Raw genomic sequence first — 143,305 nt, 5'->3', positions numbered from 1 at the left:
TCCTAATAACGTGCGGGTCTATTTATTAGTTTTTAACAAACGAGGTATACAATTATATTTTAATTTTTTATTTCTTGTGAAATGGTTGTCCAATTAAGACCTATTGATTTATATTTATGAGATGCCAATATAGCTTTCTTTTTTAAGCTAGTGTTGACTATTGTGCCCTTTGACTCTAGTGAAGTCCATTATTAGAAACACATGGCCTAGAAGAACTTCATACAAATTATTGAATATTTCTAGGTTATTTGTTGTCCTACAATGTGACAGTAATTGTTATTCCTAGTTTACTTTGTGTCTGCATATATGTTCTTTCCAAGCTTGTGGTATCATTTTTCAAGAACTTTTTTTCCCTCTTATGTGAGTTTTTCGATCTAAAAATCACAATAAGAAAAAGGCAATGCATCATTTGTAAACTCAACGGATGAAGTCAAAAGTGGGGGCTTTTCCCCATCATTGAAAATAGTAAAATAGTAGCAACCACTTGGAGCACTCGGAGTGCTCTAACTCCATCCTTTAAAATACTTCATCAAAACACACATTTTTCTATTTTACCTTTAAGTTTTACATTATACCATACATCAATTTCTCTATATATTTCTTTACATCATTTAAATATATCTTTAAACATATTTTATTACTTAAAGTAAAATAAAATAATTAAAAATAATAATAATAAATAAAGAGAAAAAAGTTACAAAAAAAATATTAAAATATTATGTAAATATAAATATGAATTAATTGGAGTTTGTACATAACTATTATAAATATATATATAGAGCTCATGGAAGATGTTTTTACGAATTTTAGCTAAATATTATAAAAAAAAGTGTATTACAAAATATATCACCAAAACATACATTTTTATAATTTATTTTAAAACTTTTACATTATACCATACATTTACTTCTTTATTTTTTCTCTATATTATTTATATATTATAATTTTTAAAATATTTTATTAATTTTAAGAAATAAAATAATTAAATAGAATAGTATCACACTCATATATATATATATATATATATACAAAAATTTATAAAAAAAATAATAAAATATTTATAGCTTAATGAATAATATTTCACTACATATAAAGAAATACTATTTATTTAAGTAAAAAAATATAACTTTACATCATCCATTGGAAAGCTACTGAACTATAGTTCTCTTAGTAGAACTGTTAAAACATTTTAGCCCCTACAAAAATGACTAAAACAAAGCTAGATAACATGTTGTAATAAGCTGCCTGCTACAACTCTCTATTGAGAGAGAGAAGTGAATAGAAGATGAAAAAATATTTGTTTGGTTGAAAAGAGGAACCATGGAAGTGAAAAATACATTGAATAAAATTGATAGGTCCTCACCAATATTTCACCACTCCAAATTGGAGAGAAAAATAGAGATAAAAAATTTGTATTTCATACTTATTTATTTTTCAACTTTTTTCTCCATTTTGCTTTCCAATTTAGAAAGGAAAACTTTTGGTAAACCCCACTCAATATTTTTCACCCTACTTTTCTCTTGTATCCACTTTTCTTTCCCATCATAACAACCTATTTTTCTCACTTTTCACTTTTCATTCCTATTTGTCCTCTCCCTTTGCCTTCCTTGCCTTCTAATCACCTCAATATGCCCCACTCAATATTTTTCACCCTACTTTTCTCTTGTATCAACTTTTCTTTCCCATCATAACAACCTATTTTTCTCACTTTTCACTTTTCATTCCTATTTTTCCTCTCCCTTTGCCTTCCTTGCCTTCTAATCACCTCAATATGCCCTCTTGTTAAGCTAAGTTAGATTCTTCTTGATCCCTGCCAAGGCCAAATCACCTCACTTCAACCATTCGAAGAGGCCAGTGAGTTCTTGAGGGGTGAACACAAGTTCGAAAAGTAATGGATTTGTTGTATAAAACTAGGGTTAGTATTAAAAAAATTATAATTACATTCTAGCATCAACATTATGTCTCGTGAAAGCAATATTATAAATTCAAGCCGTGTTACATGATGTGTCCATCATAAGACTTTTATTTATTTATTTGTGTTTATTAGGTGTTGGGTCAAAAATTGATTACATGTTATCTATATAATCAATTTTTAATGCATCATCTAATAAAAAAATAGCATGGCTGCTCATCTCGATGACGGGCAGTAATACGAGTCACTTGGCATTTTTCAATTGGTCGGCAGCCCACAAAAATTGTATATTCGGCTGATTTTTCTAGCTATCAACCAGTTGAAAAATGTCACATGGCTCGTGTTGCTGCTCGTCCTCAAGATAAGTAGCAAAGTTCAATTAAAAGTTGTCAAATAAGGTCGGGCTAAAATTTCAACTGTGACCCAAAGCAAATTTTCTAAAAAAAAAAAAAAATCTATTCCATGAAGTAATAAAAATAGAAAAAAACACTTGGTATGATAAGAAAAAATATATAAGAAATGATAAATGCACCTTCTTTTACATTCTTATTTCAATGCATAACATGTGTATTTTACTATTAAGTTATAATATTTTTAAAATATAAAATAATTAAATAATGTTCCTGTGTCATAAAATAAAAGATAATTTCATTACCAAAAATATGAGTTTAGCCTCTCTCATTTTTGGATACTACAGCCAGAAACATGCTTGGTCTAGACAAATGGTACAAACCACAACCACATTCACAGCTCATTTATAACCAAAACTTACTCAAGCTAAAAAAAAGAACATTTTAGATCCAAGTATTTGGTTGCAAATGATTTTGTTTTCTACAACCAAAAATTTAGTAGCAAAATTTTTAAAAAATTATACAAATTCTTCACTACCAAAGTTTCTGTAATACAATCTCACATTCTGCAAACAAACTACATTTACTTCTAAAAGAAAACTCAATATTACACCCATATCAACTAAAAATTGAACTTAATATTTATCAAAAATTGTTTGTATAAAATCTTAGTATCTACTTGACCAAGACCTTCCAATACCTAAAATTTTGATCATAGAAAATGTCTTCACACAAGTAAATATAAGGAACAAAAATATAACACAAATTATTTTATGTCTTCACTTATACAAATTATGTATAGAGCAATACTATTTGGCACGAGAACGAACTCATTTCGGATGAGATGACTTTTCTCTAATCTCTATTAGACCTTTGTGTCCAAAAAGTGATAAAAATCACTTTTGAATACAAAACCTAATAAATAAAAAACATCTAGACCGAGATGTACTCGTCCTCGTGCCATCATGCCATGTAGATTATCATGGTATATTGTACTCTCCTACGTAATGAACCAACTTATATGCAACCAATAAAATGAAAATGAATCTAACATCACTACTATTGTTTCAACAAATACCAAAGATATTCATTTCACATATCAATACAAAAATTGGTCACTTTCAGGTTTTGAATTGCATTTCAATACAACAATGGAGAAATTTATCAACCTTAAATTAAATCACAGTCAAGTAATAATAAATAATACTGACTAAAGCTTCTACTTTGATGAGTGAGAGAGACAGACCTCAATACAGCATATAGTCTCATCATAATTATCGTCCCTTTCTGAAAATAAATTAACAAGTGACATTTCGTCGAACACCTACAATGCATAATTTAACATCAAACAAATTCAAATGTAATAATGAATCAACAATCAAACACAAAAACAAACAAGAAGATAAATCAATATAGATTATTGGATGAGCCCGCTTGGACCGTCATTGCCCTGTAATATTACACAGATGGTAAAGGGGCTCTGACCGCGGGCAGTCTTCACAGCAAGATCAGAGAGCAGCCATGAGAGTTCCCAATGACCTTAACCAAAGAACAAAAGCCTAGAGTTTCTTGGGGGTTGAGAGAGCCGCCATCAGCCCTGGAGGGAGGGTGGCTCGAGCTCAGTCCCACCGAGAATAGGGAAGAGCCAATGGTTAGGGTTTTTTGGGAGCTCGGCTGCAACTTCTCTTGCTCAGATAAGATCAAGTAGTTGGTAAAATTAGGGTTTCTGCTCCAAATTTATAGTCCCAAATTTTATGATATTATTCATTTTTCTAATGTGTTGTACTATATGTTTTTTTGACAATTTTTTATTTTATTTTATGTTTTGAAAATTATTTCGTATAGATTCTTAAATCTAATTTTAATAAAAAAAATAATAAATATAATAACATAGTAATTAGGAAAAATAATTTTGTTTTTATTTTAAATTGTTAATTTTGTGAATTATTTGTAATTTTACCTTAGAAAACTTTGACCAAAATCGAATTTAGTGTTCTATTTGAACCATTTTAGAAAATACAAGGGTTATTAAGTTATTTATCAAAACACAGAATCCAAACAGTTAATTGAACAAAACATATAGTAAAAAAAATTATAAACCCTATTATTAATTATATATTCACATTTTAAAATTATAAGATATAGGTTAAATTTTAAGTTTTATAAAAGTCCAACCATGTTTCTATCGTCTAGAAATAGAGCGCAATCACCCTAAAAATTGAGAAACTTACCACTTATATTTATTTTTGTCAAAAATAACATTTGATAAGCTTCATTTTTTTTATTAATACAATATGCAATAATCTTGTTCATTTTTAATATTTTGGTATGCATGTTAGCTTATTGGACAATTTTGAGTTATAATCACAAAAAAATTGGATTTTTAGCTCCAAGATAGGGAAACTCCACTAAATAACTTCTTTGTACCCCATAACTATAACCATATATCATAATGTTTATCACAAAATTAATCTTATACCCACTTAAAATTACTTAAATGTCATTAATTAGCATTAAGACTCCCACGATCGAGAGAATAAGTTATTTCCAATAGTTATCTTTTTCTACTAATCTATTCTCCAAATCATTATAATAAAATCTAAAACACAAAAGACCAAAGACAAAGTTCGATTGACAAAGAATAACTCATGTTCTATAGTTTTAACATCATTCTTTTAAAAAAAAAATCTCAAAGTTGAAGGAGAAATGAGTATTTGAAGCAAATGATGATGAGTAAGTTTTTCTTTTTTGTTATTTATGAGTTATGGGTGTGTTATAAAATAATTTATATGTGTCTTTTTGCATTATTCTGGGCTTAGACACCAACCAAAAAATTTAATTTTATGTTGGGATGATGAATTTCCATTTGAAATATGTATGTTAGACACTAGTAATTGTAGATCAAAGAAATTGTGATCGTGAAAGCCTTGGAACATCAAGGTGGTACTAGTCAAATGGATTTTGACTGTCAATTTAGTAAATGGGTCTGGTTGGCTGAGCTTTTAAAAGTTGTTTTTTGGTTTTTAAAGCTCCAAAAAATATTTTTAAAGTTTGTTGGATTTCCAATGTATTTTGACTTTACGCTCTAGAAATCATTTTGACAGGACGTTATCACCAATGAGGTTTCTTAAGAAAAAACTTTTACACAAGCTAAAAGCTAAAATAGAAATCCAGCTAAAATTGCATACGAGTTATAAAAGAAAAAAGAAAATAATAATTAAATAAATACGACCTAACTCTATCACAAAGTAGGGATGAAATACTATTTTAAGGTAGCCAAAATGCGAAAGTATGATTAGAAAGCTTGATATAAAGAGAGTGGTTAGGAGCTTGTGTGTTAGAGAAAATTTAGTAACCATGAAGTGTTTTGGGGCTATGTATTTAGAGCAAGTCCGGTGGGAGCAACTCCAATAGCAGCTTTACTGGTCCCACATCAATTTTTTAAATAAATCTAGCCAATCAAAATAGAAAAAGAAAAATAATAAAAAAAATAATATGGCAACGTTGCCCAACAAAGACAACGTTGATTGTTTTCTCCTAATAAATACTAGGGCTGAGCATTGGGCGGGTTGGTCGGGTTACAAGACATTTTTACCCGTCCAATGTCATAATCGGGTTAGCAAAAGTGACCCGTAACTTGCCCAATTAAGAAATTTTTTTTTTTTACATTTTTGTAATTTTTTTCTTTTAAATACTAGTACTAATAGTGTGAAGTTTGTCTTTTTAAGCTTAAAACAATATTTTAAATTATAGTAAAAAAATTAAAACAAAACTTAATTAATTTATATATTTATTTGAATATATTAAAAATAACAAATCGATAATAAATGCTTAATTGGGCGGGTTGGGTTATATTTTCAACCCGCCCAATGTAACAATTGGGCGGTTTAAATTTTGGTCGGTTTATTCGGGTTGCGTTTTTTGGCGGTTTTTTCGGGTTGATTTGGACGGATTATTCGGGTTGGGCGGGTTGTAAAAATTTTTGCACAGCCCTAATAAATACCCCCACCTCATCCACCTGACAAGCATGTATCATATCCACAAACACATAAGTTGGTACAAAACACTTTAACTATTTCACATAATGGCAGTCTTAAATTTAAGTTTTTATTGTAGGAATCTAAAATTGAGTTTTTTTTTTTGTGTAAAGTGGTGGTGTAATGAGGTATTTAGGCATCCTACAAAGTTTGAGAATATTTGGAGTTTATTTGGATTGATTTTGAACGTACTGATCAAGTTGTATGGTGACATGTTGCCTGACTTATTTAGCCATTTGTTGAAAAAGCAACAGGCAATATGATAGTGGCTCATCATTCTCCATTAGATGTTCTAACCACTTGTTCTCCCAACATTTGGTTGGTTATTTACTTGCTCATCATTTTTTTACAAGACCCAATTAAAGAAATGATAGTGGCTCGTGTTGTTCGACATCAGGCCACATTGCTCTTTTTAAAAGTGTCCCTAAAATTTTAATTATAACTTAGGAAAGTTCATTAATCATGGATTCCAACATATTAAAATTTGTTTTATTATAAGTGTTGAAGCAACAATTTTGTCTTTCTAAATCGAGAGGTACTTGTCGTCAAATTCTGGTTCTCCGATCCTTCTCTGGCAATGAAGGTGGCTTCAATGATCATCAAACCGTCTGAGAATACCTAAAAGAAAGACACTCTGATGCTTAAGTCAGATTATATTCTCTTTTCTAAATGAGATCTTGATATATATAGAGTAAGAAGTACTAGGGGTTAGTCGGTTAAGTCTACTTCCTGATTGGTTGGAGGAATAACTGAATTTCTCGCCAAAATGCTTTCGGATATTTTAGTTATGCAGAGGACAGAGGCGAGGCTTGCCTCTGATCCGCGGCCTCTGATTCTGGCGCCTCTACTTAGACTAAAACGTTCCGTTTCAATTTACTTAAAATGGTAAAATATTTAGGTCGAATATTTTGAGCCCAACAATAAGTATATTATTATTATTTTATAATTCAGATTACCTTTTAGTTTATTTTGTTATTTACATTTAGTTTATCATGTTTTCGGTATGCCATTCAATAGTCACATGCAAACATATCTAAGACCATCTTTAATCATTAACGTTATGTTAAATTTATTTACCAATTTGGTGTAGATTACATAATTTTCACAATTGTAACTGTTAATACAAAATATTACGAGAAAAAAATCATTTATTAAATATACTTATTTTTTATCCTACTACTAGTCAATAATAAATTATTTGAATAATTTTTTTTTTACAAATTTCGAAAGATATTTTTATTAATTAATCACTAGAAATGTCAAATTCACCGCGTGGGGCTATATTTTACCATTTTAAGTGGTACAGGGTATGGGGCAAGTGTTGACCGCGTTTTCGGCCAACGACGTGTAGACATCAAAACGACAACAAACTTTCAAAAGAAATATACGACACAGATAATTTTTTATAGTGGTTCAGCCCCAATGTGTTGGTAATAGCCTAGTCCATTTAGAGGTATGATTATAGATCTACACTCAAGATCAGATGAACTTGAGTCAACTGAGTTTCTTTAGTGCAGATGAAATGAATACAATATTTCACCAGATACAAATATTCTCTCAGAAAATTAGAATCGAATCACCTTTATGATGCCATGGGCCTTGTATTTATAGGCTCAGGATCGTACAAATGATGTCCCCCATCATCGGGATATTTCACTATTCTCACTATATTCAATTAATAATAATATTCAAAATACAACAATACACTATTTTTGTGGGATAATCTGAGAGATTCCCGCACAGGTATGACCGATTCTTGTTGAAACCGTTACTGGGATGCTTTGCGTAGCACTGTTCTGTCTAGTCGGTCCACATCACACTCAGGAGGAGAACTGAAGGGCCAAAATTCCTCACTGGTCGCCCAAGACAAGTGACTGGTCGGACAAGCACCTGACTGGGCGGACAAGCACATGTCTGGTCAGCCAAGGACATGATTGGTCGGACAAGCACCTGACTGGGCGGACAAGCACATGTCTAGTCGGCCAAGGACATGACTGGTCGGCCAAGGGCATTGACTAGGCGGACAAGCACATGACTGGTCGGCCAAGGACATGACTGGTCGGCCAAGGGCATTGACTGGGCGGACAAGCACATGACTGGTTGGCCAAGGTCATGACTGGTCGGTCATGACACTTGACTAGTCAGTCAAAAATCTTCACTGGTCTACCGGGTCACTCCTAAGGCAGATTACCCAGCCAGTCCTTGCCATTTGTATCTTCTATTGCCATGGTCGATCAAGGACATAACTGGTCGGACAAGCACCTGACTGAGCGGACAAGCACATGTCTGGTCGGCCAAGGACATGATTGGTCGGACAAGCACCTGACTGGGCGGACAAGCACATGTCTAGTCGGCCAAGGACATGACTGGTCGGCCAAGGGCATTGACTGGGCGGACAAGCACATGACTGGTTGGCCAAGGTCATGACTGGTCGGTCATGACACTTGACTAGTCAGTCAAAAATTTTCACTGGTCTACCGGGTCACTCCTAAGGCAGATTACCCAGCCAGTCCTTGCCATTTGTCACTTCTATTGCCATGTCAGCGTTTTCAAATTTTGGGGATAATAGCAAGGATTCCCCGTTTAATATTTAAGCGGGGCCAATGAGATTAGTATTGAGTGCTCTACCCTGACTCAGTCTCAAATATATATTTTCATATATTGTTGACCAATGATTTGGCCAACGATACATAATCCAATAAACGATATGAAATAAGAGTTTAACTTAAGAATATAAAACAACAACGAATGATTTTATAGTGGTTCGACCTCATAAAATGTTAATAACCTAAGTCCACTTATGCTTTTATTATTGTAGTGAATTCTCAAAGCCGCAATTAGATGAGCCTGTGTCAACTGAGTTTCACAAGCTTGAGAGAGTACAAGAATCAGTGTATAAATGTATGAACACGTCTAGCCTTTTGTCTATAGTTTCAGTGCCTAGAGCTTAAAGAATTACAACCTATAAAATAATGATTCACTAAACCCTGTATTTATAGGTTTATGAATTTTCATTGATGGGTTGTGGGTCTTACAAGACTTGCATGTCAACTAATAATAAAAATAATGTGCAAATAATACATTTTACATTTGAAATAGGAAATATCTATATGCTAACTAATTTTGAGCGTTTCTTCTGCAGCATTTGACCAGCCCTGGTCGAGTGGTCATTGATCAGCTTGGTCGGTAGTGTGTAAAGTAGACTGTCAAGTAGAGCTTTGACTAAGTCTTGACTATTTTTATGATGAACCTTCATGCGATCCTTTGTTAACTGGTCAAGAGTCGACCATACTCTTCATAAGTTGCTTTGTCGTTTCAGCTGCCCGTGTCAGAATCATTGCCATGTCATCACAGTTCTTAAGTAAATAGCACTGTACATTAAGTGGTGAATGGTGCAGAGATGGTACAAAAAATTATAGCAAGAATGGTAGTGGTAAATGAAAAATCATCTGCACTCCGCACCATTTACATCTCTATATAATTAGCATGTGTTAATAAGGGTGAAAAGTGAGTGGAAAGAAAATTTTGGAAAAAAAAGTGAAGAGAAGGATTTAAAAAAATGGATGTTAGAAAAGATAGTGGAAAGGACAAAGAAGCAAAAAAGTTGAAGTAGGACAATGAGAATCATTTCCTCTCCTTGGAGAGGAAAATGAGTTGAATATATTTTCGAACTAATAAAAAGACTAAATTACTAATAAATCTTTATTTAATTTTTAAATAATAATGAAAAGGTATAAAAGTAATTATAAAATAACTTACTCCTTTATTTTTTTTAAACTAACTACTAATTATGTAATTAAAAATTTAAAAATGGTAATTTTTTTAATTTTAAAACTTTATTATAAATTTTATTGACATATTTTTTATTTTAATTTTAATTTTATTAGTTATTTTTTTATAATATATAAATTTTAATTTTAAAAATAATAAATTATACATATCATAATTTGTTTCTTAAATATGTTTAATTTTCATATTATATTTTATTTATTTTCAAGATACAAATATCATACATTTAATACTTTTTTTGAGAAGTACATTTAATATTATATTTTCTTAATAAAAAGTAATTTGATAAAATTATAAATTTATTAAAAAAATATTTTATATTTTATTTAGTATTGTATTGTACTAAACACAAAAATACAAATCTAACTTATATTTGGTAATTCTTTTTTAATGACTTGGTGGTTTGTGTTTCCAAATAAGTTATATTTTTTAGCTTGGTTTGAAGATAATTTTATCTCATTTAAATATTTGAGTTTCACATTCTTTTAAGGGAATTTACTTATTTGATACACTATGTTTTTGCAAAGTATCATTTTTGTATTCTCTGTTTTCAATAATACTCATATGGTACCCTGTATTTTAAAATTATACATATTTGATACCTAGACTCAGATTTGATAAATAAAATTTTGTTAATATAATCAAACTGTCATAAGTTATATGTAATTAAATTTAAATTTAGAACTTACATAATTGACAGCAATTTGATTAAATTGATAAAATTTTATTAATTAAATTTGAGTTTAGGTACCAAATATGTACGATTTTAAAATACAAGGTACCATATAAGCATTATTGAAAACAGAGGATACCAAAATGATACTTTGTAAATACGCAAAGTACCAAATAGTTACGTACACCACTAATAAAATATAATCCAATCAAATTCAGTTCAGTAGCTCCCCTTTTCTCATATTTACCAAACACGGTGTAACTAAAGGGCCAATGAAACAATGCCAAATAGATTATTCTGTCCAATTCTGACATCCCTTTCTCTCTCTTACTTTGTTCTCTCAAAACCAAACTATGAATTTCATATTTTTAATAATGTTTATTTAGTAATTTATAATTTAAAATTATACATATTTAATATTCTACATTCAAATTTTATTAATAAAAATTAAGAAAATTCTAAAGTGCACCCCATATTTTTTGGAGCACCAGTGCACCCCTTTCTTATTTTCACAAATATTTTTTTTTTATATTCGTGTACATTGTAGTTATTTAGAACATCCTACAAATTTTAAGAAAATCCTGAATAATTTACAATATAAAAAATATGGTTCAAACACGTTATCTTCAACGGGCATAAGAAAAAACAATCACGCATGCAGCATACTATTTGAATATTATTTTTGGTACTGTAAATTATTCAGAATTTCCCAAAAATTTATAAGATGCTCTAAATAATTATATTATATATAGCCACAAAAAAAATTCGTCGAAAATCATTACAGTATAAAAAACACACGAGGGGTGCAACGATATGTCCATTTTTAGGGTACACTCTAGGCGTAAATATATCTATAAGAGTTTATACTTTTTTAGACCATGTATTTTGTCTCATTATTTGTTTGTACTCTGTATTTTGACAAATTTTTTTTGGACGTGTTTTTGTAAAATGGTTCAAAACTTAATTTTGATGAAAAAATAATATAAAAACTCAGTTGTTAGATAAAATGATTTTATTTTTATTTTGAATTATTAATTTAATAAATTATTTATAATTTTAGCTTTAAAAAAGTTTGACAAAATATGTTTGAACTATTAGAAAGAAAAAAAAAAGCGAAAAAACATTTAGGCCATCTCCAATCCCACGGGATTACGGCAATATATGCCGTGGAGAGCACAAATCTAGTTCCAACCCAACTCAAAAAAATGTATGTATTTACCTGTTGATGAACAGTGCCACGACATATATGCCGTGCACTGTTCACACGACATTTTTTTTTTTTTAAGATAAATATATTTATATCTTATATATATATTTATATATATTAACATATGAAAATTATGTGGGTTTATATTTTATGTTGGGTTTTTTAAATTATAAATACACGTATAATTTAATTTTTTAAATAAAATTTCAAATATTTCATAATTAATTTTTTATATAATTTATTTTAATTTATGTAAAAATTCTTACTCTACACTATAAGAAAATAAAATTAACATTGAAATTGATTAAATATACAAAAGATAATTAAAATATTACAAACTTATATTCTAATATTAAAATCAAATACACCAAACATAAAATAAAATGGAAAACAATATATATATATATATTTTTAGTGTAATTTTTAGTGTTGTGATTGGAATGGAAAAAAAAGATGGTGTTAAAATTATTTAGTTTTGGTGTTGGTGTAACACCAAAACGGGACAATGGGTTAGAGATGCCCTTATCAAAAACATATTCCAAAAAGTTATAATTAAATTAGAGGTGACAAGTACCCTTAAAAAATTGACAAAACAAGAGAGCTTGAAGAGAACAGAAAGTAACGCCATTTTCAGGGTTCAACAAAACCCAGTGGCGTGAGAGTAGCCATAGCAGAGTGTCCGAGTGTGACCGAGTGAGTGGTAAAAGCTCAGAGCCCAGACACCATCGTCGTTGCCTTGCATTGCAATGTAGACAGACAGAAGAAAGCTTCAGGAGCGGGACCCTTCGTCTTTGTTTTCTCTTCTCTTTCAATTTTCTTTTCTGTTGAGGGTTTTGCTGTCAACTCTCTCCTCCTCTCATCAACCTTGCCCTTTTTGTAAGTCTTTGCTATCTTCCTCACTCTCTCTATCGATCTTTTCAGTTGAAGACTCTCTCTCTGATGCATATTCACACACTCAATGCATTTTCTTTGTTTTGTGAGCGATGATCGGTGCGATTTTGTTTAGAACAGTATTTATTTTGATTTAAACTTGGGCGATGATGAATTGATGATTTTAGTCAACGGTTTTAGTTTACTGTAAGGAATTGGTATGCATGTTAGGAAAAGAAAATCATTGATTCGAAGGAAAAATATAATTTTGCTTTTCAAGCAAAAATGCTAGTTGTGTTTTTGCATTGCCTTGATAATTTGTTTTCAGCAGATGAAAGGGTTAGGGTTAGGGTTTGGGTTTGGGGATATTCAAAAGTGGTCTTATTTGTGAAAGGTTTTAGGATTATTTTCTTTTTCAGGTGTAAAATCAAATGGGGGCGTCCTCGGATCCCAAGGAAGATATAGCTATGAGTAGCAAGGGAGAAAAGTTCTCAAATACCAGTGAAATGGATATAGAGGATGATGATTTTGATGATGACGAGTTTGTGAATCCAGCAAGCATAAAAAATCTGGGAGCTGATTTTTTGCAGAAATTCTGTAAGGAGGCTTCGGTAGCATTCTTCAATGAGTATGGCCTCATCAGTCACCAGATAAACTCGTACAATGACTTCATCAGAAGCGGCGTAAAGAGGGTTTTTGAGTCGTTTGGTGTGCTTACAGTTGAGCCTGGCTACGACCCATCGAAAAAGGGAGAGGTTTGGCGATATGCCTCAGTGAGTTTTGGTGAGGTTAAACTTGATCGGCCAACCTTTTGGGGTGGTTCTGCCAAAGATAAAGAGTACAATATGTTACCGAGGCACGCCCGACTACAGAACATGACTTATTCATCAAGGATTAGTGTGACCGTACATGTTGAGGTGAACATTTTCGAAGTATCAAAAGACGTGAACATTTTATTGGTCTTATTTGACATTATGTTTTTCTTGTTTCAAGTTTGTAATATTTTTAATTACTTTTGGGCCACTGATTGTTTGTACTCATCAAGGATTAATGTGATCGTAGACATTGAGGTGAATATTTTCTGAGCATCAGAAGATATGTGAACATGTTATTAGTCTTGTTTAGATTCCTCTGATATATTTGACATTATTATAATTATTATTATTATTATTATTATTATTTGTTTCAAGTTGAAAAATATTCAATTACTTTTTGGGCTATGCCCACTTTTCTGATATTAGTTTAATTATTTGTACTTGTGCTGTTTTTTGATTATGATATAAAGTGCATAGTATGTGTTAAGTGTTGTATTAAAAAAATTTGGTTTGTTGTGCACTGCTCCTGTAACTTATAATTAACATGCCATGCTATGATATGCTTATTGCCAATGCATGCATGAATTTGGGAATCATCTTAGAGTATATGTATCTTTTTGGTAAATTATTTGAGGATTTTTCGATGTATTCTCTTGTTTGATACATTCTGTGCTCTCTCAATTACAGCAGATTTTGATACATTACGGAGTTTGTTCTTGAAATCTATATAGTCTATACAATGTAATTTATCACACCCAAAATATGTGCCCATGCATGTGTTTTTGCGTTGCTTCCTAGGTGTAATCCTTGTCATATGTAAAGAAACGGCATGTGCATTATCCTCTTAATTTTGTTCTCTTCATGTTGACCCAGATCTATAGGTATTTATTTCAGTTTAAGGGTTTTTATTTATTTATTTGGTTTGTTTATTAGGTATATACTCAACAAAGCGTTAGTAGTGACAAATTCAAAACTGGAAGTGAGCAACACCTCGACAGGAGGGTTTTAAGTTCGGATTCTAAGGAGGTCATGATTGGAAAGATCCCGGTGATGGTAAAGTCTGACCTTTGTTGGATGAAGGAGGCCGAGAAAGATGACTGTGATTTCGATCACGGTGGCTATTTTATAGTCAAGGGTGCAGAGAAGGTCAGTTTAAAAACTACTAGTAATATCTCCTTCATGTTACATTTTATTTATGATTGCAATTATATTATTATGTGTTTTGTTAAGGTGCATTATCAAGTTCATTAGAAAAATGAGTTGTCACTCACTTGTAAATGGTTTATATGATGTAAAGGTTGGGTTCCATAATGATTTATTGTGTGGACATATATATAAATTTGGAATAGATTAAAGTATGAATGAACTTTTTTGGAGGATCGCCAATATCTCTCTCTCTATATAAATATATATAACTTATTTTATTTTTTACTTTAATTATGCTCTGGGGTATAACATCTTAACGTTGTTCATTGCAGACATTTATTGCTCAAGAGCAGATATGTAAGAAGAGACTTTGGATAACTAGTAATCCTTTTCTGACAGTTGCATACCAATCTGAAGTAAAGAGGAATAGGTTAATTATTAGGTTAGCGCCAAGCCAAGTTGAAGATGCTAAACCAGAGAAGGTTCTTACTGTTTACTTTTTGTCAACTGAGATTCCTGTATGGATTTTGTTCTTTGCCCTTGGCGTGTCATCTGATAAGGAAGTTGTGAATCTCATTGATTATCCCACTGATGATGCTAGCATTTCCAATATACTTTTTGCATCAATTAATACTGCTGACAAGGCATGTGATGGCTTTCGTAGACCCAAAGCAGCTCTCACTCATGTAGATAAACAGATTAAGAAAACTCTGTTTCCACCTAGAGAAAGTATTGAAGAATGCCTTAGCATGTATATGTTTCCAAATCTGAGAAGCACACAACAAAAGGCTCGTTTTTTAGGTTATATGGTGAAGTGTCTTTTGCAGGCTGCTACTGGTCGTAGAAAATGCAATAACAAGGACGATTTTAGAAATAAGAGATTAGATTTAGCTGGTGAGTTGCTAGAGCGAGAGCTAAGGGCTCATGTTTCCCATGCACGGAAGCGCATGGCTAAGGCTTTGCAGAGGGACCTTTATGGAGATAGAGCATTGCGATCGATTGAATTCTACCTGGATGCTTCTATAGTCACAAACGGTCTATCGAGAGCTTTCTCAACTGGGGCATGGTGTCATCCTTTCAAGCGGACAGAAAGGATTTCAGGGGTAGTGGCAAATGTTGGCCGAACAAATCCACTGCAGACAATTGTAGATATGAGGAAAACACGCCAGCAAGTTCAGTACACTGGGAAGGTTGGAGATGCTAGATACCCGTGAGTTGCATTGTACAAATCAACTGTTGTTAACTTATTTTCTGTGCATTTTTGTAAAATATATATTTATTCTATTGCTTAGGATAATAGAGCTAACAATAGTACAATAATGCTTCTGAATTTGCGTAGATGATCCTAGGAAGACTGATGATTGCCTGATTAGCTTTATGATGCTTCCGTTAGTAGTTATAATCATAGTTTTTTTTTTTTTGCTGAAAGTTATAATCATAGTTATTGTAACATTCTGTGTGCAGACATCCTTCCCACTGGGGGAAGGTTTGCTTTTTGGCTACCCCAGATGGTGAAAATTGCGGGCTTGTGAAAAATTTGGCTACTACTGGATTAGTAAGTTTAGAAGTGGTGGAATCACTCGTTCCCAAGTTGTGCGATAGTGGCATGGAGAAATTGGTGAATGATACTTCTACACCACTTGATGGGAATTATAAAGTTTTTCTCAATGGGGATTGGATAGGAGTTTGTGTCGATGCCCTTGCCTTTGTTAGGAGACTGAGGAAAATGCGGCGCAGAAAGGAATTGCCACACCAGGTTCTGTCTAATTTTTTCTACAGACTTTTCAGCTTTTAAGTTATTTTGGTTTTGGAACCATAATAATTTTCATGTTATGTTTAAAATTTATACTGGAACTGGAGCACTAGCTCATTGAACTTGTGAACAACAGCAGTAGCAAAAGTCTTAAAATTATTTCACAATGTGGGTGATTTCTGTTTAATTTTTCCCTTTCCAATTTAAGGGCTTGTCTGTATGAGGTGACTGCCAGAAGGTCACCCTCAATGTTGGATGATAGTCTCATCTCTTTATATTGAGGTTTTACATATTTGTTTGGGAATGTGGATTGTGATCTCTCCGCATTCCATTTCCGAGTTTAAATGATTGCCCGTAGGCCAGCTTAGCTTAATACTGATGATTTCATGCTTGCCTTGTCTAAACTTTAGGAATTCCGCCTTATTCTCTAGCCAATATTAGCTGCTGGTGTGCCTTTGAATAATGTACTATATAGGAGAGGGAAAAATAAAGATTAAACAAGAAAGAGGTCTGCTGTGTATAATGAAACATCGTTTCAACAAAAGTTAGCGCATATGTATATGAATATGTATATTTTTATGATTTCTTGGATGTCCACCTGATTTTCATATGTTTTACGTCATAACTTTGTTTCTTTCTAAACCTGATAAAAAGTTTTACATCACCATAGTACATAAGTGAATAACTTTCTGCAGTTTTCTACAGTCCTGCATTTGTGAATAATTATCCTGAACACGCCTCTGGATTATGGTCCCTATCTTAGTAATCGGTAGCAATAAAATTCATATTTGTTTGAATTTCGACAGTTCAAATATCTTTAGATTCTCTTGTTTGCCATTGAGATGATGTGGATTTCTGCTGTTCCCTGTATATTTATTGATTTATTCTGTTTTAATTGTAATGATTAAATCTTCTAGGTGGAAATTAAAAGAGATGAAAAGCATGGGGAAATACGTATATTTTCTGACGCCGGAAGAATTTTGCGTCCCCTTCTAGTTGTTGAGAATTTGAGTAAGATTACACCATCTAAAGCTGGAAAATACACTTTTCAATCTCTTCTTGATAGGGGAATAGTTGAGCTTATTGGAGCTGAAGAAGAAGAGGATTGCCGAACTGCGTGGGGTATCAAATTTCTTTTAATGGAAGATAAGGGAAAGCCCATTGAGTATACACACTGTGAACTGGACATGTCTTTTTTGTTGAGTGTAAGCTGTGGAATCATACCATTTGCAAATCATGACCATGCAAGGAGAGTCTTGTACCAGTCTCAGAAGCACTCTCAACAGGCTATTGGTTTCTCCACAACAAATCCTAATATCAGAGTGGATACTTTGTCTCACCAATTGCATTACCCCCAAAAACCCCTCTTTCGAACAATTATCTCCGACTGTCTTGGAAAACAAGGTTATGCACTTAATCATGATGGATTCCTTCCGAAGAATGAATGCTTCAATGGCCAGAATGCCATTGTTGCTGTCAATGTTCACCTTGGCTACAACCAAGAAGATTCCTTGGTGATGAACCGAGCTTCTTTGGAGCGTGGTATGTTTCGATCTGAGCACATTAGAAGCTACAAGGCTGAGGTTGACAATAAGGAATCATTAGACAAAAAGGGAAAGCCTGATGAATGCATCAATTTTGGAAAGATACCAAGTAAAATTGGTCGTGTTGATAGCCTAGATGATGATGGTCTACCTTTTGTTGGTGCCAACCTACAGAGTGGTGATATAGTTATAGGTAGGTGTGCTGAATCAGATGTTGATCATAGTATTAAACTGAAGCACACTGAAAAGGGGATGGTTCAAAAGGTTGTCCTTTCCTCTAATGATGCTGGAAAAAACTTTGCTGTGGTCTCTCTGAGACAGGTATTTTACTTTATATGCATTTCTTTCAACTTGTGGATACACTAACATTTACTTTCTACACGTACTTGTGATTCTGGAGAATACATAAAATCTGTTTACAATGGAATATGGCAACAAATGCCTGCCTTTACTCTTTACAGGATGCGAGTACATGTAATGTTTGAATAATTTAGTAGGCCCTCTTTTTGTTCCGGTGCACTTGCATAACAGTTCTTTTCATGTATTACATCTCCAAATTCTTGTTGCAGGTTCGTACACCAATTCTTGGAGACAAATTCTCGAGCATGCATGGACAAAAGGGTGTTTTGGGCTTTTTGGAATCCCAAGAAAACTTCCCCTTTACAATACAAGGGATAGTTCCAGACATTGTCATCAATCCACATGCATTTCCATCGCGACAAACTCCAGGTCAACTTCTGGAGGCTGCTTTAGGAAAGGGGATTGCTTTAGCTAAAGGGATCCCAGTGAGACACGCCACCCCTTTCGCCACTCCCTCGGTTGATGCTATCACAGAACAGCTGCATAGGTATCTTTTTTATATAAACATATACTAAGTTTCATGCTGCTGCTTCTATACACTTGAATTTGTACATGCATTCCTAGTTTTTATGTTCTTTATTATAAATAAGGAATATACTCATTTGATACCTTATGTTTTTGCAAAGTATCATTTTGGTACCCTCTGTTTTCAATAATGCTCATATGGTACTCTGTATTTTAAAATCGTACATATTTGGTACCCTAAAACTCATATTTGATAGATAAAATTTTGTCAATTTAATCAAACTGCTGTCAATTATGTAACTTACAAATTTAAATTTAATTACATAATTATATATAACTGATGACAGTTTGATCATATTGACAAAATTTTATCTATCAAATCTGAGTTTAGAGTGCCAAATATGTACGATTTTAAAATACATGGTACTATATGAGCATTATTGAAAACAGAGGGTACCAAAATGATATTTTGCGAAAACATAGGTACCAAATGAGTATATTCCCTTATAAATAATTGTTTTTAGTGAGACTTTTATTTTGAGAACATCTGCATGTTTCCCATTTTTCTTAAATAGGATGAGTTGAATTCAATTAAAATTTGTGTGAATGTGTCATAGGGCTGGATTCTCAAGATGGGGGAATGAGAGAGTATACAATGGCCGAACAGGTGAAATGGTCCGATCACTTATCTTCATGGGGCCAACTTTCTATCAGCGTCTGGTTCACATGTCTGAAGATAAAGTAAAGTTTCGAAACACCGGTCCAGTCCACCCTCTAACTCGTCAGCCAGTGGCAGACCGTAAACGTTTCGGTGGGGTCAAGTTCGGGGAGATGGAGCGAGACTGCCTTCTAGCCCACGGTGCATCAGCAAACTTGCACGAGCGCCTCTTTACTCTGAGCGACTCTTCTCAAATGCACATTTGCCAGAAATGCCAAAATATTGCTTACATAATCCAACGAGCATTGGCTGGTGGCCGGAAGATTAGGGGTCCGTATTGCCGGATATGCGAGTCAGCCGACGACATAGTTAAGGTCAATGTGCCTTATGGAGCCAAGCTGTTGTGCCAAGAACTCTTCAGCATGGGCATCGCGTTGAAGTTTGAAACCCAGATTTGCTGAGGCTGCATAGTTTCAAAGGTGTTTTGTATGTGAATACTCTTTCTATTTTATTTTTATCCATGTCTACACCTGCTTTGGCATCATTTTGAAGATTAAAACCCCATTTTTGGTGGGGCAAACATTGGGGATTTCGAAAAAGGTGTTTTGTATGTGAATACTGTTCACTACTTCTATTCTATGTTGTGCATTCCATTTCATCGCTGAATATGCATACAAGTTACTGAAGTAGTACTTTCTTAACTGTAAAAATTCTAAAAATAGGAGGGTTCTAGGCTTATATTTATGCAGATAAACTTGGCTTTTTTTAATAGAGATCTTTTGTAGGTATCTTTGAATATTATTAGCAATTCAAATAATTTATGGTTAACTTGGTTCAACCAATAAAATGAAGTATACATAGGCTCAATTTTGAAATAAAATAATTGGTAATATATCTAAGATTTCAACTTCGACCAATAAAATGAAGTATCCAGGGCTCAATTTTAAAATAAAATGATCATATTTTATGTTATATTCGATTTCTAATTTTTAATATGATTAGACGTAATTTCAAATTAAATATTTAAATATTTGGATGATATTGGGTTATAACTATCTTGCATGTATATGAGTATGATGTGAGTACGATATTAACATAATTGCTCACTTATAATATTGACGGTAGTTTTATTTTTGTAGTACTTAAATACTTTGTTTTTTTTGGATAAAAATATTTTCTGTCATATTTTTAGACAGCCAAATAAGTACACATGTGACAATTTTTTATTGATCTACATTATTTATTATTAATTTAAAAAATTCATTTAAAGATTTAAAAACAAATTTTATTTTATTTTTCAATTAAAAAAAATAACATAACATAAATAGTTTAAAATAAAAAAATAATTTGATTGGAATAAAATTGTTAGTAGAATCGTAATATTCAATCTCATATTTGTAAAAATTAAAATATAATTTTTTTTTATATATTAAAACGATAAATCAATTAATATATCAGTGTAGTAATGTAAAACATTTTGGAAATGTGTTAAAAATAGATTTGAACTCTTTCTTGATATTTAACAAAAATGTACCGAAATACCAATTAATTAAAAGGATTGGTAAAATGAAAAAAAAAAACTATTATTTTTATATTAATTAGTATTGCGATAATATTTCAAGTTTTTTTTTTTATGAATTTTTTTTCATTGGAACTAATTGCCTAAAGTTCCTTAGCTAGGGTTAATTTTTAGTTTCAGATGAAAGAGGAACATTTGCTGTCCAAAATGGTTGCTCAATATTTTCTTTTCTAATGTGGAGAAATATTTTGTATAGAGGTCTTAAAGTCACCAACTTATATATATATAAACTAATATTCGTTATCATTATTATTGTTATGGGAAAAAAATAATTTGGTTCTTTTGATAACATATGAAAACAAAGGCACACGTGAATGAAGAATTTGAATAATAAAAAAATCATTAGCATCTACTGTTTTATTAGAAAAGAAAAGAAAAAAACACCATAAAGAACTAATTAAGATAAACAACTATAACTACTAACAAGTCAAAAGTAAACCAAAACACAAAAGAGTTATTCCAGTTCTTCCATGCTGAGATTGACCATAGCAAAACAAGGATTTCTGTCACCATCTCTGAAAAACCAAATCTGAACAATTTGGCCCTCATTCAATCCATTCTCTTTGATAACATGGCCCCAATTTTTTATGAACACGTAGGAAGTAACTCTTGAGTATTGCCATCTATTGAATTTAAGGGTTACTTCCTCCAAGTTGGGTCCAATAAATCTTACGTTTATTCCTCCCTCTTGTTCAATCCTCTGTTTTTCATCAGAGGTTAAAAAATCATCTGAACTTATTTGGTTCAGCGGTATGGAAAGACGATTTTGTTGGTAATCGACATCGGCTTTAAATAGCCTTTTTTGAAGAACTAAGAAAGATATTTCTTGGTCATTATCATCACTACCACGTAGAATCGTAATTCTCTCTTTTAGTATTGGGGAAATAGGAGGTGGAGGTTTTGGTCCAGTAGTTATACCACCACCGTCACTAGATTTCCTTCTTTTTCTACTTTGTTTAGCCTTCTTGTTTAAGCCTGCATCATCATCATCATCATCATCATCATCTTCTGTCACCACAACAATCCTGCTACTATTTTCTCCAATATATTTGTCAGTCCGATAATTATATTCTTCTATCAATCTCTGAAAACATTCATGAGCGAGTATGTCTAATTTATTCATTGTAAACTTGTAAGTTTATTTCATTGAAATGGAGTAAATGAAGCCTATAAATATATTTATAAGCTTTATCATTCCTAATTTCACTAGCATTAGGGTGAGGAGATTTTAAATTTTTTTCTATCATATCTTTTTAATTTCATATTTAATAGAACTAAAATCACAGGCTGATATTTAAAAAAAAAAAATTTAATTCATTTTAAAATTATTTAATTCATTTTTTTTTTTGAATAAGGTAAAAGCTTTATTAAACCAGATCAAATAATAGAGCATCCTTAACAAAACTGGGAACATCACTCCCATAAAACATACGATCAAAGATAAAATGAGACGTTCTTGCTAAACAATGAGCAACCCTATTGGCATATCGTTTTATAAAACATAAGGAAACTAAAGGAAGAGTCAACATCAAATTCTTACAATCCTCAACAATCCTTCCGAAATAAGAGAGCAGTGGTGCACTGCCAGCAGTCAAGCGATGACGAATTGCTTGAACCAACACTAGACAATCAGTTTCGAGTACCACCTTCCCATGCGGCTGCCGCTGTAACCAACTCAGTGCTTCTTTAAGACCGATACCTTCTACTACTTCAGGCTGAGGAGCACCTGGTTTGCACACCATTCGAGCCTCCAACAAACTGCCATTGTGATTTCTAATGGCGAAAGCAAAACTATAACGTCCTGTTTCAGCAAACAATGCAGCATCTATATTCACCTTGAGAGTTTCTGAATCCGGTTTCGTCCAGCGCTCAAGACCATCTCCTGGTTCAAACGAATCCATAGAGACTTCAGTAGAATCCCGAGCAGTACACCATTGTTCAAGTGTGACAGCTGCTGTCATTTTGATTTGCTGAACTGAAGCATTTTTTTGCTTCCAAATTAGAGCATTTCGGCTTCCCTAAATTGACCAACAAAGCATGGCAATTGCAGCACGTTTCTCCTTACCATATCTTTGAAAAAGGTCATGTAACCAAGCTCCAAAACTGGAATTATGTCCTCCTGACATGACGACACCACAACTACTCCAAATCTCTTGCACAAAAGCACACTCAACTAACACATGATAAGTAGTTTCAGGTGCTATAAGACACCATGGACAACAAGCGCCAACTTCCACCTTTTTAGTTCTCAACTGAAACTTTGTTGGCAAACAACTTGACACTGCCCTCCATAGGAAATCTTTAACCTTTGGAGGCACTTTCAACTGCCACAGTTGTTTCCAAAACCTAAAATTATCAGCTATGGAATGATCTTCCTTCCCTTCTTGAAGTAGTCTATAAGCACTTTTAACTGTGTAGTGCCCAGACTTTTCTCTCCCCCAAGCCCATGTATCATCCACCTGAGTTGCATTAAGAGGAATACTCAAAATTAACCATGCATCACGGGCACTAAGTAAATCTAAAATTACATCATCATCCCATGCAATTTGTCCTGGTATCATAAGACTAGACACCATTATATCCACCAAAGCAGGATGGTTAGAACTCACTCTTGGATTATACTCATCTGGTAACCAAGGATCCCGCAACACATTCACTGCCACTCCAGACCCTACCCGACGCCTCAACCCTCCTCCCATCATAGCCTTAGATTCCAAAATACTACGCCAAACAAAACTAGGATTACTACCCAACTCCGCTACCAAGAAAGACCCTTGTGGATAGTATCGTGCTTTGTAAACTCTACCTAGTAAGGAATCTGGATTAGTTATGAGCCTCCAAGCTTGTTTTCCAAGTAAAGCAATGTTAAAGTCCCTCAAGTGTCTAAATCCCATGCTACCTTTATTCTTATGAGAACTCAATCGATCCCAACTCATCCATTGTATCCCTTATTTTTCACTTATTTTTCCGTTCAAATCAATATATATATATAAATAAATAAAAAGTACGGTTCTCATGTGGAGATATGAAAAACGTACGCCAAGCTTTGTAAGTTACATTGGAGTTTGTATGCTTCATTGGCTATAATTTAAAAATAATGTTATGCAAAGATTTTAAAATTTTGCAATTTTTTTGCACTTCAATTTTCACTTTTCTCTCTCTCTCATTTCACTCTCTCTCACCTCACAGTACCACCAACACCACCACCACACTAAATATTGTATTTTGAACAGATCTAGATATGATTTTTGAGTTTTTTTTGCAATTTTTTTCAAATCTAAAACTCTGAAATCTGCAGAAAATTGACATTGCTCGATAGTGGTTCGATGATGCTTGAGGCCAGCTCGATGGGACCTTCAAAATCATGATTTTTTGTGAAAAAATGACTTTGCTCGATGGTGGTTCGATGGTGGCTTGATAGTTGCTCGATGCAATTCTTGCAAGAGACATAATTTTCACTCGGGTGTTCGTTTTGGGTGATTTTTTTTTTTGTATTTTTTCAAGATCTACACGTTTGACATGTTCATATGCACATTTGTGAAGTGTAACACTTGTAAAAAATACAAAAGTGCAAATATACCTCATGTTTAAGACATCTTTTGGTATATTTTCAAGTTTTAAACTTCTCAAATGTGCATATGACCATGTCAAACGTGTAGATCTTTAAAAAATACCAAAAAAAAAAAAAAAAATCACCCAAAACGGACACCCGAATGAAAAATTATGTATCTTGCAAGAATCGCATCGAGCACCATCGAGCATCATCGAGCACCATCGAGCATCATCGAGCCATAATCGAACCATTATCGAGCAAAGTCGTTTTTTCATGAAAATCTCGATCTTGAAGGCCCCAGCGAATGATTGCTCGATAGTGCTCGATGCCAGCTCGATGGAGCCTCCAAAATCGAGATTGTTCATGAAAAAACGACTTTGCTCGATGGTGGTTTGATTTCGATGGTGCTCGATGTGATTCTTGCAAAAGACATAATTTTTCACTCAAGTGTCCGTTTGGGATGATTTTTTTTTTAATTTTGTGTATTTTTTCAAGATTTACACGTTTGACATGGTTATATGAACATTTAGGAAGTTTAAAACTTGAAAATATACCAAAAGATGTCTTAAACTTTTGTATTTTTTTCAAGTGGGAGAGCACCAAATACATGATGTAGCAATTGCTCCAAATCACTCTATTTATTCTCATTTTTTATTCAACTTTTTCTAAAAACAATATATTTTTTATTCTACTATTCTATTTTATTTTATTTTAATATCTATCTATATATATATAATAATAGGTATATATATAAATATATGTTTAAATTACTTAAAAATTAAACTACAATACAATTATATAAAATAAAATATATTTTGATCCACTCTATTTTTGTCAAATATTATTTCTGAAAGTACAATACTAACTCATTGTTCGACAAATTTTTAATAATTTATTTTACCATTTTAAAAATAAAAGGTCCAAATAAGTAATCGGCTAAAATATATGCCGTTCAAATACTCTATCTATATATATATATACTTATTTGTAACATTTTGACAAAACACGAGATCTAGAAATTAATTTTTTAAAATAAACGATCTATATAGGTAATTGAATACATGTGGTTAAAATATTCTATCTATATATACATATTTTTAACATTTTGACAAAACACAAGGTCCAAAAGTTAATTTTTTAAAATAAAAAAAAATTTAATAATTTATTTTACCATTTAAAAAATAAAGGGTCCAAATAAGTAATCGACCAAAATATATGTGGTTCAAATAATCTATCTATATATACCTATTTGTAACGTTTTGACAAAACATGAGGTTTAGAAATTAATTTTTTTAAAATAAATGACCTAAACATGTCATCGAATATATGTGGTTCAAATAATCTATCTACATAAATATATTTTTAACGTTTTTACAAAACACGAGGTCCAAAAGTTAATTTTTTAAAATAAAATAAATTTTTAATAATTTATTTTACCATTTTAAAAATAAAGGGTCTGAATAAGTAATTGACCAAAATACACGTGGTTCAAATAATCGATCTATATATACCTATTTTTAACATTTTGACAAAACACGAGGTCCAAAAATTACTTTTTTAAAATAAAGGGTTTAAGCAGGTAATCGAATACATGTGGTTCAAACATTATATCTATATATACATATTTTTAACGTTTTGACAAAACACGAGATCCAAAAGTTAATATTTTAAAATAAAACAATTTTTTTATAATTTATTTTACCATTTTAAAAATAAAAGGTCCAAATAAGTAATCGACCAAATACATGTAGTTCAAATAATCGTTCCATATATATCCCTATTTTTAACGATTTGAGAAAACACGAAGTCAATTTTTTTTTTTTATAAATAAAGGGTCTAAATACGTAATCGAATACATGTGGTTCAAAAAAACCTATATATATACACCTATTTTTAACGTTTTGATAAAACACGAGGTCTAAAAGTTAATTTTTAAAAATAAAGAGTTCAAACGGGTAATCGACCAAAATAACCCTTACACAAAACATAAACTTTCTTATACATAATTTAGACTATAAAAAAAACCATGCATATAATAATAATATTAAATGAAAACACACGTACAACAAGCTTTTTGAACTTTGTTTTCAGCATTTTAATTATTCAGAATTTCTCGAAAACTTGCAGAATGTTCGCTATACAATGAACACCATCACGAAAAAAAGTTGTGGTAAATACGCCGTGTCCATATTAAAAGTATGTTATACAAGTAGCGTGAAAAAAATACCTACAACACAATCTCTCAACAAAAATATAAATATAATTTTTAATAATTATAAAAAATTGCGTGAATAACCGATATGTTTTCTAGTATTATAATCCCTAACAAAAATGCCTTATTTTTATTTTTTTTTAAAATAAGAATTATAATAAAAGAACCTTTATTTATTCTTGGGGTACGAAAATGAGATATTCCTCATAATTAAAAAATAAGTAAAAATAAAAGAAAAATATTTTTTTTGTTTTTTTTTTTAATTTTTAAAAAAGAAAAGCGAAGAGGATATAACTCTGCCACAGAGCCAAAAACGACTTCTTAAGCTTCGATTCCATGGCAACTCTCACCGGTTTCTGCTTCAACACAGTGGATTTCACCTTCAAACCTCGCCAAATCCCTAGAATTCTCTTCTCCGACCCCAAGCGAGGCAGGAATCCATGCTTGCTCTGCAGAAAAAGCTTTCGAAGGGACCGAGCTCACCTCTCCTTGAGAAATTTCGATAGGTTTAGGTGTTTTAGTACTAATGACAATGACAATGGTGCCGAAGATACTAAGAGCTCTACCTCCACTTCAAATGACTCCGCAGCCTCCACCACTTCGACAACGGCGACAACGGAACCCCCGGAAGAGGCCGAAGAGACACCGCAGACAAAGCTTGAGTCCGAGAAGCCTGCTCCGGTTTCTTCCAGGGTATCTTTTCTCTTCGTTATCCTTTATCTATATTCAGCAGTATTATTGTAAGTATCTATTTCAAGAATTTTGTTTTTTTTTGTGTTGCTTGAATGGAATTATGGACTTAGCAAAACCAATTTCTACTTTTGTTATTCCTTATGGTCTGTTCGAAACGCGATTTTAAGGACGAAAGGGAAAAGCAAGATTTATGGGATTTTCATTATAAAGAGGGTTGAAGGAGGAAATTTAGGGATGTAAATTCAGTGAGAGTTTGGATTTTTCATTTTTCTTCACTGTTAGATTGACAAAGATGTAAGTGATGTAAGTTGCGAAAGAAACTATTTAGCAAAATATTTTCCTCGGTCATTTCCCTTATCAATTTTTTTTCCTGGCAAATAGTGCTTTAGTAATTTAGTTTACTATAGTGAAAGTGAAGTGTGATTTGAAACATAAGGTTCTGTAGTTTCACTTTTAACTTATTTGGGAAAATTACTTGATAGCAGTCTAAAGCAAAACTATCTTATTTGGGAGATTGTTTGCTCTTTTTTAGTTTTTCTTATTCCCCGAGAGAAGCATATGGTTGTAACTAATCTACCATATACTGCCCATGATTATTTCTTGCAAGGTAACTGATTAGCACTGAGCATCCTGATATGCCTACATGTTACTCTATGATATAATGATATCAATAATGAGAAATAGGACATTGGGAGAAAGAGGATAGCTGAATTTGTTTGCATACATCAACAAATATAAAACGATGGAAAAGCTGACCCTAATCTATCAAAATATTCCTTCTTCAGCCACCAACACCACCATCATTTGGACCAGCTTACAGCAATTTCCAAGTTGACTCTTTTAAATTGATGGAGCTTCTTGGACCAGAGAAGGTTGATCCTGCAGATGTAAAGCTCATTAAGGACAAGCTCTTCGGGTATTCTACATTCTGGGTGACCAAAGAAGAGCCTTTTGGAGACCTTGGTGAGGGTGTTCTTTTTGTTGGGAATTTGAGGGGGAACAGAGAAGAAGTGTTTGCCAAACTCCAAAGTCAGCTGGTTGAGGTCACTGGTGACAAGTACAACCTTTTTATGGTGGAAGAACCCAACTCAGAAGGTCCAGACCCACGTGGAGGGCCACGTGTTAGCTTTGGCCTGCTGCAGAAAGAAGTCTCAGAACCAGGTCCAACGACACTTTGGCAATATGTAATAGCTCTCTTGTTATTCCTTCTTACAATTGGCTCTTCTGTGGAATTAGGAATTGCATCTCAGGTATAACGACTGATATTTTATAGACTTTCTGATATTTCTACATGTTACCATTGGTATCTTTCCTTATCACATAAATGGTTCATCGAAATGGATATCATTTTACTAATTATTCTCAATAACATACTTTTTTGTTAAACAGATCAATAGTCTTCCACCAGAGGTGGTGAAATATTTCACAGATCCAAATGCAGTTGAGGCACCAGATATGGAGCTGTTATTCCCATTTGTTGATTCTGCTTTGCCCTTAGCATATGGTGTGTTGGGGGTTCTGCTATTCCATGTGAGTAGGATTTCATTTTCTCAAAAATAACTATAGAAAGGAACAACACAAGTCTCATTCAATCTGGCTGACCATGGGCATAGTAATATGTAAATTATTTTCATCTCTCTGATTCTGTTCTACATGTGATTCTAAAACAAATACGTTCAGTTGTGTATGAGTAAGAGGTCTTGGGTTCGAACCCTAGCTGAACCTATGGATAATTACTTCTTATTTAGAAAATTAACCAGCCCACGAACCCTACATTGATAGCAACTGAGGTGATGAAACTAAATAAACTGACTGCTATTTTAGTAAAATTTGACTTTATTTCTTTAGAGTTTAATACCCTGTATTTAATAATTTGTTTAATTATTAATTCGTTTGTACTAATAAAATTCATACAGGTCATTTAAAAGAGTCACAGTCGACATTGGTTTTCCCTAAATATACCATTTTGACATAATACCAACATTATTTGTAAACTTGAGATAACAAACCAGATTTGTATCTCTACAACACAGAAATAAGACAAAAACACTGCTGGAATTGTAATACATTAACTTTACAAGTTTAGAAAATAATGTATATCAGTTTATGCTCCACCTGTCTAATATTTCAATCAAATGTCTTATATTTTTCAAGTAAGAGAGAATATCATAGAAAGGTTACTCTAGAAAAATCATGAGTAACTTGGTGACTAACCTTTTGTTTAGTTTTGTTCTCGTGCGAACCTTTTTGGGTTATGACATAGTCCTATATTTCAATTGTTTGACATTTTATCAATTGAGTGCAGGAAGTTGGGCACTTTCTGGCTGCATTTCCCAAAAAAGTAAAACTTAGCATTCCTTACTTCATTCCTAATATCACCCTCGGAAGTTTTGGTGCTATCACTCAGGTGCGTACATGATGTAATTGTTTCTTCATTTCCTTTGTGGCTTGTCCTCCAAATAGTTTTTAATATATGCTTTTACTTTGATTATTTCAGTAGGAAGGATCATTTATAATATTTTTTGAATGATGTTCTTTTTGTTCCTTTTTTGAGGATATGCTCTTGCTGCTCTTCTGTTGTTACTTTGTGTGTGTGTTTCAATCATAAAAATATTGTTTGTCTTTGAAAAAACTAGTATAAATGAAAGAAGACAAAAAAGAAGCTGTTTAAAATTTCTTTCTGTTTGAGAAATTTTTTATCAACTGTAAGAGTTTTCTAATTTGAATCATGTCTCCTTTTTGAAAATTTCATTATGTGTCCTTATTATTTAGTTTAAGGTTTTTACTTAATTGGAAGCCTATTCATTTAGGTTCAATTGCATTCAAACTATTAGCTTAGTGATATCAAAGGAAAGATCTAAATTTATTAGGTTAATAATATTATAAGAAAGATATATGATTAAGATTCATGTCTTTACTACATTGGCATATGAGAGGCATGCAATAACATCTTCACTCATGTTTTACCTTCTGACTTTTGACACTGTCCCTGTTGTAAGTATAACTTTACTTCTTTGGTAGAGCCCTATATTACATAGTGACATTGGAAAGGGACTTGACCTCCAATGCTTTATATTGTTGAGCTGCCCTATTATTTTTTAAAGTACAAACGACTATCTCCATGAGCAAACTGGACTATTAATTTGTTATTTATCATTGTCACATACTTGCATTTTCTGCAGCTCATTCTACGTAATTAATAGTCCAGTTTCTTGCTTTCTAAGATTGTAGGGTTTTGGTGGGAGTTCTAGTTTCGTACTTGGTCTACTAAGTGGATTTGGGAAGGGGTTTTTTAGAATATAGATTTATTGTTCATAAGAAAATTAATCATTTCCATAGATCATCAGAAATGGAGATTAACTACTATCAATGTAAATCTTCTATAGAAATTCTAGATTCTGAGTCCTAAGTTTTTTGAATTCGTCTACTTCCTTGTGCATATTTAAATCCAAAAATTGTACTCTAATTGTAACTATAGCTATTTTTCATGTCCTATGTGATGCAATAACTTGATCAAATACAATATCAATGGCTACATTTAACCCTCTGATGATGTATTTATTTTGACATGGCTATTTATATGTGCAGTTTAAATCCATTCTTCCGGATCGGAGTACACAAGTTGACATATCACTTGCGGGGCCATTTTCTGGTGCTGCATTGTCCTTTTCAATGTTTGCTGTTGGTCTGCTGCTTTCATCTAATCCTGATGCCACGGGAGACCTGGTGCAGGTTCCAAGCATGCTGTTTCAAGGCTCTTTGCTTCTTGGGCTCATCAGTAGAGCCACTCTCGGTTATGCGTATGTCCCTGTTTTCTTTTTCAATCTTCATTATGCCAAAATAATAGTTTGTTTATTATTCAAAAGAGATCTTAATGAGAGCCTGCTAAGTCTTATTTCATCTTTTGGTGATGTTGTAATTTAAATTAAAGTCCCTGTTATTTGTCTATTATCACATTTATGATTAAACTTGTACCATTATGAATGTGAAGGGCAATGCATGCTGCAACGGTTGCAATTCATCCTCTTATGATTGCTGGCTGGTAATGTAACATTCCCGAGCCATCCTTAGATTCATTCCTATTTGCGATAGGCATTTCATAGTACGCCATTCTTGCATCTTGCAGGTGTGGCATAACAACAACTGCTTTTAATATGCTTCCAGTTGGATGTCTTGACGGCGGAAGAGCCGTGCAGGTAATATTCTCCTTTGTGTCTTCTACCTCAACCACTTGAATCATATGATTGAGGCCTAGTTGTAATCAACAGCTATTCTAGAGCTTGGATGTAAAATCATAATATCCAAATCTGCATTTTAGTTGCAGCCATGTTTTGAACCCTGTGATTGTAGTGAGTGGCAAGTTTCTTGACAAAACTGTCAATCTAAATACCACCATTCCAATGATTATATCCACATTATTATGCACTCTAATTATTAGTTGATCATTTGTTTAATTTGAGTGCAAGTGTTCTCCGTGGGCCTGTATATAGGTTGAAATTGTATTATGAATTTATCTAGGAAATTATTTTAGAAGTTCCATGTTTGAGAAACATACATGTTACTCTTTACAAGTCCTCTTAGAAGTACCATATTAGAATTACTTCAATTTGTAGAGCATTTGTCACAATCTATTTACATGTATCCACAGGGCGCTTTTGGAAAAAATGCTCTAGTTGGCTTTGGTTTGACAACTTACACGATGCTTGGATTAGGAGTGGTAATATCTCTTTGAACCTTACCATAATGATTTTGCTTTGGGTATTTGTCTATATTAGTCTTTGAATTATACTCTACTTATTACAATTTAGCAGTTTAGTCCCTAAAATTTTAATATTTTAGTAATAAAGTCCTTTTTGCTAACAAAATTGACTTTTTTACTGAATAAATTAGCAAGAATTTATTTATTTTTCTGCACACATTTAAATGCTGACAGATCAAGAACATGCATTTTTTTCGTAAATTTTATAACTTTTGTTATTATTAAATACTTTATTGTTAGAAAAATAGAAGCTTAAAGATTGAAACTTTCAGGACCAAATTGTAATAAGTAGTTTAATTCAGGGACTAATAGCGCCAAAGACCCTTTTTCTTGTTATTCAACAGCATGACAAGTATCTCCAGTCTTAAAATGAAAGAAAGAAAAAGAAAAAAAAAACCCTTCTTTCTAAATGTTTTTTATTTTCTCCTCGTTTCGAAAGCTTGGCGGACCTCTATCGCTTCCATGGGGATTGTATGTGCTCCTCTGTCAGGTACACAAATTACAAAATGAGAAAATGTGTGTATGGTTTTTGTTTAGAATTTTAAAAACTTCAATCACTCTTGTGATATTAATTACTAACTATATTGTATGAAAAATGGACAGAGGGATCCAGAAAAGCCTTGCTTGAACGATGTAACAGAGGTTGGGACATGGAGGAAAGCGTTTGTTGCAGTGGCTATCTTCCTAGTTGTGCTAACACTTCTTCCGGTATGGGATGAGCTCGCAGAGGAGCTAGGTATAGGTCTTGTAACTACTTTTTGATTTTATAAAATAAAGTATCATATCAAATTCAATTTTGACTCTAATCAATTTCCATGGTCAAAGTTCCATATGCATATACAACCTTGTAATTATCATTCTTATTTTATTTTATTTTTAAATGAAAATTATTAGCTTTTAGTATATATCCTCTTCACAAAATTATTGGTTCATCGTCTTTGTCTTGTTTTCTTCTCTTTAATCTCATTTAAGTTTGTAAGAGCAATTTTGATTTTGAATATGTGTTTTTGAATTTAATTATGAACTAAATTTTTTGAGGCTTGAATTATTAATAATGCTGACTAATATCTTCTTTTTATTATTTTTTTTCTTTCATTTATTTGATTTAAATTATCTGTGCCAATTTTTGCTATAAAATAAGGGAAGACGTCCTAGTACAATTTTCATTGGTGATTACGAAAAATATTTTATTTTTATTTTTATACGTGAATTATTTATTTAATTAGATTACTATTGAGACTTTGATGAATGATGCACATGAGATGAGAGCATTAGTTCTTGTGTTACACAAAGAAAATGCACATCTCTTAGATTATAAAATATGTGAAGCTTGGAATGGAATATTCTTGACCTACTCATTTCACTTCTAAGCAAGATTCTTTAAACAAAATGGATATTTTTTCAATGACAAATATATATAGAGATTTTAAAAAATCGAGATGACCACAAATATATAAATATTTTGAAAAAATTGAGATCATGCTCATTTTTATGGATAATTAAACCACATCAATTATAAACGTGTATAAATTATTGGGGCAACTAGTAAAATAGTCCCAATACAACTATTATTTAGATAAATGTCTTAGTTTTAAACAAAATCAACAACCTAATACAATAAATTAGTATTAACCTTAAGTAAACTCTAATATTCACTTGGAGCTTGGTATAAAATGATAACTTAAGTAATTAATAATACAAGATGTTCATTTCTCTGCAATTTAAAAAATGGGACTTTACATATCTATACACATTGAATTAAATAATTACAGTTTTGTTAGAGATAAAAATATATATCCAAAACGTATTAATTATTTTTATATATAACCGATTAAAATATAAATAGGTATAATAAATAAGTAAATAAAATTTGGTTGTTTGTTATTTAGCTTAATAAATATTATAATATGGGTATATTAAAATATCAATATCAAATTATAAATTATTTATATTATAAGATGTGTAAGTGTAAATCTTCCTTTTTTTTATATAATAGTGTAGATTATAGTTATAACAAACCTCTCATACGTTATTGACAAATTATGCATAATTTATTGTGTCGAAATGAGATTCGAAACAACTTGTTTAATCTCTATCATCTTTACTTGTACATAGTTTAAAGTGTGGCTGAATCAAAGTAGGCTTTTTGAACTCTAGCCTTTTATGAGCTATATTTTAGTAGTCTTCAAAACAATTTAAGATATCTATTGGTTACTTTAAAAAAATGACTTAAGTTTTAGGTAATAACACAATTTTAAACACAAGAGGTAACCAACTTAATGAGTTTACCAAAAAATAAAAACATCTTGGTATGTTATGTTTAAAATTTACAAAATATTATTCTAAACAACTTTTTTAATAAAAAAACTTACTAAAAATTAACTATAATGCAAGTGTAAAGGCTGTTTTGGATACCTATCGTAGTGATTTTTCTTTTTGAAAAAAATTGTTTTAGACACTATTTGGTAGCTTTTAAATATAGGGAATATACTCATTTGGTACCCTATGTTTTTGCAAAGTATCATTTTGGTACCCTCTGTTTTCAATAATGATCATATGGTACCCTGTATTTTAAAATCGTACATATTTGGTACCCTAAACTCATATTTGATAGATAAAATTTTGTCAATTTAATCAAACTGCTGTCAATTATGTAAGTTACAAATTTAAATTTAATTACATAATTACATATAACTGATGACAGTTTGATCATATTGACAAAATTTTATCTATCAAATCTGAGTTTAGGGTACCAAATATGTACGATTTTAAAATACAGGGTACCATATGAGCATTATTGAAAACAGAAGGTACTAAAATGATACTTTGCAAAAACACAAGGTACCAAATAGGTATATTCCCTTAAATATAAAATAAAAATATATTCTTTGGTAACTCGTGAAATTTATGTTTGAATTATAGTAAGTTAACCAAAAGTAGAAATATTACTTTCGAATCATAACAAAATTACACATTTTTGTGAATCATTGAACTTATGTTTGAATTGTAATTATTATTTTTTTTGTTAAACATATGGAAAAGCAAACAAAAAATTAAGGGTAAATATTATTTTGGGCCCTGTAATGTACAAAAATTACTGATTGAACCCTCTGTTTTGATAAATGATAATTTGAACCCTATATTTACAAAATTAAATAAAATAATACGATGAGCCTGGTCAAATTTTTTTAAATAGGACTAAAATGCCTTTAAATTTTTTTAATTAATAAATTAAAAATATATTGTAAAATAAAATAAAATAAAATTGTTTTTAAATAAAAAAACTATTTTAAACCTAAATCTATCCAAGCCATCCCTACATATGTGATGAGTTGCTTCAAGATTCCTAAGAAAATTATTGATAGTCTTCATGGCATGGTGGCTAGATTCCGGTGGGGGTCTACGGAGAAAAAGAGGAAAATACACTGGTGCAAGTGGGATGTTCTGTGTAAGTCTAAAGAGATGGGTGGTTTGGGGTTCAGGAATCTGCACTTGTTTAACCAGGCCATGCTAGCAAAGCAGGTTTGGCGGTTTTTGCGTAATCCTAACTCATTGTGTTCTAGAGTTCTGAAGGCCTGTTACTTCCCAAACAATTCTATTTTTGGAGGCTAATTGTGGGGCCCGTGCATCTTGTGTGTGGAGAAGCCTTGTTTGGGGGAAATCAATTTTACAACATGGAACAAGATGGAGGATTGGAGATGGGAGTCAAGTTAATGTTCTAAAGGATCCTTGGATTCCTAGGCCACATTCTTTTAAGATCTATGACCAAACTTTTGTTCCTACTGAGACTCATGTCATTGATCTTAAACTTTTAAATGGGGATTGGGATGAGGTAATGGTTAAGTGCCTGTTTAGTAAGGAGGATGCATATTTGATATTGGGATTGCCTTGTTCTGATGTTAGTCTGGAGGATAAAATTATGTGGCACTATACAAAGAATGGTGAGTATAGTGTCAAGAGTGGCTATCGCATTGCCCTGAGTTGTTGTGACTCACCTGAAAATTCAGACCCTATGAATTCTAAATCACTTTGGAATATTATCTGGAAGTTGAGAGTTGCCCACAAAATCAAACACTTTTTTTGGAAGCTAAGTCACTCTTGGCTTCCCACTAACTTTTCTTTGTTTTGCAGGAAAATAAATTGTGATAAAGCTTGCTTTAGATGCACTTCAGGGGCTGTTGAAGATGTTGGCCATGCTATATGGAGATGTAAGGCCAGTACAAAGTTTTGGAAAGCTACTAGTTTCTGGACTGATATTAAAAATTGCAAAGAAGTGGATCCTGGTTTGTTTATTTCATCTATGCATTCAGTATTGAGCAAGGAAAACTTGGAGCTTTTTGCTGTTGTCTCTTGGCAAGTATGGTTTATCAGAAACAAAGCTAGATTGGGGGATGGGGAACCAAAACCGTGGGATGTCATTGAATGGTGCTCGGCTTACTGGAGGAATTTTGGGTTGGCTAATTCGAACCCCAGTTCCTCTTCAAAGAACAAATCTGAAATTAGATGGCACCCACCAGATCTGAACTGGATCAAAGTTAATGTAGATGCATGTTTTTCAAAGGAGGAAGGGGCTTGGTTTTGTGCTGCGATCGCCAGAGATGGGCAAGGGAACCCCCTTGGGTTCAGGTCAACTCGCATTTCAAGGGATTTGGCGTCGATGGTGGCGGAACTGGAGGCAATTCGGGAAGGAATGAAGCTTGGTTTGATGCTGGAGGGGAGGAATTTTGGGGTTGAATCGGATTGTCTAATCGCTGTGCGTTCGCTCTCTGCCCCGACCTCTGGCTGCTGCGATTGGGACGGGCTCACTGCCTCTATCTCTGCGTTGGCCCTCAATCCTCGTTTCAGGGGTTGGAGTTTTGTCTCTCGTGAGGCCAACAAATTGGCTCACCTTTTAGCCAAGCCGAACCATTTTTCTGGTTCTAGTGCTGCTGGGATGAGGGCTCTGCCCTGTGATGCATGGTCTGTAGCAATTGCGGATATGCCGATCCTGTTGTAATTCTCTGTCTGTTTTTGCTGGTTTTTTTTTGGAAGTCTGTTATTTCAAAAAAAAAAAAAAAACCTAAATCTATCCAATATTAATCTTAATCTTAAATAAAAAACAAAATAAATCCAATCCTAAACCAAAAATAAATACAAAATTTAAACTTTTTTCATTTTCCTCCACATTCATCCCTAAATTTGTCCAAAAACGTGTTTCATCTATAATCTTACAACATAGAAATCCCAAATTAGAGATAACAAATCCAAAATTCATGAACATAGAACCTAGAAACTCATAACATCAACAAAAATCAAAATCAAAATCACAACATCAACAAATCTATGAACTCAAAACCAACAAATCATGCATAATCAATAAATCAAAACTTTATGGGTAGAAGAACGTGACTTGCATCCCAGAATACCAAACCAAAATTTCAAAACCAAAATCACAGTGCAAAATCAAAACCCAGATTTATCATCATACTTCAAAATCAAAATCAAAACTCAAACCCTTTGTTTGTTCGTCTTCCTCAAACATCAAACCATATTCATTAAAAAACAAAAACCTAATGGAAGAAGAAAAAAATCGAGCCTTTGTTAAATCGTCCTATGTTGTTGTCGCCTTCCTGGGCCGGAGATGAAGCATATTTAAGATCAGTGTTGTTGCCGCCCAGCTCGATTCTCCACTCAACAAATCCTCCCCCTTGAAGCACTCCGACGTCACCAACTGAAGTCTCCCACCCACTGTCGATGGCGCCTTTGTCTCGTCAAAGTCAAACCAGAACTCTAGATGCCCCTCAGTCGACATAACACCCTCGCACCAGACCTCGTCGGTAAACCATAGACCCCTGGCATCGTCAACATTGTCCCCGCTTAGTTGAGTTCCTACTCTCAGTCGTAATCGAGATCTGACAATTGAAGCTCCCTGTCGTCCAGATCTGATGCCTGATTTCGTTCATCGAGTGAAGCTCTTCACCCACCCCGTGATTTGAACAGGAGAAGAACCAAATCTGAACTGTTTAGGGTGTGATTGGTTCGCGATTGGAAAAATGTATTTTTGAAAAGTGGATTCTGAAATGAAAATCTGAATTTAGTGACTAAAAATATGTTTTTGAAAATGTGATTGGTTCAATGTCAGTAAACTATTTTTGAGTTTTAAAAAATTAAATCTGTGATTGATATTAAATTTGAAAATATAACAGAAATTAAAATATGTGGGATTTTGGAAAATAATTTTACAAAACTGAGAAAACAAGGGCCTGTTTGGTATTGTTTTCTGTTTTTTGTTTTCAAAATTGTGTTCTCAGAAATGAGAACAAAAAACTGTTTTTGTAGTTTTAAAAAAACAAGAGGTGTTTGGTTAATATTTTCTAAAAACAATTTTTTAGTTTTATTTTTTTTTAAATCTTAAATAAAAAATTAACAAATATATTTACAAAGAAAAAAATATTTTAAAAGTTTGCAATAAATAATGAGATAAAATAATTTAAAAGGAAAAATGATGAAAAATAAGAAGTGAGAAAATTTGAGAACAATAGAAAACAACTTTTCCTTGTTCTCAAAATTTTCTGTTTTTTGTAACTTTGTTTTTAAAAATTGTTTTCTGAAAACAATGCCAAACACCCACACTTGTTTTCAAAAAACAGTTTTTAGCTTTTAAAAACAAAAAACAGTTTTTTAGTTAATGTGCCAAACACCCTCCAAGTTTTTCTCGTTTTCTAAATTATAACACAATATTAAAATTTTGATTAGGATACAGTTTTCAAAAACACCATACCAATCATATATTTTAGTGAGTCCACTCATTTTGAGTTTTTGAAAACATAAACTCAAATCTAAATCTTATACCAATCACACCCTTAAATTTTCAACTTTTCATTTTGTTATGTTTTAATTTCTTTTTAGGACAATTTTGATTAATATTAAGGTGATTAATTTTATTTTATTGTTATTAAATCGTATTGTGTTTTTTTTTAGCTTTTATAATTTTAAATTTTTCTAATTTTTTTTATGATATTAAAATATTTTTTAATTAATTAATTATATTTATTTAAAATGTATTTTTGATTATATAATTAATTCATTTATTAAAAAACTCAGATAAATTTCAATCCTATTGAAAAATATTATGACGAAAATTAAGATATTATTTTGTTCATGTAAAACGGTCTGAATTTTCATTTAACAAAATATATAATTTTTACAAAAACACATGAGAAGATGGGCTTTTGTTCTGGTGTGGCGATGCGTGCACTGTTCTAGTGAAAGTCAACATCCGAGGTGGGGTCGACAGTAAACAACGTAAAGAAAAAGTTTGAAAAAATTTCTTATATTTTTGGTGTAAAAACTTCAAAATCCAATATGGCAAATATTTTTGTAAATAAAACTGGCTAGTATTTTTGCAAGTAAAATGTGTTCTCCAAAGCCAGTAGCAATTGTTCCTTTGAAAAAAGGAATATATGCACATTTACCCTTCTAAGTTCTAACCTAAAGTGCTTCGACATGAAAACCATAACTTTTACTAGGGAAATTGCAAAAATGAAAATAAACCAAAATTGGTGGGTAGCATCATGTACCAATTATGGTGAATGAGAAGATAATATTACAGCCATTCCAAAATAAAACTGAATGCGAACATTTTATCATTTTACATATTAGCATACAAGAGTTGAAACTAGACAAAGACCAGGAAATAAGTCATTACATCAACTCATCCTACTAGTCAGGTAAGGCAGTACCCCGCTCAAGGTTGTTCTTGATCTCCAAAGTGTATTTACCAAAGGCACGCTCTATCTTTTTGTTGAAATGTTCATTTCGATCATTGATCGAGTCAATATCCTTCTCGTCATGGAACCTCCTCCTCCTGCTAAATGACCCTCGCTTCTCGTCGCGATCCTTGAGTTCCTTTACCATCTTATCTATCTTATCCTCGGAGATCTTCGGCGCCTGAAATAAAGATAAAAAAAAGTTGTTGCTTGTTTATTATAGCCTATGATTTTAGCCAAATCCGCCCTGAAAATATGTTGCCATTAGAAACAGTACCTTTCCATATTGCAGACTCGAAGCTTCACGGTAGAACTCAGGATCTGCTTCTTTCATTCTATTGTATTCTTCCAAGTCAATCTCGATGTTCTTTGTTCGCTTTTTGTATGCATTGTAGAGAGTTTTCTGATTGAAAACTGTTAAAAGTGGAAACTATATTAGCTCTGTATTTCTGATTCAAATATGACAACTGTAATGAAAAAGAGAAAAGAACATGTGAATAATGATCATATATATCAACGTACCATCCCAACCGAAGGGGGCGGGATCCTTTTCCCATTTCTTATATTTTGTCTCTGCCATCTCTTCGGTATCTAGCATGTATGCATTTTTCATATCTAAACCATTTGCATCCAAAAGCTTTCCAATTCTTTTCTTCCTCTCTTCAAGCCATTTCTGTTTAGAAATGCCCCGTGACTCAGTTGGAGCTTCCATTCGTTTCCTTTCTGCTGCAATGTCAGTTTGATTGTCTTTTCTAGCTTTATTCTACACACAAAAAGCCATTTACTCATAACTAATTTTAGAATATTTAGAATCTTAAAAATCACCATTACGTAAAAGTTACACTTTCAATCCATCAAAGTTGAGATAATTATTGAAGGTTTACGACAGGGAGGGAAAACAAACTAACCATCTTCTGCCTCAATTCCCAGAGTCTTTTCTTCTTCCCAGTAAACTTTTGGAAGTCCTCTTCCATGATCTCTTCGACAGGGTCTGTATGATCGCCATCATCATCAGAATTTTCTCCAAAATCTGGCCTTTCATCATTCAAACGTTCCTCCTGGTGAGCAGCCCCTAAGTTGGACTCCCTACTTGCCTTTTGGTCTTCTGCCACGTTGTAAACAGAACAGAGAATTTCAGATGCATAAATTTCATTATCTAACATCATACCAGTGAAAGTTTAACCATCAATAAAAAAAATATTACAGGGTAACAAGCGCAGTAGTAAATTCAAAAAGAGAACAAAGAGCACACATCAAATATAGACTTTTTTTTTCTTCATATAAATACATTTATAAGGACTTGAACCGGAACACTCTCCAACACTCTCTTACTGACCCAACAAAGCAACCCCCAAGTGCATAAAGACACCAAAAGTTGAGCAATCCCTTCAGACTCACAGCATGTAGTGTATAAAACTGTTGTACAGCATAGGATAGTGAAATAATTGCTCGTGAAAAAACAAAACAGGGTACAACTTTTGGAAATTATAATAGTCTCCTATAAGTAGAACCCACAAACCAAAAATTACAATACCATCCAAGGCACAAGACAATCAAAATAAATCTGCTAAAAAATGTATAAGAGGTCAGAAAAGTTCTAGGAAAACAGCATACCTGATTGAGTTTGATCAAACCTAGCCTTGGCTTCAGCTATAATTTTGAAGCAGTAATCAGTGCACTCATGGTAGGGATTAGAGGCGTTTCTGCAATCTGGGTGTACTCTCCCTTCCTCAGACATTTTATTTTATTAGTTTCTTTCTCGAATGTCAAATTAACCTCCTCTATACTACGTCCTTTTTTATCACCTGAAATATGCACTACTTAATAAACGACAAAAATGAAAATGAGAGAAAAAAATATTAAAGCCTTAAATTTGTTATTAAGAGAAAAACAATGGCTTATAACACATATGATCAAATCTCTAATTCTAATCTTCCTCTCCAATCAGACTATGTGATATTTAATTGATCACAGTTGTGTATACTCCATTTACCATAGAAGTTCCCAAGAAATTCATCAGAGGGGTGTTTCCAATAAAAATTGTTTTTACATATCCCTACTGGTTTTTCAATTTCATCCCACGGATACATATATTCCAAAAGAATATGTGGGTAATTCATATCACTAAGCATCTCATTTCTATTCCTTCAGACCATCTGTAGTACTCATTCTCAATTATAGCCAAATAATTGTTGTAATTCACAAGTCACATGAATTTGTTGGCCAACAGTTGTTCAACCCTTAAATACCAAATCATGGCAATTCACTACAAGAAAAATGTGTGACCTTTACTTGTATATATACGTAATCGTAAGTAAAATTCTACTATGTGTAAAAAAATATACATGTATATATATTTAGTGTGTAGGTAAATCCATTACTTTCGCATAATGCTATGAGATGAAGGCTGAGAAACCCTAATCTAAAAGAGATGGAGAAACAAAATTAATAACAAATTCACAGTACTAGGGCTCGAAGTGAGAGAGAGGCGGTGCAGAAAAACCTGAGAATCGCGAGGGAGAGGAGAGCGGCGACTGAAATGAAAGGCGGTGAGACGAGGAGGAAGAAGGTGAGTAATCGTGATTCGTGAGATAATACTAGGGCCTGAAGATACCCAGATTTCTTCTAAATTAAAATTAACCTCAGAAAAAAAAAGATTATACCAATAAATAATTTCAGATATTTATTTAATGATAGTTATAAATAGGGTTTATAATTTTTTTAATCCTCTATTTTGTCTCATTAATTAATTAGACTCTATATTTTAATAAATTACTTTTTTGATTCTATATTTTATAAAATAATTTAAATAAAACCCTAAACCCGATTTTGATCCAAATATCATAAATAATTCAACAAACTAACAATTCCAAACAAAATTAGTTTGGTCTAAAGGACTATAACAACAAAATCAGAACAAACTCAATTTTAATGAAGAAAAAATTGAATATAACAATACAGTTTTTAAGCAGAATGATTTTATTTTTGTTCTGAATTGTTAGTTTGGTAAATTATTTGTGATTTTAGTTGAGAAAACATTGATCAAAATCGAATTTAGGGTTCTATTTTAACCATTTTACAAAACATAGAGTCCAAAAAGTAATTTGTCAAAACACAGAGTCCAAACAGGTAATAGGAAAAAACACAAGGTTCAAAAAGGTATAAACCCTTATTTTAATTAATTTTTATAGTTATTTCATTTTTTAAAATATGATGATGTGACAGGATTTGTAAACAAAATAAGTTTAATATCAATATAACAAAACCCTAATCAGCAACCTCATTCGTCTTCCTCCTTTCTCTTTCAAACACCTTTGTCACTTCTTCTCCATTGAAGACAGTATCCCCATTCTACAGTCAAAAGTTTGCCGGCGACGAGCTCCGGCAACCCTCAACGGCGACAAGATTTTTCCTGGTATTTATTTTCTTTTACTTATTTCCACAATAATTTCACTTTCACTCATTCCCTTACTCTCTTATGCTATTTATTTTGAAGAAAATATAATGGAAGCAACAATGGAGGAATCAACTTTATTTTGTCAGTTCTCATCAAATGAACAAGTAAGATTATGATTATAGTTTAATGAATTAGAATGATTAAGGTTATGAGTTTAATGGATTAGAATAATTTTGATTTTGAGTAAATGGATGTGCAATTTTAAAAAAGTGAAAATTCTATATAATTTTAAGTTTATTTTCATTGTTAGAGTTCATCATTGTTTTGAAAATTATATGAATATATTGAGTTGAAAATTACACTAAAAGACCATTTGTAACTCATAGAGTCGCCTAGTGCAGTTAAGGGTCTTTTCGGGTATACATTCTGTGACATAAAAGAATAAAATTGAACTAAGCAACCCTGAGAGGGTTGCTTATGGTCGCTTAGTGTATTTTAACATAAAGAATAAAATTGAACCAAGGTCGCTTAGTGTATTTTAACATAAAGAATAAAATTGAACCAGGGTCGCTTATGGTCGCTTAGGGTCGCTTAGTGTATTTTAACATAAAGAATAAAATTGAACTAAGCGACCCTCAAGGTCGGTCGCTTATGGTCGCTTAGGGTCGCTTAGTGTATTTTAACATAAAAATAAAATTGAACTAAGCGACCCTCAGGGTCGCTTATGGTCACTTTGGGTCGCTTAGTTTAATTTTATTATTTATGTTAAAATACCCTAAGGATCGCTTAGTTCAATTTTATTCTTTATGTTAAAATACACTAAGCGACCATAAGTGACCTTGTGGGTCGCTTAGTTCAATTTTTTTCTTAGTTGTTAAATACACTAAGCGACCTTGTGGGTCGCTTAGTTCAATTTTCTTCGTAGTTGTTAAATACACTAAGCGACCTTTGCGACCCTCTGGGTCTCTTAGGGTCGCTCAGTTTAATTTTGTTCTTGATGTTAAAATACAATAAGCGACCTTTGCGACTCAGAGGGTCGCTTAAGGTCGCTTAGTTCAATTTTCTTCTTAGATGTTAAAATACACTTAGCGACCTTTGCGACCATTTGGGTCGCTTAGTTCAATTTTCTTGTTGATGTAAATATACACTAAGAGACCTAACCCAACTTAGGGTCTTATTTCAATTTTGTAATATTTGCACTTATTACTTACATTAATTTACATTGTATTTTGTTTGTTTGGCAAATTTCAGATTTCTAGAACTATTTTGACAACAGAGCTTCCTTGTGTCCTGAGTGTTATTATAAATGAGAATGTTCAAACGAAATCTAAAGTTACCATTAGGTCTTCGATGCAAATATTTGAAAAAATAAATTCTTGGTTATCAAAAACTGACAAGATTGTTTTTAGAAAATACAGTCAGTTGGGTCATTTGTTGGACCTCCCTTGGAAAGGGAAGTTTTGGGGAACCTTATCGCACCAGATAATTGCAAGGAGGATAAATTGTCAAAAAAAGCATGAGTTATGGTTTTTGATAAATGGCAAACCTGTGAGATTCTCAATATACACTAGTGGCGAATTAACTCCAGAAGAACTAAATGTGGTTTCATCAAACAACAATTTAAAGAATAAGTACTTCAAGGATAGGTCTATAAAAATAGAGGATGTAGCAAATGTGCTAGATAATATACCAAAAGAGGAGAGAACGAAAGACAGAGTGAAGCTATGCTTTATCTACCTACTAAGTGCATTTCTGTTAAATTCAAGTGTCGGTACCACAATAGATTTATCTTGGCTACGACTAGTGGATAATTTGGAAATATTTGATAAATATTCTTGGGGGAGGCTGGTATATGAGAAGATTGTAGATCAAATTACTCGTGTAAAGTTCCGGAAAGATCATAATAAATATATGATCAGGTGGAACTTCATATGTTGTCCTTGGATATTTCAGGTAAAAAAATCTAAAATTGTGTATCTAAATTTTGATAAGTATGGCTTATCATATGTTTTTCATGCTTACAATTTTTGTTTTGATTCTTATAGAGATTAAGAAAACGCGCTCGAAACTTGTTATCACCTTTCATATCATGGCCAAAGAAACGTCGATACTCAAAGTTAGAACCTCCTACTTTCGACCATTTTAGGCTGCCTATTGAAGAGGATGTGCAAGCTTTTTATAGGTGGTACAATGGGGATACATGTGGTAGACTTGTCATTCGTTGTGGCCTATTATTTCGAGAAAGAAGTTTTTTTGAGACATTGTTGGCAAAGCAACAATATATTGATAGAGAGGTAAGCTTTATCATTCAATTATTTCATAATAATTAGTTAATACTAGTTTTATTTTTCAGCTTAACTAATATTGAATAGTTGATGCTTTTGGCAGTATGTGGATGAAATAACCTATATATTTAGAAAACGAATGGACAAATTTCAAGACATATTTCCACAAGATAGATGCATTTTGACTGATGAGTTTGGGAAATATGTTTGTGAGTTATATTGAAAGTCTCGAGAGACTAGCACCGTAGTATACAAAAAATCACCACAGCTAATGTCATTTGTTGATGCAATCAGACCCATTAGAGGGAGAGCTTGGTCCAAAGTGAATTACTTCTATGTGCCATGGAACAATAATAACAAACATTGGATGACATTGGTAGTAGACATTAGAATGTGGACAATATGGATTTATAACTCCAATCCAGACTATTGGATCTCCATAGAAGCAATGGAAAGATCAGTGCAACCACTTGCCGAATATTTTCTGCTATTACTTCGTGATAGTGGTCATTTTAATGAATTTCGTGCTCAGTGTATGTACTTCATGAAGATAGAAGTTGCCCCTGCAGATACTGTTCCTCAAAGCAATAGAATGTAAGTTTCATTTAAATTTACATGTATGAGTCAACTTTTAAAGATAATACTAATATAGTTAACATTGTCTTTCATAGGGGAGATTGTGGTATATTCATGCTGAAGACAATAGAAATGCACATTGCTGGTAAGTGCAACGAGTCAGCTAGAACGTTGCTAAACGATTACAACATAGATACTTTTAGACAAGCATATGCAGTTCAATTATATGTAGGTAGTGCAGATCCCTAGTTAGATATGTTGTTTTTTTTTTTTGCGAACATTCGGTTTTGGTGTTATGTATCTCTTATACAATATTATTAAATGATCAAATTGTAATGATATAATTGATTGATTAAATCGCTTTTATAATATAATTGATTGATTATAGACATCACTTACAGAAAGACCTCAAATTGCACTAAGAGACCCTGAGGGTTGCATTGAAGGATTTACACCTAAAATTGCACTAAGAGACACTAAAATTGCACTAAGAGATCTTAAGGGTCGCATTGAAGAATTTACACATAATTTATAAGAGACCCAAAAATTGCACTAAGAGACCCTAAGGGTTGCATTGAAGCATTTACACCTAATTTATAAGAGACCCTAAAATTGCACTAAGAGACCCTAAGGGTCGCATTGAAGAATTTACACCTAATTTATAAGAGATCATAAAATTGCACTAAGAGACCCTAAAATTGCACTAAGAGACCCTAAGGGTCGCATTGAAGTATTTACACCTAATTTATAAGAGACCCTAAAATTGCACTAAGAAACCCTAAGGGTTGCATTGAAGCATTTATACCTAATTTATAAGAGACCCTAAAATTGCACTAAGAGACTCTAAGGGTCGCATTGAAGCATTTACACCTAATTTAAAAGAGACCCTAAAATTGCACTAAGAGACCCTAAGGGTCGCATTGAAGAATTTACACTTAATTTATAAGAGACCCTAAGGGTCGCATTGAAGCATTTACACCTAATTTATAAGAGACCCTAAAATTGCACTAAGAGACCCTAAGGGTCGCATTGAAGCATTTACACCTAATTTATAAGATACCCTAAAATTGCACTAAGAGACCCTAAGGGTCGCATTGAAGAATTTACATTTAATTTATAAAAGACCCTAAAATTGCACTAAGAGATCCTAAGGGTCGCATTGAAGAATTTACACCTAATTTATAAGAGACCCTAAAATTGCACTAAGAGACCCTAAGGGTCGCATTGAAGAATTTACACATAATTTATAAGAGACCCTAAAATTGCACTAAGAGACCCTAAGGGTCGCATTGGATTATATAGATTAAAAGAAAGATAAATTTCAATAGAGTTTACATAGATTAAAAGAAAGATAAATCTCAACAGAGTTTACATAAATTAAAAGAAGAAACTGTGAACATAGTGTTTACAAAACTATACAATAATAAATCACATATTAGTTGTGCTTCTAACATCTGATGGCGCATGACGACTTGGACACTTTTGCGCATTATGTCCTGATTGCCCACATGCCCCACAATTATATTGTCTCTTAGAAACTTTACCTTGGGAAGGTATGCGGTTGATTTTTGGCCGCCCTTTAGTCTTGTCTTCAGGTGGTGCTATCACTTGTATTGCAGTATCAAAACCACTATCATCACAACCAAACTCATCATCATCACCATCACTGACAAGATTTGTCTTTCCTTTATCTTTATTCTTTTTCACGCACACATATAGAGGAATCGCGTCTTTATCTTTGTAGAATATCATAAGATCCTCAACATCAGAATCATTACAAATCTGACTTGGTGCCATCTTACTAAATGTTTCACTAACTAACTTATGAGTAATTTCAATTTCATACAAATTTCGATCAACACCTATTTTTTCGTAGACTTTATCCACTAATTGATTAAACTTTATGCTTCTATCAACCAAAAATCCCTTGTTGCAACCAGTACCAAACCATTCCCAAATGCGTTTATCTACAATCTTCCACTCACCATTATAGTCCATGCAAATAAATGCATAATCCATATCTGTCATAAAGTTAAATATTTAAATTTACAAGTATAAAATAAAAATAACATATCAATTAGCTTATAATTACTTTAAAGCCATACAAGTTCATTTTAAAACATACAAAACGACCCTAAGAGACCCCATGCGACCCTATGAATCAAATAGGGTCGCTTAGTGCAATTTGGTCACTGCTGAAAATTGCACTAAGAGACTATCACGCAGGGTCGCATATTGCCAGGTTGTCTTCAACCTCAAGTTGGACCTATATTTCCACTAGCATTTCATTTTTCTCAGCAGAAAAATGTATATTTATGCTAAATATAGTTATATAACTTGAAATAATGAATTCCCAATTGTAAAAACGGAGATTCAAGTAAAAACCTTTACAATAAATGAGGAAAGGAGAATCAGGCACTCACGTTCAAGAGTGCATGAGGATTTCTCTTTCCTAGGGTTTCTTTTTTATTTTCAATATAATTCAGGAGGATTCAGCCAAAAAATATACATTAATGTTAATTAAATGCGTTTTAATTAAGATTTTTTGTTAATTAAAAAAAAGGTCATTTTGCTATTTGAAAAGCTATTTGCCTAATAAAAGTTTCCATTTAGGTTATTTTTACAAAACACTGGGCCTGAAGATACCAAGATTTCTTCTAAATTAAAATTAACGTGAGCAAAAAAAAAATTATATCAATAAATAATTTCAGATATTTATTTAATGATAGTTATAAATAGGGTTTATAATTTTTTTAATCCTCTATTTTGTTTCATTAATTAATTAGACCCTATATTTTAATAAATTACTTTTTTGATCCTATATTTTATAAAATAATTTAAATAAAACCCTAAATCCGATTTTGGTCAAAGTTTTTTCAACTGAAATCATAAATAATTCATCAAACTAACAATTCAGAACAAAATTAAAATCATTATGATTAAAAGTGTATTGTTATATTCAATTTTTCCTTCATCAAAATTAAGTTTAGATGTCTATTTGAACTATTTTACAAAATATAGAGTTTAAAAATAAATTTTTTAAAACATAGAATCTAAATTAAAATATGTAAAATCTTGTAATTATTGACTACATTTACTGAATCTCTTCTATATAAAAAGTGTGTAGATAATGACAATTCTTAGTTTTACGTCCATTTTAACAGTTTCAAGAAAAGTGACGTTAACTTTATCAATTTTATTTTAATTGAATTAAAATCATAATAAACGTAGACACAATTATTTGAATTAACGTTGTTTTTTTAAAATTCTAGCAATTTTAAAGAAGTGATAAGGATGTAATTTCTGAAAACAAGAAAATTGTAGGAGATCAAGAATAGCATTTTAAGTTTTTCAAGTCTCCAAAATTCATTATTATCTAAAATACATAGCCCAGAAAAATGACAACCAATGCTTTTATCATGATCCTGATAATTAGATGCCACCGATGCTTTTAAGGTGTAACTGAGGAAAGGTATAGACAACAAATTCCAGATGGTATAAGAAATGACGATGAAATATATGGGTTACCAATAATTTCAAGGTAGGTAACCATTTGGTACCTTTGCAATGTATCATTTTGGTACCTGTGTTTTCAATAATGCTTATATAGTACCCTGTATTTTAAAATCGTGCATATTTAGTACTCTAAACTCAAATTTAATTAATAAAATTTTACCAATTTAATCAAACTGCTATCAATTATGTAAGTTCTAATTTTAAATTTAATTACTTAATTACATATAACTGATGACATTTTGATCATATTGACAAAATTTTATCTATCAAATCTGAGTCTAGGGTATCAAATATGTATAATTTTAAAATTCAGGGTACCATATGAACATTATTGAAAACACATAGTACCAAAATAATTCTTTGTAAAAACATAGGTTACCAAATAAGTAAATTCTCTAATTTCAATTATGAGAACTAAGTCAACAATTGCACGGTATATACTTGAAAAGGCATTGCCTTATTTTTTCATAAATCATACTTAAGCAATATATTGAGACAATGAAATATATCACCTAACATTGCTTAATTCATTCATACTATAGCAAAATTCAACAAGACAACCAAATTTCTCTCCAATTACCAACAACTACCTAGTAACTTTTCTTTTTTCCATTTCATTAAATTAAATTTCCAAGCAACCAAGCAGAACTACTGCAACTACCAAGACTAACAATGGTATTTCTTCTCATCTTTGACAAAATTTGTGACTTAAGAGACTAGGAAAAGGAAAAAGGGAAAAGTTTTCATAACTTTCTGTAAAAATTTCTATTGGAGCTCTTCTCCTTACTCCTCTATTTATATAGTTCTTGATGTTATAAAATTACAACTGAATTCACGTTGTTCCTAAAAAATAGTTTTATTTGTTGTTGAATAAGAATATAAAACCCCTTGAAATTTGTTCTGATTCAGTCGTAAAATCTAAGTTCCAAACAGCACCTTACAGAATGAAAACAGTGTACTATACATGGCAGAAACAAAGAGATTGGATTTTATTTGATTTCACTCCATCATATGCTTCATTGACAATGTCAAGCCAACAAAGACCCCATTCTCGACGCAATCAGACATAGCTATCAGCCACTAATAGGGAATTTTATACATACAAATTTGTCATTATACAAATGGGGTTTCTTCCTTTAAGGTCCTAAAATTCATGTCTTCGTGATATATATATATATTTTCTATAGTTTCTTGGCATCATTTCATCAAACACTTGCGGGGCATCAAACATAAAGGGTTCCATGGACCATAATTACCCTAAACTACCTTGAAGCCCAGAAAACTAACCCGGAAATGTTCCAGGAAACATCCCAAATTCCAAGAACAATGAACATAAAAATGAAAGTGAGGAAAAGCAAGATAACGCACCTATAGAACCAGAGAAGAGGGGACCGCCGGCAGAGGTGGAGTCGGCGGCGGTGTGGCGGCGACCGGGCTTGGAGTTTCAGGACCTTCGGCTTCGGGTATAGGCGATGAGGGGGTTCACCTCTGGGGTTTAGGCTATGAGCTTCGCTTTCTTTTTTCCAAAACTAGTAGCTATTTCAACGTTTGCCCCATAACTATTTTTCCTTTAAAATCTTCACCCCAAACAATGTCAAATATTAAAAATAGCTCTTTAAAAAAAATAAGCAATCTGTTTTATTTAGTTATTTGTTTGGAACTTATATTATGAAAAATTATTTTTTGGATTCTGTATATTTTAAAATAGTTCAAATAGACTTTTAAATCTATCTTTGATTAAAAAAATTTGAACTAAAATTACAAATAATTCACCAAACTAACATCTCGTAACAAAAACACAATCATTCTGCATAATAACTATTTGATTATACTCAATTTTTTATTCATCAAAATCGGGTTTAATGGTCTATTTAAATTATTTTACAAAACACAAAGTCTAAAAGTAATCTGTTAAAATAAATAGTCCAAACAAATTATGATAAAACACATGGTCCAGAAAAATATAAACCTAAAAAAAAAATATAACTTAACTGACATATAATATTTTATAAAAATCTCCCAAATTATATTAGATTTTGTACGTATCCCTTCAAATTATGACACTATTTGTAATAATCTCCCTTCAATTATAATAATTATTGTAAAAATTCACCCTTTAAAAATTGTTTTATTCATGGATATATTTTTTCAACCTATTGACATTTCTTAGCAATCACATTATTTAATTAATTTTATTAATTTTTCCCCAACTTTTCCACATATTTTACTACAAAATCCATCATTATACCTTAAAATTTACCTCTACTAGCCATATAATTATTCATTGAAAATTTAATTTATTTAAATTGATTATTTTAATACTTACATTTTGTTATAAATAGGTAGTTTCAAGACCATTTTTTGGGTGCTTAATTTTTTGTGACTATCATCTTTTCTATACTTTCTCCCTACCATTATCTAATCCATTTTTGTAACGACCCGAATTTGCTAATCGGGCTTAGGGCCTTGATTAGTGTGCCTGGAGGGCAATAAGTGGTTTAATTTGCTTATATGTGAATTTATGTGTATATATGATTATGACGCATGTTTAATTGAGTTAAATGTGCATGTGGGCCCCGTCTGGATATTGGGGGCATAAATGTGATAAATGAAATATATGTTGTATATGTGTGATATGTCTGTACAACACGATCCGAGACAGTCCTGAGGAGTGGTTAGCTAGAGAGTCACAACGGGGTTGAGATTTGGACTCGGGGCGAGTCAAGGGGTAATTCGGGTATGAGTTGAGTTATGGGATTATCGGGACATAGAAATAAATATTTGGAGATATATTTGAGGATAGAATGTCTAGGCGGGAATATTTGGGGAATTTACCATTTTTGCCCTCGGGGACGTTTTGGTACCCTGAGCCTTGAGGTAACCTTTAGACTTAAGTTATATTAAACAAATAAAGGGAAGGAACTGTTTAGAAACCTTGAGATACCGACCTATACTTTCCTAGAACTGAAGTTAGCTTCCTCTTTCCTTTCTCTTTCAATCTCTAAGGTAAAACTCAAGAGGAAACTCATAGGAAATACTTGGTGCAAGCTAACATAAGCAAGGGGATTCAGTTGTGTTAACTCAGAAGATTAAAGCTTGTGGATTAAGGTTCAACATCAGGGGTTTGAACTCAGCAAGAGGTAGGTTTCCATGGAAGTTATGTTCAAGTTTCAGCCAAGTTTTTAAGCTTTGCATGTGGGTAGAATTTAGGCTGTTTTTGGGTGTTCTAGTTGTAATTTGGAGTAGAATTCTGTTGAGTTTTGATGTTAATATTGAGCTGAAATGAAAGTATTATTATATGGGATTATTGGCTTAGCTTTGGTGGGAATTGGCTTGAAGAAAGGATGAAAAATTGAGGGGAAATTCTGGGTTCGCTGTTAGCGCCGCGGCCCTAGGAGGGGTGTGCCGCGGCCCACATGCGCGCGCAACCATGGGAGGCTGAGGAAATTCGAGCGCGCCGCGGCACTTGCAGGGCGCGCCGCGGCCCGCATGGTGGTCAGTGGAGAGCTAGCCTCTGTTTTGAGGCTAGCCGCGGCTCTAGTGGGAGGGGCCGCGACCCTTAGTGTCAGTGAGGATTTTAATGATATTTTTGACTTGGGAACTTAAAGGGCAAGGCTCGGGATGGATTTTATCATTCGGAGTGATAGAATTCAAGATCCCGGAGGTTAGGGTTACGGTTTGAGGTTATTTGTTGGGTTGGAATTTGATGGTCGGATATTGTTATGTGTTGTGACTAGGATTTCGGCGAGGCTCACGTTAGCGGACTGTGCTCGGGGCATCGGTGCTCAGGAAGCTCGGAACTCTGGTAAGAAAACCCCTGTTTCCATAGAGCTTGTGTGCAGGGCTGAGCCCAATATGCTGAATGGAAATGACATGCAGGGCCGAGCCCTATATATATACTAGAATTGTAGAGCATGGCTCTTTGTTTGTTTATACTTGAATTCTGTGCTTGTTGCTATATTGTGTTTGATATTATATGTGTGATCGGCAAGAACCGGGAACGGTGTAGACCGGGAATGGCGTGGGGCCGGGAACGGCATCAAGCATGATGAGTGCAAGGCCGAGAGCGGCTTGGGGCCGGTAACGACGTTGAGCACGTGGGGTGCTAGTTGCCAGGGCAAGTCCCTAACAGGATACCTGGGATATCCTAACGGCATGGTTCGCGAACCCAGGGCTTGGTAAACGCCTGGGACGGCTAGGCCGTGTGTATTTAGCCACTGAAGACCTGCTTACATGCTTGATTTATGTATTGCATATGTTATCTGTTATGGATTTTCTTGCTGGGCTTCGGCTCACAGATGCTCTGTGGTACAGGTAAGGGTAAAGAAAAGATCAACCAACCATGTGTTGGGGTTTTATGCCCTAATTAAAACCCAAATTCTTTGTAATCTCATTTTATTATCAATAAAAGAATAGAAATCATTTTTTGACTTGGTCAATCACTTTGCTCACATGTTTTATTTTCATGATTATTTGTTTAATATAAACTTCTATTAAATCTCGAGCATATAGTTAATCTTATTTATAGTAACGTAATCACAGTGGAATATAAATATGATTATATGTTCAAAATAAGTTAGTCCTAAGATTAGTCAGTGCACCGGATTTACACTGACTTGCCAATCTACGATATGATCTACTTACACATTACAGTGTTATGTTCTTTCCAGAACATTAGCAAAGTAGATAAGATCGGATGTATTTGTTACATCGGACAGGACCGATATTGACAGTTGATAAGATAAGTAAACATACCGTTATTATCTATTCTAGTCATATCATATAGTTGACCATAGGTCAATTCAATCTCAATTCTGAGTGGTTAGTATTCTAACTGATTGTATTATTTGAGTTCTTTGACTTGTTCGTTACCAGCTTACCCTACGGACTAGCCCATGCTTACATCTTGGGAACTCGGTAGTATAATTGAGTGGGAGTGTTAATCATAGATATGAACATCTATAGCTTCTGATGAAGAAGTGAAACGATGGTTTCCTTTTAGTTTGGTTCAAGGTGTTAAATGATAGAGATCTCATTTCAGTAATTAAATTAGTTTACTGAAATATCATTTACAAGGAACTAAGTGTTTTAAGGATAAAATACAATGAGGGGTAAAACGGTATTTTAGTCCTATCTCATTGTAGACCGTCTATAGAGGATTGAGTGACAATTATGGTTGTAACAATGGATAATTAATAGCGTATCTATATTTGTTATAGAGCGTTCTATGAATTCAAGAGTGCAATTCCAAGTCTATAGTGGAGTCATGAGGAATTAATAAGTTAGTAAATTTATTTGTTAGATTTATGATAACTTATTGGAGCTTGATTTCATAGGCCCATGGTCCCCATTGTACCTTGGATAAAATCATCTAGATAGTCTCAATTAATTGATTTAATTATCAATTAGAATTATCAAAGTTGACCAGGTCAATTTTGGATAGTTTCACAGAGTTGTGTAATTTTGAGAAGAAAAGATAAATTATTGCAGATTTATTAATTAAGATAAATTGGTATCTAAATTAATAAATAAATTTAAATCAAGGTTCAAATTATAAATAATTAATTTGATAAAGGATTTAAATAATTAAATCAATAAAAAATAATACAGGCCTTGATTTTAAGTCCAATGGGCTTATAATCAAATGAGAAATTTCACGGGCCTATAGCCCATGATAATTTCGACCTAGGGCTTCAAAATTGCTATTATTTTATTGATTTTTTAATTAAATTAAATGGCCTAATTGAGTTTATAAAAGGAGTGCTTAGAGAGAAGATTTTAGAGACGACAGATAAGTCACAAGTCAGATTTTCTGATAGTTTTATATTTTCTCTAAACACAAGTCCTTTTCTAAGCCACTTTGTTATTTTCTCTTCTTCTCTCTATATCTATCTCATGTGTTGAGAATTGCCCACACTAGTCTAGGTGGTTCTAAGGATACATTGGAAGATCGTGAAGAAAATAGAAGATCGGTTCAGTTTCTTGATAATACTCTGTGACAGAGAGGATACAAGAGTTAGAGAAACTGAAGGAAGGACTCTTTAATTCCGCTGCGTGTACTGTAAGTATTCTAATTTTTGTTTTTCTTTGAATTCAATTTTAGAAACATGTTTTAGGCTATCTCGTATTAATTTGTTTAATATTAGATATACATGAAAATAAATAAAGATCCTGTATAAGTTTTTCCAACACCATGAGCACAGCTGGCGTGAGGCGGCGTGTACATGTTCGGCCAGCCTGGCTGTCACAGCTAGAGGATTTTGGGAGATGTTTATAAACAAACTTAGATTTTGTCGTTTAGTCGACTCTGATCAGTTTTATGTTGTAAATATTTTCTAAACCATGTTTTGGGATCCAAAGTGTAAACTTTTATAATTAGTTGCGAAAAACTACTTTCCCTAATGTCTTCTTTTTAATTATGGCTTAGTTACACATTTTGAGTTAAAACCTCGATTAGCGAGTTGAAAGCACGATTTTAAACACACTTAGTAACGGCTCTAAGGAAGTAGGGCGTTACAATTTTAGTGTTTTTCAAGAGTATTTTCAAGTATGTATCTGTACGCCCTAAATATCCACAAGTTATTTACGAGCTGGAAAATGGCATAATTCTATCAGCCATGTGGAAGCCACCTACCCGGAGCTGCTGTTACAAGTTTCTACCTCTTTAGCTCGGGATAGCCAAAGGTTGTGAGATTACCAAGGCATCGGATCAGCAGTGTGGACACCACGAGTTGAGATGACATCAAGCTCGGGGTACGAGCTTGAGTTGACACCTCCGACTCTTTATAAAGTCAACCACGCAATGTAAACATGCATGTATCAGACATCACGTGTCTGATCCATTCCTGAATTCTCGGACACGCAACATAAACGTGCGTGTTCAGACACCCCACGATTGGTTTGGGCCATGCGGCCCATTATCCCCCTTACCTATTGATTAGACCACACTTCATTGTCAGGTTTTAGGAATTAATCATGAATCTCACAGAATTGACATGATGGGTAAGAAGGTCACGGGATGACCTCCTTTGCCAACCCCTAGGTGTCCTTTCCCTATAAATATGGAGACTCTGGGAGTTACAAAGGGTTGGCTTCTAATTTGTAAAGAAATACTTTGTAAGGAAGATCAGAGATATATCAATAATATTGGCTGGTGGACTAGAAGGATTTTAACCTTTGAACCACCTAAAAAAGTATTCGAGTTATAATTTTCCTTTGAGATCATTCATCTATTACGGTCCATCATTTAGCACTAATTCCTCTCCTTATTCATATAATTATCTGTTGCCGAAGAACCACGTCAACAGTTTCGTGCTTTCATTGAGAGTTTTCAGATTGGTGCTATCGTAAAAACCCAACCATGGTAGTAACTCACTCAAGACATGGTAACGAGGCGGATCAACGTGATGGGCAGGAGGCCCGCCATGCCGCCATATCCGATGAGCAGAACCCTGAGGTTCAGCAGCGGCCGGGCAAGCATCCAATGGGCCAAGACGACACTGGAAGTTCGGCTCCCCGGCCACCCAATCCGAACCCTGATTTCTACACGGCAGTAGAAATGAAAAATGCACAGTTGAGGAGTCAGTTGGCGAAAGCAAACAAACAGATCAAAGAGGTGTTGGCCCGATTACCCCCTCTTACAACCGACGCTAACGTCGGAAAGATGCATGGTAGGACTCATAAGTCCCGCCAAGGTAACTGGTCCAGGCCTAGTCAGTCGGCTAGAACCTTGGCATCGAATTCTATTCCCTCGTCGCACCACCAAGAAACTGCATTTGAGGAACTTCCTAGGGCCGAGCAGCAATTCAGCTGATCGGTCCGGACCTCAACTCCTAGCTCACTTCCGCCCTCGAGTGCACCCAGGAGGGCTCGAAGAAGCTCGCGAAGAAGATCCGGGGAGGGCTCGCGACGACAGCCCGCCCCGGCCAGCCGTCCTGCACCCCGCTCAGACCGCCGAGCACAGGATGCGGAGGATGGTAGAGCAAAGCGGCCGCGACCTAGCTTAATCTGCCCTGATAGGACTAGGATCGCGTCCCCAGTCAGGCATCCTCCTTCACCGATAAGTTGGGTTATGCAATTTGTTACCAAATAATGTCTTAGAGCACTCCCAATGAGTGCTTTACTCCATCTTTTAAAATATCTCATCAAAACATACTTTTTTCTATTTTACCTCTAAGTTTTACATTATACCATACATTTATTTCTTTACATCATTTAAATATTATATCTTTAAAATAAAATAAAATATTATATCTTTAAATATTACATCATTTTATTACTTAAAGTAAAATAAAAGAATTGAAAAAGAAAAAAGAAATAATAAATATATACTAAATGGAGAGAGAAAAGTTATAAAAAAATATTAAAATATTATATAAAGAATATGTAAATGTAGATATTGATTAATTAGAGTTTGTGCATAACTATTATAAATATATGTATAAAGGAGCTGAAGGAAGATGTTTTTATGAGTTTTAGCTCAATATTATAAAGAAAGTGTATTACAAAATATATCACCAAAACATACATTCTTATAATTTACATCAAAATTTTTATATTATACCATACATCTGTTTCTCTATTTTTCCTCTACATCATTTATATATTATATTTTTTTAAATATTTTATTCATTTTAAGAAATAAAATAATTAAATATAATAGAATCACACTCATATATCTATATATACAATAGTTTATAAAAAAATAATAACATATTTATAGCTTGATGAATAATATTTCACTACATATAGAGAAATATTATTCATTTAGGTAAAAAAATATAACTTTACATCATCCATTGAAAAACTACTTAACTATTTTTTCTCTATATTATAAAGAATAACACATTTTAACTCATCTATTAGAAGTGCTCTTATTCGGTGTAAATTTCCCTAAAGAAGAGTTTAATAGCCGCATTCTAATTTTATTTAAAACTATGCTCTTCTAAAACCAACATTAATTGACCAAAATGAATGCAAAAGAAAAAAAAATCAAATGGAGATAGGTTCAGACACCCTATTGAGATTTTGATGAGTTACAAATTGTGAAATTGTATCCATTTTTAAAGTCAGTTCGCGTATATCTTCTTGCACTTCCTGCATCATTTTCCTCATCTCTCTGCAAGACCCACACGAACGAGCGTTGACAGACCTAGGTCTCTTACCAAGTACACAATCGCAAATTTCTGCACAAAAGTTAACGATATAAGTTCACACTCCTAGTAGTTTCTTTACTCTATCATTTAAAATACATTATTAAAATCTTAATTTTTTTATTTTACATCAAAATTTTGCAATACACCATATATTAGATTTTTTATACATTTCTTTACATCATTTAAATATTGTATCCTTAAACATATTTATTAATTAAATAAACTAATAAATTTGGAAAGAGAAAAAAAAAAGGAAAATAAATATTCAAGAGAATTCTTAAAAATCTATAAATGTAGAGAAGAAAATAAAAAATGTAAAAAAAACTCAATTTTAGAAAATTAGTTAAAATGAATGATTAGATGATAATTTTAACAATTTTTTTAATAATTATAGAAATTCTCTTTTTTAGACGAGCTATTTGGAAAGTTGAGTCTACTACTATAATGATTGTCAAACATACTTAAATATTTATTTTGAAATCAACATGTATTATTTCAATTACTAGTAAAATAAATAAGCTATTTATTAAATTTATTTTGCACTCTAGCATAATTTTAATATAATTTAGACACACGGTCAAAAAAATTCAAAAATTCTTACAACTACTAGAATTTTAGACAAAAAAATCATTTTGTAAAAACCATTTTTATATGTTTTATTTAAGTAAACTTGATAAGTATGTAGCAAGTAGATGAAATGAGAGACTAGTGGAAACTTTACCTCCGAAGTTGGGGCAAAACTCAAAGCAGTCGACGGAGCTTAACTGTGTAATGTAATGAGTATTTATGGAAGGGACAGGGACAGCGTATAATGTGTTTGTATCAATGCTCATCTGAGATTGTACGATTTCTTGCTCTACAATTTCCGATTCCCTACGTAGTCGTCTGTTGATACTATTACGATCTAGACGAGCGAGGCGGACATCTTCAGCATAGAGAAGCTTGACACCGCAATATTTCACTTGGCAAGTGCTAAACTCTTCTGCGTAGTCTTCTGGGTGGAAAGAAAATGTGGCGGAGGGGCTGCTGCCATTGTAGTAGTGGCTCTGCCGGCTGCTGCTGCTGCCATCGTTGGCGGTGGCGGATGAGCTTCCATTACACTGTGACTGTGTCTGGAAATCAAAGTACTTGTGGCTGCCGTGTTCATAAAACATAAAGATGTGACTGGATTTTACTCTACCACTTCTATCATCGTCGTCATCATCTGGATCACTGTAATTGCACTGCCAAGTCCAAATGCGACGCCATCTATCGCTGAATTCTCCACCAGGGAATATGCACTCAGATTTGCACAAGAGTTTGAAATCAGAATCGCAAGAAGAGTCCCAGAATTCAACGACCACGCAGAAAGCAAAACCCAAGAACTTGTGATTACACCAAGACCAGGGGAGCGGAACATTTATTTCATTTCCCTCGTTATTATAACTGAACCAATCCGAAACCTCCTTCCCTGGTAAACATATTTCTTCAACTGGAAACTTATTTTGTCCCTGCAACAACCACGTATATAGAAACGCAAAAGCTTGAGCTTATCATACAACTAGCAACCAGTAAAACACAAACTTTAATTAACTGTATTAATTAAAAATATAAATAATATAAATATTTAAAAAAATATCATAGAATAAATGTACACAATAATATATTACTATAATAAACATAAAATTAAGGACAAATACTATATTTTGTACATGAGAATTGCTAAGAGACATCATTAATTCCAACACCACTAGGTAGTACGACAATATTTGTGCAATCAAATATCGGATTCCATCTATTTAAATTTAATAAGTATTATGAAATATAGTTAACTAATCATATGAAACACCTCATATATTATTTGGCACACAAATAGCAACACTCTGTACATAGAAAAGGGAGGGAGAGACTTACAGTTTCTCTTGTCCTTACTGCACTGCGAAGAATTCGAAGTTGTGCTTCCAACATCAAGTTCTCGTGAGATTCTTGATCCAAGTTTGGGCAATTATAAAATGCAAATTTGCCTTCCGTGTAATCAATGTCATTGCTTGTTACGGTGAGTAACTTTGACCTCGGAACTTTTTCCAACTTTTCGCAGAACCGGGCATCAACCCACGACACAGATGAAGAAAGCTTTGGTAAAGATTTAAGCTTTGAACAATGACAAATGCTGAGCTTTTCAAGATAGTCTAAGCCTGAGATGCTTTCAGGGAGTACTTGAAGCAATCGGCACATATTCAGGCTCAATAGTTGGAGCTGAGGAAGATTAATTATGGAGGGTGGTAGTTCTTCAAGTGCTGTTCTATCTAATATAAGATTAGTCAAACGATTTATCGGTTTCGAAATTCCTGGGAATCTGCTCAACTTATTACAACCCGAAAGGTTAACACTCTCAAGTTCTTTCAAATCACCAATATTGTTTGGAAGAGTGTTGAGCTTTTCACATCTTCTCATTTCTAGATTTTTAATGTTTCTTGGAAGTGCTAAAATATTCCCAAGAGCTGAGCAATTGTTGAGATTCAGAGAAGTAAGCTTAGTAAGCATTTTGGGAACTAAAGGCAATTCAACCAAACGTGTACAACATTCAAGATTAATAATCTCGATGTTTTCAAAAAGATGTGAAATTTGAGTCAATTGCTCTGAGTGGCTTAGATTGATTTTTTTCAAGTTTCCAAGATGCTGTAACAAACAAAAGCAGAAATATTTTGAAAAAGTTAGAATGTTATACTTCTTCATTCACTAAATTCAATAACAGAAGAATCAATTGGTTGAAAAATCTCATTAGAGTAAAGGAAATAACAGTAAACTTAAAAACTCACCTGAACCAGGCCAAGTGGCCAAAGTTTCTGCAGCTTGCTATATGGCATGCTGAGTTCAACAAGATGATTTGGAGCAAAGTTTGATGGCAATGATTTCATAGGGTATGCATGCCAGTAGACTAATATAAGTGAACTGGGAAGTGATTCAAGTCCTTGAAGACTCACTTTGCACTCTTTAGAGCTAGAGTTATAAATCTTGATTAATCTCAGATGTCGCATCTTTGAGAAGGCTGTAGGACTTACACACACCACGTTATCACAATTCGACATGTCAAGAAATATTCCTTCAATTTTTGCTGTTCCCTGATAATATAATGGAAAGAGAAATAATATAAATTTTCTTACAAATAATTAACTATATTATTAGTTCACTAGGATTGATCACTACCTAGTGTTCTAGTGAGCGAACCAGAAAGAGTGTGGAATAAAATCAGAGTGTTTTGTGAGCTAAGTTCTTCAAGCCTTAAGAGAGTTTTGTAAGACTTAAGGGTGTAATCTCTTTGTTTTGATAGCTAATTTGACTAGGCTCGTTGCCATATCTTTCTTTTGATGTAGGACTAATAAATCTGGTTGACTCTTGTAGGTTTTTATTCCTCCCAATATTCAACTAACTTAACTGCTTTTGGTTCAGCTGCCTAACCATAACTCCAAGTCATCATTATGTGTTGATATCTATATATATATTCCTAGGGGGGGCTGGTTAGATACACGGTTCATAAAAACAGAGAAGAGTGAGAAGCTCCAAGATTGAGATAGAGAGAAGATCAAGAAAGTGAGAGAGGAGAGTTGAGAAAGAGTGTGGGGTTTTGGGCTACTGTATTGAGCAATTCACTACTGTTGTGACAGTGAATTGCTCGGGTGAGAGAGAGTGAGTGTTTCACTGAGTTTTTGAGTGATTGTTGGACAGCCACACTTGACTGTATGTTTTCTCCATTGATGATCAATAAAAGCCTCCATGATGATGTTCCAAAACTGGATGTAGAAGACTAGGAAACTAGTCTTTGAACCAGTATAATCCTACTGTGTATTGGTCCATTTTATTCTTTGATTCATATCTTACTGTTGTGCATAATTTCTTTAGTTATACATTGTTAGAATCTGCCTATCTAACTTGTGTTTTGTGATCTTGAGAGTAAGAAATACAACAAATCAGAGCCAGGTTCTTCGGTCTAAGTTTCAGACTCAAGATCAAAGAAATTTCCGCTGCAAGATTGATCAAGAAAGCTCCAAGAACTCATGACAACTATGGCAAAATTTGAGTTAGAAAAGTTTGATGGAACAAGGGACTTTGCCTTGTGGAGAGAGAGCCTCAAGGGCATACTTGTGCAGCAGAAAGTAGCTAAGGTTCTTGGAGAAGAAAAGCTACTGTCCGAGAAGAAACCAGAGGAGATTGCAGAAATGGAAGAAATGGCCTACTACACTATCATTCTGCATCTATCTAACAATGTTAGGAGAAAGTTGACCAAAGTGACTAAAGCAAAAGAAGTATGGGATAAGTTGGAAGAGCTGTACTTGAAGCCTTCAATATCAAGCAAGATTAATTTGCTTGAAAGGTTATATGGTTTTCGAATGAACCCTTCTTTTTCTTTAGATGATAACATTGACAAGTTTAATGAGATTATTGTAGGTTTGGCAAACATAAATCACAAAGTGGATGAGGAAAGCCAAGCCATCATACTGTTAAGATCACTTCCGATTGCATATCAAGAGGTCAAAGATGCTATCAAATATGGAAGAGATGTAATTTCATTGGAAGATGTTCTTCGTGCTCTAAAATCTAAGGATTTTGAGCTACAATTGGAAAAAGAGTCAAGAAAGGAAGAAGTGTATTTGGCCCGAGGAAGAACATCCAGGAGAAGCACATCAAGAAATAATCATTCCCATTCAAGATCCAAGTCTTGGGAAAGGGAGATCAGAAAATGTTTTTTCTGTGGTAAGCCAGGACATATACAGAGATTTTGCTACAATTTAAGGAGCAACAAGGCCATTCCAAACTGCACCAAGACCAAAAATCAGAACACAAGTACAACAACCACAATAATGAGCTGAAATCCATCAAGAGAGATGCAGCTGCCATTGCCGAAAGAAGTGAAGAATACTCATCTGATGGAGAACTCTTTTCCATCTCAGAAACCTCATTAAACAGGGAGTGGATTCTAGATTCTGGATGCACTTATCACATGTGTCCAAATCAAGAGTCATTTTTTGATTATAAATCTATTGATGGTGGAAAAGTGTTAATGGGAAATGATTTTTCTTGCAGGGTTGTGGGCATTGGCAAAGTGGCTGTCAAGCAATTCAATGGAGAGATCAAAGTCCTATCCAATGTTAGGCACATTCCAGATCTTAGACGAAATCTAATCTCCCTTGGGACTCTCGAAGATGAAGGCTATGGCTACAAATCTAGTGAGGGAATCTTGAAGATTACAAGAGGCTCATTGATGGTCATGAAAGGCAAGAAAATAAATGGTCTTTATGTGCTGGATGGAGAGATAGTTTCAGTTGCTGAAGCAGAAATGGTGAGAAGTCAAGAAAATGACATGAAAATCTGGCACCAAAGGCTTGGACACATCAGTGAACAAGGTATAAAGGAACTGCACAACTAGGGCATAATCAAGAAGCTAAAGGTGTGTGCCTTACCATTTTGTGAAGCCTGCATCTTGGGAAAACAGCACAAGATTAAGTTCACAGCCGCAAAGCACAACACAAAGAGGATACTTGAGTATGTCCATACTGATTTATGGGGGCCATACAAAGTGCCTACACACTCGAGTAAACAATATTTTCTTTCTATTGTTGATGACTTTAGTAGATGTGTTTGGACTTACCTATTGAAAACTAAAGATGAATGTTTAGATCAATTTAAAGCATGGAAAACTCAAGTAGAGAACCAAACTGATCTGAAAGTTAGTACACTTAGGACTGATAATGGTTTAGAGTTTGTAAATAATGAGTTTGATGCTTTGTGTAAAGATTGTGGCATAACTAGGCATAGAACTGTTGTTAACACTCCTGAACAAAATGGAATTGCAGAAAGAATGAATAGAACCTTGTTAAATAAGGTGAGATGTTTATTGTTTAGTTCTGGTTTAGGCAAACCATTTTGGGGAGAAGCACTAGCTACAGCCTGTTACTTGATAAATAGAAGCCCGAATAGGTCTATAGATTTAAAAACTCCTTTTGAAAAGTGGTATGGTAGGTTGCCTAATCTTAAACATCTCAAAGTGTTTGGTTGTACAGCGTATGTACATCAATCCAAAGATAAATTAGAGCCTAGATCAGTTAGAGGTATTTTTCTTGGTTATGCTATTGGCACTAAGGGATATACTAAGGGATATAGGATATGTATTGACCAAAAAAGAAAACTTAAGATTGTCATAGGAAGAAATGTGATATTTAATGAACATGATTTTCCTCATTTAATCCCCGAGAAGGGTAGTTTTTTGAAGCAAAGAAATGACAAAGACAGAAATCGAAAAATCAGCTGGAAACTTGAATAAAATTGATGTTGGGAATGAGGAAATAGAAGAGGAAACAGAGGTTTCAAATGACCAAGAAGATCTCTCTAACTATCAACTTGCTAGAGATAGAGCTAGAAGAGACATACAACCTCCAACCCGATATGCAGAAGTGGACTTAATAGCATATGCTCTAGCTGCTGTCCAAACAGAAACAGGCGAACCAGTAAGCTATGAGGAAGCTGTAAATGGGATACACAAAGACAAATGGACTGCAGCTATGAGAGAAGAGATGGAATCACTTGACAAGAACAAAACTTGGGAACTTGTTGCTAAGCCTCCAAACCAGAAAGTAATTGAATGTAAGTGGATATACAAGGTGAAAGAAGGAATGACAGAGGCTGAACCACTGAGATTTAAAGCCAGACTTGTAGCCAAAGGCTTTACTCAGGTGGAAGGCACGGATTACACAGAAATTTTCTCTCCCGTTGTACAAGACAATAAGGCTGCTTCTTTCCATTGCAACACATCAAGACATGGAAGTGGAGCAACTTGATGTCAAAACAGCCTTTCTACATGGTTATTTGGAAGAAGAGATATACATGAAACAACCACCTGGTTTTCAGGTGGAAAGCAACAAGTCAGAACTAGTTTGCAAGCTCAAGAAATCTCTATATGGCTTGAAACAATCCCCAAGACAGTGGAATAAAAGGTTCAACTCTTATATGAAGACAATCGGGTTCACAAGGTCAGGTTTTGATCATTGCCTTTATTTTAAAAATCTGAATCTATCTACAGCAGTATACTTGTTGCTTTATGTGGATGATATGCTCATCTTGAGCAAAGATAAAGCAAGAATTAAAGGGCTGAAAGCTAAACTCAAACAAGAGTTTGAAATGAAGGAACTTGGTCATGTTTAGAAAATTCTTGGCATAGAAGTTACAAGAAACAGAAGAGATGGAAGATTGTATCTGAAACAATCGAATTACATTCAGAAAGTGGTCCAAAAGTTCAATCTACAAGATGCCAAGAGTACCTCAGTACCTTTAGGAGGTCATTTTGTACTGTCCAAAGAACAGTGTCCTGTCAACTCAGAAGAAATCGAAGAAATGAGCAAAGTTCCATATGCAATGGCTCTAGGTTGCCTAATGTATATAATGGTTAGTACTAGACCAGATATTGCACATGCACTTAGTGTTCTTAGTAGGTTCATGTCAAATCCCGGATTAGAACATTGGCAAGCTCTCAAATGGCTTCTACGATACTTAAAAGGAACTTGGGATTATGGTTTGGTGTACAAAAGAGCTGAAGAGGAACTTGAACTAACAGGTTATGTGGATGCTGATTATGCTTCAAACAAGGACACTCGAAGATCCACTACTGCTTACATCTTCATGACAAATGGGAACTGTGTGTGTTGGAAAGCTCAGCTGCAATCCGTTGTGGCTCTATCTACCACAGAGGCAGAATTCATGGCTACTATTGAGGCATTTAAGGAAGCTATTTGGTTGCAAGGCATTTTACAAGAATTAAAGTTGCTGAATGGTAAAGCTAAGGTGTACTCGGACAGCCAATCTTCAATTCATCTATGCAAGAACCCTATGTATCATGAGAAGAGTAAACACATTGATATTAGGCTCTTTTGGATAAGTGAGAAAATTGAGGATGAAACTATCAACTTGGATAAAGTAAAAACAGAAGATAACCCAGCTGATGTTGGTACTAAGATCTTGACAGTAAGTAAGTTTAGGCATTGCCTAAACTTGCTTAGTCTTGGGAACTAATAATATATTTAAGGAACACCATCATGGAGAAGTCTCAATCTTTTCAGTTGAATTTTCGGAAGGAATAAAGTGGAATTTGTAGGTTTTTATTCCTCCCAATATTCAACTAACTTAACTGCTTTTGGATCAGCTGCCTAACCATAACTCCAAGTCATCATTATGTGTTGATATCTATATATATATTCCTAGGGGGGGCTGGTTAGATACACGGTTCATAAAACACAGAGAAGAGTGAGAAGCTCCAAGATTGAGATAGAGAGAAGATCAAGAAAGTGAGAGAGGAGAGTTGAGAAAGAGTGGGGTTTTGGGCTACTGTATTGAGCAATTCACTACTGTTGTGACAGTGAATTGCTCGGGTGAGAGAGAGTGAGTGTTTCACTGAGTTTTTGAGTGATTGTTGGACAGCCACACTTGACTGTATGTTTTCTCCATTGATGATCAATAAAAGCCTCCATGATGATGTTCCAAAACTGGATGTAGAAGACTAGGATACTAGTCTTTGAACCAGTATAATCCTACTGTGTATTGGTCCATTTTATTCTTTGATTCATATCTTACTGTTGTGCATAATTTCTTTAGTTATACATTGTTAGAATCTGCCTATCTAACTTGTGTTTTGTGATCTTGAGAGTAAGAAATACAACAACTCTGAACCAAGTATAAACAGAAAGTATAATCAAGAATGTGGAAAAAAAAACATGAGAATCTCTTTCAAAACTAATTAGTCATAAATGGAATGGTATAACGTTTCTAGAAACTTTAGATGTGAGATACTCTAACAACATGACCAGGGCCAACCCTTAGTTAAGGCGGACTAGGCCCACGCCTAGGCCCCCTTAGCCCAATGGCCCATTTTTAAAATTTATTTTTAAAAATATAAACCTTTTGAAACTTCATACAAACTAATCTTTAAAATTTCTTAGAACCCAATCCTATTTGGGCCGGCCTTACCATGGCTAGTCATCGCATATTTTTATCACTTTCCTATAACAAATATACTAATATAATAAATTATCATAATTAGGCAGAGCACCTCATCACATCACATCGGCATATAGAAAAAAAATTAAAAAAATATGCAGTAGCAGTCATAGTTTTGAAGATGCTTACCATATCACTTTGAAGTATGTCACGGATTTCATTGGCATTCCATAACCTACTGCGATTTTCAAGCATATTATCAGATTCTTTCTTAACAATTTCTCGACCCATCCTTTGTAATAATTTATTCATCCGAAGCTTATTCTGGTCTTGATATAAAAGAGAGTTAGCAATAAGATTCTTGATTCCAATTTTGGGGAACAAATCACAGCCGTTAAGTACTCTCTCAACAAAATCTTTATCCTCGTCAGTAAAGAAACAAGCAATATCAAGAAATATCTTCTTCTCAGCATCATCTAGTTGATCATAACAAGCTCTCATCTTATTTTCAAGATTCGAGTCTGGATATAATCTAATCTTCTCCAACACATCTTCTTTCTCTCCCATGGTGGTGCAACGACTAAGATGGGAACACAAACTTACAAGTGCCTCCGGAATGCCACTAGCGTAATCCGTTACCTTCTTTTTCAACATCTCTGTATCTTCTGACATACTAGAGCTTTCATCAATGGCATGCAGATCAAAAAGCTGATCGGCTTCTGCTTCGTTCAATTCTCTAACATGGTATTGTTCGCTAGCTTTGATATTCTTAAGCACTTGTTCACTTCTTGAAGTCACAATTATTAGACTTCCAGAACCAAACTGAATATCTTTTGTCGACAGAAGATCATTGTATGGCTTCTCATTTTCGACGCCATCAAGAACAATGAGGACCTTTGTTCGACAAAGCTTTTCTTTGACAAAAGTTGATGATGTTCCAAAGTTTCGGCTTTCTTCTCCTAAAAGCCGAGCAAAGAGCTCATTTTGCAAATCACTCAATCTTTGTGTTTTCACCTTTTCACTAACGTTTTCAAGAAAGTAGTGACCTTCAAACTGGGATATGAGTCGATCATAAGCAGCCTTAGCAATGGTTGTTTTGCCTATACCAAACATGCCCCATATTCCTATGATTTGGTAATTTTTAGTAGGCTTGTTATCAACGCATCGAGATACAATATATTTAATATGCTCATGAATTCCAACAGTCTGACTAAGATCACAACTTGAATGTGATGTATGGTTCAACTTCAATTTATCCAAAACATGCTCAACAATGTCGTCAATCAATTCTGCTTCAGAGCTACCATGATGAGAAGAAAAGATAATAGTAAGCCTTTAATAAGATTGATAATTATTCCTTCCCTGTTAGTAGAATAAATTTTAAACATGTTGTTATCTATATTTATGACAACATTTATGTTTTTCTTCTTCTTCAAAATACACTTAAATAGCTAAATGTTTTATGTAAGGGAATTTTCAATAATTTTTCTATTCAAAATATGAATAAAATATTTTTGAAGGAAGGTAGCATTCTCTATACTACATCACCTAAGAACACTCCCAAATCTCAATGGGGTCTTCATAATACAAATGCTCTATAATGTTTAGCTAACATTAATCAAAAACATCTTTCATCAACTCTTTTATACATATATTTATAATAGTTATACACAAACTCTAACTGAATCATAGCTACATTTACATATCTTTTATATAAGTGTTGTTTGGTAACACTTAGAAAAAATAATTTTTATTTAATTAATTAAAAATTTGATAATTAAACATAAAATGGGTTTGGTAATTTTATTTTTATTTATTATTTTTTAAAATTTTAATTAAAATTTATTAAATTTTGAAAATAGTATTTTTTTTATTTTCAAATTTTTTTTAAAATCGTTTTCGATTTTTTTTCTTCTCTTATTCAAACCAACACCTAGTATTATTAAATAAAAAATAAAATTAAAAATTATCAAACGCGTTTATTATTTTTTATTTTTAAAAACAAAAATTTTACCAAATACAACTATAATTTTTTATTAGTTTATTTTCTTTATATGCTTTCTCTCTCCCTTTTATTATATTTATTATATTTTTTTTCTTTTCCAATTATTTTATTTTATTTTAATTAATAAAATATATTTAAGGACAAGAGTCATTTGGTAAAATAACTTTAACATAATCGAAAAATTCAAACACTTATAAAAAAATTTAGATAAATAGTCAAAAAATTTAGGCAAAAGCATTTTGTAAAAAATTATAAAAAATAAGCAAAAAATTAAAAAAAAATTATTTTTACAAATTTCTCATATATTTAAATGATGTAGAGAATATGTAAGTTGTAATGTAATAAGTAACGATCATCGTGATATAGGCGGTTAAACATCCTATTCTTATATACAAAAGAATAATAAAATTTATAACTTCACATTCACATTGTATTATAAATTATAATATAAAGTAGAAATTAGACGTGGTGCCCCAATTTAAAAGAATCTCTTTCATTTTCACTAATTATTTTAGATTTTGACCTTAATACATAATATTTTATTAACATACTTATTATATCTCTTTTATTTCATATTGACCTAGTAGAAGTAGAAGATTATTTAAGGAAGAAAGTAAATAGCACGATAAAGGAAAATATTGAGATTTTTACATTTTTTTTTTATTAGTGTTTTAAGAGTAATAGGAAGAATATAATTAAAAAAAGGGGATAATATTCAATCAAATTAAATGTTATTAGTAGCTAATTTTGATTAACTAATCCTAAAATCTGGTACTTTTCGAGTTATCCCTAATATAAATTCCTACAAATATAAATTAGTGATATGAAAAAAAAAATATACATTACCGATAATTGCTCCACACCATCCCAGATAAATTGGCTGCAGTTGTCAAAGCATCGGTCCACTGATCAACTCTGTCATCGTCTTTAAATCGCTCTCTGTGTTTGTGCAGTGCCGTTTCATACGTCCCCTTCTGCCACCGCGGTTGAGAAGGATCTATCTTATAGAAAAAGGGTATAATTGAATTTTCACCTTTCTCTTTGCAAATGTGATTGAGTTCATCTAAACACCACGCCGAAGAAGCATAGCCTTCAGAAAAAATAACAATGGCAAGTTTGGATTGCTCAATCGCTCTGAGAAGAGTAGGCGAAATCACATCTCCTGGCTTAAGTTTGTGATCTGTATAGGCACGTATTTTCTCCCGATCTAAACGTTCAACGATATGGCTGAGTATGGTCTTCCGAGTATCCTTACCTCTGAAACTGATGAATACGTCGTACTCGTAGCTTTGATCCATGGACGGAATCGGATAGAGGAACAGAGATAGAGATGTAAAACTGGTCTGGTGGAGAAGAAGGAAAAGTAGTATGGTTGATGACAAACTCCACCACTACCACTAGAGGAGAAAAGAAAAGATCTAGAAAACTTTGAAAGCCTTTCTCGAGAAAATACTCGGATCGGACCCAGGCCTGGTCACGTAAAAGTATTGGACCAAACGCGCTATTAACCAGATAGGTGGGCCCATTCTACCTAACACGTGTTCTTTTACATATAATCATAATCACAAAATATCTCAACTCAATTTAGAAAAAAAGGAAAAAAATCTGATCTAGAATTTTGCGTTTTCAAAATTACTTTTGGAATACTTTCGATATTAATAAATTATTTTTTATTAAAAAAATTCATTTTTATACCATATTATTTCATACTAAATACAAATAATAGATTTATTTAAAGAATTTATTAAATTTATATCGTATCATCATTTAAAGTTGGATCCATAGTTTCTACTTTTATTAAAAATGAAATAATAGTTTTGATTGTTTGAGAATATATAATAGAATAGAAAAACAAAAATAATGCTATGCAAAATATTACAATAGACATATTGATTGATTAAATAATTTACAACTTTACTAAAATAGTGGAGGTAAATATAAAAAGATGTAATAGAAGAAATCACAACTTTATAACAAGAGCTACAAATAAAATAATAAAGTAAAGTAGGTAGAAAAAAATATGACTCTTATAGCAAGAAGGGATAGAAGAAAGGTGACAAGATGAACAATAGAAGAAATACCAGGCAATAAGAACATTGAAATAAAATCACTCTCACTTACACAATTAAAGTAAATAGCATTAGGAATTACCAACTTGAGCGAAGTTTACAACATTTGTCCAAAAATTTATTTATCCCTATCTATCTCAAGCACTAAGGAATTCTCCTAATATTGGAAATAACTATGTGGAATAATCAAGCATTTTGATATATTTATAGCCAAGTGCTCTAATGGATATAAATAGTGTTGTCTTATAAGTGAACATTAGACTCCTATTTGTAGAGTTTTAGATACTATTTGAATTTCAATTTTCACAAATCCTCATGACTGTTACCAATATTTAATTAGATGTTTATAGAATTAAAATAAATATTTGAGAGTTACTTGGGAAGTTAGAACCGTTCAAATTGGAAAAAATAGAAAAAAAAGAAATTGGATGTCAACACCTTTGGCCCGTGAACAATTTTCGGCATAATTTTTTTTATAATCGTGTATATTGTAGTTATTTAGAGCATCATACAAATTTTCAGAAAATTACGAATAATTTACAATGCCGAAAATTAGGTTCAAACATATTATTTTTCACGCGCATGAAAAAAATTAGTCACGTGTGTGTGCAATAATTTTTTTTAAAACTAATTTTTGAAACTATGAATTATTCAATTTTTTTTTTTTAAATTTACAAAATATTCTAAATAATTATAATATGCACAACCATAATAAAAATTACACCAAAAACAGTTTACTTCGTAAAGAGTCCGGCCAATATACTTTTTTTGCCGTACAAATTTCATCTATTTTATTATTAAATTATCTTTTTTTAATTATTATATTTTTATTTTTTGCTAAAGTCTTTTTTAATTATTATATTTTTATTTTTTTGCAAAAGTCTTTTTTAATTATTGTCAAGTCACGACAAACGCTTCTTATCATGCGCAGTCATTTTCGAGCTGGCGTTGACTTACTATGTTATTGGAAGGGTTGACCTTTAATTGTCGGTGTTTATATATTGATTTATTGGCCTGGCAGATTATTCAATTGTACCCAATTTTTGCAAGGTCTAAAAACTTTTTTTTTTGTTTAGCAAATTAGTTGAATAATTTTGACGGGGATTAACATTTTTAAATTTTTTATATTTTGTCTCATTATTTATTTGAATTCTGTATTTTAATAAATTATTTTTTGGACTTTGTATTTTTTAAAATAATTTAAATAGACTCCTAAATCTGATTTTGATCAAAAAATTTTGAATTAAAATCATAACTAATTCATCAAACTAACAACTCAAAACAAAAATACAGTTATTCTGCATAAAAACTGTATTGTTATACTCAATTTTTTGTTCATCAAAATTAAGTTTAGAACTCTATTTAAATTATTTTACAAAATACAGACTCAAAAAATAATTTATCAAAACAATGAGTCCAAATAAGTAATAAAACAAAACACAAAATCTAAAAATGTATAAACTCATTTTGATTTCTCGCCAGTATTAATCATTCAACATTGATTATATAGTAGGGTGTTATATAGTTTATTATTTTCATCCATTTTATTACAAAAAATATTAAATTAGAATTACTTACTAAAATTGCCTATAATACAATTCTATTTATTTTATTTTTCAAAATAGAATCACCATTGCTCAATAAATTTTTTTACTAAAATTATAATGACTCAAAATATTTCCACATGGTGCTTTTTTTCTATATTATTTTTAATAAATTAATTCTTTTAAAATACTCTTTTTTTATATAAATATAAATATCATTATCATTAATATATATCTAAAATTGTATATTGATGTACACTTAATTTGAATTTAATCTTTATTATTAGTTATTAAATAATAAATTATTAAAGTCAACTTTTTACAACTATCATTTTAGTCCCGAATATTAAACATCTGAACACAAAATCCATATGATGACTTTTTTTATTATTATATCTTTACAACTACATAAATTTTGAATGTCAAAAAAATATTTTTGACAAGTTGATGCCTAAATTATTATTTTTTTAATTGGCAGTCAAACATTTTTTATTAAATTAGTCGAACAATTTTGATTTTTTTAGTTAGTAATTGTCGTTCATTGTTAGGTGTCGTTTGGTTGTAAAAAATAAAAATAAAGGAATAAAAATAGAAATGAGAAAATAAATAAAAATAAAATGGAATAAAAATGAATATAAATAAAAAAATTATTAATTTTTTTAATATTACATTAAAATAATATTTTTTTTTCAAATGAAATAGTCATTTTACTAAAATAGTCTAAAAACTATTTTATTGAAATAATATTTTAATATTCTAAAATATAAGAAAATAAATAAATAGAATAAAAATTAATTCATTTTCATTTAATTAAATTATCCCAACCAAACATCATCTAGTGATTAGCAATCTGCCAAAAAAAAAAAAAAAATTGAGGAGCTAATTTGTAAAATAAAAAATTGAAAACTAACTTGTGTAAATGTGGATAACTGGGGACCTTCCACGCAAATAAGGCTTATTTTCTCTTCATTGTGTCCTAATTATAAGCAAAGAAAGTGTTCAATTCATCCTATTGTATGCGCTAAGGTACGGTCTTCTCTTTCTAATCTGTATCTCGAGGATCGAACATGTCTTCTTCTTCTTCTTCCATTTTCACTCCAAAAAAGTACGACGTATATGTGAATTTCAGATCAGAGAACGCTAACAAGACTTTTGTTAGCAATCTCTACGCGTCTTTACATCGGAGGAAGATCCACACTTCATATGTGGATTTTGACGATCCGAAGGGAACAGAAGAAATTTCACCTGGAATGGTTAAAGCAATAGAAGAATCAAAACTAGGTATAATTATTTTCTCGGAAAATTATGGTTCTTCCCCAAAGTGTTTGGATGAGCTTGTGCATATATTGGAATGCAATAAAGAAAAACAGCAATTTGTTATACCATTGTTTTACCATGTCGATCCATCACATGTACGGGACCAATTAGAGAGTTTCGCGAGGGTGATTAAATGGAGGAGAAGAGTTTCGGAAGCAAAGAAGACCGATTTAACTACTGCTCCTGCGATTATTTATGAGACAGGTGGGGATGATGATTTCAGAAGTTTAGTGCAAGCGTTGACCAGTGGTCAGTTTACTTCTTCTACAGTTAAGTATGAACCAGATAGGGTGGAGAAATGGAAATTAGCTTTGGAAGCAGCAGCCAATCTAAGTAGTCTGTCTACTTCTTCAACGAATGTGTAAGTAAATCGATAATTATATTAATGTTTTCTACTTATTATGACATCGAATCAATTAAGCATGTTTGATTCTTTAAATCCAGGTCAGAATTCATATTAATACTTCTCTAATCAATACATGCTTACTTTTACTATAAACTTTAAATTTGTTGTAAATAGAACCATGTTTTGTTGGAATAATCGAATACAATGAAATGGAAGAATCCATTTTTGTTACATTACTTTTTTTTTTAAAAGAAACATCCACTGAATCTGGAAAGACTACATGTGTTGACTAATATTTGTAAGTTGTTTCTTATAACACACAATATATGTGGTTATTCTTATAACTTTCTTGAAAGAGGAAACAGGAAACATCAGTACTATGACCATCACATATATAATTTCAACGGCAAACGTAGATTGTGGTGTGGTTTGTGAATATTCTGATATGTTGAATATTCACAAAACTGATATGTTGGGGCCAATATTTGTGTTACTTGTGCTGTGTTGTGCTACTGAAAATCAGCTTGCAGACGTACCCTTTGCTAGATTTCTCTCATTTGGAGCCAAACTCACTGTCTTACCTAGACTGTTTCGTTTGAGTTGTTAGACTGAGTTTGTTATGTTAGTTTGTTTTCTGGTAGTTAGTTTCTTCATACCTCTTTGTACTAACTATTTAAATCGCTTTCTCATAAACACTTCCATTAACAATTATTATTTTTATTTTGTATGCATATAGGTCGGAGTCCGAATTGGTTGAGTTAGTTGTGGAAGCTGTTGTGAATAAATTGGAACAACTGAAATCATTAGATAACACATCACAATGCTTGGTTGGAATCGAACCCCGTGTGGAGAAAATCGTATCCTTGCTACACATTGGTTCACCCGAAGTTCGTATTATAGGAATTTGGGGAATGGGTGGTATAGGCAAGACAACTCTAGCTCGTGTTGTGTATGAACGAGTTGCTTCTCAGTTTGAAAGTAGCTGCTTTCTTGAAAATGTTCAGGAAGTATCAAGGAGTCGTGGACTAAATAATCTACGGAATGAGCTTCTTGCTGAACTGTTTGAGGAAGAAAGTGATCAATATTTAGATAACTATTCGTCTTTTGGGTCGACATTGTTAGCTTATCGTCGTAAAAGAGTTCTTACAGTTCTCGACGATGTGAATAATTTAAATCAATTTGAGCTTTTAGCTAGAGACCATGATCTGTTTGGCTATGGAAGTAGAATTATTATAACAACTAGAAATATGCAAGTGCTTAGAAATATTGGAGCTAATGAAGTATATCGAGTTGAGGAATTGAACCAGGAAGATGCTTTTCAACTCTTTTGTTCGATTGCATTCAGAGAAAGCAATTTCTCCAAAACAGATTATATAGAATTTTCAGAAGAGATTGTAGATAATGTTCAAGGACATCCATTAGCTCTTATTGTTTTAGCATCCTGTTTGAAATACAAGAGCAAACAAGATTGGGAAAGTGCATTGACAAAGCTTAAAAAAATTCCCAACATAGGAATTCAAAATGTGCTGAAAATAAGTTATGATGAACTAGATAACTATGAAAAAAGCCTATTTCTGGATGTTGCATGTTTTTTCAGAAGTGAGAACAGAGAAATTGTGGAAAATGTACTCGATTCCCGAGATTTCTTTACTAGTAACCAGCTGAATGATCTCAGGGACAAATTTCTATTGACGTTCGATGCGCACAAGAATATTAAGATGCATGATTTGATAGCTGAAATGGCTTGTCAAATTGTTCTTCGTGAGCGTAAAAAGAGTAGGTTGGTTACTGCTGAAGATATTCTACACATCTCCAAGCATAGTACAGTAAGTCAACTTTTATAGACATGTTTATATAAAAAATGTATTTCTGCATTTTTCACTATCTCTAATAGCTTATTATATTATTGGTAGGAATCTGCTGCTACTCATGTTGAAGGGATATGTCTTGACATGTGTGAAAATAGAGAAATTCAATTCAGTCCTTCAGTCTTCAAAAAGATGAATAGTCTAAGACTGCTCAAAATTCATTTTAGCAACCCAGAGAAATGTAAAGTGAATTTCTCACCAGGGTTACCTTCTCTTCCTAAATCGCTTAGGTATTTGCACTGGGATGCATCTCCTTTGAAATCATTGCCGGAAGACTTTCCATTGGAAAATCTTGTTGAGCTTATCATGCCATATAGCAATTTTGAGACAATGTGGGATGGAGACCAGGTAGCTCGGGTTTATGATTTTATGCATTTTAAATATATATATATATAAATATAATTAAAGCTTTTAATCAGAAGCACATGATAAGTTACTATAGTTATTTGATGTTTTAACAGGATCTTGTAAACTTGAAGAAGATCGATCTTAGTTACTCTGTTCGATTGACTCACATTCCCAGTCTCACTCGAGCTCAAAATTTACAGTATCTAAAACTTGAATATTGTAAAAGCTTAACTGAGCTTCCTTCTCATTTGCAACATCTTCCGGAGCTTACCACTATCTCTCTCAGTGGTTGTTCTTCTCTTGACAAGTTTCCACAACTTCCAAAGAAACTAAAAAGTTTATATATGAGCGGAACAAGCATATATGAAGTGCCTTCGTCAATTGAATATCTCACTAATCTCGAGGTACTATTGCTGAGTGATTGTGAAAGGCTTGAGAGCTTGCCAACTACCCTTTCTAAATTATTATCACTTGAGTATCTCAACATGGATGGTTGCTCAAATTTGTCGCGTCTACCTGAAATCTTGGGACCAATGGAAGATCTGATGTTTCTTTTTTTGAATAACACAGCAATCAAAACGCTACCTTCTACTATTGAGAATCTTGTCAATCTTGAAACACTAGATCTGCGGAGGTGCCGCGAACTTGAGCTGATCCCGACAAGTATATACCAGTTAGAAAATCTTAAACTTCTCAATGTTTCCGGTTGTATGAAACTAAATAAATTGCCTCCAATGTCTGTCGGTTTACAGTCTTTGAGTCGACTGAACCTGAGTGATTGCAGCTTGTTAGAAATTCCTGACCAGCTTGGTGCCTTAGCCTCATTAGAAAGTTTGGATTTAAGTGGAAGCATAATTGATAGAGTACCTACAAGTATAAATAAACTTTTGAAGCTGAAACACCTTGACATAAGCAACTGCAAGAATCTTCGAGCCTTACCAGAGATTCCATTGTTTGTAGAGTTTGTTGATGCGCATGGTTGTATATCATTGAAAACTATGTCGACTGTAAGTAAGTTAGCCCTTACACAAGGCTGGGATCATTTTCCTGTTCGTAGCGAGGAGCTTGTATTTTTTAACTGCCTAAGATTGGATCACAATGCGCGCAACAACTTGATGAATGATGGCCGTCTAAGAATCTTGCGCATGGCAACTTTCTCTCGCTCAAAACAAGTAAGACTCTCTAAACTATCTCATTTCAATATAAACAATCTAAAGTCAAGAAAAGTAAGATTTGATTAAAATATATAAGAGAAATAGAAGAAAGAATGAGTTGTTTATTAGCCAATGATACATTAATAAAAACAACTTGATGTGTAGTTGTAACTTTCTTCTTTTATTATCAAAAAACACGAGTGAGGATAGAAGGGATTATTTTGGGTAATTAGATTAACTTTTCAATATTAACAAAACAGTATTATAAGAATATCAAACCAATCCTACTCACCAAACATGACTATAAAGTGTGAATACCACGCTTCTTTACTAACTCTTTCTAAAACAAGCAGAGTTCCCAGTTGAAAAATCATCATAAACATTTGTTTCGGTTTTACAGGTACCTGAATATTCTTCTGTTAGCATTTGTTATCCTGGGTATCAAATTCCAAAGTGGTTCAACTACCGATGCAGGGGATCTTCTATACACGTTAAGCTTCGTCCTCAATGGTGGAACTCCAACTTCTTGGGATTTTCTCTATGCCTTGTTGCAGCGCCTTTTTCAGAGTGCGATTCCCACACACAAATCCATTTCCATTGTGAGTTAAAATTCCGAGACAAGAATGGTAAAACTCATACATTCAAAAGCTTTTTGAGGGGTTATAGTCAAGATAATGATGAAGATACATCTATAAGATGGCTTAACTCAGATCACCTGTTCCTATGGTATGATTACGGTTTGTGTCTTCATGAACTGGAAGCAGATACCTTTACTGAGGCATGGTTTGAATTTTTTGCAATAGATAGTTGGGACAGAAAAGTAAACTCCTGCGAGGTTAAAAAGTGTGGTATCCACCTGTTATATCGCCAAGAAGCAGCGAGATTTGGTTTCCCCACTGGTGTGTCTGAGCAAAGTGATGAAATAATCGAAATATGTGATTCTGATAATGATGATGATGATACAACCATGAGTGCTGGAATAGACTATGATAACATCATGAATGAAGAAGAAGAAGACCAACAACCTACGGAAATATACAGAAGAAAATCAAATTTCTCAGGATGCGCCTGGATTATTTCCCTCATTAAAGGCAAGTTCGTACTAATTTATTTTGGAGTGCTTGCTAAAATAGTCATTCTGTTTCAAGTGAAGAAGATAAGATTAGTAGAGGAATGTTATTCATAAAAAAAGTTTATTATCTAGTCTAAGGATATATTAAGTGAAATCATGGTCATGGGTAGCTAAATTCAAAGCAACTGACATGAAATAAAGATATTAATACTAATTAGATCAAAATGAAATGTAAAATAAGTCATATATATATATTAGATCAAAATAAGTCATATATGTATAGCTGTAATATATATATATATATATTTTTATCAATACGAGTTTGTGGAAGAATATTAACACTCTTGTTATAGAGTTCTGCGAGCATGGTTTTGTGAAGAAATCTGGATACGACGACCACGTTACTCTTGGTGATGGGCTACGACAGCAAGGCAACACGTCGACTTTTAGAGCCACGGAAGCCCACATTGAAAAGCACTTTAAGGAGAACTCCATGCACTCTATGAAGTTAAAAGTCGAGGAATTAAACCAAAAAGCCGAACAAATATTAAAGCTTTTGATCAAATAATTACAGTGAGTGGTCATTGATGTGTCAAGACTGGTTACATTAATTGGTATCAGAATACAAGCAAACTATGAAGTTAAGTATGTCTGAAGCCAATGGCCTTATTTTTCGCTGCTAAAGTTCGCTTTCTCGCCAAGGCTGGGATTTTGTTATCTTTCTGAGTAATGCCATTTATTGTGGTTGAATCTTTTGCTCTGCCGGAAGTCTCCTCCTCCACTGCATTGCAGTCGTTTCACAAACAAGGTAATTTGGTGGGAAATTCACAAGATTAGCAGGCTAGCCAATTTTGCAGCTCACAATCTTACTAAATGGGTCCTTGGGATAGGGAAAGTTTGCTAGGTGTATGTTAAATTCCTCATTTTTGACACACCATTCTTTTCTTTTACAGAGTTCATTGGTGGGTGGTAATGTTCATGGCCATGTAATAGTTTATCTCGAAAAATCATTACTAGCCGTACAAAGGTTAAAATATAAGAGCAGTCCCAGTCAGTTTTGTAAATAAATTGATTAATACATATTCTTATCGCCAACTGAGTAATGATTATTTGCTGTGTCTACTATAGTTTATGTATTTTGAAGTTAAGATTATATTTAAAACTTATTCTTTTGCTAGTGATTAAAAAGGTTGATTTCAAAAACAATATTTACGTACGTTGACAGACATGACAATGGCATTAGACTAATTGCAATCTTATCTCATTAGCTTTTTGTGCAGATTTTTTTGAGTAATTGCAATTTTGTCCACAGGTGGTTTCAAATTCAAATTTGATTATTTTACTACATTTAATCGATGTAGTTTGGTCATTTGGAAAAATTTAATGATCAAATTTAAGTTTAAGATACTAAATATGTACGATTTCAAATTACAAGATAACATATGAGTATTATTGAAAATACCAAATTTGTATTTTGATCAAACACAATGTACCAAATAATTATTTAACCGTTAAATAAATATATATCTAGAAACAAGGAAAGATTGCTTCGAAACTTCCTAAAAAAGAAAATCTTTTCACAACCCGAGAAAAGACAGAAAATTGTCACCACCTCTCATGACTATCATTAGCTATATTAGGCTAATATTAGATCTGCTTCACTTCACACAAAAAAAAAAACATGTAACAAACCCAAACAAGTAAAGCAAATAAAAAAAAGGGAAATTTGATAAATCATGCTTACATTAGCTTAATAATTAAAATTTGAACCAAAGTTAACCACCATATGATACAAATGCTCATCTTTCATTTAATACCAAAAATACCCCTCTCATAACAAAATCTCATACCTTTCTCTCTAAAATCTTGCAAGAAAGATACACATGGGTAAGTGATTTTCTTTGATTCTTGTTGTTGTTGGTTGTTTTTATGATTTAGAATGCTGTTTAGATGTTGGATCTGTAGTTTGTTGGTATTTTTTGCTGTTTTTTTGGTGAAAATTGTGGTCTGTGAAAATCTGCGTTTTTTTTGGGTTCCTTGAGTTTTTTTTTCCTAAATGCCCGACAGTGTCCGATAGAGGCCCGATGCAGGAACGATAGTTGTTGAGTTTCAAGGTTAGGGATGAGGTCCGATGGCCACCCGATGCTTGACCGATATGTATGGTTACCCGATGGTAATTAAGGTTCGATGGCTACCCGATGGTTGCCCGATTATTATTTTCTATTAGGGGTGAGCATTTAAACCGACAAACCGCGGTGACCGACCGCACCGCACCATACTACACCGCAAACCGCGGTGTCAAAAGTGTAATGGTTCGGTATGGTTTGTATTTTAGCTAAACCGCGCGGTGCGGTGCGGTGCGCGGTTTGGCGGTGTGAAATTTTGGTTTGCACCGCACCGCACCGCATACTTACAAATATATTAAAAAAAATAAACTTTACATATATATCATTTTTTATAGTTACCCAATATGGGAGACTTGTATATTTTTTTTGTGTTTCACTGAACTTAATTGATAACTTGTGATGTTGTTTAAAACTTATTAAGGATTTGTTATGAACTAAGGATTTAGTATTTTTTTTAAAATTTAAATTTTGTTATGGCATATTTTTTAACACAAACCGTGGAAAACCACCCAAACCACACCGCAAAAAATGGTTTGGTTTGGTCGATTTGGTGCAACCAAATCACACCGCATGGTGTGTTCTAGTTACTAAACCGCACTTGTGGCGTGGTGTATTAAAAAGTGTTCAAACCGCCCAAACCACACCGTGCTCACCCCTATTTTCTATCTACGAACCCTTTTTAAGTACGATAATGGATCGATAGTAGTCCGATGCATGCCCGATAGTTATTATTAAGTTAATGCGAACCTATTAGTACGAGTGTACACGATGGTACCCGATAAAAGCCCGATGCTTGCCCGATAGTACGATGGTACACGATGGTGCACGATGGTACACGATAGTGATAAAAAAAACTTAAATAAAAACCGTACCTTTCGGCTTTTCCCCTGCCCATTTCCCGTTCCCTCCCAAAACTCTTCACTCCCAGAAAACCATCGAGCAACATAACTACTCACACCCGACGCTTCTCTCTCCCTCACCCGACGGTCGGAAAAACCCCCACCGGAGACGAAGAAAAACCAAGCCCCAACCCCCACTGGAGACGAAGAAAAACTAAGCCCCAACCCCCACCGGAGACGAAGAAAAACCAAGCTTCACCGGAGAAGAAAAATCGACACCCCATTATGCAAAAATGTCTAGGGTATGTGTTTTTTTTTAATTTCTTTTCCATTGGAAAATGTTATAGTATGTATTGTTGAATTTGACTGTGTGAAATCTGATAAACCGTAAAATTTTGAAAAAAATTTCTGGGTTTTTTAGAGGTACGATAGGGTACGATAGTGGGTCGATAGGGGTACGATAGTATTTGTGTTTATCATAACTTTAGGTTGAAGATGAGTGTACGATAGGGGTACGATAGTGGTTCGACGGTGGTACGATAGGTTTGTGTTTTCTGATAACTTGAGGTTGAAGATGAGTGTACGATAGGGGTACGATAGTGGTTCGACGGTGGTACAATAGGTTTGTGTTTTCTGATAACTTGAGGTTGAAGATGGAGGTACGATAGGGGTACGATGTGTGCCCGATAGTGGGAACAAATGGTTGTGTTGTTATATTCCGATGGTATACGATATGAGGTACGATTGTGCACGATAATGTTATAGTTCCAGTTTTTCATTGGTGTCCGATATGGTGCGATAGTGTCTGATAGTTGCTCGATAGTATATTGCAGAATATAAAATTTGATGTTTTTTTTGTTATTCTATTTAATTGGGTATTTATTTGTTTTATGCAGAACTTAAGACCTCCACAACTGATAGTTCCAGTAGAGGAACATTTTACGAGACGTATCACTTGGCGCGGCAGTTGGTACTTTCCAAAGATTAAAGCAAAATTTATACAGTGTGGTTTATTGGATAGGGTGAAGGAATCCCCTTTCAAACAGTTCTTCATGGCGGAACCATTAAATTTTTCTGGTGCCTTAGTCCATCAGCTGTTGTTGCACAAATTCAGAGGGGAGAAGACTGACGAAGTCCAGTTTTATATTGGGAAAAAAAGATGTAGATTTAGCCAATTGGAGTTTGCTTTAGTTACTGGTTTAAATTTTGAGGCCGGACCGTCTGAAGCTGAGATTAAAGCGAAGACCACTTCGGATCGATTGATTCTTGAGTACTTCAATGGTCATTCCCCAGTGAGCATAGGGCAACTGCGCAGAACTTTTGAGAATTGTCAAATAGTTGATGATGCGTACAAGATGGGTTTGTGCTTATTAGTTGAGGGTGTTTTGAAAGGTCGTGAGGAGAAGTTGATGGTTTGGACTGACATGCTGAAGATGGTAGACGACGTTGACTTCTTTTTCCAGTACCCGTGGGGGAAGATATCATACCAGAAGTTGTTACAAACTTGTCAAAAAGACTTTGTTGAAATGAAGAAGCATTTACAGAAGAAGATTGAGAAAGGAAAGACTCAGAAGGAGGCCAAGTACTCTATTTATGGGTATGCTGCAGCATTGCAGTATTGGGCTTTTGAGTCCATCATTGAGTTGGGTCAGGATTATGCTGTGAGATTGGGCCAAGGCATTCCAAGAATGATCAACTGGCAGAGCAAGGAGAAAGTAGAGATACACAAAGAGCAACTTATTAAGTTGTTTGCCAAAAAGGTGAGCTTTTACTTTACTTTTGAATGTTCTATATTTTTTTCTAGATATGCAATTTTATGGGTACTGCACGATAGGAATACGATAGGGTACGATTTGAGTACGATTATGGGGTTATTTTGTGGTTTTTTGTCAACTGTTTGAAAACTGGCTAAGGGGTACGATTTGGTACGATGATGGTCCGATGGGGGTACGATATGCATTCTTTGTTAATGTAGTTGTAGATGTACGATATTGGTACGATGTTGTACGATGATGGTACGATAGTTAGCAAGTAATTCTCACTTACGGGTACGATATTGTTATGTTATGGGTACGATAATTGCATGATATGGGTACGATGGGGGTACGATGGGAGTACGATAGTGTACCATTTTTCACCGATGACAATTACTTATTTTTTATATTGTTTTACTTTCCAATCTAAATATGCATTGTTTTTTGTGGCAGTTGACAGTATACCTCTTCCTGTGTGTCCGACCTGCTGAAGAACAGTATGTGAGGACCCTTACAGACAATGAAGCCCCATTGTATGTGGACATGGGGTTAGAGGAACTAGAGGTGGGTCCCGATGGACAGCCTACACAGGAAGCCTTACAGAGCCAGGCTGAAAAGCTTGCTGAAAAGTTAGCTGAGCAAGCAGAAGCAGCAAATATTTTTAAGGAGGTTCCACCAGCTCAACCTGAGGCACCTGAGGTTCCCCCATCAACACCTCATGCTAGCACCTCCTCCCAAGCTGAGCAACCAGGCTACTCTATGATTTTGGCCAGGTTGGAAAAGGTTGAAGGGCAACAAAGTGCCCTTATTAAAGGTCAGTCCGAGATCTTGGGTCAATTGCAGAAGCTGATGACAATGATGGAAGATCTTAGTAGGCCAGTTCCAGATCCACACCCTCAGTCCACTGAAGAAGGCCCTCAGTCTCCTGTAGATGAAGACATTCTCCCTAACGATTACAGATCTGATGATGTAGATGATCACATTTTTCGCACACCAGAGGATATGCAAATTAATGTAATCGGAGATACTGAAGATTCTGAAGTACAATTCTTAAACATAGCTCCACCAGCACCGGAGAAGAGGAGAGAAAGAAAGAGGCCTAGGTGGTTCGATGAGTACACTGCAATGAGGAAAAGGAATAAGAAATCGAAGACAACAGTGAATGTGGATCCATTGAGGGTTGTTGATGGTAAATTACTTATGACCTTTCACAAGTGGGTGCTTGGCACCATTGGGAATAAATATCCGAGGGAATGCTTCTCAGGGACACACGATGTTGCTTGGTTCCTGAAACTGCATACTCCGAGGACATGGTTTTCTGACTCTGTAAGTTTTCTATAACTTCATAATTAAATAATGTTGAAAATTTATTTAAATGTTTCTATATGTAATGGTACGATATAGGTACGATTTGTGTACGAGTACGATAATTATAAGTGTCAAATTATAAACTGTTTATATGTCAATGGTACGATAGTGGTACGACATTAGCACGATAGTGGTACGATATAATTTGTTAAGTAGTTACTATTACCATCGTAATTTTAGAATTTGTAGTGGGACGATATAGGTACGATGGTAGTACGATAATGTACGACGATGGTACAATTCAGGGACGCTAGTGGGTACGATGGTGTATAATACTAGTTTTTGCCATAAATGTACGATGATGGTACGACATTAGCACGATATGGGTACGATAGAATGTTTTATTGTTACCATATTCATGTACGATTGAGGTACGATAATGGTACGATTGGGGTACGATAGTTACTATATTCATGTCTGATAGTTTTTTGTTTATTTATTTTGGTACGATAATGTGGTTACTGACTTAATTTTCCTTTAATGTAGCATTTAGATGCAGCATTCCATCTCATGAGGAGGCGTCTAGAATTTTATCCTAACGTGTACCCTCAGAAATGTGTTGTTATGCCTACAATTTTTCCCGAATCATTGAAGGGTCGGTGGGACACTTTTCCAGGTTCTGACTACTCTAGATTTAGTTGGGATGACAGTATATTGGACCTGGTTAGGGGTGATGCAGTCCAGTTCTTACCGAGTTGGCAAAACAAGGAGTTCATTTATTTTGCCCTCTTCTTGAAAGACCAAATGCATTGGGTAGCTGTAGAGGCAGACCTGAATGGGTGGATGCTCAACATCTTTAACTCCAGTATTGGATCAATTTCCGAAAATGATTTGATCAGCTTGATGGTTGACTGGTGTACCATTTTCCCGTCGGTCTTGCGACAGTCCGGTTTATTTGAGAACCATGACGTTATACTCGCGCCTCAGTTGACAGCATCAGAGAGTCAGGTCAGACCCTTCGATTGGAAACTCATTCCACATGAATTCGTACCGCAAACAAAATCCAGGTGAACTTTATTAAATATCACATATTAATTATTATTTCTTAATGCAGTGGCGATTGCGGATGTTACATAATTGAGCATATTGAACATAAGCTTCTACAATTACCATTTGATAATGTAACTGACAATAATATGAAACTTTTTAGGCAAAGGTGGTGTGTAGACTTATTCTACCAAAACTTATGTTGAACGGTCTTAATTTTTTTGAATTGTATAATTTTTTTGATTGCTCTTTTTGTAATTACTACATTTTAATGTGCTTAATCTTTGCATCGTACTATCGTCGATCACTATCGTACTCTATCGTACCCTCACATGCCTCACAAATTTCACGAACTGTACTGAAACCATACCATCGTACCATTATCGGACCAATATCGTACATTATCGTACCCTAATGTTGTACATTAACTATCGTACTACATCGAGCAACGTCGTACCATATTGTAAGATACATTTAAATAATCATACAACAAACAATATCGTGCACTATCGAACCAACACTGGATTATTACATATTTAAGAGTTTCATAATGGAGAAAAAAACAGAAAAAAACCTGCAAAATCCAGCACATAACAAATATTACTAGTTCAAGCAGAAATAAAACATAATAGGTCAACTAGAATACAAACAAAACAAGTTAACCTCGGTACTTGCAAGACGCTTTGTTGTGCCCTTTACCACCACACTTGCTACAACATCGTTGTATCACAACCTTGTCTCCATTAGAAGGATATCGATTTTTCCTAATTCGTCCGACCTTTTGCTTCTTCGGTCGGATGACAGGTTTCTTCTCAATCGGTACTCCAACTTGGATGTTCTTAATGTCTTCAGACAATTCCCAATCATCCTCATCACCAACTGGCATAATTGTCCCCTCATATGTGCTCTTCCAACTCTCTCTTGTGTAATATTGAGAGCACAATGCGTACATGCTAATATTTCGTTCTTGAGCAGCAGCACATGCATGTGGACAAGGAATCTTCATGATTTGGAATAGGCCGCAACTGCATTGTCGTGCCTCCAAATCAACTATACCACCGCTCTGAACTGTTCCTCCGGGGTGGACATTAAATGTATAAGGTCCAGCTCTGTCGACGCTTAAGAACCGAGATTTCTCAAATTGACATGACAAGTCCCCCTCCATAACTGGTGATAGAGTCGTGCTACACTTTTCAGCGTTTTCCTTTCGAGTAGCAAACCATGTTTGAATAGTAAACCTGATGAATTCAACAAAAGCAGTGATCGGGAAGACTCTTGCGTCCTTAGTTTTGCTGCTGAAACTTTCAGCCCAATTACTTGTCATTACATTGTAACGGTCCCCTGGAAAGTACGCACGAACCCATCTTTCAAATCCAATGCCCTCAAGATATAGTGCAACTCGAACATCCATTGCTTTTATCTTCTCAAATTCTCTTTCAAAATCTGTCTTCTTATACGAGTATGCACAACTGTAAATATGATCCGTGAAGCAATCAGTCTTGAACTTGCTAGCCACGTTCATAATAATGTGGTGGTAGCATGCGCCATGGGGTGCATCAGGGAAGACAAGTTCCAAAGCATGAACAATGCTTTGATGCCTATCCGATACGAATGCTAAGTTCTCAACATCACCAATCGCTTGTTTCAACTTCCTCATGAAATAGGTCCAAGAGTCGTGGTTCTCACTGTCAACTATTGCGAAAGCAATCGGAAATATGTGGCTGTTTGAATCCAATGCCACGGCACACAACATTTGGCCACCATACCTAGTTTTCAAGAAGGACCCATCAATACATATAACAGGTCGACAAAACTTGAATCCCCGCCTACAAGCACCCAGAGAAAAAAAGCAATACTTGAAGCGACCCTCGTCTACCTTGAAATCAGTAATGGAATCAGGATTGTTCAACTGCAGCATGTGCAAGTACCCAGGTAACTTCGAATATGAAGCTTCAGGCGTACCCCTAACTATGTGGAGTGCTTTCTCTCTGCATCTCAAAGCCTTCTCATAACTCATTTCGATCCCGAAAGAATTCTTCATATCTTCTCTTATTTTGGAGGCTAAATAATCTGAACCGTTAACTGAGAATTTATCCTTGATCAGTTCGGCAACTACCAAAGGTGATGCTTGACGGTTATCTTTTTTTCGAACATCGAGGGAACATGTGTGTACATTTTCAAATGCTGTCACCTTGAACATGTTAGAAAGTTGCTTCTTCTTCCATCTTAACCTCCACCCACAATCAGGATCCTTGCATGTAATATACCAAACATCAATACCAGACTTCTTAACTATGAAGTCGAATCCCTTCTTCATTGCAAACAAGCCAGCAACCTTCTTTAAATGTTCCTTGTCTCTGAAAAACTTTCCTAAATGAATCTCCCCGCCCGATGTGCCACCCATAGATATATAGTGACTATTATTCTCAATGTCTTCTCTTGTAAACATCTGAGCTTTGAATTTACTATAATATGTCGAAGAAGAGAGTGGATCACTAAATTCTCTAGCATCATTTGTTCCGTCTGGACGACTACTACTAGTACCAGGTGTTTGGCGATCTTCTCTACGGGGTCTACTTCTACATGTTGTTTGCCTCGGTATTTGGTACGACAGTGGACTCAGGCTCAAAGCTTGAGAACGGACCTCTGTTTCTTGGTCGTCATTGCCCTCAAAATCATTTTCAGGGTCAGGACAATCAGGAAAATCATCATGAAATGGCATCTGTGCTACATGGTCAACTGTTGGTATGAAAGGGTTTGATTCAGGTATAGCAGTGGCTACCAGCACCTCCGGATTTGTTTCTGGAACATAAGTCCCAACCTCACTACGAGTATCCTTAACAGTACTTGGTGGAGGATTACGATCAACAATGATATTCTTCTCCACCAAAGTCACAAAAAAGGGAACAAATTCATCTGGCTTCTTCAAAAGCATTGACAAATGTAAGCTTACACCCTTGTCATTCCTTATAAGTTCAGGCCGATACATTAACCCTTTCATGTACTTATAATTCACTTCTAATTTCAGGTCATACTGTACTTTGTCAACCTCCAGCTCTGAGTACAGAAGTTCAACAAGTTGTGAGTAAGTTATGTCCTTCTCCAACTCGAACGTTAAATTTTCGGCTCCATTAAAAACCCAATCTCTACCTCCACGCTCCCAAACACCATTATACCTTAAGTACGCGAACAAAGTTGACCCTATCATGTACAAAGAAAAAAAATCAGTAAATGGCAACAAAATGTCGAAATTTAGTTCAAATGTTTTGGCATCGTACCAGTATCGGGCCATATCGGACGGTATCGGGCAAAGTTTTATTTATATTTTTGATCACTTAAAACACTAATATCGGGTAACATCGAGTACCACCGTACTATTAGGTCCGTAGTAACTTAATAATAACAATCGGGCATATATCAGACTACTATCGATCCATTATCGTACTTAAAAGGGGTGTATAGATTTAAAATAATAATCGGGGCAACCATCGGGTAGCCATCGTACCTTTATAACCATCGGGTAACCAACTATCGGGCAACCATCGGGTTGCCATCGGACCTTCATCCCTAACCTTGAAACTCAACAACTATCGTGCCTGTATCGGGTCTCTATCGGACACTATCGGGCATTTAGAAAAAAACTCAGGGAACCCAAGAAAACGCAGATTTTCACATAACACGATTTTCACCCAAAAAAACAGCAAAAAATACCAACAAACTACAGATCCAACATCTAAACAACATTATGAATCATAAAAGCAACCAACAACAACAAGAATCAAAGAAAATCACTTACGCATTTAATCTCTTCACTATGAGCAAAAATAACACAAAGCTTGGTGTTTCTCCTCAAACAATCCACAATGTCCGAATGTGTATCTTTCTTGCAAGATTTTAGTATAAAAATCTTGTGTGTAAAACGTATGGTGAAGAGAGAGTGAGAGAGAATGTATGGTGAAGAGAGGTATGGTGAAGAGAGATAGAGAGGAAGAGGGAGAATAGAGAGGAAATGTGTTATGAGAGGGGTATTTTTGGTATTAAATGAAAGATGAGCATTGATATCATATGGTGGTTAACTTTGGTTCAAATTTTAATTATTAAGCTAATGTAAACATGATTTATCAAATTTCCCTTAAAAAAAATGGGCAACTGACACCTTTCTTTAGTTCATAAGTAATGATAATAAACTCTCCATTGCAAGTATTGACTCTTCTTTCTTTCCTGTCAATTCATTTTATTCATCTGAATGCAGTCTCATTAGTCTGTCAAAGTTTTGTTCTAATGATAATGTGTGTGCACACTAAAATTTTCGTATGATCAAACTACAAGAAAGATTCTTCGCTGAACCACCATGCATCTTCCAGAAGAAGTACGGCTAAGATTATAAATTTAATCTGCTGATGCTTACATTTCTGTAAAGACAACAGTCACTTTTCATATAAAAAAAAATCTTGTATGTATTAAACAAATCCCACCATCTACTAGAATTCTAAGACTCCATAAAAAAAAAATTCTAAAAAATAAAAGGTTCCAAATTATTCACTACCCCTACTGTAAGAACATGACACAAGGCTCTGTCAAACAGAGGAAGGAGAAGTTACTAAGTATCCTCAGAAGGTAACCAACCGAAACAAGAGGAGCTGCCACAAAAGCAGGGAGAACCATTACGCCTTAGCCTGACTCCACCATAGCTAAAAGTAAGCTCTTCATTTTCTTTAATGTTTTTGGAAGCAAAAAAGGTAAGTCGAGGAAGCAATGAACCCGAGCTTCTAACCAATACTGTTGAGAGATTACCACCATCACATGAATGGTTAATGAACCTTGCAACATTTCCCATTCTTGTGGCATCGATATTCAGTCTTAAGCATGCCTTTCCAGATGGAAGATGCTCCCTTACAACCAAAAGTGCAGAGGAAAACCCGCCACCTGATGCGAGCTTATCATACTCTTGATGCCGCTTTCTTGCTTCATTGGTAATCAAGAGCTCACCTTCCAAAAGTGAATTCAAGTTCAAGAAAATTTCATAATTTTATTATGCTATATCAACTTAAGGAGGATAACAACACAAAGTAGATTCTTCTAAGAATACAGAGTTAAATGAAGCACTTTGACTGGCGTGAAGAGTCGGTACATGCAAAATCCAAAGAAGCTTCCACCGAAGAAGCCTAATTTGGAAGCAGTTCAACAAATATTGAGATATGCGAAGAGCATAATTGACTGTGGTCTCTTGTATGGTGAAGACCGCAAGTTAGTTGGTTACTATGATGCAGACTATGCATGAGATCATGACACCACGTGCCCGACAATTAGATATGTGCTCAAGGTTGGTTGTGGAACAATTTCTTGGTGTAGCAAGAGGCAGTCAACAGTATCATTGTCAATCACTCAAGTTGAATATCGAGCTACAGCAATGGTAGCTCAAGATCACATGGTTGATACAACTGATGAATAATCTACATCAAATAGTAGATTATACAGTTCCGTTGTTTTGCAACAATCAATCAGCAATTCGTTTAGCAAATAATCCAGTCTTTCAAGCAAGAACCAAGCATGTTTAAGTGCACTACCACTTTAATCGAGAAAAAGTTTCACAAGAGGAGATTGAAATAAGACCGATCAACACAAATGATCAAGTTGTCGATTTGTTTACGAATAGTTTAAGTAATGGCAAGTTTGAAAAAGTTTAGTAATTTACTTGACACAATTAAAAATATTAGAGAATAAATGCTAGTTCTTGAAACTAAATCTTATTTAAATATGTTTAATTTAAGTTAATGAAATGTACTAGATACAAATGTGTAGTCTTGATTGAGAGTTCTAATATAAAATTTTCTATTTTAACAAAGAATTGTGTTGTGTCTCCGATGTGTGAATTTCTTTTTAACATAAAAAATTTAGAATATATTATTCTAAAAATTTTGTCAATATGAAATTAAAAGATGAAAATAAAGAACACTAGTTAACCACTAGAAATAAATCACAAAATAGTAAAAAAAAATCCTGCTAAATAACAGTTATGGTGTTCAAGTAACTCTAAAAATATACTAATAACCCTTAAATGATCCTGAAGCTACCCTAAATTTACACTTAGCGACTCTCAGAATCACTCATTCAATGGTTATTGCAATAAAGACAATGCATTTGGCACACCAATTCCAAAATCAAGCATATGTTCATCCATAAGAGCACTGTGTGTGAATCATTATTCTTCTCACAATTGATTCTCAACCAACACATAATTACACATAAACAGAGAAATCAAACACAGTTATTTTCATACACATTCTCATAAAAATGCCTACTTTAAGTTTTACGTGTGGAAGAAAATGATATACCTGCATACTCGCAAATGAATTGGCCCTTAGAAATCGACTGAGCAGAGCACACACACCATCCTTTCTTACTATCTTTCACAATCTTCAACAGTACCGAAACCTCTCTCTGAGTCAACCGATTCCCACATTCCAACTCACACCCACAACTCGGTCCGCACTCACTGACCAAATCCTCCAACCCATCGAACCTCAAACACGGGCACCTGTAATGGCCATCATCCCCACACCTCTCGCAGTCGCACCCACCCGACTCGTCCACCAAACTCACCCACTCCACTCCGAACCGACCAGTCGAACTGGGGTCCGCGGCTGAAATGGAGCCCCAAGATTGGCGTTGCGGGAATTGGGAAGGTGGGATTTGAGATGGGGTATAGAAGAAGTATGGGTATAATTGGTCATCGACTGAGTTCGAACATGGGATTGGGAGTTTCTCGAGGCTTCTGGAAGCGTCGGAGCAGCGGCGAGCGGTGACGGATTTGGCAATGTGGTTGAGGGTTTTGCAAGTGAGTGAAGCGTTGGCGAGCTCTGTTGGGGTTAGCCATGGAAGGAGTAGGTCTGCGCATCGGAAGAACAAAGAAGAGTTGTTGGGATTGTCGTTTTCTTGTTGTCGTTGTCGTTTTTGTTGAGCCGGTTCACGGATTGTCGTCATCTTCTTAGAAGTTATCATTGTTAACCCGTTTATATATGGGTACCTCGTTAATTTTGGATTTTTTTTAATTAATAAATCAAATTAATTATTATTTAGCTTATCTAAAGGATTGGTTTTTTTTTTCTTTGGAAAATTGTGTCTAAAATGCTTAAATTTGTATTTTTCCATATGCTTTTATGCATTTACTGGTAAATAAATTTAAAAAAATTATAATACATGGCCTAAAATAATGATATAAAGAAGTTAATGTTCTTATCTAAAAAAAACTAAAGTTATAACTTATTCACTTGTCGAAAGCAGGTGTACTTTTTTTTTAGGAGTACCACTTAAGAATTTCCCAATATTTTATTGTTTGGTTTACTTGGAAAAATGCTAAAAGAAAAATAAAATTACTTTGTTTGGTTTGATGTTAAAATGGAATAGAATCAATGGCATATGGAAAAAAAAAATTTAAAAGAAAGTTTTTTTTTAATATATAATAGAACAATACTATAATTAAGAATGGTAATAGTAAATTTCTTTAGCAATTTTGGAAAGAAAAAAGTATTCTAATGGCTGAGGATTGGAATAAGGATTCTTTAGAGAGTACTATATAGTCCCAACAATACTTGATGTAGTATATAACAATTGATATAATTTAATGTTGTACAAATTTTATTTTAAATTTAAATATGTAAGATTGGATATTGAAGTGCACTAATCACATTATACAATATTAGGTATACGCTAAATAACAATACTCTTCCTTTAAACTATATAATTATAATTTTATAGGAATAATAATTCTATTTTCTAAGATTCAAACCAAACAATAGAATGACCATTGTATAGGAATGAGTTTTCCATTCCAATAATATTCCAATGAACTAAACATGCATTTAAAAAATAAATGAAGAAAAAAATATTAATTTTATTTCAATTTTGAAAAATAATTATAAATATATAATTCAATATATTGAAGTTCAATAGTATGTTTGCGATGTTGATAGAAGGTAATGTTATTTTGTGTTAGTATATTAAAGAAGTTGAAACTTGAAGATCTTATCTACAACTATACATATTCTTGATGATTCTCAATCAAAGACCGGAATCAAACTTACTCCTACTTTCCTCAAAATCATACCATTGAACCGTATAATTATAATTATATGTAATTACCGTATTTTTGTTAAAATACCGTTTAATTTGTCTATATTATCACTAATAAAAAAAATAGGATTTATACTACAAGTAGTTGGCGTACTACTATTGGTGAAATCCAATATCGGGGTCTCACACATTTGAATTTAATAAATATTATAGAGTATCGTTAACCAATTATAATGTGCCACCTCGTATGACGTTGAACACCTTAATGTGCCAAATAACAACACTCTAATATAATGGGGTGTTTGGTATGAGGTTTGAGTTTGGGAGAGTAGAATTAGAGGGAGTTTAGATTAAGAGAATGTGAAACTCAAGTGTTTAAAGGGGTTAAGATTATACTCAAATCAAACTAAAAAGTAGGACCCACTTGGAAACACAAACCCCCAAGCCATTAAAAATAAATTTACCAAACATGGGTTAGATTTGACATTTTCATTCTCGCCAAACCAAACCCCCATACCAAACACTCCCTAAGAGAATTGTTAAGGGACACCATTAGTGTCCAACACCACAAGGAGTTGGTATACCGTTATTGGTGAAATCCAATATCGAGTCTCACACATTTAAATTTAGTAAATATTATGAAATATCGCTAACCAACTAGAGTGTTACCTCATGTGGTATTGAACACCTTAAAATATCAAATAACAATACTCATAATATAACTTATAGCATTAAATAATGATTACTACTCTAGGATTTATTTTGTTGTCGTTTCATATTTATTCTCATTCAATATGATAATGTAATCGATAACAACATTGAGTGGTCCATTTAAAAAAAAAAAAAAAAACAGTGAGTGGTCCTCTTTTATTTATTTAATTAGATGATAGAAAATGATGTACTAAACTGTGTGACAAAAATGGACCACAGATTCACCATCGATTCCAAACATAATATTATCTTATACAAAAAAAAAAAAAAAAAAACAAAAAAGAGCCACATATTGATCATCAATTGGAAAAGTTAATTTGAATGTTGGTGATGGAGTTTTTGGATCTTTCACATTAAAGATTTATTTGTTTCTAATTTAATTAAGCTTATTGAGAAATATATATTTTATTTCAATTTTTTAATAGATTGATTTTTTTTATTTCTTTAAAATTTCTTTTATCCAATTTTTAAAAATACTTGTGTTAATTTTTTGGAATTTAAGTACTTTATTTTTGTTTTTCTAAAATTTTTAATTATTTTAAAAATATATAAAAATTAGACTTTTAGGAATTAAAATAATTTTAGTTATTTTTTCATGAATTTTTTAATATTTTTAATTGTTTTAAAAGTATTTTAGACGAATTGGAGACTATCACGTGTCCCATAAAATTAATTTTAACAGTTGACTTAACAACACAGAGTTAAGTGAAAGAAAATCTATTACTTAAATAGTTTTGCTGTTAAATTTTTTTAAGTATTTAGCTGCAAGATTTGTATTTACTTAAATAATTTTACCTTTATTATCCCATTTATAAATTTGTAGTAACTTTTATTTTGAGTAGTTGTAAAATAATTATTACTTGCTATAATACATATAGGCCAAGAAATTGTACCGATGTTATAGTGCCATTGAATATGATAATGAGTGTGAGTGGTCCTAAAATATTTAGGTACGATCAATTCAAGTATGTAACATGTGCTTATTTATGTGGTTTTGACTGATTCATAAAAAGACTACATAATATCTTTACAACCTAAAAAGAGGGCCACATATTGATCAAATTATTGAGAATATGACCTTTTTGTATTTTTTTTTTTTCTGCTCAATATTTGAATGACTCATACAAGAAAAAGTTAAAAAGAAAAAGAAATCTGACATAAAGTGAGAATTACATTTTATATAAGGTTTTTAATAAGGCAAGTTCTGAAGTCCCTCACCGGACTTAGTCCAACAAGAGGGACCCAAAAAAATTACCAAGTGTCAAGCTATTGAATTATTTGGTATTTTTATTATTACATGATTTTATTTGATGAGCTAGTGATGTAAACCGGTTGTAAAAAAAATTGAATCATGGTCTGAAAAGTATAGGCAAAATAGTAATTTGCAGGTAAAAAAAGTCTACAGTGGAGGGCAATAAGGTAAAATTAGTATTGTGTTCAAACATATTTACGAAATTGGGAAAGTAAATGTTTAAGAGTCACTTAGTAATTTTTAAAGGAGTAGTCAGGAATAATGTTGCATATTAAAGTAATGAATTTTCAGTAACTCATCTGCATATAAGTAACATTTTGATGTCAGTAAGTAATATTAAATAGAGTGGTTAGTAATAACATAATAGCTGAAAGTAAAAAAACCGAAAGTAATTATTGTTTGTTTTTTTGTGAGTAACAAATGAATTGTCTTAGTGAATATCTTAGTTTTGTTTGACTTGTTTAATGGTTAGAAGAATGAATTACCATTGATTATGTAGCTTTAGGTTGTATAGTTAATTTAGAATGAATTTTGGCCATTATATGGTATTTGGTATGTAAGACTTTCCCTTTGCATAAGTTATTTTATAATCTCCTGATGTGTAACACAATTAGAGTATAATAATAATAATACCACTAAACGTACCATATTTAAGTTATAATATTTGTATGGTTGCTCGATTAGGAGTCACTACTTCGTTAAAAAAAAGTGTGATTAAAATATTTCTATCATAAATGGAGACTAAAAATTTAATCTCATACAATATAAAAAGATGATCAATTGATGAATCATTCATACTATACTTTTGTAACTTCATTTGACTTGTACGGTGAAGTACATAGGTTTAAATTGCAAACCACATTGGCGGCTTAGTTGACGAGGAAATTAATAATTTGTTATTGATTGCATGGAAGATGGGGTCAAGTAATTGAGATGTGTCGATTGTACGAATATGTGTTATAGTAGAACATCCCCAATCACGGTTGTGTAATCTAAGCTTTGAACTTACAAAATTATAGTAGGACCCAATTAATTTTCCAATTGTCAAGTTTTGAACAATTGTCATCCCACGTCAATTTTGTAGTAATGTAATGTGTCTATTTTATTTGGTATCATGAAAAAATAGCAAATTGATATTCGATTAGTGACTAAAGTCACAAATTTCACCTGTTGACCCTTAAAAGTTAGCATTTTCGAGATTTTAGTGGTACAATTATTTTTGTCTCTAATATAGCCATTTTATGCAAGATCGTGATGAACTATAAAATTGGTGTTCGAGTAGTGATAACGTTACTGTTAGACCATAAAAATAAACTATTTAATATTTTAGTACTACGATTAATAATCTTGATCAACAAAAGGTAAAATAAATTTATTTATTTATTTTAGTGTTATTTAAATTAGTGGTATGATTATTAAATACATACATTATTTATTTTTATTCAAGATTATTTTTGGATGTAAACCTTATATTTAGAAATCATTAGCAAAATATATTTATTAAATATTTAAACGTAAGAAATTGTTTTTCTTTCCTAATTATCTAATTCAGTGCACACACTCCTAACTTATATTAAATAAATTTATGTATCTCAAATAATTACAAAATCATGAATTTAAGTACTATAGAAATATAGTAAAATCATATTATATCTTAACATATTCAATTAAAAATATAAACAAAGTTATTAAATACAAATTTGTCATACCAAAAATAAACAAAATAAAGCAAGATATACATTTATGAAAAATAAAAAATATTTTTTTTCTTGAACTCCAAATACGTAGCATAAGCAAATCAAGAAGAAACATATCAAATTTATTTTTTACAGATTTATACAAAATATGTTATATATTTACATGTAACTACACTACTTTTAAGTGTTTCTATAATTCTTTAGTACCCAACTTTAGATAGAAAAAAATAAGTTGGTTAAATATTTGGGTAAGTCTAATATATATATATATATATATATATATATATATATAGAGAGAGAGAGAGAGGTATAACAACTTTTGAAGAGAAAGTTACATTTTGGAAATAAAAGTAACAGGTAACAAGTTGCTAAGGGTAAAAAAGTATATTGATGCTTTTTCATATAAAAATATTCATCTCACCATTAAAAGAGAATCTCCAATTATCCAAGGGTTAATAATTTGTGATGAACTTAGTCCCTCAAAATGAAGTGAGGGACTAAAGAAGTGCCCTTTTAATAAGGTTTTCAAAAATATAATATTTTTTATTAGTATTATTTTATGACTTTTTAAAACTTGTGTTCCTTTTTATGAGATTTTTTTCTCATATATTTTGTAAAGAAATCATTATTATGCTATATTTTTGTAAAAAATCATTATTATGCTATATTTTTTTCCCATAATCTAATTTTTTTAATTAAATTTGTCTATACAAACCAAAAAAAGTTTAATTACCATATTTTTGCATATTAATGGTTAAAAAGCCATATTTATGAAAAAATCCCTAAATTAAATTAACCTTTTCTTTTTACTAAATTCACAATGAAAAATGAACATATTTTTAGGCATATATTATTTTGCATTTGTAATTGCACTTAAGTGAACATTATGTTATTAGGAAAAATAAACCATTATGTTTGTATGGATTCCACAATATAAAGAATAATATAAGATATTGCTAGATTTTTTTTTTAATTTCTTTGATCTGGTTAAGAAAAACACATAAGTTCTTTTTTTGTCTTTTGCTCTTGGTATTTGAGATCAAAACCAAAAGAGGACATATTTTTCAAAAGAATTATAACTACTATTGTCTCCATTTTTTTTAAAAATTCATTATATGTTAAAAATAATGTATATATTGTAGTACAGAACATGATAATAATCTAACACCACCATTTTAAGAGATCAATACCACTATTTCGGGAGACAAATACCTACATGTATACATATGTATAAATTCTTTAAGCTGAGTCCAGATTGAACTCCCAACCTCTTGGTACAAAGTAAGAAATCCTCACCGTTAGGCGATACTCACATTGATAATTACCATTGTCTCTTAGTGAAAGGTAAGTTGGTAATTTTTTTTTAGTAAAGGTAAGTCGGTTAATTAAAAATGAAAAATTGGTTTTTTTTTTATCTTTTGAGAAAGCTTGGACTAGTTTCATAGTTTATATTATATTTATCAAAAACCGAGAAAAAAAAACCAAAGAAAAAAGATAATTTGTTAGACTAAACTATTCATTCGAAAAATTAAATTACAAGAGTGTAAAATAAATGCCAAGCATATATTTTGAAAATAAAAATGAAGGCCAAGTATATAAATAAAAAGAGGAAAAATAGTAAATAACTTTTTTCATAAATATGGGAGTACATTGAGAAAAAGTAAAAAACAAGAAAAAATTAATTAATTTGAAAAATATGGAAAGTTTTCTCATTCACAATTCATTTTTTTTTTTGTAAAAAATATCAAAACCCATATTTACTATAAATTCTCAATAATAAAAGGGAAGCTTTCTTTCATATAATAATATGATAATCATCGATTTGAGTTATCAGAGTTGCTTTTTTTCAGTATTATAAGAAATAAATTTGTTGCACCAACACCATGGTTCCGTTGTCGTCCAGCGGTTAGGATATCTGGCTTTCACCCAGGAGACCCGGGTTCGATTCCCGGCAACGGAATTTTTTTTATTTTTTTAAAGTAACAATTTTTTTGGCCTAATAATATATTTTGAAAAAAGAACACAGAACAAGTGGTCTTTCATATATAATTTGAATCGTTTCATGTATTACACAACATTCAAAGATCCAAATTTATAACAACATCATCAGTTATTTCCGGTACAAAAGTAGGGAAGTAGCTAGAGACCAACCCATATTTTAAGTAGTGAACTGATTTGGTTCACTGGGAATAAACATGAGAAAGTGTGGTGGTGATGTCTTCAAAAGTGGGGAAGAGAGCCTGAGAAACACAGGCTTTTCCTTTAGGGAAAACTGGACATTCGATGAAGTTTGAGCCAGAAGAGTCCACACACAAGTAGACCTGGTAAAGCATTGATTCACCTGCTGAGTTGTTATGGCAAGACAATCCTGGTGTGTACCCAACGGCACTCTTTATTGCTTCTTTGATCTTCTCCACTTCGTAAAAGCTTCCATCTGCCACTATACCTAAAAAAAAAACAAGTTCAACAATTACGATTTAGTTAGTGTGATTCATTGTAACAAAAATGAAACAAAATTATATATGGGACACTTGACAAAAATGTACTTAATTATATATATATATATATATTGACTCATTGAGATCGTACGGTTAATGTCAGACAAGAAAGTAATTTAATATTAAGTCTCACATATTTTATTAGGTAAATACTATTTTGACCTTTATATTTTTTTCGAATACATGATTGACTCTTACGTTTTGTTAAATGACAATTCGGACCCTAATTTGATTTTTGTTAAAATATTTTCAATTATAAGATCAATTCTTAAGTCGTTGGACATGGGATGAGTTTACAGTAGCGCAGAAAGTAGTTGAGAGGAACTAAGAATGAAAAATTAAATTTGAAAATATTTTGACCAATCAGATATTATTTTGATCTATTTTATAAAACATAAGGTCTAAACTGTCATTTAACAAAACACAGAAGCCAATCACGTAATCAAAAAAAAACATATAAGTCATACTAATAGTTTTCCTAATATATGGGATCCAATATAAAAAGTAATTATTATTACTTTGTGAAAGGATATTACAAATAGAATTTTGGACAGAACATCAAATAAAAGTGTTAGAGAAAATTTCGAGTACATCTATTTTGCAAACCATTATAAAAAATTTAAAAAAAAAGTTATTGTGAAAAGTAACTAAAAAAACATATATGTTTCTATTTATTTATTGGTGGAGCCGATTTTCTAATGGAAAGTACAAACATTTAGTTGTGAGAATGACACTACTTTTTTGGTCACAAATTAGAAAGAAAGAAAGAATTTTTTTTTTTTTTTGTAATGAAAGAATTTTATTATATTATTATTTGGTTATATATACCTGCAGTTTTAAGAGCTTGAAGAAGATCTACACTGTTTTTGAGGTTAAGATTAGCTTGGAAGTAGGCATGTTGGTCAAGAACAGACTCAGAGCAAGTTCCATGTTTGCTCCACTGTATTCCCCAAAGCTCTGTCCCATCGTTGCTCGGACATGAAAGACTCGTCCATTCTTCTTCCATAGAGCTTATCAGATCAGATATCTACACACACAGACACACATATATATATACATATATTTATCAAAACCCTAGCTAATTTCTCTGAACTTAATAATTTGGTGTAAATAATAAAAGTAGGGCACCTTGGTTTGATCAAAGGCATTACTGGGGTTGCAGCTGGAAGGGGTAGAGCCATTGCTGAACTTAGGCCAAAGCCCAATAATGGTAAATTTTTCCGAAGGTGTTACTCCTGTTGATGGTTTGCAACAACCATGTTCTTCGCAGTATGAGCCTGGCCACTGCATTCGTTTTAAAAATTAAAGAAGATTATTTATGAAAACTTTGGTTTGAAAAAAATATATATTTTGAAATTAATTAATATATGTATAATAACCTGTTGAACGAAGAAGAAGAAATCAAAATTGTCTGCAACACAGAGGACAGAGAGATAGCTAAGTAGTAGAATAGTGATCAAAGCAGACTTCATTTTTTTGAGCTCACTCTCTTAATTTCTTGTCTTGTAAAAGAGTCGAGTATTGTAGCAGTGATGGTGCTCTAACTGGTTGCTGCTATACATATTTATATAGGATAAATGGGTGCCAATTTAAGCAATATTTGATATTGAATTGCACAAATAACATAAATTTCGTTGCTGTACACCACTTCTTCGTCGGCAATTCTCATAATTTAATAATTAACATGGTTCACATGGCTTCTTTAAATATGTAGTAAAGTACATAAATAATTATGGTAATGTTATTTAATATATAATTGATATAGTTCACGTGTTCTTCTTTATATAGTTTTATATATAAAGTAGTTGGGAGCAATAATTTGCACATGTGCCTTTTATCTTGGTCAGATGTGGTAAAATTGAGTGGCCCTAGCTAGGGTTCGGTAGAGGAGATAATGCATTTAGGAAAAATTACATAATATGCTTTGTCACCCAATATAAAATTTTCTATACTACTTTTTATTCTTCACCCATTTTCATACCCATTTTCATGATGGGGAATATTCGGTCACATGCTCATTTCACTAGAAAGCTTTCTAGCCATCAAAAAGTTATCCTAATTATTTTAAGCTTTAGGTACCCCATTAAGCTTTTACAACCAAGTTCATCAAAGAGATATCGTTTTTTAGAAGTTTGTTTTAGTTTTAGATGACCACAAGTAGAATTGTAAAACAATTTCTTCATTTCTCTTTTCTATTACTTCATTCATATAATTCCACTATATAATAGAATAAAGGACATATCTCATATCAAGGGCCACCTCTATTATTTCGATAAATATAATGGAATGTAGTTTAAACAGTAACATGTAAAAGTGTTTTAACAATAGATGTAGAAAGTATAAGTGTAATGCCCCGGATTCCCTAATGTGGTTTAACGGCTGGATTAGTAGACCGGGAGGGCCATAATTGCTTAATTATGCTGTTAAACGTGTTTATGTACGTTTATGAGAATTATATTATAATATAATGTTAATTGTATGCATGTCGGTGATATATGTTGAGACCACATTATGATGTGGGTTTGTTCGAGCTGTTCGATATGAGACGATCGTAGATTATTGATTAGCGGTTTAATCACAGCGGGTTTAAGTGTCGGGACTTGGTTTGAGTCTCGGGGTGATTTTGATGATTAGAGCGTTACCGGGAGATAAATGATAGCAGGATGTGAATTATTGGTGTTTGAGATTATTGAGAATAACGGGAATTGGAGAGCGTTAATTATGATTAACGAGTTAGGAGGAAAGTACCAAAAATGCCCTTGGGAGTCTTTAGAAACCATTAATTGACCTAGGGGGTAAAATGGTCATTTCACCCCTAGGATAGATATAACCTTATTTAGCTGAAAAAGGGTGATGGAAAAACAGAGTATCTTTGAGAGTTCTCCCGTACCTTCTTTTTCTCTCTGTTCTTTGTGGTTTTTGAGCCAACTTTGAGGATTCTAGCTTGGGAAGCAAGCCTTGGGAGTTTGGGAGTGTGCTCCATCATTGAAGAGCTTCATAAGCCAAGCTTTGGGTAAGTTTCTAACCATAGTTTCTCTGGTTTGCTCTGTTTTAGTTTTGCTTTGCAGCTGAAATGTTTAGGGTGAATTCATGGGTTTTGTTGAGAGTTTTGGCTAGGGTTCCCATGCTTGTGATGTTTGGGATGTGTTGGGATGGTTTTTGGGTTCATTTGGCATCAAGAATAGGCTTTGGAAGCTTGGGAATCGAGTTAGAATCGAAGGAGATGAAGAAGGTCGGTTCAGGGGTGTTCTGGGCTGGAGGTAGCGCTACAGCGCCCACCCTAGGGCGCTATAGCGCTCCTCAGGAGGGTTTCTGGCACTTGGGCAGTTATGAGTTTAGCGCTGTAGCGCTGGGGGTTGAGCGCTGTAGCGCTACCCTGTTCCTTCCAAACCCCGTTTTGAGTGTTTTTAAGGGTTTTTGACTTGGGGTTTCAATCCTTAAGGCCCGGGATCGATTCTACTCACCGTGTGGGCATGTTTCGAGGTCCCGAGGATGGTGCTTAGGTTAAGACCCTATTATTGTGGATTCTCATTAATGGAGGTTATAATTGGTTGTGATTAGGTAACCGCTAAGGAACTAAAAGACTGATCGTTCTCAGGGGTCGTCTTTAACATACTTCTCGCTCGAACTTGAGGTAAGAAAACAGTGTATGATTACAGTTGCACCCTGTACAGGTATATGACATGCATGGTTTGGTATTGAAGCATATTGGTTGATATACGTGAACGTGGATTGCATATTAAATGCTAATGAATGATGATCACTTGTTTAAGACACTGACTAGTCAGGGACCGACTCTAAAGTCGATGATCACGCATTGAATGGCTCTATGGCATTAATGCGGGACCGGCCCTAAGGTCGATGAACTTATAAGCGCTTGCCTGGTCTATGACCAGATGACTATAGCCAAGGTATATGACCCTAGTGGCCGTTTGTCACGTGGCTAAGGGACGTTGTCCATAGTTTCGACTCTAGAGTCGTGAGGAAGGTTATGTTGGTGACCAATCACCATGCACCTGTCCTGAACAAACTTATGAATGAAACACTTATCGATTAAGCCCTGGTGACCCTATCGTCACATGGCTAGAGGGAGCGATGCTCATTACTGTGACTTTTGGCTATTGTCACCTATTTGTTGGACTGATAGTCCTGGATGATTATTATGATCGTTGTTGATATTATACCGTATCTTATTGTGTTTTCTTGCTGGGCCTTGGCTCATGGGTGCTACGTGGTGCAGGTAAAAGCTTGGCCAGCCTTGAGTGGAGAGCTTGGGCGGTGTGATGTACATACAGGGCCGCTTGACCGCCACGGTCAAGGAGTTCTCAGAGGGACTAGGGGTTTACCCTATTTTTGCCGCTTAGGCCGGCGGGGATTGTAAATTTGGAACTGTAGCGACTCTTTTGTATTACGAACTACTTGTAAACATTTTGAAAGGCTCATGAGCAGTTTATTTACTTGATGAAATGTACCCTTTCTTTTTTTACTGGTTTTCTACCTTAACCTGATAATAACACTTAGATCACGTTTTTTTTAACCAAAGGACTCGGGTAGCGGGTCAAACTTCCGGTTCACCGTAACTGTTCTGGGGTAACCAGGGCGTTACAATAAGCATAGGGTTGAAAGGTCTAAGTAATATAAGATTCTATCTAAAAACCAATTGGTAATGAGTGAAGTAATTGATGCTCTTATATATTATTGAATGTGCTCACACACTAACACCCCCCTCCTCAATGGTGGTTATTTATGCTCACCAATTTTGAACTGTTGAAACATTAATGACTTTTTTGGCTCACTCTTATTTGGACAATATATTAGGCTCTTTTGGCCGGATTAGCTCACTTATTTATTTGTATATTATTTGAGGCTCGTTGGCTTACTTATTTATTTAGATAGTTATGAACTGCGGTGCTTTTATTTTGCTCTTTTCAGGTTATTTTATTTAAGTATTTTTGGACCGAGTATGCTCACTAGAACATTTTAGACTCTAATAGCATGTAAGAATGTATAATGGAATATAGTTTAGACAGTAACAATAGATGTAGATAGTAATTATAAAAAGTATAAGTATATAGATAAAATGTCTAAGTAACATAAGATTTTATCTCGGAATCAATTAATGATGAGTGAAATAATCAATACTATTATATATTATTATATTGTTAAATGTGCTCACACAATATTCATCCAAAAACACTAAAAGCCATGAAGGGTAGGGTAGGGTAACAAAAACATATATACATAATATGATGAGTATATAAATATATATGGGCTAAACAATAGGCCCACTCATCTCAAATCTCAATAATGCACTTTCTTTGCTCTTTTTGTTTGTCAAGGCCAAGTTGCAGTTACTTGTCTCTGTCATGTCTATTTCTAGTACATATACTCATGTCTCAAAATTAGGACTTTATCCTGCTCTGCTTTATTTATTATCATCTCTCATCATCAAGGCTTTCCCAATATCATCTCTCTGAAATGAACAAAACGTCGATAGGTTATCTACAAGAAAACTCTCCGATCGATGCTTAAGCCAGTAAAATGTTTTTTCCAACAGAGTAACAATAAGAGATCTCGACCTCCCTTGCTATTTACAGTGTTAGCTATTTATAGAAGCGGAATAGAGGATCATGAATCAAATGCTGGGATCTGATTGGTCGAGGAGTAACCCACTTTCCCGCCATTTTCCCTTCACTCACTTAAAAATGGTTCAAATATGAGTGCATGTCGCCTCCGCAAAGAGACCGTACCTCTCCTCTATTGCGGAAGTGGTATTTCGACTATAAGGTTGAATTATTATTTACTTAAACGCAACGTTTTGGGCTATTTACAGAAAATCGTTCAATTGGGCTGCATAGGGGCCTTGGGCCCAACTCTAAACGCTGCATTCGCTCTTCAGGCCCAATACAATATTTTTTTGGATACTAATATTCTACTAAACCAGCAAAAAGAACTCAAACAAAAAACGTTTTCCTAGACAATGTCAATCAATAAATTTAAAAATCTAACACTAACTTCTTTTCTATATTTAGGTTGTGTCCGAGATATAAATTTTGTTTATCATTGTGCAAGATCAAAGAAATTTCTAGTAGGTACCTACAAAAAGGTACTCCCAAGTTAGCCAAGGCTTACAAAATTTATAGAAAGAATCAAGTGAATCTAAAAAGGCAAGATCTTGAAAATGAATACTTGAAAGAAGTACTTGTAAAATTTTAAAATAAAAGTTAGTTAGATACAACTTATCTCATTAGTCTATATCAAACAAATTAGACCTAACTATTTAGTCAATAGTAAGCAGGGATGAAAGTTTATTGAGAAGATATTATTTCGTAAATTGTTATTTTAGAATGGGTTTAGATGAAGTATTTTTTTTTTTAATTTAAAGGATTTTTTATTAATATTTTAACACATTTAAAAGAAAAATAATAAAAATTTGAGAGGATTCATGCCCCCCTCTAAAGTGGATCTGTACCGCATTGTTTGAGTTCAAGCATGTAAAGGAAACAAATAACCAAATGCCATGTGTCGATGTTAGACTTGGAAAATTAGCATTAAAAAAAAGCAAATTGATTGAATAAACAATGAAATGGCTACTTTTTTGTTCAATCCTTTTTTAACATAAAATGGTAATAATAGTATAAACTTTATCATATAAATATAGAGAAGTTTTTTGTTCGGCCTGCAATACTCCTTTTTTCTATTTTCGACATATGGTTACTTTATAATTCTAATATTTTTTTGTAATGACAGTGTTCATTAAAATTGGAAAACTCCACAAATTTTCTAAATAAATTAAAATGTCAAAAACAAAATAGGACTTGTTTGGCACACCAGACTAGATTAGGCAGTATTATTAGGAGGAATTGGATTGTATTGAGTTATACTATCTTAGTACTATACTGTATTTGGTGTTGTATGGTACTAATTTTTTTTAATAAAATAAAATAAATTTCAAAATAACTCAATAATATTACATATATAGTAAAAATAATTTATATTAATATTTTAATATGAAAAAATATTATTAATTTTTTTTTTATATATACAACATTAAAAAAATATTTTTTAAAAGATATAATATATGTAATCTATATTAATAAAAAAAAGACATAAAGCTTGGCACTATAGTGGTGGCCAAACATGAGACTGCTTAGAGTTGTCCAATTTAATAGGTTTGTTATGCCCAAAAGGACCAATCGGTAGATCCAAAGGGTCCACAGTAGTCTTACCCTAGAAATATATTGTGCATAGCAATATATATATTTTTCTTGTCTAAATGGTACTAAATTCAACTTTGAACACAATATACCCATAAAATTTTAATTTATATATTTAGATTATACTTAATTAAAAGTGAAAACAATATGAGAGAATTTCTTCCAGTAAAAATTGTATGTCAAACAATTTTAATTTCTTTTCCACTCAATCAATAATATATATTTCTTTTTAACATTGTTTTCCACTCAACTAATCTTGAAGCTGCAAAATTAATGGACCAGCAGGCACAATTACCCGAGGAAAATTAATATAAAAAATGAAAAAAGAAAAAAAATGAATTACATGATTAAGTGCAGTTGCACACACCAGACCCTAAACGATATATTTGCATATAGAAAGATACAACAAATTTGATATAAACTACTCCAACCAAACCTGCAACCCACATAATATTATGATTGTGACTTTGATGATCATTGATCAGACCAACATGGTTGATGATTGTGTTCATGAGAACAGAACCTGTAATTGGCCTATGCTGCAATTGGATCCTGCAAATAGTACAGAAATCCATTATTCCACAATGAAGGGTACCCAAATTAAATAAATTTGAGTTTTTTTTTTCTTCTTCTCTAAATTAGGCTCCTCGCCTAACTTATAGTATTTCAGGACTAGAAAATTATAGCAGTTGCTATGTTTGTATCTAGAGGAGCTCGAACATCAGATTTTGTGAAAACAAACCGTATGTCTAACCATTTGAGCTACCTTTTTTGGGTATTTTTTTTATCCATTTGGATTATGATGCTGCATTGACCTATCATACATGTGTTTTGCCATAATGAATATTTCCTAGTTTAAATAACTTACAGCAAAAGAAAGCAGCTATCGATGTCCTGTTTGTAAACAGCGACTGAAAGAAATAAAAGTGCTACCCTTCTACTCAATTTTTTTAAAAAAAGTTTATACTTTTTTGGAACCTATGTTTTGTTTTATTACCTGTTTGGACCATGTGTTTTGACATTTTTTTTGGACCCGTGTTTCGTAAAATGGTTCAAATAAACCCATAAATTTAATTTTGATGAAGAAACAATTGAATATAACAAAACTGTTGTTTGGCAAAATGATTTTGTTTTTGTTTTAAATTATTAGTTTGATAGATTATTTGTAATTTTAGCACAGAAAACTTTGACCAAAATTAAGCTTAAGATTCTATTTGAACAATTTTACAAAACACATAGTCCAAAAAGTCATTTGTCAAAACATATGGTCTAAACAAATAATTGGACAAAACACCAGATCCAAAAAAGTATAAACACTTTCTAAAAATTAATAATAATCTACATTGATAAGGAAACTGTGACAGTCAGAATCCCGTGATCCGTAAGGGGAAAGACCGGGTAAGCTGTGCAATCCCACACCGCCTGGGGAAGGTCAAGTGTAATGATTCTAAGACTGTGTAGGTATGGGACTACACAGTTGAAGAGTGCTTAAATGGATTGATGGGTACTACCTATATCAGGAAGATGCATCTTCTTTTCGGTAGCCCATCACTTGAGAACTCCATGGTTAAGCGTGCTTGGCCTGGAGTAATCTAGGGATGGGTGACCTCCTGGGAAGTTTTCCCAGGAAGTGTGCGAGTGAGGACAAAGCACACTGGAAAGACTTATCTTGGTTTGTAGGGCCAGTCGTCATTCCAGAAAGCAGTCATAGTGACGTGGGGTGTCACAGAAACACTCTAGGTTAAGTTCACTTTTAAGCCACAGAAAGCAAACAAAGCCCCATGCTTGTTCTGCCTAAACCTATGCCTCAGTAAATAAATAAGATAACAGCAACAACATCCACAAGTTGTAGCCACTTCTGATTGAAAGGAAGCTGGAGCTCCCTCCCATGCAATGTGGCATGGCACAAAGTGACTCATCGTGGAAAAGGGATGGGAGATATACGTTGACTCCATTAGATTACAATGATGAAATTATATATATATATATATATAATTATATATTATAAACACACACCTTTGTCGTCAAGTTTGACACAGCCATATGGAACTTTTCTCTGGTTTTTGTACCTGCCACCTGGCCAGCCTTAGCTACCTTACTGAATGCACCATTTAACCATGCTGCCCCAGCGGTTACATACCTAATTATCAGCAAATGAGTCCATCAATTTACATTGCTTATTTTATAATGTGACTTATATGAGTGAGAGTGAAACCATAAATAGTTGAGTTAAGGATCAATATTATAAATCATGTAAATAAAAATCAACACAATTTTTTTTTATCCAAGTGATGTACATTGTTACCATGTTACGTTATTTGTTTAATTGCATGTAATATATAAATCATATAGATTGTAAAAAAAAGCCCAACATACCAGCCACACTTCAAAAGTACATATTTTTTTTTATTCCAATACTACTTAATATTAGAGTATGATATCCTACATAGAATAAATGCAAAAATATTGAGCCATTAATAAAAACATGAGTAACTCTACTAATCACCAATTAGATTTTAAATGGAACCCCATGATTTTTGTCATGGTATCATGAATCAATTCCTTTGTGGCTTGACTCACTGTTTGGATTGGTGTGGAACGAATGCCCACAAAAGAATTGACTCTGATACCATGACAAGAATTATGAGGTTCCATCTAAAAACTAACATCTAAAAACTAATTGATGATTAGTAGAGTTACTCATGTTCTTATTAATGACTCAATTATTCTATGTGGGACACCATAATCCAATACTTAAAGACATAATTAGATCGCTAGAAGACAGTACGTTTTGAGAAGTTAAATTATTCCTGTCACTGCAGAACAAACTATGAAAGGTGCCGGGGCACATGTATCTATAATGCTTTGTGAACATTCTCAGCAAATAGAGCAGGTGGTTTAGATAATTTATGATGTAAAGGCTTTAAAATCTGTTAACTATATACAAATGAAGCTTTATGCTTTCAGGCTAATGATTTCATACCTGCTAGTTTTTACAGCTGATCCTGTATTATTAATTTTCCTTTCTGCAGCAAATAGTGCAGCCATTGTTTTATCGGATACTTGCAGCCTTTGATCAACGGATTTTACTTTCTCATTAACAACGGAAATCCCAACTGTCAATTTTTCTGTAAGCCCTACTTTCCTGTCAAAAGAAATAACCTTTGCAGATGCACTGGCTCTCAACTGATGCTTTTCATCAAATGCTTTAGCCTTGTTCACGGCATCTTGTCTAATAGCTGAACCTTTTGCAAGCATATTAGCAACTGCATCTTGAGCTTTACTAACATACACCCTTCCATTGATACGTGGGCTATTTCTGTCCTGCTAATGACGCAAGATCACCAGAGACGCACGGACTCAGAAATTTGCAATAACAAATTAAGTAAAAACTAACAAGGTCACCAAAGAAAATAGAGTTCAATAAAACATGTCGAACATGATAGAAGAATTATGCTTAGTGATGGAAGAGTGCCAGGCCACAATATGCAATATAGTTATCTCCAACTACAGTAAAGATTGAAAATGCTTAAAGATCTTGTTCATTGCATTGGAACATCTATAGGAAGGACTAGAATGCAAGGCAATTTCTCTAATTTTTATTATTGATTGAGGCAAGAAGATCCTTCTTACGAGATCCATTTTGGTCACTCAACTGCCCCAGAAAATCACTCAAATACCAGACCATACTTATGTAACTGAAGCAAAAAAAATGATTTTTAGTAACAAAAAAAGACCTAAAATATTTAGCATTGTGTTTCCTACCTCAGAGTTTGGTGAGACAGGTTCAGGAGCAACACAGACAGCATTTTCCACCATCCTTGCTTCCTGCATGAATTGCATTACTGAATTCAAACTTTCACGATTCAAGCATAGCAAAAGCAAAAAGAATGAATGAACTTGTACATAAACTTACTTGCATCTCATGGTTTGGTACATAATTTTCAACAGGACTTATACTCACAATCTGGTCTACTATTGTTGCTCCCTGCGAAAAAGCACAACTATAATTCTCTGTATAAAAAAAATGCACATAAATGTGTCTGGAACATAGAATAATAATGCTCCCATTATATTAACAAAAATGCGTATTTGACTATTACAAAGAAAATTTTGATGATCTATGTTGTTGGCAATTCATCAAATTAGCACAATTCTATACATTTTGATTGGACTGATATCATGATTATCTGTTAGTGACATGAAAATTAATAAGAAAAAAGGCAACACTGTCAACAATTCATCAAATTATTACAACAAAATCTGATTAGAATAGCATCATGTGTTCAGAAAGCATCTTCAATAACTTAACATACAAAGTCCATTGGAACAAAATATAAATTTCAAAGAAAACTGTTCTTCATATGTCAAATAACTTTAGCTAGGATATTTTGGAAAGCTGATTATGACACATGAGTTTTTTAAATCAATCTTTGCGCATGGATTGACCTTAAAAAATAAAAATAAAAAAGTTTCCACTTTTTCCTCCATTTAATTTTGATAATCAGCAAAATAACCATGTGAAACGAACATAGTGACTTTAAGTTTGAATTTGGACTCCTAATTTGAACCCTGCAATGTTTGGAATACATGAAACAATTGGATTTTCATAACCTAGAAGCACTAAAAGTTGAACTTTAGGCCATTTGAAAGAGAACAGAAGGCCTGTCCACTCAACAAACACCTCAAAGTTGAGTTCAGAGTCAAAATGCACAAACTTTAATTAAGAGGGAAAAAAAGAAGAAGTGGTTTATTGAAAATGGGGAAAGAAAAGAAGACAAGTGGTCATGGACTTGAGTCACATCATTAGTGAGTTAGTTCCCATTGTAAAACAACTGAAGCCTTTACAAAATGGTAGGACACCAACAATATTTCCTAAGGATATCAATGCATAGATGCATAGAACAGATTCATGGTAAGAAATTGAAACAAATAAGAGGCAATACCGATAATAACAATGCAATTTCAAGTGCTTTAGGATCTTTAAATGTAACAAATGCTGTCTTTGATTGCCCATGTTCACTGCACACCAAAAATAAAAGAGGACAAAAAAATAATAATCAAAAGATATAGCTCCAACGAACCCTATACACACGCATACATATTAAATGCTTCTAGATAAGATTGACGAAGGCAGATATATCTACATTTACGGGTGAAATCTACATATGTGGCTGCTATTGAGTCTTCTTCACACGTTTCGCATATATACATTTTTTTAATTAATTATAAGTCTACACAAAATATTTATGAAAAATTAATAAAATAAACACACACAAATTGCTATTTAACTCTATTTTCTAGCGTTTTCTCGGCAACCAAACAAACAGAGACCAAAAACCGTAGAAAGCAAAAGATCCAAAAACAGAACCCAACCCAATATTTATTGAAACACATCCAAAAACAGAAATCAAAACGCACCGCTGGATCTCAATATGTTCAATTTCGCCAGAAAAAGAGAAGAACTCGTGAATTTCTCTCTCGCTAGCTAGATCTGAAACCTTCTTTACTTGCACTGTCCTCGTCTGAATTCATCACACAAAAATAAGTAAATAAATAAGCAAAAATCTAAAGAAGACAAAAAATGGAAGGTTTGGATTAGTTGGGAAGTGAGGAATGAGGTTACCTGCATTGTGAGTAGTTTGAATGGTAATGAAATGAAAATAAGGTAAGGTGTTTGTGAAAAGTCCTGAGTGACAGAAAATAAGAGAATGAGAAGAGAAGAGAAGAGAAGAGAAGAGAAGACAGCTTGGAGAGGTTTGTTAAGTGAAGCTGCCAGCCACCAGACAACTTGGACTTTAACCTTGTTGAAAAAGGAGAGTATTTGAACAGAGAAAGAATGTAACGTGATACAACCTCTCATAATTGCAAATTCCTACCAAATTCCCATTTTGCCCTTCTCTTTATTTAATCTCTAGTCAACTTTCAAATTACTGATTTCTCCCTACTTCCAAGCCATTCTAAAACTTTAGATATAAGATTCATTGGATTTTTTCCTTTAAATGAATCTTCTTTAGATTGTGACTCAATTCTACTGCCTTTTTTTTTTCTTTTTTATATTTATTGAGAAATTGTTAAAAATGAACTTTTTATTTTTGTAAGTAATCTTGAATTTTGGCTTATTTTTTATATTCTTTTGCAAAATGGTCTATGTCTAAAATTCGATTAGTTGTTTAAAATTTTCGACCGACTGTTTAAATTTTTTGACCACTTGTCTAAATTTTCGACTAACTGTTTAAATTATGAGAGACTATTTTACAAAGAATTATCAAAACTAGGCTAGAGTGCAAAATGATTTTTAAAAAATGAGAAATTTGTGAAAATGACATATTTTTTTTAATTGATTTTGCACTCTGATCTAGTTTTGATAATTTTTTGCAAAATAACCCCTGTCTACAATTCGACAAATTATCTAAATTTTTCGACCAGCTGTCTAAATTATGAGTAGTCATTTTACAAAGAATTATTAAAACTAGGCTAGAGTGCAAAACGACTTTAAAAAGTAAGTCATTTTTTTGTCAAAGGACCCAATTTTAAATGTTTATATCATCCCTTTGATTTCATTACCCTTAGTCCAAAATTAAATATAAAAATTTATAAAATGTAATAAATAAAAGTAGAAGTATTGTTATTCACCCTTCTTTCTCATAAGGAGACTGTACAAAGTTAGAGTATATTTTACTAAATTTATAAATAAATTTTAAAAAATGAAAAAAAAATTAATTAAAGATGGACTTCAGCTCCTAGATTTTATTATCTCAAGATGGATATTTTTATATTTATGTTTTTGTGAGGGTGAACCTAAGATTTTGTTTAGAGGGAGTGAAAATTAAATAATTTATTGTTCATAATAGTAGAAGTATACAAGTAAAATGAAAAAATATAAAAGATTAAAAAAAAGATAGAGCATATTTGTAAGAATTTATATAAAATAAGGTAAAATAAGAAAATATATATGTAAAAAATTATAAAATTATAAAATCTCCTCACATGAAATGAGTTAATTCATAAGAAATTGTAAATAGTATTTTGCTAAACACTACTTGTTCATGATTTTGTACAAAAAATGTTTATTATTTAGAATAGGAAATATTTATGCAAGGGCAATAAATATTTTATTTTCATTTTTTTTTGTAATAAGATAGAGAAATTATTATTTTAACAAAGTTCATGTATGATAAAAGCTTACTGTAAAGATAGTTATGTTGATTTTAGAACAAGCAATTACAACTAAGTAAGGACAAAACCGTAAAATCCAATTAATAAACAATTCTTTCCTTTAAACTATTCCAACTTCTTCAACCTTTATTTAAAGCAAAATAAATTATTCTCTCTCAACATAAAATATATACAGGGATTATATATTTTTTTTTGGACTATGTGTTTTTTCCCATTATTTATTTGGACCTTGTGTTTTGACAAATTATTTTTTAGATCCTATATTTTATAAAATTGTTAAAATAGAACCCTAAACTCAATTTTGATGAAGAAAAAATTGAATATAACAACACAGTTTTTAAGCAGAATGATTTTATTTTTGTTTTGAATTGTTAGTTTGGTAAATTATTTGTGATTTTAGTTGATAAAACATTGACTAAAATCAGGTTTATGGTTCTATTTTAACCATTTTATAAAATATAGGGTCCAAAAAATAATTTATCAAAACACAAGATCCAAACAAATAATATGAAAAAACACATGATCCAAAAAAAATATAAACCCATAAATATACCATAAGTTTTCATTAAAATAGTTCACATAGTATTAAATTAATACAATGAAAATATTATTATATTTTTTTCCTTGGAAAAATAGAAAAGAGGATATTAGTGGAGTAGAGGGGCAATAAAGTAATTTCAATGTAAATTAGTGTTGGCGTGGCGCCTTGAAGACTCATGATTCCTTGCTTTGGTCAATACATAATGCCTCTTCTTTTGGACTTTGAGCGCCGAACAACATGACCTGAGTTGAAAAATATTGAACGTGCTAACTTTTTATTCAAACTTATTTTTTTAATTAATTAAAAATTATTATATAATTAATCTTAGTTTTTTATTATAATTTTAAATTTGTAACAGTCTTGAGGACCACTATCCAGCCTAATTATTAGTTTTACTAGTTTTTTTTTTCTTCTCTAAAAAAGGACAAATTAAGAGATCAACGACAGCAACCTTTTCACAATAGAAAAATGAATATATAAATAATAATAATAAAGACAAAACATAACAACCCAAAAATAAAAAACAAAACTCCACATTATTGTTTAACACACTAATGTCGTTTATGTTTATGATGACTCTATTTTATATATATATATATAATATTTATTGTTACTCTTGCTTGTGTTTCATTATTATAAATGTTTATAAGTGTGACTATCATTTTTTTATACAAAATTACTATGAAATTAAAAAAAAAAAGAGGAAAAAACTACTTTTGCTCCTGTATTTTTCCCGAATACACGATAGGTCTTTGTGTTTTGTTAAATGATAATTTGGACTACGTATTTAACAAAATGGATCAAAATAATACTCTAGACCTGATTCTGGTAAAAATATTTATAATTATAAGATCGATTCTTGAGTTGTTAGCGATATATTCAGAGAAGCGGAGAAAGTGGTCGAAAAAATGAGAATAAAAGATTATATTTGAATTTTTTTAACCAAAATTGGGTATAAATTACTATTTTGATCTATTTTGTAAAACGCAAGATCTAAATTGTTATTTAACAAAACACAAAAATTAATCGTATATTCAGAAAAAACACATGAGCCAAACTGATATTTTATTTTCCCACATTTGAATTACATCAATTCCTAATTTTGTAAATTATACACATTGGATTGAATTTAACAAAAAAAAAAAAAATAGTATACACTAATAAAACAAAGCAAAATAATATTTATCTCTAACCAAATTTGGTGGTATATTTATGACCGATTTATGTTAAACATGTAAAATCCTTATCTATGGTCTATTTATGAGCACAACCGGTGGCCGGACCCACTAGGGCCTAGGGCAGCTGGCCTTCTATTTTTTTTTAAATTAATATAATTTATTTCACACTGTAGTCTTTTTCTTTTATGGATAAATCCTAAATTTTTTATATATAATATTTATAGTATTATGTCTGTACTAATTTTTTTTATTAATATATATTTTGTATTTATTTATTTATTACCACGTATTTTTGAATAGTATCATTTTGATACTTTTTTTCAACAATGATTATATGATATTCTGTATTTTAAAATCATACATATTTGGTACACTAGATTTAGATTTTATAAATAAAATTTTATCAATATAACAAAACTGTCATAAATTATTTATAATTAAGTAATTAAATTTGAATTCGGAACTCATATAATTGAGAGCAGTTTGATAAATTTTATTAATTAAATTTGAATTTAGGGTATCAAATTTGTATGATTTCAAAATAGAACGTACCAAATGAACATTATACTAAACACGGGGTACCAAAGCGATACTTCACAAAAATACAAGATAACAAATAGTTACCTACTATATTATTATTTATGTTTTTGCCTCAATGAACAAAATTTATGTGGCACAAATATGTTATTCCCATACTTGTGTTTTACTTAATTGCTTTGATATTCCTCTCTTTCTTTGAGTCTAAGTGCAAGAGTTATGCTTAAATTTGAATCTTAATTTGAATAGAACTGTGATTAAAAAAAAAAAACAGGAAATTACATTTTATAAGAGATTTTCAATAGAGTCTGAAAAATATGCATTTATTTTAAAAAAAAAGTTAATCTATAGTTTTTCTTAAGAAGTTTCACTTATATGAGTTAATTTTCCTATATTTTTGTATAAAAGTTGGTTTATGTCATAATTTTACTCTTAATCAAGTTTTATTAATTTGGAAGGGTGTATTTGTAATTTGATTATTATTTTTTTAGTTTATTTGATTTTTGTATATAACTATTTTTATATTAATTTTTGTTTGTAATATGAATTGTGTTTATCATTTTTTTTTTATTTATTATAACATTTTTTTTTCTTTTTTTCAATTGTACATTTTTTTTCAAAGCCTGGATAAAGTAATCAGGTACTTAATTGATTTTTGACAGTTATGTAAAAAAAAATCTTAAAGTTAGGTTAAATAACATGTATCAGGAGGGGTAACCAGTTATCTTGAGAGGAGTAACATTCTGCCATAAGAGGGGTAACCAGTTACTATATGAGGGGTAACCAGTTACCAAAGCGATATTTGTATTAAATATGAAAAGAAACATTGAATTTGAGGGAAAAAAAGACATGATCTGATATTATGACTAAAAAATATACACATATATCAGAACGTGGAGGTAACTGGTTAATATAAAGAACTCAGAAATATACACCCATACTACAACATGAAGGTAACTGGTTACAATAAAGAACCCGGAAATATACATATACCAGAACATTAAGGTAATCGGTTACCTAATGCAGATCTGAAGATAGAAAAAAAAAACCCAGAAATATACACACATACCAGAACATGAAGGTAATTGATTACTATAAAGAACCCATAAATATACACATAACAGAACGTGAAGGTAACGAGTTACATATTGCAGACCTGAAGATAAAAAAAAATATAGATCCAAAGAAAGAAAATGAGTTTTGATATGCAACTCAAGAAGAAAAAATATATATATATATATATGTAATTATATGACCAATTGGTTACCTAAACATTAATTTTTTTTACAAGTTAGTTCCAAATCTGAAAATAAAAAAGGAAAAGTTTAGACCTAGAAAAAAATTCACATCGTAGTAGAACCGGTCGGAGGTTGCTGATTGTTGCTGAAGGTTTTCCGATCAAAGTTGGCTGGAGGTTTGCGAATCAGATGCTGGAATTAATTTGATTGTTGTTCTTGATCGGATCTTGAAGATCTCGCCGAAGTTTTGAAGCTGTTGCCGGAGGTGGAAGGTGTTGTCGCAGTTTGGGTGCCTTGGTTGAAGACACGATTTTGTGTGGAGATAGTTTTGATCGACTCATGTTTCAGCAGATGAGTTTTATGCTATGTTAATGACTATAATACCCCTCATTTTGCTGATGTGTTTTTGTTTAATTTTGAGTTCTTATATGTAACTGAGTTTTTGTTAATTAAATTTTTTCATACAAATTAGAGAAAATTTAATTCCTATATTTTTGCACACTAATGGCTAAAAAGCCATATTTATGAAAAATTCCTCAAAACAAAATTATCCTCTTTGGGACTTTTTTTTTCTTTCAATGAAGTTATTATATGAAGACTCGTTGCAACTTGTAATCCTATTCCAATTCAGTAGTTACATGAAATTATGAGGATAAGACTCTTCTCTCTTAAAGTCAAGTTCTAAGTCCTCAAATCATAATGAGAATATAGGCTTGGAAGTTGTCTAGCAAGATTAGAAGTTTTTTTTTTATTTTTAAAGTTGCCTGATTGGTTGAGTAGATTTGTAGTCTTTGTTGTAATTACCTGTAAAATAATAAAAAAATGGGTCAACAAATTGAGATTGCGCTACCCTCCCTTTACAGGGACGAAACCCAAATGTAGTTTTATCTTCTTGTATAAAGAGTAGTTAGTCAATGTGTTTTCTTTGATAAAATTATATTAAAATCGCAGTATGCAACTTTTAACACATAAAAAATGGATGGTAAAAGGCCAGCATAGTATAAATGGTCAGATTTTTTCATTGATATTTTGGAGAAATAATTTGGAGTTGGAGCAGTTGAAAAGTTGTTCGTAGAAACAAAATTGTTCATGAGAATTTATGGCTCAAATATGATCTGGTCACATGACTACTTGGCCAAATACCAAGATGTTAACAGCAGAAGGCCCCTCGGGTCAGGCTGGTCAAGAGTGTTAAATGTAGAAAGTTGTTTAGAAGTAAAATGAAGTGCATGATAAGAAGTATGGAGTTCTATTTCAAAATCAATTGGTGATGAGTGGAGTATCCCATGTTCTTATAAATTGTTGAATATACCCACACACTTTCTGTAAAGCCATACTTTATGTAACGCCCTACTTCCTTAGAGCCGTTGCAAAGTGAGTTATAAACGTGTCATTAGCTTTCTAATCGAGGTTTTAAATTAAAAATGTAGCTAAACTGTGATAAAAGTCGTTTAAAGGCATCTAATATAAAAATTTGACCATTCATTGAAAACGTAAAGAGTTATACATTTGGGATCTCGAAATACTATTTATAAAATACTTTACATGTCAAAATACATTTAAGGTTGACTTAGGCGACAAATCTACCAATACATTATATCTTCCCAAAATAACCCAAAATAACCCATTGCTCCACGCTCTCCGTACTCATGGTTGGTCGACCTTTTCTTTGCCCTTACCTGCAACATAGAGCACCTGTGAGTCGAAGCCCAACAAGAAAACTCAACACAAAACATATATCATATGCATAGGAATCTACAGTATATAACAAACACAACCAACATGCTAAACACATAGCGACCAACGCTGTCCTACGCGCCTTACTAGGCCCTGGGTTCACGGTCTTCACCGAGTGGATGACTCCAGCATCTTGGGAGGGTCTTGCCCTAACGACTTGCACTCTATGTGCTTAACGCTGATCCTGGCCCGTTGCCATACTCGGCTTCCTACCGTTCTCGGTCTTCACCGTTCCCGGCCTTTGCCGTTTTCGGCCTTTACCATTCATTCACAAATATGCATCACATGGCATAATATCACACAAATATTTAAACATATACTAAACATAAACAATAGGGCTACGCCTTGCAATTCAATCAATAGAGCCACGCCCTATAATACAAATGTTATAGCCACGCCCTGCTCTACGGATACAACAGTTTTCTTACCTATGTCCCGAGCTATTTGAGCACCGCAATCCCGAGCACAGTCCTCTAACCCGAGCCTCATTGAAAACCTAGTCACAACACATTGATAATAACCAACCATCAAGTTCTAAACCCATAAATCACTTCGAGCTATAAATCTAGCCTCCGGGACCTTGGATTCTACCAAACTGGGTAGTAAAATCCTTCCCGAGTCTTAACATTTGAGTTCCCAAGTTAAAAACCTTTAAATAGCCTACATTTCACATTTGAGTTGCGACCCAACCCCTTAAAGGCCGCGGCGCGCTCAAGTGAGAGGCAAAAATGCCTCTTTGCTGAGGGACACAGGCCGCGATGCTCCAAACCTTGAGCCACGGTGCACCTAGCGAATCAGAGGCCTTCCAGCCTCTTCTAGCACACGGGCCGCACCGCTTGAAGAACAGGGCTGTGACTCGAGCCTCCGAACCCAGAAAATCACCATTTATTCAACATATTTCTCTGAACCTAACCCATGAATTCTCACCTCAAATACCAGTTAAACCCAGAACTAAGCCTAGACTTCCCTTTCACACAACCTAGGCTCCATAACAAATCCATAGACAATCCCATAAACTCAGCCAACACCCATAAACTTAAAATCAATTTCACATGCAAACTTATAACTCTAACAGAATTCAGTAGAAACTTAAACAATTCAGTGCTAGATTTCTTACCTCTGGAATGAGTTCAATCCTTGAGCTACTCCCTAAGCACTACAAGTCCACTTCTTCAACTTTCCTTAGCCTAAATTCCCCAAAATTCACCAGCCACCAAGCACAATGAGGGGGAGAGAAAGAATCGTGAAAGATAGAGAGAGAAGATGAGAGAGACTTCTGTTTTTTCCCAAATCCTTCTAGAGTCTCAACTTCCTAAATCATATATGTCCCTTTACCAAAAGGCTAAAATGCCCTTAAGCTTATCTTAACCCTCAAGTGCCACCAAGGGCAATTTTGTCATTTGCCATGTCCCGCTAATTCCTCAAGTGTTCCTATTAATCCCCGTTTAATCCCGACATGTCCAAATAATTACTAAATTACTACCCGTTACTCGATAAATCCCAAACACACATTACGTTCCCAAAATACCCCTAGGCTCATCCCGAGCCGGGTATTCGACCCCATTGTGACTTTCTAGCTAAATTGCTCCATAGGACCATCTCGGTTCGTGCATCACAAATATATCACCACTCACTCGTGGTATCAATCACAATATACACAAATATTGCATTTATGCCCTTAACAGGCTAAAATTACAAATATGCCTCTATAGCCAAATGGGGCCCACATGCATATTTAATTCACCTAAACATGCATTTCTAATGACATAATCATCACATTCATATATTAACGTAATTAAATCAATTATTGCCCTCCCGGCACGCTAATCAAGGCCCTAAACCTTATTAGAAAATTTGGGACGCTACACTTTCCATGTGGATATTATCTCTAACAAAGAGCGCCTCAGACATGGTCACCTTTGGCTCCAGGAAATGTGAAGCTGAACACTGGCACCGCCATTGCCCGTGACAGGGATCGAGTTGGAATCTCTGCTCGAAGCTCTGCTCTTTGGTGCTTCACTTCATGCAATTTGGAATCTGATTGTTTAATTGAATACTGTTAGAATGTTGAAAAGTGGTCTAGAATTAGAATGAGATGCATAGTAAGAAGCATGAGGTTCAATCTCAAAACCAATTGGTGATGAGTGGAGTAAATTATGCTCTTATAAATTGTTGAATATACCCACACTTTCAATGTTGGATATTTTCTCTAACAAATATTGTTAATCAACTCAAATACAATAGCCTCGTGAGGTCTTTGGCAGGGATTGTAGCTAAGGACATGTAATGGTTGTGTTGATTTCCATTTTAGCTTCTGTCCTAGAGAGGCAAATGAGGTTGCTCATAGTCTTGCTAGATTAGTTCATATTTCCATGAAAAAAAAAGTAGTTGCTAGAATAATAAGTTGAAGAATATGCAGCTCATAGTGTTGATAAAGTAGTTGCTCATAGTGTTGATTTGTCACTATGCTCTCTTTCTTATCAATGCTTATCTCTTTTCTTTTTTCGCCATAGTATCAAGCTCATGACCAAGTTCATATGTTCAAAGTTCATAAAAGGTAAACTTTGGCCAATGAAATTTGATGACTCTGGTCTACAAATATATGCTCTATGTATGCCTTGTAAAAAGGATAGAACTTTATGCTAAGATTGTTTTGTAAAGAATAATAGAGTGAGGAAAGTGAAGAAAATTAAAGTTCGTACAAAGCTTTGTTTTGTAAAGAACTTTTATAACTTTGTAAATTTGTTTTATTTATAGTGAATTGAAGATGTTTGCTGTCCCCTAAAAGTAAGTTAATTCTACCCCCCAACCACATAAATTTTGATATTGTTCTTGACTCTTATTTTCTCTTGGAAAGTGGTTGAATTGTTTTGATTACAATACAGAATCACTTACAAAACAAAAGGAGGGTCAACTTTGATATCTTTACCCTATAACTTTGTTAAACACAATGCAATCCTCTCATCCAAATGTAATTTGTTGTCTAGTGTAATCTCACTCAAATATTGACTACAAAACCAATCTTTTTATTGAATATTTATGTATATTAATTTATATGGAAAAAGATAGTGAGTGATTGTCCTTGTAATGGGTGGTCTTCTCCAACTCATACTTTTGTCATTTTGTGAACAAAAATTTCTTATTATGGTCGGTGGGACATAAAAATTAAATGGTTGTTAAATTGAAATCAGACTAAGCCCAAAGACCCACTTTTTTATGTTTTTGGAGTTCGGTTTGGATTTATTTCTACAAAGGCAATTGAAAAATCTCTAATATTCTTTTATATAATACACTTATTTTCTAATAAATATTTCAAATAATTATAAACCACAAGCAAGTTAAAAGCCACAAGAGTAAAACCAAAAAGCATTCAAATAATTTAGTCTGAACACTAAGTCAAACATGGTTTTAAAATATAGTTACACCACACATCAATAGTTATACTTTATTGAATCTCCTCAAACAAAGTTAGAATGACAAGTTAGGAAAAGAGTAAAGGAGAAAGGCAAAAAGAAAAGTTGGAAAATGAGTGACCAAAAAAGTTTGTAAAAAGAAGTTGGCCTCACACTCATAGTCTACTTGGAAATCCATGAAGTCTTCACTAAAATACAAAGCTCACATGGCTCATCTATGGCATGCCAACCCTGTTACACATCACTATCTAATTTCAGTGAATCTCTTTTCAAATTAGGCCCCACATTCTACATTGAATCCACTTCACACCACTACCAATAGCATAGAATGTCACTTAGAAAAAGGTATACAGAATCCATGTCTTGCTCTCCAAGTAACTTATATATGGCTGCAACTATATAAGTCAATGCAGCAGCTCAAACTTCTTCAATGGCCACCAAAATGCTAACCATTCCTAGCCATGGATTCGAGAGCGAGTGCAGGGAGATTCACAACTCTTGGGGAAGGCTAAGCCAGTCAGTTGTAGCTCTAGCCACCCGAACAAGGCACGAAAGACAGCAGATTAGAGAGACTTACAAGGCAATCTATGGAGAGGACTTGGCAAAGAGGCTGCAAGAGCCTGAAGTAGTGAGCAGCAGCAACAGAAGCGAGGTTTCGCCAAGACTATGCGCAGCCTTGTCGCTGTGGATGCTTGATCTTCACGAGCGTGATGCTGTTCTAGCGCGCCAGGCTCTCCAACAAGATCCTGACACCAACTACAAAGCTCTTGTTGAAATCTTCCTTGGCCGAAAATCGAGCCAAATACTGCTCATGAAACAAGCATATCATGCAAGATTTAGAAGGAAATTCGACCAAGATATTGTCAATATTGAGCCTCCCAATCCTTACCAAAAGGTAAAGCTAGTAGAGAATTATTCAATAAACTCAACTGTGCTGTTCTTTCAGTGATGAGTAGTGAATGTGTTTTGAATTTATCTGAACAGATTCTTGTAGCTCTGATTGCATCACACAAGGCACACCATGCTGATGTTAGTCAACACATAGCTAAGTGTGATGCTAGGAGGCTTTACCAAACTGGGGAAGGGAGTCCAGGAGCAATAGAAGAAGCTGTGGTGTTAGAAATACTAAGTAAAAGGAGTATTCCACAGTTGAAATTGACATTCTATTGCTATAAACACATATATGGACATGACTATACCAAGGTAACATGCCTCTTCTCTTCTCTCACAGCAAGAAAAAAGCCCTTTTATTTCGGTTTTTAAGCTGTATTTACTTTGGTTTTTGCTAAAATTCACAACCGACCGTTAGCCAAGTTTCATATTTTAACCTTCTGTTCTGCAGTCACTTACGAGTGAAAAATCAGGAGAATTTGAAGGAGCACTGAAGATGGTAGTAAAATGCATTTGTAGTCCACCTAACTACTATGCAAAGGTGAAAATTCTTTCTTTACTGGATTTCATACTCTTGTAAAAATTCCTCAAAAAATATCTTTGAAACTTGGTGTATTTGTTTTATATGTAGGCCTTGTATGGAAGTATTAAGGGGATCACAACTGATAAGGGAGCCATAGAACGAGTTATGGTGAGTAGGGCTGAGTCAGATTTTGATGAAATTCAAAGAGCTTACAAAAACAAGTATGGGATTGAGTTGAGAGAAGCCATATGTGAGGGAATCCCATCTGGGGATTACAGAGATTTTCTTGTTGCATTAGCCAGAAAGTGAAATGTGTTAAATTTTGATGGGACACTCAACTTTTTTGCTTTGTTTTTTTAGTCATAGTTGTCCCTTAAATATTGATCATGTATCTATATATATTGTCTACTTCATTAACTAGTTATACTTTGTATGATGTGATTTTGGTATTACAGTCAAAATTATTGTCTTGAAAAAAATGAATCTTATTCAATGTGAGTGGAAAGAAGTGTACTACTTATATGAAAGTTGGCAGAAACTTAAATTATATAAACTTTTGTTTCAAATCTTGAAAAGAAGGAATCTTGAGGTGGGGCATGAGGGAGCTAAAAATTTTACTGGCTCCATCTTTGAAAAAAATCATAAACATTATGTAAATAGTAAGTTGGTGAAATTTAAGTCAAGTGGGACATATATAAAATTAAGTTATTAATATAAGGGAAAAATACTCTTTTAGCACATACATTTTTCATGAATAACAATTCAGATATTATATTGTACAAAATAGATCAAAATAGTACTTTAGATCCGATTTTTATTAAAATATTTTCAATTATGAGATAAATTATTGGATTGTTGAAGATGAGATGAGTTCACTGAAGTGAAGAATGTGGTTGAGGAGCTAATAATAAAATGTTATATTTGAAAATATTTTGACCAAAATAAAAACTAGGTCTAGGGTACTGTTTTGATCAATTTTGTAAAACACAAGATTCGAATTGTTATTTAACAAAATACAGAAACCGTTTGCGTATTCGAAAAAAATATAAGTGATAAACTTATATTTTCTCATTATATAATAAAAATTATATTAAGAAAGTATATAATTATATAAAAGGTTTATACCTTTTTGGACCCTGTATTTTTTCTCATTACCTCTGTTTGGACCATGTGTTTTGACAAATTACTTTTTGGACCCTATGTTTTGTAAAATGGTTAAAATAGAACCTTAAACCCAATTTTGGTCAATATTTTTTCAACTAAAATTACAAATAATCTACCAAACTAACAATTCAGAATAAAAATAAAATCATTCTGCTTAAAAGCTGTGTTGGTATATTCAATTTTTTCTTCATCAAAATTGAGTTTAGGATTTTATTTTAACTATTTTACAAAACATATGGTCCAAAAAGTAATTTGTCAAAACACAGGATCCAAAAAGATATAAACCCTTATATAAAATAAATAAATTTCAGGTGGGGCAACTGCTTTATCTCTACATACAATAATAAATCAAGAATGTAACAATTAAACTACTAAAAGGTATAATTGTATGCAATAGCATACTTAGATGTACCTTTATTGATAAAATGTAATTTTTCTACTTTATACAAGTATAGAATATTCAAATTAACTAATTAAAATCAAAGCATATCTTTGTACATCATGTGGACCTTACATTAATTAAAATAAGATGAAAAATAAGCAAGATTATTTAAAAAGATTAACGAATAATAATAATAAAAAAAAGGTAATGCACGTTGTGATGTGCTTGGTCTTGTCATAAAGAAACGTCAACGAAATTTAGCTAGAAAGAAAACTTGGAATAAAATCCAAACATATATATATATATATAATTTTTTGTATCATGTGATTTTTTGACAAATTTTTTTTTATCATATGTTTTGTGAAATAATTCAAATAGATTTTTAGACTTGATGTAGACAAAATTGAATATAATAACATAGTTATTAAACAAAATAATTTTTTTAAAATTGTTAGTTTGGTAAATTTTTTTGTAATTTTAACTCAAAAAACTTTGACCAAATTCTTGTTTATGTTTTTATTTGAACTATTTTACAAAACACAGGGTCCAAAAAATCATTTGTCAAAATACAGGATCCAAAGGTAATTAGACAAAACACATAGTCCAAAAAAGTATAAACCCAATTTATATATATATAAATATATATATATATATTTATAGGAATAATCTAACGATCCCATTTGGTTTATTCCATTACTTCAATTAGTATTTTGCGTAGTGTGCAAGAGACCAAAGATTAGATTACGTACCCTCAACCATCTTCAACATCATTTCATTCACTAAATTTTGTGTACCTATATATGTATCTCTCTCTCTCTCTATATATATATATATATAACTTAACTCACATGTTTCTTTGGGAAACATATATAAAAGAAATCTTAAACAAAACGAAGATCAAACAATAGAACAATGGCATCTTATTTCAAGGGTTCTTATGAGGACTTTGATCCCTTCTGCAAGTGGCAAAGAGGGCAAGAACGTGACATTCTTGAGATTCATCTCCAAGGTATATTATTATTATTATCATTATTATTTTGTCAAATCTCCAAGATATATATTATTACATTTAACTACATATATAATTCTCTTAAATTTTGTTAATAATTTGAGTCAAGATGGTTTGTGCATACATTAATAATTTTCACCACCTTGTATCAAAAAAAAAAAAAAAAAATTCACCACCCAATATATATATATATATATATTAAATTCACATATAAAATATATATTTTACATTTAATACGATTTTTTAATATATTTTTTATTTATGATTTTTGGTATATATAGGTGTACTTTGTGATGTGTGTAGTATATGTTTGGCATCAAATATAAGTAACGTATTTTTCTTTTTAATTAGAAACCTAAAACTCGTATTTAGAAAAAAAAACAAATCATTTTTGAAAAATTCTAAAATATATATGACTACTTATCATATATATCAAACTATGATTAAATTTGATGGGAGCCAATTATTAACATTTGAATTTGTGATATATATATATATATATTACTATGTGTTTATTGTATATAGGATTCACAAAAGAATATTTGAATGTCCAACTCAACGGCAATGGAGTCCTAACCATTAGCGGTGAGAATGGTGTTGTTGAGAATACCAAAAAAGGTCGTTTCCGCAAAGAAATCCAAATGGGAAAAGAGCACAAAACAGACCAAATTCGTGCTAGGTTTACCAATAGCATTCTCTTCCTAACAATCCCAAAAATTTCGATAAGTGATCAACTACCACCGTCACCACCACCACCTACGAAATCTCCTCGTTTCTTAGGAGATGGTATGATAGGCAAAAATATAGCTTTGGGAGTTGCTGTGGTGGTTGCTATTGGTATTATTGTTGGGGGTCTCATAATATGGAAATGTATTTCAAATCCACCTATTCTAATATACTGATCATCGTCATATCATGTTCTAGATTTCTTTGATTTGAATAATTGTGTTAATAATTAAGGTTTCTAATGATTGAATGTATGATCATACTTACCCAACATTTATTCATTGTTTTCATTCAATAATACAAGTTTACTAATTTATTATTCAACTGGGGTAGTGAGTTTAAGCAATATACACAGTCTCTCGTGCATTGCTATATTTTAGCACATCTTAAAATAATATAACTACAATGGTATTACAAAATGTTAACATTTTTTATTTACCTTTTTACTACTTGATATTAATTAAAAAAATTTTAACTTTATATTACTTTATATATATATATATACTCAATAAAAATTAAATGAATTTGTTGATTTGTTTTTTTTTTTTAAGTAAATTTGCATTATATGCAGTGGAGTACTATTGTTAAAATTAAGCCAAATATAATATTTGTTTATTTTTTTTGAGTTAAATTTGGCACAAAATTTATACCATCTACCATGGTCTTATATTATTCATAGTTGATCTTAATATGGAAAATAAATAAGATCTATCGATAAGATAAAATTTGAAATCTAAAAACACTAACATTTGGTTATATAAAGTTAAATGCACTTTCACTAGCACTCTGTTTTTCTTACTAAGGCATTTCTAGATACTCCAATATCTCAATATTGTAGATACTGAATGATGAGAATTGTTATGTATGTTAGGGACTTTTTTATTTTTTGTTAGGGAATTGATAATTTGACACCTTAAGGTGCCCAACATCACGAGAGGTGTCACCCTATAATTTGTTAGTGATACTCCATAATAATTATTAAATTGAATTGTGTGAGGTCCGATATTAGATTTCACTAATAACAGTATGCCACCTCCTTGTGGTATTGGACACTTGGTGCTCCCTATCAATTATAGGGGTAAACATTTGACCCGAAAAACCCGCAAACCCGTCCGACCAGCAACCCGAAAACTCGTTTTTTTAGAAAAACCCGTCGGAATCGGGTTAAATCCGACCCGAACCTGACAAAAGTCGGGTCGGGTTTGGGTTTGAAATTTTTTAGCCTCGGGTTCGGGTTCAAACCCGAAAATTCGAAAAAAAAAAAGTATTTTTGCAAAATTTAGCTTTTCAGCCCAAAACCCAATAGGCCCAGCCCAGCCCAAAATCAAACCCGAACTCTGAAAAAATGGTATATTTGAAAAAAAGTGGTATTTTTGAAAAAAAGTGTAAAAACTGGTATTTTTGCAAAATTTGGCTTTTCAGCCCAAACACACAAATGGCCCAGCCCAACCCGAATCAAACCCGAACTCGAACCCGAGTAAAACCCGAAATCCGAAAAAACTTGAAAATTTCGAATCGATTTCAGTACCATTTTTTTCAACCCGAAACTTGTAAAACCCGAAACTGATGAACCCGAAACCCGAAAATCCGACCTGTGTGCACCCCTAATCAATTCTCTATCCTTAATATCAATACATTTATTTTGACTCACACTTATTTATTTTTTGTCATAACGATAACAATTAAATTGTATCACAAAATATTTTCAATGATCTAGAAATCGATTCCACAACTTTAAGGCTAAATATGAAACACCTAAACCGTAAATATATCATGTGATGTAAGCTTATCTATGAATAGAACTCGACTTTCATAATAAAAGTAAAAGTCAAGGTCTCTATACTATTCGTTGATACAACTCTATCGACAAACATAAACATAAATATGTAACTAGAGATATTGATTTACGTGAATCAATACACATCAAAGCCTTGAGTAGTCAGCTATAAGGGTGAACATTTGACCCGCAAACCCCAAAAACTTGCACAACCTTCATGACCTGCAACATGAAAACCCATTTTTTAGCCAAACCCGTTGATTTCGGATCGGATTAGACCCGAACCCGAGAGTGTTCGGGTAGAGTTCAAGTGTTGAAAATGTATACTCACGGGTTCGGGTGAAATAATTTTTAATAGAAAATGAAATCTGAAATAAAAAAAAAAAAACCTAAAAACCTATACTCTCTCTTTCTCATTTCTCTTTCTGCGACCATCACACCCACGACGTCTCCCCTCTCTCTCGGTAGACTCTTCTTTCCTCCTCTCACACCGACAGTCACACACCACCACCACGACACCACCTACTCCCCACCACGACACCATTTCTCTCCCTTCCTCACCTCTCACTCAGTCTCACACGGCCGACCTCCCTTTCACTCTCTCACCTCTTTTTTTCTCTCTCACATTTGGTGGCTCACCTCACGACCCTAGCCCCAGCCCTCTCTATCGCCGGCGCAAGACCCAACTGCAGGCAGTTGCGCGCAGAGGACTTCAAGAGAGTGGTGTAGATCTGATTTGATGGGGTTTTGTTAGGTGGTTGCGACATATAGAGCATATAATAGGCAGTGGTGGGATGCTGTTTTTTTTTTTGTTAGTTGAATTTGGCTTTTAATTTGGTATTCTAGTAATTTCTAAGATTTGAGGTTTTGGTTATGAGATTTGAGACGTTGGTTTGATGGTCTGGATTTGGATTTTGGTGTGAATAATTTTTTTTCTCATGTCAGCTATGGTATCATGTAGAAATTGATGAATTTTTTATTAATATTTTTGAACTTTTTTTACCAAGGCCTATAAACGACCCAAAACCCATACTTGACTCAAACCCCACCCGAAATCCGACCCACCCAATCCGACCCCACCCGAAACTCAAAATTACAAAACATCTGAAAAAATTCGGGAAAAGGTTTGGTACCCCATTTCCCAACTCGAACCCAATAAACCCAAAACTCGAAAATCCTATCGGTGTGCACCCCTAGTCAGCTACCTCCAAGTTGTTAGGCATTATTACTTTCTTCATAGTTTTCCAACGGTCTAAACCCGAGCAACTTTGATATCATCTTTAAAATTCTACATCAAATTGAAAATCAGGCATAGTGTAGATCATCTTGATGTCTCAAACTTGCTTTTTGATCAATTAAATGATTAGGAGCCTGCACATTAATTATCTACGGCAATAGTAGTAATCAAAATAGATTCCGCACATTATTAAACGTACGTACATATACCAATTTTTTTTTTCTTTCTCTTTCTACAATCCTTTAACATCTATGTTCATCCGATTGTAAAAATACTTCCAAAATACCAAAATAAATGGGTTTTATGCATATAACTGATTCAATACTGAATATTTTATCAACTATGCTTTGTTGTCAAGCAAAGTTAAAGATTAAAAGAGAAAAGAATATAGTTAATTAAGGCTATAAACGCAAGCAAAATTTATTCTATTCTAAAGGTTAGACTAAAAGTAATAGCTAGCTCGTCATCCAGACTATCTCAAATTCCTTTCAATGAGTTTTTAACTAGAAATGTAGTATGTAAGTGTATTATATATATATATATATATATATGTAGTGTATCTAATTTTCGTGTGTTTCATAGAAGAACCAGAAGAAAAGCAAGGAGAGAAACCTTCATTGATGGAGACCAAGGCTTATTATGATGATTTCGAACCCTATTGCTTATGGGAAACAAAGGAAACATACGACATTCTCAAGATTTATCTTCAAGGTATATATATAAATATATATATTGATTTTCATTTGTCTTGTTATTCTTTTATCAAATTATTGTATGGGGTGTACCTGCTAGAGGGCATTATCTTTTTTTTTTTAATTTTTAATTTTCTCAAAATAGAAAAATAGAACCAGCATATAGGGTTTGGATTAATTTTTTTGTCTCGTTTTTTACTTTCATTTTAGTTTTATATACTTTGTTTAATGTTTGGTATAAATTTTATTTTTGAACTGTTAATTAAATTTTCTTTTAAAAAAAAATGGAATTTTACAAAAATTATAAAAATAGAAACAACAGTTTGGAACAGTTCTGTTATTACTTGTTATAATTTACAAAATTGTAACCTATGATTATAAACTTGTAAATTTTAGTTACAAAAACATTTAAAGGTTTAGAAAAAGAATATAATTATTCGAATTAAGATAAAAACATTTAAGTAACAATGTGCTAATCAATGATCGACATGCACATATATAAAGGTCTAGATCGAACTCCAATATTGAACTTTCTCTTATTATGATTTATTATTTTCAAATATATCTATATATATTGACATTATTTCTATTAGGTTTTCAAATGGAGCATATAAAAATAGAGAAGAAACCCAATGGTGAAATAATCATTAGTGGGGAACGTCCTTATTCTTATTCTGGTGGATCTTCGAACCGCATAAAACGCTTTAGTAAAGACATAAGAGTTTCACCAAAAGAATACGACTTGAGTGAGCTTGATGTCAAATTTGAAGGTCTTTATCTCTGCATAACTATGCCTAAAAAGGCTAAGGCTAACCCCATATTTGTCGAACAAATTATTAGCTTAAAGCATCGATGTCGGAAAGCTCATAGTGAGATTGCCAAAAAGAGTAAAGCTATCAAAGTTTTGGTGGCAGTTTCATTAGGAATGGCTCTTGGAGTGTTCTTGGCATTCAAGTATTCCAAGAAGTACTCTTATGAGGAAACTATAGACTAAATTGAGGAAACTATAGAATAAATTGATAATAATGTATTTACTAATATTATATATATATATACGTGTGGCTTCATTAACAAATGTAAATAAAGTATATACTTCAACAAGCCATTATAGTATTTAATTTCTTTGCAATTGATCTTAATTTTGGCATATTTATATCACTACTACTGAAATTGGTTTTTAGGACACTTTTTTATGGCACTCATCTAAATGGGAGTTCTAAAAATATCTCATAAACTTTTTAGGACACTCAGCGAGGGTCCTTAAAAAATACATTTTAGAACATGCAGTGCGATCCCTAATTACTGATGTGTGTCATAAAAGACTGAGGAAACTTGAGTCAGTGGAGACTTTTAAGGGCACACTTTGAGTGCCCTAAAATAGTATTGAAGGTACTCAAAGTGGGCCCTAAGAAAATTATAATAAATAATTATTTTATTATTATTATTTATTATTTATAAAAAAACTGGTGCAATGTTATATTTAGCACATCTAACAAAAAACATGACTCAAATATAGTGTTACAAAAAGTGTACTAAATTTGGCACATCAATAAATATTACTTTTTTATTTATCATATTGTCACTAATTACTATAATTTTGTAGTTGACAATTAATGACCAACCATATATCATTTTTTATTTATTTTTTTAATGACAAATTTCTTAGAGTACATAATTTAGATAATAAAAAATTAATTTTTGTATGTTCTCAATAAATATTAAATGAATTATTTACTTTTTTGTGCTAATTTGTTTCTTGTGCATTAGATCACAATTGTAAAATTTGGGCAAAATATAACATTAACTCATTTTTTTGTGCTAAATTTGTCACAAAATTTACGTCTTACATTGGAGATGATCTTCTCTATTTATGTGTCATTTAATATATCTATACATATATGGTCTTGGGTGATATTAATAATTTTTTAAAAATCCTAATCCACCACTATTATGCTGCGTATTTATATATTTTTTCTTATTTAATTCCAACAAATATAACATAAAAATAACTAATTGATATATTAAGATGTATGCAAATGAGTTTTGGAAGTAACCAAAAAGTACTAAAACAATAACATGATCTAAAAATAAAGCTTTTAATAAAAAAAAAGTGATCAATTGACATCTTATCGGTATCGTAAACAACCAAAATGTAATTTTTTACAACAAAAAAAAATAAAAATTTCGAGAAGCGGAATTTCCTAATTTTTTCAAAATTTGATATGTTATGCTGATATGACACCGATATTTATGTAAATAATATGGTTAAATGTATTTTTGTAAATACTTTAGATTCTAGGTAAAATACTTTTTATTTTTTATTTTTATAATTAATAGTTATTAAAAGTCATCACAATTATTAGTCACAACTTATTTATTTTTAGAAGTTGTCACTAATACTTTTATAGTCACAGTTCATTTATTTTTAGTAACTGATTTTATTGTCCCTAATACTTCTTTAGCAATTGTTATTGTGACTAAAGTAATTAGTGGTAACAAAAATTGTCCCTAATACTTTAGTGTCAACACTTCTTACTTACTAAAATTATATCAGCTACAATTTTCTCTATGACTGACACAATTTATTTTTATTTGGCATCAACTTTTGTTTACATTACTAATAGTTTTTTTTTATTTTAAATTTTTTCTTATCATTTAATTTTAAATCAATAGATTTAAAATCACAAAAAATATCAATACAAAAATCAAAATAAAATTCATAAATATAAAAAAAAAAAAATCCATAACCTCCAACAAATGTTTTTCATGTCCAGTTAATTCATTGTGCCTAGTATTTTTGTTACAGCTTACTCCTCGCCAATGGCAGAAATCTATATATAGTATCATATTAAGAGACAATTCCTCAGCAATTTATATCAAATAAGCATAGAAATCATAACACTATTTTGCTATACCTCATTATCAATTTTAAGATATTTCATAATGTTTAAATATTAGAAACACATGAAAATAAAATAAAATAAAATGAAATTAGTAAAACAATAATTCTTCTGATCTTTATTGGAAGAGGTTAGATCGCACAACAACGAAAGCACTCTCAGATCCCAAATCACTCATTTATTTAACAATAACAATCACGATAAAATTAAAAAAAAAAACAACAAATAATAGAAGAACAAACAAGATTATACATATAAGTTTAATAAGGGTGCCTTGGCAAATTGACTTATTTTTCAAAGTTATTTTGCACTCTAGCCTAGTTTAATAATTTTTTGCAAAATGACTACTCATAATTTAGATAGTTAGTCAAAAATTTAGACAGGTGGTCGAAAAATTCAAACATCTGGTCAAAAATTTTAGACAGCTTAGTCAAAAAATTTAGACTACTGGTCGAATTTTAGACAGATGTCATTTTGCAAAAAATTATCAAAAGTTGATCAGAGTGCAAAATCACTTAAAAAAAATAGTCATTTTCACCAATTTCTCTTAATAATTATTAATTAAGTAGCATAAGATGAAAGGAGGATGACGATGGCGAGTGAGACGAAGATTTGGAAAAATCCAACGAAAACGTTGGGAGGAGCAGCGTTAGGGGATGGTTGAGGTGCACTCATCATGTCCATAACAGTAATCTTAAGCTTTTGGCCATTAGCACAGTGACCTAGGGTGCTGCAAAGGTACCATTTGTTTCCGGCGCTCTTCAGTGTAACGATGTCGTTTCCACTCTTCAATACTTCTGCGCCAGGTGGGGTTACGCACTCGCTGAACGCAGTACCGTTCACTTTGTACACATCATGCTTTGTAGGGTCGTATTTGAATACTGTACAAATATATTATTAATTGTTCCCACAACCCAAAAAAAATAAAAATAAATAATAAATGTAAAATAGTTAAGAGAGTAAAAAACTATTCAAATGAAGTTGTTATTCATTAATTAGAAGGGATTAAAAAAAAGTATTTGGCAAAGTAGATTTTTTTTTTTTATGTCACTTTGTTAGTGTTGATATATAATAGGTTTACCTAAAGTATCACCAACCATGAACATTTTATCTTTGGCCCAATCAGTGTAATTGAAGTTAGGTTTCCAGCCAATCGCATCTCCTCCGACCACATATTCTGTCGCAACAGCAATTGAGGGCAGCAGAATCGTCGCAATGGCAAGGATAAGAAGAAATTTGTTTGGTGATGAGGCCATTAATGAAGAAATAATTTAATAATAATAATAATTTGTGTTTGTATTTATTTTATAATATAATTTTGGCTCGATAACTAACTATATATGATTAATATTGGTGTATGAGTTTTTGCAAGCTCTAACTATTTGGTTATCATTTATATAGCTATGTTTTGATGATGATGGTGAAGAGTTTCATTGAAATTTTCGAAGGAACAATAACCTTATTTGTAATAAGGTTAATTGGCTAATTAGTTAATTAATATTATTATGTTGTATTATACATAGACAACTTCGGATTACACGTTAATTGTTAACTAATAATTAAAACAGTGAAATTATGTGGAAAAAGAAACTTGGATATAGGACAGTCAACATAAAAAATAGTGACAATTTATAATTACCAAAATAGAATATATAGATTTTGATTAAGAATATTCAAATTTGAGGAGCATTGTTAATTTGGTATAATATATATTATTTAATTTTAGGTATGTATGTCCCTTGTATCGGCCTGCTGATCATAATAATATGAGAAAGTATTTTGAAGTTTCCTTAATTTGGCTTTTCTTGTCCTTGTTCTTGACAATATATATATGATTATATAAATATATTCGTATATATAAATATATATATGCCGTCCTTCAGAGTTTAAATTAATGTAATAATATTCTTAGGATATGTTGTAAAATTAGCCGGCACATTATATTATATTATTTCCTCATTGGAAATATTAATCGAAATATAATTTTATTTTCTTTTAATTTTCGGAAAATAGTTATATATATGTGTGTAGGCGACATAGAAATAAATGTATTCTATGCAAAAACAAAAAATACAAATATATATATATATATATCTAAAGGAAAAGAAAATTATTCCTTGCACAATTATAAAATTACTTGCAAGAGTTGTAATTATTATTTAGCTTAATTCCACTGGCTCTCTCTCTCTTTTTATTATTATTTTTTTTACAAATACACTTTGTTTTATAATTAAACTCTGCACATCTAACAGCAAAATAAGAAATTCATCAGTTTATAATTGGCTAGATATCTATATATACTAAAAATAATTACGAAATAAAAGGGTAATAAATTAATGCAATAATATATACTTTTCATATATGTATATATATTGGGAATGACTACAACGTATTATTTTTTTGCAACACTGATGTATTTTTTTTCTATTTCGACATCTGAATAGATATAATCTCAAAAAATTTTATATGACGGTATACATTGTAAGTATTTATAATATCTTGCAAATTTTCAAGAAATTCTGAATAGTTTACGAATGCGGAAACAGAATTCAAACTGTCAAATTTTACATGTGTACACAAAAAAATAGGCACGCGTATAACAAACAGTTTAGACCTTGTTTCGGTATTATAATTTATTCAAAATTTCTTGAAAATTTGTAGGATGTTCTAGATAACTATAATATACACCATCATATAAATTTTTTTTGGGATTATAACTATTCAGGTGCCGAAATAGAACAGGATGCACCAATATTGTAAAAAAAATAGATACATTATAGTCGCTTCGTATATATTTCAAAATATAGGATGAATGGTCTACCATAAAATTTAAAAAAAAAAGAAGAAGAGAGCGCGTAATAACCTTTGTTAAAACGAAAAAGATATAACACCATCAAAATGGGGTCTACACGATCGAATTTACTGCAATGATGAAACTTAATCATCATCATCATCATGTGTTCTATTAATAGAATTTTTTTTCTTCGATCGGTTAATTGTACTAAAAATATTGCTATATATATACTTGAGAATTTGTTGAAGTTCGTACTGCACCATTTTTTGATGTGTAGTACAACCATATAATGAATGATATGTACTACGAAAAATGTAGAGAAATACATGCATGCTTATATGTTTGTGTTGAGTTAATACGACGTCGTTGCATGAGTTCAACACTATAACATTTAATTGGTCATGCATGAGTTCACACTTTCATTTAATTGAGAATCGTTATGTACGTCGGGATTAATTAAAGGAGCATCAATATTTAATTAAGAGATGTCAATAATGAGACAAATTAATTAAAACTCTCAAATTCCTTAAATTTAAACTTAGTGATCAATTTGAATTTATGTCAACATTCACCCACTTACTTGAATTTAAAGCAAGTATATATATATTTATTATATATTTTGAGCAATTATAACTTTATTGATAAATGACATAATATCGTACAACCTAGAAAATCTAAATATCTAGAGTAAATGAATGATATTTTCTAACTAAACAAGTTGTATTTCCATCCGAAAAATATGCACAACTAACTATGAAACGATAAATCATGTATTGGGGACACTTTTGGAAATCTAGATAACAAACTTGCTATAACCTCTAACAAAGATTATTCAATGTCATTGTAGAATATAGCTATTTTAGCAAAAGTAGACACAACTGCTAAACAATATATGTCTCAATCCACAGGAAGATAGCTCAAGAATCAAATCCAGCGCCACATTTTGCTTGTATACTTGAGAAGCAACATACAAAATAAAATTAACATACAAATAAAAACAACATTAGTTAATGAAATTGAATGAATGATAAAATTCAATGGACAATAATACTAAATATCAACAATTATAATTGATAAAGGAAGAAAAAACTTATCTGTGAAGTACAATGATTGCCAATAACATCTTTAAAATAACACATTCTCTTTGGATAACAAAACAACCTAAAAAAATAAAATTGATATTAAACTTTCAAAAATGAAATAAAGAGAAAATAATAACATATACATGTTTTTTTTTTTTTGGTAAATCAGCAGTGCATTTCATTACTTTCAAAACCAATTTACAAACAAAAGGCACCCATTAAGGGCCCAAACATACTTCTTTTAGCTGTACAATGGTTATATTCTATTTATAATACAGTATACCATTCAAGATCTTTAGCAGATACTTTTTTTGGCTATACACTTTGGATTCTAATCTTACTAGCTGCTTTAATCTTCTGTACAATGCTTGTTGGATTATCAAGGGAGGATAGCCAAAGACTTTCATTTCTTGCCCTCCATAAATGGTACACCAGTGCACCCATAATAGCTGAAAGTACCATTTTCCTGAACCTTGTTGCCTTCATTCTGCCAATCACCCTCATAATAACAGGTAGTTGGCTTGCAGCTATGCCCCAGCAAACCCAGTTCTTAACCTGTTGAAGGCACTCACTAGAAAATGGGTAATCAAAGAAAAGGTGAGTAGTTGTTTCATCTGCCACTTTGCAAAACTGACACTTAGCTTCAGGAAGAATATTGAATCTATATAATCTTGCTTTAGTCTTCAATCTGTCTTGGATAGCTAACCATAACATGAAACTATGCTTTGGGGTATTCAATCTCCCCCAAACCTCCTTGCTCCAATTGACCTTATCATGTACTGGATTAAGAAGTCTGTAACCCTCTGCAATCTTATACTTTCTTTGAGTAAACAGAACTAAATCGACAAGAGTCTTCATTTGGTCTTTAACTGCTACAATCTTCCTCCAATACCAGCTGCCATGAATCGGGGCAATGTAATCCCACCATACTCCACCTTTTATGTACACACTATGCACCCATCTAACCCACAAATTGTCTTCTTTGGCTGCTACTGCCCATACATATTTGAACATAGCAGCTTTGTTCCATTCAGGAATTTTCTTGAAGCCTATACCTCCTGCTACTTTAGGCTTGCACAGGCTATCCCAAGCTATTTGCCCTGCTCCAACCATCAACTGTTTACCTGTCCACAAGAATGCTCGGCAGATAGCTTCAATCTCTTTAATCACCTTCCTGGGCAGCAACATAATTTGACTCCAATAGGAATGAATTGAGAGGAGAACATAGTTAATCAAGACTGCCCGCCCTGCAAAAGAGATGTTCCTTGTGCTCCAAGACCTGATCCTAGTAGTCATTTTATCCACTAGCAAGCTGCATTCCTTTGCAGAGATGGGCTTAGCACAGATGGGTACACCTAAGTAATTGAACGGTACCTCACTTTTCCTAAAACCTGATACTTCCAAAATGCGATGCATCTCATTAGAGTTCATCCCACTGCAGAAAAGTGCAGACTTTGAAGCATTAGGCTGTAGTCCTGATGTTTGCGAAAATAACTTGAGGCCCTGTAGTATATAACAGATGCTCTTATAATCATCATTGCAAAACAGTAGTACATCATCGACAAAAATTAGATGATTTAGCTTCAGCTCCTTACACCTGTTATGAAAAGCAAAATCAGATTTCTGGCCAACTTTTTGCATTATTCTTGTGAGGTATTCCATTCCCAGCACAAAAATAAGAGGTGACATCGGATCCCCTTGTCGCAACCCTCTTTTAGCCTCAAAATATCCATGCATCGACCCATTAAGCATAAGTGAAAATCGTGGTGTTTACCGAGTTTTTCGGAAACGAATATAAACAAAATAATAAAAAGATAAGAACTGTAGAAGTGCAGAAATATAAATAGACAAACAAGTTTTTTACGTGGTTCAGGCGTTAACGAGCCCTAGTCCACGAGTCGATGTTATTATACTTGTAGAGAATTACAGTAAAATGGCTGGTGTAAAAGAACCTCACAAACTCACAGTATTTCTCTCGAGTTCTTTAGAAGAAGACGAAGCTAGAGTGATTTTGGCAGAGTCCTTGCTATATCATCTCCTCCCTCCCCTATTGCAAAATGAGGAGGTCTTTATAGCTAGAGTTTTTTATTAGGGTTTTACTCTGCCCCCATGAGTCTTAATTACAACAGCCATAAATAGGGGATACAATTACCGTAGTCGCCTGGCTACCAGGCTCTATGTGGGTATATTTACGTGAAAGTATGGGGAATGCACAAAGGCAGCTGTCTTTTCCAGGCTGTCAGCGGAACAGTAGGCGAAATAGTACTTTTAGGCGTGCTGGGATGTGTGCGGCCTCGACCTGTCGGGCGTGTCAGGCGGGATCCTGTGTCAGGTGGATATCATTCCAACTATGCCTCCTCCATGACTCGACCGCTTGGTCTTCTTCCGTGCGAGACACAGAACTGTATCCGCGAAGGTAACCTGAAGAGCTTCTCCTGGAAGAACCTTCCCCGAAGGATATCCCTTCGGGAGTCCGGGAGAATCGACGAGCTTCCGCGTCGCGGTTGCTTGAAAGAGTATGCTGGACACTAAACGGGAGAGGCGAAGCCTTTCTGTCCATCCGCGAGCTCTGGTCACCTTTCGTGAACGACTTTGATAATTCTGCTTCCCCGAGGCTATCCATTTAAACGCTATCCGGAAATCTGGATAACATTTACCCCCCAAGATCACGGGGCTTAAGAGGTACGGGAGCTTGTACAGTCCTCCGGGTGCTCTGGTCTCTAGATTAGGCGAGGGGTCACCTCCTGTGTTCCTGGAAGAGTTCCTTTTTCCCGCCTGAGTGTCAGTACGAAAAAAAAAGGAAATTTCTTCTGTTTGAACTCAAGCACTCAAGTGTGGCAAGGGCCACGCGTCATGCAGGGAATGGCTCTGTGACCAAGACGTGTGCGTGAGGCGACTGGCTGAGTAGTGATTTGACGGTATTTAATGGTGCACTGGGCCCGAGATGGTATAATGATGGAAATAAATACTATATTCCCATCCGAGGAGTCTTAAATGGGACCGGCACTTCATCCCCAACCGTTGGATTTGATGCACGCGGTATGGGAAGATCGGGACCGTCCATTTGTGGAATTCGAAACGATTTCGTTCCTGCTATAAAAACGAGGGAACGGACCTTTCTTCCTCTTTACGCTTTCAAATTCTCGAGTCTTTCAGATTCTCAGATTCCCAAATCTTCGAACTCTCAAGCTTCCAAGCTTCCTTTCCTTCGAATTCGCCACTTCTTTTGGTAAGGAATCCAGGAACTTTTCTTTCGATTAGGCAGTAGGTTTGATCGCCGAAGTTCTAAGTTTGAATCGTTGCTTGTCTTTGCAGCCCTTACTTCACGCGTTCGTGCAGTGTAGTGACCCGGTTACTCCCTCAATCTTCAACTACTCGAATACCAGTAAGTATTTTTACTTTGCTTTTCCCTTCTAAACCTCAGTTTGCTGGTAGTTGTTAGGGTTGAGTTTTCTGCCGGTGTCATCTTTATGCATGCGTGAATAGGGGTTTGATAGGCATGTGATTGATGCGAATCAATAAGTCATTTCTTTGCATGCTTTGACAATTTGCTTTTGGAAAGTTGTTTCTCGTCTGCTTGTGCTGTTCTGGTTTGTTATTTTAGGGCATAAGCATGAACGCCTTTAGGGTGTTTTCCCCTGGGAAAACACTTCTCTCGGCGGGCTTAGGCTCGAAGTTTGAATCTGGTTCCTTGCTGTCCTCCGGGTGGCATGGTGCCAGTCCCTCGGCAAGCTCGGTGGGAGCCTCTCCAAGAAGTTTTCGGGGAGGGTCTCCCCGACGCCTTTAATACCGTTAGGGTATGGCAAGGGCGCTGACTGCTTGGAGTGTTTTCTTCTTTGTTTCTTTTGCTCAGTGACGAGCACCTCAAAGGAACAAGTCATCGCTGTGGTAGAGGCTGGATCTGCCCAGGAGCAAGGTCCCCCTGTTGCCGGCGCGAAGGGGAAAGCAAAAACTAAGGTGGCCTCGGCTAGCCCACCGACTATCAACAGCTCCATCTGGGAGATGGACCAGAAGCCGAACCTGCTCAGGAACTACGGCATGCTGGAG

At 33.0% G+C, this 143,305-nt stretch overlaps 14 protein-coding genes and 1 non-coding gene across 21 annotated transcripts; 8 read left to right on the top strand and 7 right to left on the bottom strand.

Moving 5' to 3' along the window:
- Positions 1–12,550: 12,550 nt before the first annotated feature.
- LOC133824701 (DNA-directed RNA polymerases IV and V subunit 2-like) lies at positions 12,551–20,237 on the top strand. Of its 2 annotated transcripts, none has more exons than XM_062257668.1 (8): positions 12,551–12,844; positions 13,258–13,755; positions 14,587–14,799; positions 15,132–16,009; positions 16,264–16,555; positions 17,470–18,417; positions 18,666–18,943; positions 19,539–20,237. In XM_062257668.1, exons 2-8 carry the CDS (start codon positions 13,270–13,272, stop codon positions 20,038–20,040), a joined length of 3,597 nt encoding a protein of 1,198 aa, XP_062113652.1. In that variant the 5' UTR covers positions 12,551–12,844; positions 13,258–13,269; the 3' UTR covers positions 20,041–20,237. The 2 variants fall into 2 exon arrangements, with proteins under 2 accessions (XP_062113652.1, XP_062113653.1); XM_062257669.1 differs by having other exon boundaries at positions 13,240–13,755.
- A 6,975-nt stretch (positions 20,238–27,212) lies between these two features.
- Positions 27,213–33,278, top strand: LOC133824700 (probable zinc metalloprotease EGY1, chloroplastic). Its single transcript, XM_062257667.1, has 10 exons — positions 27,213–27,616; positions 28,402–28,866; positions 29,006–29,146; positions 29,922–30,023; positions 31,205–31,416; positions 31,608–31,658; positions 31,743–31,812; positions 32,265–32,333; positions 32,815–32,865; positions 32,979–33,278. Exons 1-10 carry the CDS (start codon positions 27,260–27,262, stop codon positions 33,135–33,137), a joined length of 1,677 nt encoding a protein of 558 aa, XP_062113651.1. The 5' UTR covers positions 27,213–27,259; the 3' UTR covers positions 33,138–33,278.
- A 6,583-nt stretch (positions 33,279–39,861) lies between these two features.
- Positions 39,862–42,771, bottom strand: LOC133824699 (uncharacterized). 2 transcript variants are annotated; one of them, XM_062257665.1, is made up of 6 exons: positions 42,627–42,771; positions 41,738–41,928; positions 41,032–41,228; positions 40,646–40,886; positions 40,401–40,537; positions 39,862–40,304 (listed from the first exon to the last, which is right to left on the bottom strand). In XM_062257665.1, exons 2-6 carry the CDS (start codon positions 41,859–41,861, stop codon positions 40,077–40,079), a joined length of 927 nt encoding a protein of 308 aa, XP_062113649.1. In that variant the 5' UTR covers positions 41,862–41,928; positions 42,627–42,771; the 3' UTR covers positions 39,862–40,076. The 2 variants fall into 2 exon arrangements, with proteins under 2 accessions (XP_062113649.1, XP_062113650.1); XM_062257666.1 differs by having other exon boundaries at positions 41,032–41,225.
- Positions 42,772–45,924: 3,153 nt separating this feature from the next.
- LOC133825802 (uncharacterized) lies at positions 45,925–46,630 on the top strand. Its single transcript, XM_062258700.1, has 2 exons — positions 45,925–46,399; positions 46,477–46,630. The coding sequence occupies exons 1-2, from the start codon at positions 46,077–46,079 to the stop codon at positions 46,628–46,630; spliced, it is 477 nt and encodes a 158-aa protein (XP_062114684.1). The 5' UTR covers positions 45,925–46,076.
- A 1,105-nt stretch (positions 46,631–47,735) lies between these two features.
- Positions 47,736–51,491, bottom strand: LOC133824698 (uncharacterized). The gene is made up of 2 exons (XM_062257663.1): positions 51,266–51,491; positions 47,736–48,402 (listed from the first exon to the last, which is right to left on the bottom strand). Exon 2 carries the CDS (start codon positions 48,398–48,400, stop codon positions 47,810–47,812), a length of 591 nt encoding a protein of 196 aa, XP_062113647.1. The 5' UTR covers positions 48,401–48,402; positions 51,266–51,491; the 3' UTR covers positions 47,736–47,809.
- A 7,253-nt stretch (positions 51,492–58,744) lies between these two features.
- LOC133824697 (disease resistance protein RPP2B-like) lies at positions 58,745–71,477 on the bottom strand. 2 transcript variants are annotated; one of them, XM_062257661.1, is made up of 6 exons: positions 70,865–71,477; positions 68,203–69,313; positions 61,851–62,153; positions 60,946–61,710; positions 59,774–60,542; positions 58,745–59,082 (listed from the first exon to the last, which is right to left on the bottom strand). In XM_062257661.1, exons 1-6 carry the CDS (start codon positions 71,314–71,316, stop codon positions 58,889–58,891), a joined length of 3,594 nt encoding a protein of 1,197 aa, XP_062113645.1. In that variant the 5' UTR covers positions 71,317–71,477; the 3' UTR covers positions 58,745–58,888. The 2 variants fall into 2 exon arrangements, with proteins under 2 accessions (XP_062113645.1, XP_062113646.1); XM_062257662.1 differs by having other exon boundaries at positions 70,860–70,998.
- Positions 71,478–74,608: 3,131 nt separating this feature from the next.
- LOC133824695 (disease resistance-like protein DSC1) lies at positions 74,609–80,863 on the top strand. 2 transcript variants are annotated; one of them, XR_009888561.1, is made up of 7 exons: positions 74,609–75,309; positions 76,031–77,120; positions 77,208–77,510; positions 77,624–78,682; positions 79,065–79,755; positions 80,090–80,544; positions 80,690–80,863. XR_009888561.1 is itself a non-coding variant. In XM_062257660.1 (6 exons), the coding sequence occupies exons 1-6, from the start codon at positions 74,699–74,701 to the stop codon at positions 80,302–80,304; spliced, it is 3,969 nt and encodes a 1,322-aa protein (XP_062113644.1). In that variant the 5' UTR covers positions 74,609–74,698; the 3' UTR covers positions 80,305–80,863. The 2 variants fall into 2 exon arrangements, 1 of the variants encoding a protein (XP_062113644.1); XM_062257660.1 differs by having other exon boundaries at positions 80,090–80,863.
- Positions 80,864–86,993: 6,130 nt separating this feature from the next.
- Positions 86,994–93,880, bottom strand: LOC133824694 (histone-lysine N-methyltransferase SUVR3). Of its 2 annotated transcripts, none has more exons than XM_062257658.1 (2): positions 93,146–93,880; positions 86,994–90,011 (listed from the first exon to the last, which is right to left on the bottom strand). In XM_062257658.1, the coding sequence occupies exons 1-2, from the start codon at positions 93,810–93,812 to the stop codon at positions 87,469–87,471; spliced, it is 3,210 nt and encodes a 1,069-aa protein (XP_062113642.1). In that variant the 5' UTR covers positions 93,813–93,880; the 3' UTR covers positions 86,994–87,468. The 2 variants fall into 2 exon arrangements, with proteins under 2 accessions (XP_062113642.1, XP_062113643.1); XM_062257659.1 differs by lacking the exon at positions 86,994–90,011 and adding an exon at positions 91,176–91,799 and having other exon boundaries at positions 93,146–93,811.
- A 6,551-nt stretch (positions 93,881–100,431) lies between these two features.
- Positions 100,432–100,503, top strand: TRNAE-UUC (transfer RNA glutamic acid (anticodon UUC)). Its single transcript has one exon. It is a non-coding gene; the product is annotated as a tRNA-Glu (tRNA).
- A 63-nt stretch (positions 100,504–100,566) lies between these two features.
- LOC133824693 (extracellular ribonuclease LE-like) lies at positions 100,567–102,710 on the bottom strand. Its single transcript, XM_062257657.1, has 4 exons — positions 102,421–102,710; positions 102,170–102,325; positions 101,870–102,068; positions 100,567–100,989 (listed from the first exon to the last, which is right to left on the bottom strand). Exons 1-4 carry the CDS (start codon positions 102,511–102,513, stop codon positions 100,724–100,726), a joined length of 714 nt encoding a protein of 237 aa, XP_062113641.1. The 5' UTR covers positions 102,514–102,710; the 3' UTR covers positions 100,567–100,723.
- A 5,704-nt stretch (positions 102,711–108,414) lies between these two features.
- On the bottom strand, positions 108,415–114,136 carry LOC133824692 (binding partner of ACD11 1). 2 transcript variants are annotated; one of them, XM_062257655.1, is made up of 8 exons: positions 113,885–114,136; positions 113,680–113,783; positions 113,205–113,280; positions 112,175–112,246; positions 112,024–112,086; positions 111,242–111,585; positions 110,275–110,398; positions 108,415–108,810 (listed from the first exon to the last, which is right to left on the bottom strand). In XM_062257655.1, exons 1-8 carry the CDS (start codon positions 114,119–114,121, stop codon positions 108,793–108,795), a joined length of 1,038 nt encoding a protein of 345 aa, XP_062113639.1. In that variant the 5' UTR covers positions 114,122–114,136; the 3' UTR covers positions 108,415–108,792. The 2 variants fall into 2 exon arrangements, with proteins under 2 accessions (XP_062113639.1, XP_062113640.1); XM_062257656.1 differs by having other exon boundaries at positions 111,242–111,582.
- A 10,338-nt stretch (positions 114,137–124,474) lies between these two features.
- Positions 124,475–125,931, top strand: LOC133821702 (annexin D8-like). Its single transcript, XM_062253859.1, has 4 exons — positions 124,475–124,976; positions 125,066–125,284; positions 125,424–125,513; positions 125,604–125,931. Exons 1-4 carry the CDS (start codon positions 124,512–124,514, stop codon positions 125,802–125,804), a joined length of 975 nt encoding a protein of 324 aa, XP_062109843.1. The 5' UTR covers positions 124,475–124,511; the 3' UTR covers positions 125,805–125,931.
- Positions 125,932–127,897: 1,966 nt separating this feature from the next.
- LOC133821701 (17.8 kDa class I heat shock protein-like) lies at positions 127,898–129,068 on the top strand. Its single transcript, XM_062253858.1, has 2 exons — positions 127,898–128,050; positions 128,576–129,068. The coding sequence occupies exons 1-2, from the start codon at positions 127,954–127,956 to the stop codon at positions 128,950–128,952; spliced, it is 474 nt and encodes a 157-aa protein (XP_062109842.1). The 5' UTR covers positions 127,898–127,953; the 3' UTR covers positions 128,953–129,068.
- A 3,254-nt stretch (positions 129,069–132,322) lies between these two features.
- Positions 132,323–133,611, top strand: LOC133821700 (uncharacterized). The gene is made up of 2 exons (XM_062253857.1): positions 132,323–132,501; positions 133,076–133,611. Exons 1-2 carry the CDS (start codon positions 132,411–132,413, stop codon positions 133,474–133,476), a joined length of 492 nt encoding a protein of 163 aa, XP_062109841.1. The 5' UTR covers positions 132,323–132,410; the 3' UTR covers positions 133,477–133,611.
- A 2,332-nt stretch (positions 133,612–135,943) lies between these two features.
- LOC133825801 (blue copper protein 1a-like) lies at positions 135,944–136,638 on the bottom strand. The gene is made up of 2 exons (XM_062258699.1): positions 136,464–136,638; positions 135,944–136,263 (listed from the first exon to the last, which is right to left on the bottom strand). Exons 1-2 carry the CDS (start codon positions 136,636–136,638, stop codon positions 135,944–135,946), a joined length of 495 nt encoding a protein of 164 aa, XP_062114683.1.
- Between the last annotated feature and the right edge of the window lie 6,667 nt (positions 136,639–143,305).

This window comes from Humulus lupulus, chromosome 3 (genome assembly GCF_963169125.1).
Source record: "Humulus lupulus chromosome 3, drHumLupu1.1, whole genome shotgun sequence".
In the NCBI taxonomy this organism is placed as follows: Eukaryota; Viridiplantae; Streptophyta; class Magnoliopsida; order Rosales; family Cannabaceae; genus Humulus; species Humulus lupulus.
Note: the sequence above shows the minus strand (reverse complement) of the source record. Positions and strands in the feature narration are given on the sequence as shown.

Bases quoted from the DNA above. Each gene is read 5' to 3' on its own strand.
- LOC133824701 (XM_062257668.1), top strand. From the start codon at position 13,270: ATGGGGGCGTCCTCGGATCCCAAGGAAGATATAGCTATGAGTAGCAAG. The intron at 16,556-17,469 runs GTTCTGTCTAAT...TAAATCTTCTAG, and splicing joins GAAAGGAATTGCCACACCAG to GTGGAAATTAAAAGAGATGA. The intron at 18,944-19,538 runs GTATCTTTTTTA...AATGTGTCATAG, and splicing joins ATCACAGAACAGCTGCATAG to GGCTGGATTCTCAAGATGGG.
- LOC133824700 (XM_062257667.1), top strand. From the start codon at position 27,260: ATGGCAACTCTCACCGGTTTCTGCTTCAACACAGTGGATTTCACCTTC. The intron at 28,867-29,005 runs GTATAACGACTG...TTTGTTAAACAG, and splicing joins AATTAGGAATTGCATCTCAG to ATCAATAGTCTTCCACCAGA. The intron at 32,866-32,978 runs GTACACAAATTA...AAAAATGGACAG, and splicing joins TGTATGTGCTCCTCTGTCAG to AGGGATCCAGAAAAGCCTTG.
- LOC133824699 (XM_062257665.1), bottom strand. From the start codon at position 41,861: ATGTCTGAGGAAGGGAGAGTACACCCAGATTGCAGAAACGCCTCTAAT. The intron at 41,229-41,737 runs GTATGCTGTTTT...ACAACGTGGCAG, and splicing joins GTTTGATCAAACTCAATCAG to AAGACCAAAAGGCAAGTAGG. The intron at 40,887-41,031 runs GTTAGTTTGTTT...TTTTGTGTGTAG, and splicing joins GGGAATTGAGGCAGAAGATG to AATAAAGCTAGAAAAGACAA.
- LOC133825802 (XM_062258700.1), top strand. From the start codon at position 46,077: ATGTCATTTGTTGATGCAATCAGACCCATTAGAGGGAGAGCTTGGTCC. The intron at 46,400-46,476 runs GTAAGTTTCATT...TGTCTTTCATAG, and splicing joins GTTCCTCAAAGCAATAGAAT to GGGAGATTGTGGTATATTCA.
- LOC133824698 (XM_062257663.1), bottom strand. From the start codon at position 48,400: ATGGATTATGCATTTATTTGCATGGACTATAATGGTGAGTGGAAGATT.
- LOC133824697 (XM_062257661.1), bottom strand. From the start codon at position 71,316: ATGGATCAAAGCTACGAGTACGACGTATTCATCAGTTTCAGAGGTAAG. The intron at 69,314-70,864 runs GTAATGTATATT...TCATCATGGTAG, and splicing joins ATGGTGTGGAGCAATTATCG to CTCTGAAGCAGAATTGATTG. The intron at 59,083-59,773 runs GTAAAGTTTCCA...ACTTTTGTGCAG, and splicing joins GTTTTGCCCCAACTTCGGAG to AAATTTGCGATTGTGTACTT.
- LOC133824695 (XM_062257660.1), top strand. From the start codon at position 74,699: ATGTCTTCTTCTTCTTCTTCCATTTTCACTCCAAAAAAGTACGACGTA. The intron at 77,121-77,207 runs GTAAGTCAACTT...TATTATTGGTAG, and splicing joins ACATCTCCAAGCATAGTACA to GAATCTGCTGCTACTCATGT. The intron at 77,511-77,623 runs GTAGCTCGGGTT...ATGTTTTAACAG, and splicing joins CAATGTGGGATGGAGACCAG to GATCTTGTAAACTTGAAGAA.
- LOC133824694 (XM_062257658.1), bottom strand. From the start codon at position 93,812: ATGATAACTTCTAAGAAGATGACGACAATCCGTGAACCGGCTCAACAA. The intron at 90,012-93,145 runs GTATATCATTTT...TGTACATGATAG, and splicing joins ATTCATTTGCGAGTATGCAG to GGTCAACTTTGTTCGCGTAC.
- LOC133824693 (XM_062257657.1), bottom strand. From the start codon at position 102,513: ATGAAGTCTGCTTTGATCACTATTCTACTACTTAGCTATCTCTCTGTC. The intron at 102,326-102,420 runs GTTATTATACAT...AAACGAATGCAG, and splicing joins TCTTCTTCTTCGTTCAACAG to TGGCCAGGCTCATACTGCGA. The intron at 102,069-102,169 runs GTGCCCTACTTT...CTGTGTGTGTAG, and splicing joins ATGCCTTTGATCAAACCAAG to ATATCTGATCTGATAAGCTC.
- LOC133824692 (XM_062257655.1), bottom strand. From the start codon at position 114,121: ATGAGAGGTTGTATCACGTTACATTCTTTCTCTGTTCAAATACTCTCC. The intron at 112,247-113,204 runs GTATTGCCTCTT...GCTTTTTCGCAG, and splicing joins AAATTGCATTGTTATTATCG to GGAGCAACAATAGTAGACCA. The intron at 112,087-112,174 runs GTAAGTTTATGT...CAATTCATGCAG, and splicing joins TACCAAACCATGAGATGCAA to GAAGCAAGGATGGTGGAAAA.
- LOC133821702 (XM_062253859.1), top strand. From the start codon at position 124,512: ATGGCCACCAAAATGCTAACCATTCCTAGCCATGGATTCGAGAGCGAG. The intron at 124,977-125,065 runs GTAAAGCTAGTA...TTATCTGAACAG, and splicing joins CTCCCAATCCTTACCAAAAG to ATTCTTGTAGCTCTGATTGC. The intron at 125,514-125,603 runs GTGAAAATTCTT...TTTTATATGTAG, and splicing joins CACCTAACTACTATGCAAAG to GCCTTGTATGGAAGTATTAA.
- LOC133821701 (XM_062253858.1), top strand. From the start codon at position 127,954: ATGGCATCTTATTTCAAGGGTTCTTATGAGGACTTTGATCCCTTCTGC. The intron at 128,051-128,575 runs GTATATTATTAT...TATTGTATATAG, and splicing joins TCTTGAGATTCATCTCCAAG to GATTCACAAAAGAATATTTG.
- LOC133821700 (XM_062253857.1), top strand. From the start codon at position 132,411: ATGGAGACCAAGGCTTATTATGATGATTTCGAACCCTATTGCTTATGG. The intron at 132,502-133,075 runs GTATATATATAA...TATTTCTATTAG, and splicing joins TCTCAAGATTTATCTTCAAG to GTTTTCAAATGGAGCATATA.
- LOC133825801 (XM_062258699.1), bottom strand. From the start codon at position 136,638: ATGGCCTCATCACCAAACAAATTTCTTCTTATCCTTGCCATTGCGACG. The intron at 136,264-136,463 runs GTAAACCTATTA...ATATTTGTACAG, and splicing joins CATGGTTGGTGATACTTTAG to TATTCAAATACGACCCTACA.